This window comes from Suncus etruscus, chromosome 18 (genome assembly GCF_024139225.1).
Source record: "Suncus etruscus isolate mSunEtr1 chromosome 18, mSunEtr1.pri.cur, whole genome shotgun sequence".
NCBI classification, from domain to species: domain Eukaryota; kingdom Metazoa; phylum Chordata; class Mammalia; order Eulipotyphla; family Soricidae; genus Suncus; species Suncus etruscus.
The window spans coordinates 32,638,164-32,749,122 of NC_064865.1; the positions used below are offsets into that span (position 1 = coordinate 32,638,164).

The 110,959-nt window shown below is 37.8% G+C and overlaps 2 protein-coding genes, 2 non-coding genes and 1 pseudogene across 4 annotated transcripts; 4 read left to right on the plus strand and 1 right to left on the minus strand.

Moving 5' to 3' along the window:
- The first annotated feature begins 29,661 nt into the window (after nt 1-29,661).
- Nucleotides 29,662-29,876, plus strand: LOC125996621 (small nucleolar RNA U3). Its single transcript, XR_007491307.1, has one exon. It is a non-coding gene; the product is annotated as a small nucleolar RNA U3 (small nucleolar RNA).
- Nucleotides 29,877-29,948: 72 nt separating this feature from the next.
- On the minus strand, nt 29,949-30,896 carry LOC125996463 (olfactory receptor 11A1). Its single transcript, XM_049765414.1, has one exon. It carries the CDS (start codon nt 30,894-30,896, stop codon nt 29,949-29,951), a length of 948 nt encoding a protein of 315 aa, XP_049621371.1.
- Nucleotides 30,897-44,374: 13,478 nt separating this feature from the next.
- LOC125995766 (putative olfactory receptor 2I1) lies at nt 44,375-70,490 on the plus strand. The gene is given in 2 exon segments (XM_049764763.1): nt 44,375-44,530; nt 69,543-70,490. Coding segments are annotated over 2 exon segments (1,104 nt in total).
- LOC125996671 (U6 spliceosomal RNA) lies at nt 63,913-64,019 on the plus strand. The gene has a single exon (XR_007491353.1). It is a non-coding gene; the product is annotated as a U6 spliceosomal RNA (small nuclear RNA).
- A 9,553-nt stretch (nt 70,491-80,043) lies between the features above and the next one.
- On the plus strand, nt 80,044-85,492 carry LOC125995768 (methylmalonic aciduria and homocystinuria type D homolog, mitochondrial-like; annotated as a pseudogene).
- The last annotated feature ends 25,467 nt before the right edge of the window (nt 85,493-110,959 follow it).

Genomic DNA, 110,959 nt, shown 5'->3' on the forward strand with positions numbered 1-110,959 from the left:
ACGTGATGTTAACTGGGGGTCTATGTTTGCTTTTTTGCAAGTGGCTAACCAGTTCTGCCAGCACCATTTGTTGAAGAGATTTTCCCTGCTCCACTTAGGATTTCTTGCTTCTTTATCAAAAATTAGGTAATTGTATGCCTGGGGAATGTTCTCTGAGAACTCAAGCCTATTCCACTGATCTGAGGGTCTGTCTTTATTCCAAACCATGCTGTTTTGATAATTATTGCTTTGTAGTACAGTTTAAAGTTGGGGAAAGTAATGCCTCCCATTTTCCTTTTCCCTAGGAGTGCTTTAGCTATTCGAGGATGTTTATTGTTCCAGATGAACTTTATAAGTGTTTGATCCACTTCTTTGAAGAATGTCATGGGTATTTTTAAGGGGATCACATTAAATCTGTATAATGCTTTGGGGATTATTGCCATTTTAATGATGTTAATCCTGCCAAACCATGAGCAGGGTAAGTGTTTCCATTTTCGTGTGTCCTCTCTTATTTCTTGGAGCAGGGCTTTATAGTTTTCTTTGTATAGGTCCTTCACGTCTTTGGTCAAGTTGACTCCAAGATATTTGAGTTTGTGTGGCACTATTGTGAATGGGATTGCCTTCCTCACTTCCATCTCTTCCCCATTAATATTGGTGTGTAAAAAGGCCATTGATTTCTGTAGGTTGATTTTGTAGTCTGCCACCTTGCTATATGAATCTATTGTTTCTAGAAGCTTTTTGGTAGAGTCTTTAGGGTTTTCTAAGTAGAGTATCATGTCATCTGCAAACAATGAGAGCTTGACTTCTTCCTTTCCTATCTGGATTCCCTTGATATCTTTTTCTTGCCTGATCGCTATAGCAAGAACTTCCAGTACTATGTTGAAGAGGAGTGGTGAGAGTGGACTACCTTGTCTTATACCAGAATTTAGAGGAAAGGCTTTTAGTTTTTCTCCATTGAGGATAATATTTGCCACTGGCTTGTGGTAGATGGCTTCAACTAGATTGAGAAAGGTTCCTTCCATTCCCATCTTGCTGAGAGTTTTGATCAAGAATGGGTGTTGGACCTTACCAAATGCTTTCTCTGCATCTATTGATATGATCATGTGGTTTTTATTTTTCTTGTTGTTGATGTTGTGTATGATGTTAATAGATTTACAGATGTTAAACCATCGTTGCATTCCTGGGATGAAACCTACTTGGTCGTAGTGTATGATCTTCTTGATGATGCATTGGATCCTATTTGCCAGGATTTTGTTGAAGATCTTTGCAACAGCATTCATCAGGGATATTGGTCTGTAATTTTCTTTTTTGGCAGTGTCTCTGTCTGGTTTTGGCATCAAGGTGATGTTGGCTTCATATTAGCTGTTTGGGAGTGTTCCCGTTTTTTCAATTTCCTGGAAGAGCTTGGCTAGGATTGGTAGTAGCTCCTCTTGAAAGATTTGAAAAAATTCATTAGGAAAACCATCTGGTCCTGGGCTTTTCTTTTTGGGCAGATGTTTGATTACAGTTTCAATTTCCTCAGTAGTGATGGGGGTGTTTAGATATGCTACATCCTCCTTACTTAAATGTGGAAGGTAATAAGTGTCCAAGAATTTTTCCATTTCTTCTAGGTTCTCATGTTTTGTAGCATAAAGTTTCTCAAAGTAGTCACTGATTACCCTTTGGATCTCTGCAATTTCTGTCGTGATCTCCCCCTTTTCCTTTCTAATACAGGTTATCAGATTTCTCTCTCTCTCTCTCTTTCTTTATGAGTTTTGCCAGTGGTCTATCAATCTTGGTTTGTTTTGTTTTGTTTTGTTTTCAAAAAACCAGCTTCTGCTTTTGTTGATCTTTCAGATTGATTTTTGGTTTGCCACTTCATTGAGTTCTGCTTTCAGCTTTGTTATTTCCTCTGTCTCCCTATTTTTGGTTCCTTTTGTTGGTCATTTTCTAATTTTTTAAGCTGCGCCATTAAGTTATTCAGGTATGCTCCTTCTTCCTTCCTGATGTGTGCTTGTATAGCTATAAATTTTCCTCTCAGGATCGCTTTTGCTATGTCCCATAGATTCTGGCAGTTTGTGTCTTCATTATCATTTTTTTCCAGGAAAGTTTTGATTTCCTTTTTGATTTCATCTCGGATGAAATGGTTGTTCAGTAGCAGGGTGTTTAATTTCCAATTGTTAAAGTTTTTCTTCTGTGTGGCTTTGTAGTTCACATCTAATTTCAGAGCCTTGTGGTCAGCAAAGGTAGCCTGCAAGATTTCTATCCTCTTGATTTTATGGAGGTATGTTTTATGTGTCAGCATGTAGTTTATTCTGGAGAATGACCCATGTACATTGGAAAAGAATGTGTATCCAGGTTTTTTGGGATGGAGTGTCCTGTATATATCTACTAGTCCTCTTTCTTCCATAACTCTTTTCAGGGCTAGTATGTTTTTGTTGGGTTTCAGTCTGGTTGACCTATCAAGTGTTGATAGGGCTGTGTTGAAGTCTCCCACAGTGATTGTGTTATTATTGATTTCTTCTTTCAGATTTGTCAGTAATTGTATTAGATAATTTGCTGGTCTCTCATTGGGTGCATATATGTTTAATAGTCTGATTTCTTCCTGTTGCACATATCCCTTGATTAGTACATAGTGTCCATCTTTGTCCCTTACCACTTTTCTGAGTATAAAGTTGGTGTCATCAGATATTAATATGGCCACCCCAGCTTTTTTGAGGGTGTTGTTTGCTTGGATAATTTTCTTCCAGCCTTTAATTTTGAGTCTATGTTTGTTCTGACTATTCAGATGTGTTTCTTGTAGGCAGCAGAAGGTTGGATTCATCTTTTTGACCCATTTTGCCACTCTGTGTCTTTTAATTGGTGAATTTAGTCCATTGACATTGAGGGAGATGATTGTCATAGGATTTAATGTCATTTTTGTAGATAAGTTTGCTGTGTTTGTTGGTCTCTCTTGTCTTAGAGTAGACCTATCAGTTTTTCCTTTAAGGCTAGTTTATCGTCTGTGAAGTTTCTGAGCTGTTGTTTATCCATGAAGCTGTGTATTCTTCCTCCAAACCTGAATGTGAGTCGGGCTGGGTGCAGTATTCTCGGTGAGGCATTCATTTCATTCAGTCTTGTCACAATATCCCACCACTGTCTTCTGGCCTTGAGAGTTTCTTGTGACATGTCTGCTGTAAGTCTTAGGGATGCTCCTTTGAATGTAATTTCCCTTTTTGATCTTGCTGCTTTCAGTATTCTATCCCTATCTATGGGATTTGTCATTGTAACGAGGATATGTTTTGGGGTGTCTTTCTTTGGGTCTCTTTTAGCTGGTATTCTTCGGGCATGCAGGATTTGATTGCATGTATTCTTTAACTCTGGCAGTATCTCTTTGATGATGTCTTTGACAGTTGATTCTTCTTGGAGATCTCCTTGTTGGGTTTCTGGGACTCCAATGATTCTTATGTTGTTTCTGTTGAGTTTATCAAAGACTTCTATTTTTATCTGTTTGCATGCCTTGAGTACTTTTTCCATTGCCTGTTTGTTTGTCTTAAGGTTCTTTTCCAATTTCTTCTGTTGTGTTGAGCTTTTCTGCATCACATCTTCCAGTACTCCAATTCTCTCCTCAGCTGCTGATATCCTGTTGGTGAAGCTATCCATTGTGGTTTTCAGTTGAGCAACCATATTTTTCAGATCTGTTATTTCAGTTTGGAGTTTTCTGATTTCTGTCTTTGTGTTCTCTTCAGATTGATCTATGCTCTTTTTGAGTTCTACAAACATATTCCATATTTCTATTCTAAACTCCTTATCTGAAAGATTAATCAGGTGGTTGGAATTTATTAGGTCAACCGAGCTTTCATCTTCATTCTCTATGGATGGTGTTTGCCTGTGAGGTTTCCCCATTGTCACGCTTGTAGTGTGGTTTTTCCTGCATGTTGTGGTGGGTTCATTGATTAGAGTGTGTGGCCACTAAGCAAAGCGATGCAGTCGCGCTCTTCTGCTGCCTCTAGTTGACAGTCCTCAGAGTGAACAAAGGCACAGCAGGGCAGAGCGATCCCGCAGCCCCAGAATGTAGGCACTCACCAGCTTCAAAATGCATTTTTGTGGGTGTGCTCCCGAGGCCTCTGAGGAAACCTTCGGGGATTCAGAAGCACAGTTTCAGGCAGACAGAGATAGGAGTTTCCCCTGAAGTCCTCAGAGTGAACAAAGGCACGGCAGGGCAGAGCGATCCCATAGCCCCAGAATGTAGGCACTCACCAGCTTCAAAATGCAGTTTTTTGGGGGTGTGCTCCCTAAGCCTCTGAGAAAACCTTTAGGGATTCAGAAGCACAGTTTTAGGCAGACAGAGATAGGAGTTTCCCCTGAAGTCCTCAGAGTGAACCAGTTCTTTGTTTTTTAAACCCAGCAATTGCATTTCAAAGTTGCCATGTCGATATTAAAGGGAGAAAAATTTAATTCTGTTACAGTGGCATCCAGAGATTTTTTTAAGAAAGGCCAAAGTCGCTTTGTTGTTTCTGAAATCCTACATAAAACACATGACCCGACTGGAGCTGTGTGGAGCCTGCCGCCAGGGCTGCACACAGGGCCCACACTGACAGAGGGTATGAGCAGAGTCCTGACTCTTGGAATGGCAGCCTGGAACACAGAAGAGCTGCATTAAAAAATGTAAAGAGCCACATGTGGCTCTCGAGCCGTGGCTTGCCGACCACTACTGTGGAACACTCAACCTACAACTTCACAACAATTTACACTACCCTTCACCCATGAACATTTCCCACTACCAATGTCCCCAGTTTCCTTCCCATTCTCTTTACTCCTCTATTTCTCTCCCTCTTAATCACTCATTCTCTCCATTTTTTCCTTTTAGACACTGAGGTTTGTTGTTAATGAAGGGGAACCATGCAAATCAGCTTATCTCCATTCAACATCCAGTTATTGTCCAGCATGATCAGTTCCAATTATCATTGTCATAGTTGTACCTTCTCTATCCTCACTGCACGGCATGGCAAGCTTCCTGTGATACCTTGGTTGTCTTTGAATATTATGACTATGCTATCTTTTTTTTCTTATACCAAAAATAGGTGAGATTATTTTATGAAAAAAATCATCAGGGATATGTAAATCAAAACAATGTGATGTCAGTTCATGCCACAGTGAACAAGAACACACATAGCGAAGAACAGGAACTAACAGTGTGAACACAGATATTGGGCCATTTATATTCATCTTTGAGAAACTATCGTTCATTTTTCTCCACATTATTGATGGGGTTATATGTGTTTTAGTGTTAATTTCTGTCAATACCTTTTATAACTTAGATGTTAGCCCATTATTTGATAGGTATTGCATAAATAGTTTCTCCCATTCTTTTGGTGGACTTTTGTATCCTAGTCACTATTTTCAATTTAATGTAGTCCCACTTTTTATGTTTCCAGTTGATTGGACAGTGCTGTTCACTTCTTAAAGATACCTTTAATGTAAATGCCATGGAGTATTTACCTATGGTTCTATATACCTTATGGTTTTGGATCTGATATTAGTCGTTAATCTATTTTGATTTGACCTTTCGGCATCATATTAGATGAAGGTCTAAGCTCTCTTTTTTGCATGTGGCTGACAAGTTGTCCCACACCACTTCTTGAAGAAGCTTGCCTTGCTCCATTTTTGTTTTTGCCCCTTTATCAATGATTAATTGATTTTATGTTTTGGAAACATTCTCTGAATACTCAAGTCTATTTTATTGATCTGAGGGAAAGTCTTTATTCCACTGCCATGTTATTTTAATGACTATCATTTTATAATACAATTTAAAGTTGGAGAAAGTAATCACTCCCATTGTCTTTTTTCTAAATGTTTATTGTTCCAAATAAATTCTGGAGAGTTTAATCTACTTCATTGAAGAATGTCGTAAGTAAACTTAGAGGAATTGCATGAATTCTGTACATTGCTTTGGGGAGTGTTGCCATTATAATGATGTTAATCCTCCCAATCCATGAACACGGTATGTATCTCCATTTCCTTGTATCCTCTTTCGTTTTTTGAAGTAGTATTTTGTAGTTTTCTTTGTATATGTCCTTCACCTCTTTAGTTGACTCCAAGGTACTTGAGTTTCTGTAGCACTGTTATGAATAGGATTGTTTTCTTCGTTTACTTATTTGTTTTTAATAATATCTTTATTTAATCACCATGATTACAAACATGATTGTAGTTGGGTTTAAGTCATAAAAAGAGCATCTTTCTTTACCAGTGCAACATTCTCACCACAAATGCCTCCATTCCCCCCCCCCCCCCGCCCTGGTATATTAAAGACAGGCTTTCTACTTTCTTCACTTATTAACATTGTTATGATAGTTCTCAGTGTAGTTATTTCTCTAACTGCACTCACCACTCTTTGTAGTGAACTTCATATCATGAGCCAGTCCTTTCAGCCCTCATTTCTGGAAATTAGTTCAATAATGTCTTTTATTTTTCTTTTTTTTCTTTTTTTTTTTTTTTTTTTTGGTTTTTGGGCCACACCCTGTGACTCTCAGGGGTTACTCCTGGCTATGCGCTCAGAAGTTGCTCCTGGCTTCTTGGGGGGCCATATGGGACACCGGGGGATCGAACCGCGGTCCGTCCTAGGCTAGCGCAGGCAAGGCAGGCACCTTACCTTCAGCGCCACCGCCCGGCCCGTCTTTTATTTTTCTTAAAGCCCATAAATGACTGAGACTATTCTGTGTGTGCCTCTCTCTCTGACTTATTTCCCTCAGCATAATAAATTCCAATTACTTTCATGTATAGGAAAATTTCATGACTTCATCTCTTTTGAGAGCTGCCTAATATTCCATTTTGTTATATACCACAGTTTCTTTAGTCACTCAACTGTTGTTGGGCATCTGGGGTGTAAATAGCACTGCAATGAATGTAGGTGTGCATAAGGAATTTTTGTATTGTGTTTTTGTGTTCATAGGGTATATCTGGAATGGTATAGCTGGATAATATGGGAGCTCAATTTTGAGTTTTTTGAGAAATCTCCATATCGTTTTCCATAAGGGCTGCTTTAGATGGCATCCCCACCAAAAGTGAATGAGAGGTCCTTTCTCCCCACAGCCCCACCAGCACTCTTTGTTCTTGTTCTTTGTGATGTGTGCTTTCTGTGGCATGAGATAGTACCTCATTTTTTTTTGATTTGCATCTCCGTGATGATTAGTGTTGTGGAGCATTTTTATGTGTCTTTTGGCCATTTATATTCTTCTTTGAGAGAGTTTTTGTTCATTTCTTCTCCACGATTTAGATGGGGTCATATATTTTTCTTGTTAAGTTCTGTCACCTTTATCTGATGCGTATTGGGTAAATAGTTTCTCCCATTTTGTGGGTAGATTTTTGTATCCTATTTCCTTTGAGGTGCAGAAGCTTCTCAGCTTAATATAGTCCCATCTATTTGCATCTGCTTCCACTTGTTTGGAGAGTGCTGTTTCCTCTTTGAAGATGCCTTTAGTCTCAATGTTATGGAATATTTTACCTACATGTTGTTCTATATACCATATGGTTTTGGGTCTGATATCAATGTCTTTAATCCATTTTGATTTGACCTTTGTGCATGGTGTTAGATAAAGGTCTGTGTTGACGGACCAACCTGTCTTTCGATGTGTGGAAGCATTTTGATCTGGCTATGAATCTCTCTTTGCCAAGTGACTGAAAAGTATCCTGGTGGAGAGTTTCCTGACAAGTCAAATCAGAGGAGAAGGACCTTTGGAGAAGGACCTTTGCTATACAAGGCAAGAGCAGGGACAGAGTAGAGCAATGCTAGCACAACTGGTAAAAAGTTTGCCTTGCACAAGGCTGACCTGGGGTCCAATCGTGCAGTCAGCTCATAGTGTCCCTCTAGCTTTCCAGAAGGTATTTCTGAGCACAGACCCTAGAAGAGGCCTGAGTGCTACTAGGATGACACCTACCAACCTCACCCATCACTCCCTCTCCCCAAAACACTCACACAGACCTGAGCTGATAGCTCCATAAAGTAGTTTTGATTCAAATTGCCATAATAATCAGTACAGAATGGTAAGCTTCTTTTCTTGGCATTGTGCTGTTGGCATTCTGCGTGTCTTCTTATGGAGGCCTCTGCTCTCACTTTCTCCACTTAGGGACAAGACCAATTCTTTGTGGTAGCAAGGCTTTTGGCCTGCTTTCTACATCTTTGAGTCTGTTTTCTGTCAGAAAGGCCACTGTTTCCTGTCCAATTGAGGAGGTCCTAGTTCACTATTGTGAAGTCACCATGGACATTATGATACACACCATTATAATGTAATATATCACAATTTTGTTTTCACACTGTACTTTGCGCCACCAGTATGAGATCACGAGGCACATAACTACAATGTCATAATTCATGTTTGTGACATAAAGAATCCATTTATGATGTGCCTCAACTATAAGGTCATAATTCACCATTATAGAGGACATAAGAAGCACCAAATTCTGATGTCATTAATTAAACTTGTAGCATCACAGTATCCATTTATAATGAGACTCCACATTGAGATCATAAATTGACATAATAATTTCAAAATGGACATTAAGATGTATACCACTATAAGTCATGAACCATGATTGAGACGTCACAGTTTATGATGAGCCAACAGTATGAGATCATGATTGATTATTGTGAAGTTACAAAGACATCATGAGGCACAAACTATGGTGTCATTATTCTTGGCAATGACATCAAAGCACAACATCTATGAGATTATAATTCATAGTTGTGATGTCACAATGAACATTATGATACACAGTGTTATGTGGTCAAAATGTGTGATTGTGATGTCACATCATTCATGATTGTGATGTCAAGATGTATATTATTCTGCACAATATATGATGTCAAATTTCATGGTTGTGAAGTCACAATGCAGTCAACATCATTGTGCACAGCATAATTGGCAAAACTTATGGTTGTGATATCACAATGTACAGTACAGTCCACAAAAACATAATGTGATAACTCATAGTTGTGACTTCATAATGGACATTATGACACAGCCTGACTATGGCCTCATAGTTAACAATTCTGACAACACAGAGGATATTATGATACACACCACTATGAGGTCATAATTTGTGATTATGATGTCTCACTGTACTATATATTATAATCTCTCCTATGATTTCATAATTTATAATTGTGACCTCACAATGGACATAATAGGCACAAATCTCTGATGTCATTAGTCATGTTTGTGATATCACAGAATTTATTTATGATGGGAGTCCACTATGAAGTCATACCTCGCCATTGTGTGTTACAATGGACATTATGATGCACACTCCTATGATGTCATGAATTACAATTGTGACATCACAATGTACTTTGTGTTGTGTCATCATTATGCGGTTATAATTGATTATTTTGAAGTCACAAAGGACATTATTAGGCACGTATATGTCATTATTCATGATATGACATCAAAAATTCTTTTATGATGCACAATATCTTTTAGGTCATAATTCATAGAGCTCTGATGTCACAATGGACATTATGATGCCCACCAATATGAGGTCATAATTCATGAGTGTGACAACACAATGAACATTTTTATTTGTAACACATAGGTCATAATTTATGGTTGTGGTATCAGGATATACATTATTATGCACAATATAAGGTCAGATTTTATTTTATTTTTTGGGGGGGTCACACCCGGCAGCACTCAGGGGTTACTCCTGGCTCTATGCTCAGAAATCACTCCTGGCAGGCTCAGGGGACCATATGGGATGTTGGGATTTGAACCACCAACCTTCTGCATGTAAGGCAAACACTTTAACTCCATGCTATCTCTCTAGCCCCGAGGTCATATTTTATGGTTGAGAAGTCACAACATACATTACAATGCACAAATATATTTTGTCATAATTCCTGGTTGTGATATTACAACAAATATCATAATGCACCATGACTATGATGTTATATTTTACACGTGTGATTCCATATTGAATGTTATGATGCTCACCATTATGTGGTCATAATTCATGATGGTGACATCACAATGGACATTATTATGCACAAGACTGTAGGTGATAATTCATGGTTGTAATTTCATGATGTACATTATGATGCAAGAATGATGTCATAGTTTATGGTTGTGACATCACAATGGACATTAAGTTGCATTGCGACTATGACATCATAGTTCACAATTGTTACATCACAATGGACATTATGATGCACACCTATAAGATCATAATGTATGACTGTGAAGTCACAAGTGTCATTAAGATGCACCATCACACTAAGGTAATAACTATGATGCACTAACATATGTCATAACTTATGGCTGTGAGTTCACAATATTACGGTGCACATCAATGATTGTGCCATTAGTTACATTTATGTAGTTTATGATGAGCCCCTACTATAAGGTCAAAATTCATAATGTTATGATGCGGTTTTACTATGAAGTCATAAATTCACCATTGATTGTGACCTCAAAATGAATAGCGATTTAGCACATTACGAGACACAAAGATATGATGTAATGTGACAAAAAATCCATTCATAATGAACACCAATGATGAGGTCATAATTCATAATTGGGATGTTACAATTGGCAATATGATATTCCTACACTTTTCAGGTCATAATTGCCATTTATGATGTGCCATGACTATGAGGATAAAATTTATGATAGTGATGTCACAGTGTACTTTATGATGCTCCTCCACTAGGAGGTCATGATTCATGATTGTGACCTCACTTGGACATAAGAGGTACAAAAATCTCATGTAATCGTGTGTGTGACATAGCAGAATTCATTCATGATGTGACCCCAATATGAGGTCATAATTCGCCATTGTAAAGTCACAGTGGACAATATGATGCACACCACTATTATGTCCTAAAGCATGATTGTGACATCATGAGGTCATGATTGAATATTGTGAAGTCATAAAGGACATTGAGGCACAAAATATGAAGTTATTATTCTTGGCAGTGACAAAAGATTCCATTTATGATGCATAATATCTATAAGGACATTAGTCAGTTGTGATGTCACAATGGACATTATGATGCACACCACTATGAGGTCATAATACATGATTGTGACAACACAATGAACATTTTCATTTGCAACACATAGGTCATAATTCATGGTTGTGACATCACAATATACATTGTGAGGCACGATAATGACATCATAATTAATGCTGTGAACCACATGGACAGCATGATGCACACCATGAGACAATTTATGATTGTCATGTTTGTTTAAATTATGATGCACATAACTATGTCATTCATGCTTATGACATAGAATATATGATGTCCCCAACTATGAGGCCATAATTCATAGTTTTGATGTCACAATTTACATTGTGATGTACCTCCAATATGAGGTCATAATTAGGCATTATGAGTGGAAATTATGATGCACAACACTATGTCATAAATCACGATTGTGATGTCACAGTGTACTTTATGATGAACCACCAGTATAATGTCATGAATGATTATTGTGATGTCATAAAGGACAGTATGAGGCATAAATTAAACTAGTCATGGTAGTGACAACTAAGATACCATTTATGATGCACAATATCTATGAGGTCATAATTCATCATTGTGAATGCACGCCACTGAGGTCATATTTCATGATGCGACATCACAATAGATATTATGATGAGCAATACAATAGATCATAATTCATGATTGTGACATCAGAATGTACATAAGAGGCACAAAAATGATGTCATAATTCATGATTGTGGCATCAAAATGTACATAAGAGGCACAAAACTGATGTCATAATTTATGATTGTGACATCACAGAATCCACCTCTCTTGCTTGAATAGACCCTGAGAATCCCCACAAAAAAATAGATGTAGACAGGAGAATGTGGAACCCAAATAAAAGGTGCTGACACTTAAGTCTGGAACAATACTTTAGAGCTTCCCCAGCATGGAGCCAACCCAGATTCAATTCCAAGAATTCCTTATGAAGCCCCAAACACTACCAGGAATAATTTCTGAGCGCAGAACCAGAAATTCCCCGAGCCTTGCTAGGTGTGTCTCCTAAAGCAGAAACAAAACAAAATGTTAGTGACTCCATAAAAGACAAGAGGATACTGAGACTGTGCAGATGATGGCGAGAACACGGAGAAACGTTTAAATCTCAGGAAGACACCAAAGAGGCCTCAAATCTGCACTTTGATCAGAGACAGCAGACTGGCAGGGCCGGGGGAGGGGCAGAGGAAAAGCAGAGAACCTGTGACTGGGAAGAGCAGGACAAACTCTCAGCTCTTGTTGAAACAGGAGGCTGCAACTTCCAGTACTCACAGACAGACTGTCCCCAAACTCAATCTTCCACAACTGCCTGCCCCAGGCAGAAAGAGCCTCTCTGCTTGACAAAAACTTCATACTTTAATTCAATGGCCCTGCTAGAAACCCAGCTCCCCATCAGCTTTTAAATTAGCTCCAGCCTAATTCACATCACAACTCCCTTCCCTTAGCCCAGCCTTCAGGTTCTCCTCTTCAGGCCAGGATAAGAGACAGTGGAAGGAGGCAAGACTGTCTATTAATCACTGGAATAATCTGTGCAGGGGAAACTGGCAGATGTGTGTGACAGAGAAAGAGGAATCTGAGTGGGTCTTGGAGTAATGAGTGTGTGGGATAAGTGGCATCTAGACTCCTGGGCCACCTCTATCCTGGCCATCCCAAGCTGCTTGTATGCTGAGACAATTAGGGACTTTGGACCTTTTCTTTGGCCCTGAGTCCTCAGCTCTGAGCTTTATAATAAACTTTCTATTCTTTACCCCCCCAAAAAAAAAACACATTAAAATGGTAATACTCCTGAAAGCACTGTGCAGATTTATGCAATCCCTCTAAAGATACCCATGACATTCTTCAAAGAAGTAGATCAAACACTCCTGAAATTCATTTGGAACAGTAAATACCTAAAGCAACACTGGGGAAAATGAATATGGGAGCCATCTGTTTTCCCAACTTTAAATTGTATTACACTCTCTGAGCAGTGCTGTAGCGGTAAAGCATTTGCCTTGCATGCTGCTGACATAAGATGGATCGTGGTTTGATCCCCTAATGTCCCATATGGCACCACAAGCCAGGAGCAATTTCTGAGTGCATAGCCAGGAGTAACCCCTTAGAGTCACTAGGTGTGGCCAAAAATTGTATTCTAAAGCTATAGTCATTAAAACAGCATGGTATTGAAATAAAGACAGGCCCCCAGATCAGTGGAATAGACTTGAGTATAGAGAACATTCCCCAGACACAACTAATCTTTGATAAAGGGGCAAAAAATGCAAAATGGAGCAAGGAAATCTTCTTCAACAAGTGGTGTTGGGACAACTGGTCAGTCATATATAAAATAGCAAACTGAGACTTTCTAACACTTTCACAAAGGTAAAATCCAAATGGATTAAACACCTTGATATCAAATTCAAAACTATCAGGTGTATAGAACAATATGTAGGTAAAATGCTCCATGACATTGAGACTTAAGGCATCTTCAAGGAGAAAATAGCACTTTCCAAACAAGTGGAAGCAGAGATAAACAGAAGGGAAGCTTCTACACTGCAAATAAATAGTAATGATGTTACAAAGGCCACCCACAGAATGAGAGAAACTATTCACCTAATACCCATCTGATAAGAGGCTAATATCTATAATATACAAGGTACTGACAAAACTTAAGAAAAGAGTCTGGGCCCGGAGAGATAGCACAGCAGCATTTGCCTTGCAAGCAGCTGAGCAAGCTAAGGTGGTTGGTTCGAATTCTGGTGTCCCATATGGTCCCCCGTGCCTGCCAAGAGCTATTTCTGAGCAAACAGCCAGGAGTAACCCCTGAGCACCACCAGTGTGGCCCAAAAAACAAAAAAAAAAAAAAGAAAAGAAAAGAAAAAAAGAAAAAATATAACCCCATCAGGAGAAGAAATGAACACTTTTTCAAAGAAGAAATACAAATGGCCAAAATATGGGGCTGGAGTAATAGCTCCATAGGGTTATTTGCCTCACACATGGCTGACCCAGGACAGACCTAGGTTTGATCCCAAGCATCCCATACGGTCTCCAAAGTCAGGAGCGATTTCTGATTGGATAGCCAGGAGTAACCCCTGAACGTCACTGGATTTGGCCCAGAAACAAAACCAAGAAAAAAAAAAAAGGCTAAAAGACACATGAAAAACTGCTCCAAGTCACTAATCATTAGGGAGATGCAAATCAAAACAAAAATGAGGTAACAACTCATACCACAGAGACTGGCACACATCACAAAGAACAAACAGTGCTGGCGGGATGTATGGAGAAAGTAACTCATTCATTGCTGGTGGGAATGCTGTCTAGTCCAACCTTTATGGAAAACAATATGGAGATTCCTCAAAAAACTAGAAATTGAGTTTCCATATTATCCAGCTTTATCACTCCTGGGAATATACTCTAGGAACACAAAACATAACACAAAAATGCCTTCTGCACAACTATATTCATTGCAGAGCTATTTACAACCAAGATGCCCTTCAACAGATGAATGGCTAAAGAAACTGTGGTACATTTACACAATGGAATACTAGGTAGCCATTAGAAAAAATGAAGTCACAAAATTTTATTATACATGATGCACATGAAAACTATTATGCTGAGTGAAATAAGTCAGAGAGAGAGCTAGACACAGAATAGTCTCACTCACCTATCAGTTTTAAGAAAATAAAAGACATTATTGTAATAATACACAGAGACAATAAAAACTGAAGGCTGGAAGTACTGGCCCACAATTTGAAGCTTACCACAAAGAATTTTGAGTCCACATAGTCCATGTGAGTGAGAGTAGTTGAATGTCTGTCTTGAATACAGGCAGAGAGTGGTAAAGAAAGGAAATGGGCATTGGTGGTGGGAATGTTGCACTGGTAAAGAGGGTGTTCTTTCTTGTAACTAAAATCCAACCACAAATGTTTTTAAACATGGTGCTTAAAGATATTAAAAAATAAATATAATTAAATTATACTATAATATTACATAAATCAAAATTGTGTGATATTGGAATAAAATATACCAGCCAATACAAATGCATTTGAAAATCCAAAAATAAAGTTGAAATTTATAAACAGTTAATCATGACAAGGTTTTAGGTACATTGGTGAAGAAAAAAGATCTCAAGAGATGATGCTGTGAAAACAATATTTGAGTGTAAAATATGAAAATAAAAATATTTCAAACCAGTTACAAAAGTTAACTAGAATCCAGAAAATGCATTGAGAAAAATTTAGACAAAACTCTCTAAACAATATACTTCCGAGTCATTTTTAATTTTACTCCAAATGTAAATACAATAAAAATAAATAAGTGGGACTCATCAAATTAAAAAAAGGGTTTGCATGGGAACAAAGAATGGATAAAGAACTTCCTTGCTACTCATAGTTCTCCCTGATTTGTCTCTGGTGCCACAGTCTTCTAACCTTTGCCAGAAATGGGCTCTGATGTTTTCCTGTTGTACATATTTTTTGATTAGTATGAAATATTGATCTTTGTTCCTTATAAATTCTCTGAGTCTAAAGTTTGTCATCTGATATTAATATGGCCACTACAGCTTTTTTTAGGGAGTCATTTGCTTGGATGATTTTCCTCCAACCTTTGATTTTGCATCTATGTTTATTCTGACTATTCAGATTTGTTTCTTTTTTTTAAATTTAATTTTTATTTTGATCATAGTGGCTTACATATTGTTGACAATAATATTTTAGGTACATATTTACATAAAATCAGGGGGGATTTCCATCACCAATTTGTCCTCCCTACACCTCCGTTTTTGTCCTACCTCCCATATACTCTTTCCTCACCCCTAGGGCTGCCAGAATATGTTGTTCCCTCTGTATCTAGCCTAATACTTAGTAGTCTTGCACCTGTTTGGTCCTGGTGCCTCCCTTATTTCCCCCTCTAACTGGGGGGCAGGACTAGCTAGTTCGATTTATGTGGTTTTGTTTGAAGAAGGGAATAGTAGTAAACTGGGGTAAAGGTCTAATACGCAGAAAATAAGCGGAATTCTTCTAGAGGGTCTCATCCTCAGAGAGACTAAGGAGAAAAAGGTGAAACACTCCACCAGTACAAAAAGAAGTGTCAAATATCCAGTGAGGACTCCAACAATAATGCTAAGCACCACAAAAAAAAAAAAAGCCACGGTCTTGAGATAAGAAACATGGCAGAGCATATAATGAAAGAAAAGAAAAGAAAGAAAAGAAAAGAAAAAAGTGTAAATGGGGCAACAGCTTCAATAACCACACCAAAACAAAGAAATCAACCAAAAATAGGTAAATATAATAATAATGATAATAAATGAAGATAAAAATAATATATATAAAAAGATAAGTAATATTTTGTGTTTTGTTTCTTTCCCTCCTGTCCTGGCACAGTAAATATTGGGGTCATTCCAAAAGGAATTCACTTGGCCTAAGAGATATGGGGTTTCTCCACCCCTGAAGTATATTGTCACGGGATCAACTATAGCCTCTGTTCAGGATCCTTTACTCTCCCGGTGGTGTTTTTGTGTTGTTTGGAAGACTTCTGTTCCATCCTAGGTGATAAAATCAAACCTCTGTATCTATCGATCTCAGTATCTGCACAGTTCCAGGGATGGGACTTATGATGAAGTCAGTCTTTGTGGTTCTAGAAGTTTCGTTCCCTCAGTGTCATTTTAATCCATCTTCTGTGGTTGGTGATCTTGGTCTTGGCACTAAACCTGGGATGGCACGTAGGATAATGCCTTTCCTTGTGTTTCCAGAAGCCCCATTCCATTACAGTTGTCTCTGCCAGACCTTAGGAACTGGGGATCATGGTTGTTGTGCAGGTCGTAGTTCAAACCCTAAACTAGGGCTTTTTTATTGGTCCCAAGATATATACAGTCTGGTCATGGTTCTAGCAGCCAGTCATCTGTAAATCACGATCTTGGTTTTTGGACCTACCAACGGGTGACAAGTCTTCTGATTTTGATTTATCGATGGCTGGTAAGGTAGGATAACCTGTTCTTAGGTCATGTTGTTCCCATTTACCTCGTTGTCAGGATATCGTATTAGAGCTGGCATTCGTTGGTGTTCCAGTAGTATTAAGGTTGTCCCGAAAGGGGTTTGTTTCCTGCAGTTGTTCTGAAGAACTGTGCCATTTCTGTGACTGGGATCCAGGGTTCAAGGCTGGACGGATGGGATCTAATCTCCTGAGGTCTAAGTTGATTCCACATGACATATTTTCAAGGTAGGAGTTATCCTTGTATTGTAAACAACTATGAGTTCCTATCTCTAGTAGATAAAAGCTCTTTTTTATGTGTAAGATTTCCCCCCTTTTTAGTGTGCCTTTGCAGAGAGAAATGGTGCTACGTTATATTGTTGGTGCATTTGGGGGTGGACAGAGAGGAAAACAGAAACAGGTCACATACCCAAAAAAAGATTTAAAAAAATAGGATTAAAAATGTATGTGCTCACATATGTATATGTAGAAGACAATTGAAAAATGAATTAACGAAGTATTTAAAGGACCAAAGTGATGCAGAAGACTACCTTACATTGGGGAAATGCAGGTAAAGGTGTAATACAGGTCTTATGTTTATGTTGGGAGTACATGTTTTCCCATTGTCTTTTGGGTTTTTCTTGTAGTGTGTGGGTTCCCAGACATTTTTCCATCACATCCCCTGATCTTCTTCAGATTGGCAAAAGATTTGCGGCAGGGAGGTCTTGGAAGATTTCTTGCATTGGGGATACTTTTGGAACTAAGTCCGGTTTCAAGTAACAGTCCACATTAGGGGAAGATGGTAGGGAGGGCCGCGCAGCATTGGTCCGCAGGGGAGTTAGCTGCCTTTTCTTGCAGGAGACGAAGTGTGGGTTTGACTGGGTGTCTCTTCGTTTGGATACTTGGTACTGGTTCATTGGGGTAGGAGGTCAATCTTGATGCCTAATAGATTAAGGACTGAGGGTGAAGAGTTTTAATACAGTGGGACGTCTGGATGGGAATGAGGGGTGAGGGGGTAGTTGGATTTCCAAAGGGGGGAAATGGGCAGGTATATGGTAGGGGTAGGAAGGGAGAAAAGAGAAAATACATTAGGAAGAAAGGGAAAAGAGAAAAGAAAAAAAGTAGAGAGAAGAGTAGAAAATAAATGATAAAAAAGAAAGTAGTGAGAAGAGAGGAGAGAACAGTAAGGGAATGTTAGTTTGCTTGAATGTGTTCGATGAGTAGTGTCTGTAGTTTTAGTCCGTATGTCACGGTTACTGCTTCGGTGGTCTGACTGGCCACGTGCTTCGATTCCTAAAAGAAAGTATAACCTTGAAATAAAGTGTATGTTAAAGAGTTTTCTCTGGACCATCTCGTAGTGCGAGCTAGGTATGGTATCTCGTGTGGTATCCCCAGCTGCCATCTTGGTTTTTCCACCCTTTGTATCCAAGAATGCCTGTGGACAGAAAAGATGAGAGGTTATTTTAAATATAGTAAGATAAGGCATTAAAACATGATGTTATGGGATGTTTCCATTGGAGTCAGTGATTTCCCGTGGTATTCTTTACCTGTGATCCTATATACAATCTCCAACGGATTAATGTGGGCCTTTGTCATAGAAGGCTGATTACATACCTGTTCTCTCTATGCTGCTGTTTCTGGTGTTGCTGTTTTCTTTGTGGTATAATGCTGTCAATAGTTTGCATTGTTCCTTTTTCATGTATGTTGGGCACTGCTCTCAAGTATATGTTGACTATTACAGTGTTTAGAGTTTCTACCCTGTTAAACCCTATTATTTGATTATTGAGTGTTAGTTGTGTATAAGATGTATGTTCTAGGTGCTTCAGAATAGTGCTATCATTTTGTGTTTATTTTTTGTCTTCTGACATACTTCGTTTAACATAACATGTTCTAGGTCCATCCACGTTGCTGCAAAGTCTGTGAGTGTATCATTTCTGACTGCCATGTAGTATTCCATTGTGTATAGATACCACATCTTAATGATCCATTCATCTGTTGTTGGACATCGAGGTTGGTTCCAAGACTTGGCTATTATACTGAGTGCTGCAATAAATAGTAGGGTGCACACATATTTTGGAATGAATGTCCTTCCAACTTGGGGGTAGATACCTAGGAGAGCAATTGCTGGGTCAAATGGCAGCTCAATTCTGAGTTCTTTGAGCACTCTCCAGACTGTTCTCCATAGGTGTTGGACTAGGGGGCATTCCCACCAGCAGTGGATGGGAGTTCCTTTCATACTGCATATCCGCCAACAGAGATTGTTCCCATTATTTTTGATGTGAGCCATCCTTACTGGTGTAAGGTGGTATCTCATTGTTGTCTTGATTTGAATCTCTCTGATGATGAGTGAAGGTGAGCATGTTTTCATGTGTTTGTTGGCCATCCTGTCTTCCTCAGAGAAGGGTCTATTCATTTCATCTCCCCATTTTTTATGGTTTTATTTGGTTTTGGGGGGCTCAGCTTTTGTATGTTCTAGATATCAGCCCTTTATCTGATATGTCGAGTGAAAAGATTTTTTGCCATTCTGTTAACTGTCTTCTTGCATTAAGTAAGGTTTCTTTTGCCATGCAGAAGCTTTTTAGTTTGATGTAGTCCCATTTGTTTATGTTTGATGCTAAAGTTCTTGCCATTGGTGTTCCATTCTCGAAGACCTTTTTGATATATATGTCTTCGAGTGTTCTGCCTATTTTGTTCTCGATAAACTTTATAGACTCGGGTCTGATTTCAAGGTCTTTGGTCCATTTTTAGTTGACTTTTGTATGAGGAGTGAGGTATGGGTCAATTTTCACTTTCGTACATGTGGTTTTCCAGTTGTACCAACACCATTTGTTGAATAGGCTTTCTTTGTTCCATTTCAAGTTCCTGCCTCTTTTATCAAATATTAGTTGGCTGTATATCTGGGGGTTTATGTCTGGGAATTCTGTTCTGACCCACTGGTCTGAGGTCCTGTCTCTGTTACAGTGCCATGCTGTGTTGATTACTATGGCTTTATAGTATAGTTTCAAGTTAGTAAGGAGTTGCCACCCAGCTTCTTGTTTTTCAATATGTGTTTGGCTATCCTGGGTTTTTTGTTATTCCAGATGAATTTTATGATTGATTGTTCTATTTCTTTAAAGAATGGTGTTTGAATTTAGATAGGGATTGCATTAAATCTATGTAGTAGTTTGGGTAGGATAGTCATTTTGACTATGTTAATTCTACCTATCCATGAGCATGGGATATTCTTCCATTTCTTTAGATCCTCTTCAATTTCTTTCTGAAGTGATTTGAAGTTTCCCTGGTATAGGTCTTTCACTTCCCTTGTAAGGTTGATTCCTAGGTACCTGGTATTTTTTGATACTATTTTAAATGGAATTGTATTTTTAATCTCTCTCCTCAACTTCGTTGTTTGTATATAGAAACGCTACTGTCTTTTGTGTATTGACTTTGTATCCAGCCACTTTGCTGTATTGGTTAATTATTTCTAGGAGTTTTACTGTGGACTCTTTAGGGTTTTCGATATATATCATCATATCATCTGCAAATAGAGATAGTTTGTGTTCCTCTTTCCCAATTTGGATTCCTTTTATTCCCTTCTCTTGTCGGATTGCTATTGCTAGGACTTCTAAGGTTATATTGAATAAGAGGGAGTGTGGACAGCCTTACCTAGTTCCTGATCTTAGTGGAAATGCTTCTAGTTTCTCGCCATTGAGTATAATGTTGGCTGTCGGTTTTTCATAGATAGCTGTAACTATCTTGAGGAAGGTTCCTTCTAACCCTATTTTGCTGAGTGTCTTTTTTTTTTTTTTTTGGTTTTTGGGCCACACCCTGTGACGCTCAGGGGTTACTCCTGGCTATGCGCTCAGAAGTTGCTCCTGGCTTCTTGGGGGACCATATGGGACGCCGGGGGATCGAACCGCGGTCCGTCCTAGGCTAGCGCAGGCAAGGCAGGCACCTTACCTCCAGCGCCACCGCCCGGCCCTGCTGAGTGTCTTTAACATGAAAGGGTGTTGGATTTTGTCAAACTCCTTCTCTGCATTGATTGATATGATCATGTGGTTTTTGTCTTTCTTGTTGTTGATGTGATGTATAATGTTGATTGATTTGCGTATGTTGAACCAACCTTGCATTCCTGGTATAAATCCCACTTGGTCATGATGTATGATCTTTTTGATAAAGTGCTGGATTCGGTTTGCTAAGATTTTGTTGAGTATCTTTGCATCTATGTTCATTAGTGAGATTGGTCTGTAGTTTTCTTTTTTGGTGGTGTCTTTGCCATCTTTGGAAATGAGTGTGATATTGGCCTCATAAAAGGAATTGGGGAGAATTCTTGTTTTCTTTATGGTTTGGAAGAGCCTATGGAAAAGTGGTAGTAGGTCTTCTCGAAATGGTTGGTAGAATTTACCTGTAAATCCATCTGGGCCTGGACTTTTGTTCTTAGGGAGTTTCTTAATTACATCTTCAATTTCCTCTGAGGTGATTGGTCTACTTAGGCTTTCTAGTTCTTCCTTTTCCAGTCTTGGAAGATGGTATTTTTCTAGGAATCTGTCAATTTCTGCTGGGTTCTCTAGCCTAATTGAGTATAGTTGTTCATAATATGATCTCATGATATGTTGTATTTCTTGGGGTTCTGTTGTAATCTCTCCCCTTTCATTTGTGATCCTACTGATTTGGGTGTTTTCCTCTTTTTTTTTTTTTTTGGTGAGTTTTGCCAGTGGTTTGTCTATCTTGTTTATTTTTTCGAAAAAACAACTCCTGGTCTCATTGATTTTTTGTATTGTTTTCTTAGTTTCTATGTTGTTTATTTCTGCTCTGGTTTTTATTATTTCTTGCCTTCTGGTCGTGGTTGGATTTCTCTACTGCTGCTGTTCCAATTCTTTGAGGTGATCATTTAAACTGTTGATTTTGTTGTTTTCCTGTTTCTTAACATAGGCCTGTATTGCTATGAGTTTCCCCCTAATTACTGCTTTTGCTGTGTCCCACAAATTTTGACATGTTGTCTCTTCATTCTCATTTGTCTCAAGGAATCTTTTTTTTCTTCCTTGAGTTGTTCTTTGATCCAGCTGTTGTTGAGCAGCATGTTGTTTAATCTCCAGGTATTAGTTTTTCTCCATTGTTTCTTCTTGAAGTCAATTTTTACCTCTATTGCATAGTGATCTGATAGAGTACTTCTAATGATCCTTATATTTGTGGTCTTATATAGGTTGGCTTTGTGTCCTAAGACATGGTCTATTCTGGAGAAGGATCCATGTGGACTTGAGAAGAATGTGTATTCTGCTTTCTGTCGGTGGAGGGCCCTATGTAAGTTTATTAGTCCTAGATATTCTAATTTTTCATTTACGGCTCTTATTGCTTTGCTATTTTTCTGTTTGGTGGATCTGTCCAGTGGTGATAGTGGAGCATTGAGGTCCCCTACTATTATCACATTACCCTTCATGTGTTTCTCCAGGTTTGCGAGCAGTTGCCTCACATATTTTGCTGGCTCTACATTAGGTGCATAGATATTGACCAGGGTTAGTACTTCTTGATCTAATGTTCCCCTGATCAGTAGGTAGTGACCCTCTTTGTCTTTGATCACTTTCTTGAGATTGAATGCAATTTGGTCTGATACTAGAATGGCTGTCCCTGCTCTTTTTTGTTTTCCATTGGCCTGTATAATTACTTTCCATCCTTTTAGTCTAAGCCAGTGCTTATCCTGTAGTTGTAAGTGTGTTTCTTGCAGACAGCAGAAGTCTGGTTTATTTTTCCTAACCCAATTCTCTACTATGTGTCTTTTAATTGGAAAGTTTAGTCCGTTAACATTTAGGAAAATTATTGAGAGAGAGAGAGAGAGAGAGAGAGAGAGAGAGAGAGAGAGAGAGAGAGAGGACTGTTGTGCAGTTGTATTGTGTGGAGTGGTTGTTGTTACAATCGGGGGTTTGGATTGTGTAATTCATCTTTGAGTAAGTCGTTTAGGATCGGCTTAGTTTGCACAAATAGTTCAAGTTCGTTCATGTTTGAGAATGTTTTTAGTCTGCCCTCCCATATGAATGATAGTTTTTCTGGGTATTGGACCCTGGGTTGGAAATTTCTTTCATTCCGTCGTTTAAATATGTCATTCCACTGTCTTCTTGCTTGAATTATTTCAAATGGGAGATCTGATTTGATTATTATGTCCTTTCCTTTGTACTTGAGGGGTTTTTTTCTCCCTTATTGCTTTAAGGAGTTCCTCTTTCTCTTTGTTTTTTGCGATTTGGATTATTATATGTCTTGGTGTTGGTTTATTAGGGTCTATTTTATTAGGGACTCTCTTGACTTCCTGGATTTGCCCTGAAGTTTCTTTCCAGAGGGTGTGGAAGTTCTCTGTTATTATTTCCCTGATTACCTGTTCTTCCCCTTTCCCTATTTCCTCCCCTTCTGGTATACCCACAATTCTTAGATTGTTTCTTTTGTCCTTGTTCATTAGATATTGGATTTTTCCTTCCAGTGCTTTGCCTTTTATTTCTTTGTTGATTTCTTGATCATTTTTTGTTTGCAGTTTTCCTTCGAGTTCTTCAATGTGCTTCTCCAACTCTGTGTTTCTGCTCGTAAGGCTTGTTACTTTGTCTTTTAATTCCTTTACTTCTTTTTGTATGGAATCTCTCATGTTCTTTGACATTTCTTCTTTAATTTGGCGGATTCATTCATCCATGGATTTCTTATACTTGGTAGCTAGGTTCTTTCATTTCTTTTATTAATTTTTGCATTTCCTTCGTCATGGCCGCTTTTAGGTCTTCTTCCCATGGATCTGTGCATTTTGGTGGACTTGGAAACTTGCTAGGGTTTGTCTCGGTGTCTCCATGTATTAGGGATCTCCTTGATTTATGCATATTTCTTTGTATTTAATGGTGTGCTTTGGAGTGCTGTGGCTTCTAATTTCGGCCTGCATTGGTCCCCTGTGGCGTGGAGATGGGTCCCCTTCCTGAAGGTGGTTCTAGAGGGGACTGTTGGGTGAGCTTGTTGAACCTAGCTCTTTCTCCTCCCCTTTGCTACCTAGAGGTCAGCCTTCCTTCAGTGGGTATTGTCACTTTTCTGCTCCTTATTTCTGTCAGCGGTGCAGATGCAAAGATCTTCAACAAAATCCTGGCAAATAGGATCCTATGCATCATCAAGAAGATCATACACTATGACCAAGTAGGTTTCAGCCCAGGAATGCAACGATGGTTTAATATCCGTAAATCTATCAACATCAACAACAAGAAAAATAAAAATAAATAAAATAAATAAATAAATATAAAAATAAAAATAAAATAAAAATCACATGATCATATCAATAGACACAGAGAAAGCACTTGATAAGGTCCAACACCCATTCTTGATCAAAACTCTCAGCAAGATGGGAATGAAAGGAACCTTTCTTGATATAGTTGAAGCCATTTACCAAAAGCCAATGGCAAATATTATCCTCAATGGAGAAAAATTAAAAGCCTTTCCTCTAAATTCTGGAACAAGGCAAGGCTGTCTGCTCTCACCACTCCTCTTCAACATAGTACTGGAAGTGCTTGCTGTAGCGATCAGGCAAGAAAAAGATAGCAAGGGAATCTGGATAGGAAAGGAAGAAGTCAAGCTCTCATTGTTTGCAGATGACAAGATACTCTACTTAGAAAACCCTAAAGACTCTACCAAAAGATTCTAGAAATAATAGACTCATATAGCAAGGTGGCAGGCTACAAAATTAACACACAGAAATCAATGACCTTTTTATACACCAATAAAGATAGGGAAGATAAGGAAGTCAAGAAGGCAATCCCTTTCACATTAGAGCCACACAAACTCAAATACTTGGAGTCAACTTGACCAAAGACGTGAAGGACCTATACAAAGAAAACTATAAAGTACTGCTCCAAGAAATAATAGAGAACACATGGAAATAGAAACACATACCTGCTCATGGATTGGCAGGATTAACAGCATTAAAATGGCAATACTCCCCAAAGCATTGTACAGATTTAATGCGATCCCCTTAAAAATACCAATGACATTCTTCAAAGAAGTGGATCAAACAATTATGAAGTTCATCTGGAACAATAAACACCCTCGAATAGCTAAAGCACTCCTAGGGAAAAGAAAAATGGGAGGCTTTCCCTAACTTTAAACTGTGCTACAAAGCAATAGTTGTCAAAACAGCATGATATTGGAATAAAGACAGACCCTAAGATCAGTGGAATAGGCTTGAGTTCTCAGACAATGTTCCCCAGACATACAATCACCTAGTTTTTGATAAAGGAGCAAGAAATCCTAAGTGGAGCAGGAAAAAACCTCTTCAACAAGTGGTGCTGGCAGAACAACTGGCAGCCACTTGTAAAAAAGCGAACATAGTTAACATCATGTACGAAGGTAAAATCCAAATGGATTAAAGACCTTGATATAAGACCTGATACCATAAGGTATATAGAACAACACATCGGTAAAACTCCATGACATTGAAACTAAAGGCATCTTCAAGGAGGAGACTGCACTTTCCAAACAAGTGGAAGCAGAGATCAACAAATGGGAATACATTAAGCTGAGAAGCTTCTGCACCTCACAAGAAATAGTGCCCAGGGTACAAGAGCCACCCACCATGTGGGAGAAACTATTCACCCAATACCCATCAGATAAGGGGCTAATATCCAAAATATACAAGGCACTGACAGAACTTTACAAGAAAAAAAACTAATTCCATCAAAAAATGGGGAGAAGAAATGAACAAACACTTTGATAAAAAAGAAATAGGCCAAAAGGCCTATGAAAAAATGCTCCTCATCACTAATCATCAGGGAGATGCAAATCAAAACAATGATGAGATACCATCTCACACCACAGAGATTGGCATACGTCACAAAGAATGAGAACAATCAGTGCTGGCGGGGATGTGGAGAGAAAGGAACTCTTTTCCACTGCTGGTGGGAATGCTGTCTAGTCCAACCTCCATGGAAAGCGATATGGAGATTCCTCCAAAATCTGGAAATTGAGCTCCCATTCAACCCAGCTATTTCAGTCCTAGAGATATACCTTAAGAACGCAAGAATACAATACAAAAACCTCTTCCTCACACCTATATTTATTGCAGAACTATTCACAATAGCCAGGCTCTGGAAACAACCAAGATGCCCTTCATCAGACGAAAGGCTAAAGAAACTGTGGTACATATACCCAATGGAATATTATGCAGCCGTCAGGAGAGATGAAGTCATGAAATTTTCCTATACATGGATGTACATGGAATCTATCATGCTGAGTGAAATAAGTCAGAGGGAGAGAGAGGGACACAGAATAGTCTCACTCATCTATGTGTTTTTTAAGAAAAATAAAAGTCATTTTTGCAACAATCCTCAGAGACAATGAGAGGAGGGCTGGAACTTCCAGCTCACTTCATGAAGCTCACCACAAGAGTGGTGAGTGCAGCTATAGAAATAACTACACAGAGAACTACCATAATCGTGAATGAATGAGTGAACTGGAAAGCCTGTCTGGAGTACAGGTGGGGGGGGGATGGAGGGAGATTTGGGACATTGGTGGTGGGAATGTTGCACTGGTGAAGGGGAGTGTTCTTTACATGACTGAAACCTAATCACAATCATATTTGTAATCAAGATGTTTAAATAAAGAAAAAATGTATTCTCCAAACAAGTGGAAACAGAGATAAATAGATGTGACTATATATTTTTAATAATATCTTTATTTAAACACTGTTCTTACAAACATGATTATAGTTGGGTTTCTGTCATAAAAAGAACATCCCCTTCACCAGTGCAACATTCCCATCATCAATGCCCTCATCTCGTTCCTCCCCTAACCTCATCTGTATTTAAGATAGGCTTTCTATTTAAATGGGACTATATTAAGCTGAGAAGCTTCTGCACGTCAAAGGAAATAATGCCTAGGATACAAAAGCCACTCATAAAATGGGAGAATCTATTTACCCAATATCCATCAGATAAGGGGCTAAAACCTAAGATATACAAAACTTAAGGAAAAAAATCTAACCCAGAGAGAAGAAATGAACAATTTATCAAATAAGAAATACAAATGACCAAAAGACACATGAAAAAATATTCCACATCACTAGTCATCAGGAAGATGCAAATCAAAACAATAATGAGGTAACATCTCACACCACAGAGACTGGCACACATCACAAAGAACAACAATCACTATTGGTGGGGATGTGAGGAGAAAGGAACTCTCATTCACTGCTGGTGGGAATGCTGTCTAGTTCATCCTTTATGGAAAACAATATGGAGATTCCTCAAAAAAACAAACTGGAAATTGAGCTCCTAGGGATATACCCTAGGAACACAAAAACACAGTACAAAAATCCCTTCCTCACAACTATATTCATTGTAGTGCTATTTACAATAGCCAGTCTCTAGAAGCAACCAAGATGCCCTTCAACAGATGATGGCTAAAGAAACTGTGGTACATATACACAATGGAATATTATGCAGCCTTTGGTAGAGATAAAGTCTGAAATTTTCCTATGCATTCATGTACATGGAATTTATTGTGCTGAGTGAAATAAGTCAGAGGGAGAGGAAGAAAAACACAGAATAGTCTCACTTATCTATGGATTTTTAAGAAAAATAAGTCATTATTGAAATAATTCCCAGAGATAAGGGCTGCATGGACCAGCTCATGATATAAAGCTCACCACAAAAAGTGATGAGTGCAGTTAAAGAAATAATTACACTAAGAACTATCATAACAATGTCAATGAGTGAGGGAAGTAGAAAGACAGTCTTGATACAGGCAGAGGGTGAGAGGGAGATGGGGGTATCAGTGATGGGAATGTTGTACTGGTGATGGGGGTGTTCTTTTTATGACTGAAACTTCACTGCTATTATGTTTATAATCATGGTGTTTAAATAAAGATATTATTTAAATTACTTTAAAAAAGGAAATGAGCTCTGAGCTCCAATAAGAAAGAAACGAAGCCTGGTCTATCACCCCCCCCCAAGAAAAACAAAAGGAAAAGGTAAATGATGTTTAAACAAAGTAATTTTTTTATATGAAAAAGTAGAAAAGAAGAAGGTTTTGCATGGTAAAAAATGTTTTAAATCTTGGACAAACGTCAGGAGTGATAGCACAATGGTAGGGCATTTGCCTTGCACATGGCTGACAAGAATGAATGTGGGTTTGATCCCCAGCATTCCCTATGGTCTTTCGAGCCAGGGGCAATTTCTGAGCATAGAGCCAGGAGTAATCCCTGAGTGCCTCTGGGTGTGGCCCAAAAATAGTAACCAAAATAACAAAAAAAATTTGGACAAAACTTATGTTGTTTCTCCTACTGCATGGGGGGAAAAAGTATTTGAACTTAACACATCAAATAAATATATATATACTATATAATATGTATCTCTCACAAAACGCAATAACAAGATCAATAATCCCATTCCAAAAAAAGGGGAGAGAAGATGAATAGAAACTAACCCCAAAGAAGACAAATTTGTAGATAGATTTTAAAGTGTTAAATTTCTCCTACTATGAAGTAAATGCTAATCAAAACACCAATGTGATATCAGTCATTTCAACACCAATGATGACATATATGAAGAATACTAGAGACAACCAATATTGGTGGGGAATGAAATTGTCATCTGATTCAAACTCTATCGAATACAATATGAAGAGTTCTCCAAAGATCAAGGGTTAAACTACCATTCAGCCCAGTAATTCCATACCATGGCATCTACCAAAAAAACACAGCAATATTAACTCAAAAATATGTTCATCACAGTTTTTGGTAGGAAGCCAACATATGGAAACAACCAAATATTCAAAAGTGTGTGAATGGATAAGTAAATTGTGGTAAATATACAAAATAAAGTAAAACTACATAAAAAGGTGAAACCATGAGATTTCCTGCAAGTCTATTGATCTGTTGTATATCATTTTCACCAAAACAATTTAGAGGTAGAGGAACAAATTATGTGTGGAATATAGAGGGACCAAACAAGAGAATAGGTATTGTCCAACAGTGCTGGAGGGTTATGAGCACTCCAGTGGTAGTTAAATCAAAGACTTTGTACATACATACCATAAACTCTTAACATTCATGTACTATAATAAAGTTTATCAATTTCAATTTCAATGATTTCACACCAATGGAATTTATATGTATTTATATGTATTAACTAATCACTACAAGACTTAAAAGACATTTAAAATTCAATAGTAAAGAGCAAGTTTAACTGAATTTACAGAATATTCTACAGAATAAACTATTCAATGAGTTACTGTCATAGGAGTGTAAAGGGACAGCTATGAAATAAAGAATGGGGGCCAGCGAGGTGGCGCTAGAGGTAAGGTGTCTGCCTTGCAAGCGCTAGTCAAGGAACGGACCGTGCTTCGATCCCCCGGCGTCCCATATGGTCCCCCCAAGCCAGGGGCTCAGGTAGCCCCTGAGCATCAAACGGGTGTGGCCCAAAAAGAAAAAAAGAAAAGAAATAAAGAATGAAGTAATATTAAAGAGACATTTTGTAAATCCTTTAACTTTTGTAATAAACATGCATACAAAACAGTCAGTATTTCTAAAATATTTGTGTACTACTATTTAACATATCAATATTGCATATAAAATATATCCATTTAATAAAGAAGCAAAAGTAGTTTTTCAGGTTATCACTTAAAATTATAGCTATATTATGCTGTCATTATAGAGTAAGTATAAATGGTTTCACAAAGAGAAATATTATAACAAAAATCGTTTCTCCTCAACCACAACTGGAAAATTCCTGACCAGTGTCTTTGAAAATACAATGTCCAAGACTATACTTTCAGGGATCATTTCTATAGTATGTGACTAAAGAAGTTTCTCTGATCCTGTAGAGAACCCGAAGCCACGAGGAGGTGCCAGAGCGTCCTCTCCTGAGCGTGAAGCCGGCTCTAGGTGTCGCTTCTGCGACTTGCCTTTTGCCATTGATGATTGTTCTCCCTTTCCTCCGGAAAGGGTAGAGGGAGAGGATTCAGTCTGAGTGTTAAGAATAAAAATTTTTAAAAAAGAAAAAAACTACAATGTCCAAATAAAATAAGTCTTCACTGCCATCTTCCTTCAATCAAGTATTTCACTTTGCTTACTGTGGAGAAGCTTCTGTAGTGCCTGGTGAACCTCCTTATTCCTCAGAGTGTAGATCACAGGGTTGAATAAAGGGGTGACTACTGTGTAGAGCAAAGCAAAGATCTTGGAGAGAAGCTGGGAATGTACAGCAGAAGGCGCAATATACAAGACCATGAGTGTTCCATAAAATGTGGACACTACAGCTAAATGTGAAGAACATGTTGAGAAAGCCTTTCTCCTGCTAGCCCCAGCAGGAACTTTCAGCACAGCTAGCACAATCCGAGCATAAGATGTCAAAATCAGTCCAAAGGGAACACTGAGGCAGACCACAGAGAGAATGAATGTTGTCATCTGGGCAACGGTGGGGTCTGAGCAAGCCAAGTTTATTAAAGGCATGAAGTCACAATAAAAGTGGTCTATGCGATTAGGGCCACAAAATCTCAGTTGGACCATGAGAGCCACAACTAATCCATCTACCATGAATCCAGAAAACCAGGCTATGGCCACCAACACCAAACACCACCTGGGTCCCATCAAGAGTGTGTAGTGCAGTGGGCAGCAAATTGCTAGGTAACGATCATAGGCCATGACAGCTAACAGGAAACATTCAGCTGTTGCTAGAGAACCAAATATAAAGAACTGCAGCAAGCAACCAGCCACAGAAATGGCTGCCTCCTGCAAGAAGCCCTCCAGCATTTTTGGTACCACTGTGGAAGTATAAAGAATTTCCAAGAAAGACAGGTTAGCTAGGAAGAAATACATGGGTGTATGGAGTCTCTGGGAACTAACCACAGCCACGATGATCAGCATATTTCCTATTATGATAAAGACATAGATAATAGTGAATACAATAAAGAAAAGGAGATGGAGTTCATTTATGTCATAGAAGCCAAGAAGAACAAATTCAGTAATGGTTTGGTTTTCTATGGAGATAATTTCCATGTGAATCATCTGCTGTCAGCCTGGCACTGATTAAGGGAGAAATGGAAAAAGCTAAAATGGAAAAAGATAAAAGTGAGTCTTCACAAGAAACACACAAGTCCTCATCTTACTTCCCTTTTAGCTGCTCACTGCTTCCCCAATTTCCAACTTCCTTGTATACCTTTATTGTGAGTTTATTCAAAAACAATGTTATGTTTTGCAAGACCCTTTGCCATATAAATTCAACCTCTCTTTAACATACTATATTTCACCAGATTAATCTGTAAAATTGGCCATACACATCTTCACAAGTACCTATGTAATGTACTAAAAATGGCCATTAAATAAGACCAGAGAAGTAGTACAGTGGGTTTGATCTGCAGCATCACATATAGTCCCCTGAGCACCATCATGAGAAATTCCCGAGTGTAGAGCCAGGAGTAACTCCTGAGTACCACATCATGTGTGGCCTAAAAAACAAAAGTATATAAATAAAAATTAAAATGTAATTAGATATTCCTAATATTGGTGGTCCAAAGTAAGTTTAATCAATATAGATAGTTTAAAATAAGTACAATAAAAACAAACTTAAATTATGCTGAGTGAAATGAGTCAGAGGGAGTGGGATTGACATAGAATGATCTCGCTGATTTGTGAGATAAAAAAATAAAAGATAGTCTATTAAGACAATAGAGAGGAATATCAGAGCTGAAAAGCCAGAGATTGGGCCCACACTGCTGCTGTCCATGGGGCCTTGCTGGCAAGACTCTGACAAGTATCCAAGTCTTGTTTATTAGAGAAGTCCAGGGGCCTATGACAAACAACTAGGCTAGGAGGGAGAGAACGAGGAAGAGAGAGATGGATTTGGGACCAGGGTAAGTCAGATTGAGGGCCAGGTAAAATAAAAGGATACAGCCAAAAGTAGCTAAAGGTCTGTACAATTCAAGGAGAAAAGCTGCAGCCAGGGGTAGAAACAGTTCAAATCCACTTGCTCCTTCAACTGTCTCTTCAAACTGCAAACCAACTCTCCACCACCAATCTTGGGGAGTGGGGATGTGGGTATAGGCTCAGCCAACCAATTATGATTAGGGTCTTATATAAAAGGGACAGTCCCCTTTTATCAGCTTACTGATGCTAGACTGTAGGACTAGAGGTGAGGACCAGGAGAAACCAATCTATAGAAGGAAACTTGCCACAACTAGTGGGAGAGTGCAGTTAGGGCAGAGAAAGAACCACTGCGACAATGATAATTTGAAATGATAACTCTGGACAAAAACGGTGCTGAAAGGTGATAAAGTGATATGCATGGAACCCCTACAGTAACAATATTGCAAAGCACAGATTATAAAAGGGAAAAAATAAAGAAAGAGAGAAAGAGAAGAAAAATATCTTCACTGCCACAGAGTCAGGTAAGAAAGAGGGCATGGGAAGGGCAGAGGGAAACTAAAATCAGTGGTGGGAAATGTGCACTGGTAAAGATTATATACTGTATGACTAAAACTTAATCATGAACAAACCTTGTGGGGGAAAAATTGCATTATGAACATATTTGTAAACTACAGTTTTTAAATAAAGTAATTTTTTATTTAAAAAAAAACTTTTCCTGACCATAATTACCTTTGAAAATTCTGCCTAAACCGAAGCTTTTTCTATCAGGTCTGTTTTATCTTCATATGCTCTCTTTTTATGCTTCTGCTAATAAATAAAATTTCAATTGCTCCTTGGAAACTTTATGTATTCCTTTATTATTCTATCAATAAATTTGCAACCTCTCTCGACATGTATTTCTATTCTATAAATTTTCTTATCAAATTATATTATTATTAATATTATCTTATTATTTTATGATGTTTTAATGCTTTAATTATATTATTATTTTTGACAAATTATATCATTTATTTAAGGGGCCGGCGAGGTGGCGCTAGAGGTAAGGTGTCTGCCTTGCTAGCGCTAGCCAAGGAAAGGACCACGGTTCGATCCTCCAGCATCCCATATGGTCCCCCCAAACCAGGGGCAATTTCTGAGCGCATAGCCAGGAGTAACCCCTGAGCGTCAAAAGGGTGTGGCCCGAAAAAACAAAAAAAAATTATAGCATTTATTATTAACTTTATTGGATCACTCAAAATTTATATCAGACAGTTATAATTTGAGCAGTATCTAGGTGCCTTGGGGGAAGGAGTACCAAGAAACACCCCTGAAGAAGATATTTTGAAGGATAATTGTAAATAGCAAGTATTTTTCAGGCAAAATGGAACACACAAAGACACACCAGTATGTAGGAAAATTTTCAGAACATACTATTTTGTACTTCTGTTTGAAGCCATTATTTTTCTTTCACATATAATTTTACTTTCTATTCTCCCATATGTTGCAACCATTAAATCTCCAGAGAAAAGATGTAAGGCTCAAATTGACCCCAAAAATCCCTTTACTAATGGAGCCTCTTATTTCTGAAACAATTATGCGCTAAATTTTTAGCATAGAAAAACTATTATTCCAGGTGCTTTATAATAGGCCATTTAAACTTCATGATGGGTGTGGTAATGTTACCATCACTGACAGTATTATAAGGCACAGAACCGTAATATTTTTAGTTTAAAATTCAACCAGTAAAGGAGAGAGTAACATGAAGAGACAACTGTAATATTCATAAAGTTAATGAATTCAAGCTTTTATAAATAGACTACTAGAAGGAAATAGTTCCAAACTGATTGGTGACTGATAACACAATGTAAAGTACAGAAGTGAGAGATTTTATTTATTTTCTTAATGTCTTTCTTTAATCTTTGTTTATACAATTTAATTACAAACATGATTGTAGTTGGGTTTCAGTCGTACAAAGAACAGCCCCCCTTCACCAGTGCAACATTCCCATCACCAATGCCCCAAATCTCCCACCTCTCTACCAGCCTCCCCCAGCACCCCGCACCCCGCTGTCTGTATTTGAGACAGGCTATCAACTTCCCTCATTCATTCACGTTGTTATGTTAGTTGTCAGTGTACTTATTTCTCTAACTACACTCACCACTCTTTGTGCTGAGCTTCATATAGTGAGCTGGACCTTCCAGCCCTCATCAGAAGTGAGAGGTTTTAAGTAAATGGAAAACCATGGTAAGTTAAAAAAAAAAAAAAACCACCATAGATGTCAGACTGTTAGAGAGATAAGCAAGATTGGGGAACAAGACAGAGATATGTAGTAAAGTTTAATTCAAATAAATTCATTTTAAGTGATAAAATTGGTGCACATAATGCAAGACAGAGAAGCAGAAGCAGAAACTGAGGTCCTGTTTTATCATATATCTGAGATAGTTCATTAATTTGAAGACAAGGGATAGCAAAAGGTATTTTTAAACTATGGTAGCCTTCATAATATTCTGAAGCTCACCACAAAGAGTGGTGTGTGCAGTTAGAGAAATAACTATACTGACACCTATGGTGACATCAATGGGAGAAGTAGAATGCCTGTCTCAAATACAGGCTGGAGGGGAGGAGGGAGATTGGGAGCATTACTGATACGAATGTTGCACTGGTGAAGGACTGCACTTTATATGAATGAAATCCAACTACAATCATGTTTGTAATAAAAGTGCTTAAATAAAGATATTATTTTAAAAATAATAAAATAAACTATGATAGCCTAGTAAAACATGAAATTAGGTAGTATTGTAATAACTAGATCTTAAGGAATAAAACTGAAGGAGTTAACCCTGTATAGCTGAATTCATGTGAAAATGTATGGTGTCTTGATTTCATTATTTTCTTTACACTTTAGCCACAAAAGACAGATAGTTCCATTATGATAGAGGTTAAAATGTATATTTTAATACTCATATTAAAAATAAATATTTATAATCATTATGTGTTATATGTATTATTATTTTATTATTGTAATTTATATATAATTTGTTTGATTATATATTTAATATTCATCAAAATACTAAATAAATATGATCTTGATAAATACCTAATGTTTAAATCCATCCTCTCATAATCAAAGTTCATATAAGGTGATAAGAAAGGAGTTTCTATTTAGAAACCATGACATCCCCTTACTCCTGTCCTTACCTAAAGCTACTTCCTTACCCTTCTGTGGTTTTTTGTGATGTGACTTTAATGCTCCTCTATGGTTCAACTTTTTTTTTCTAAATTATTTATCTAGTTCAAGTCAAATTTATAGTTTGAATTCTTCAGCATTATCTCAGGAGATGTTTCACAAAAACCTCCAGTGATAAATAATAAGAAAGCTTACCACTACACCAATCTGTGTCAACATTGACTCAGAACAATTATTAGCAATTTATTCTCAGATTTTTCAGTCCTCTAGATGCTGCTCATTCATCTTCCAGCTGATAAAGTTTAGTCCTTCATTTTTTATGGCAACTAGCTGAGATCATAAATAGCTGTAGTAGATAACAAGGTATCATATACAAAAATTAGTTTAATAATTATAATTTTCACAAAATTACATGTCTTTTGTCATCATTTCATGAATTTGTTCAAATAAAACATGTTTTAAAGGGTTTTTATTTATTTATATTTTTATTTATATATTTTTGGTTTTGGTGTCACACCCTGCAGCATTCAGGGGTTACTCTTGGCTCTAAGCTCAGAAATTGCTCCTGTTAGGCTTGGGGGACTATATGGGATGCCAGGATTTGAACCACCCTCCTTCTGCATTCAAGGCAAATGCCTAATCTCCGTGCTATCTCTCCAATAATAATAATAATAATAATAATAATAATATCAGCCCCAATAACAAATTTTTTAATCTTTGTCATTTCAACTAATTTGGAAGACCAATTTTATGATTGCAAAATAGGAATAAAGTCAAGTCAGGGGATGTTAAGAATAGAAAATTGTATTGACTGCCTAATGCAAAACAGTAAAAAGCTGGTAGTAAGAAGTTTATATCTCTAAGAGTAAATCTATAGGACACAACAAGACTTGGCAAAACCCAGAAACCAAAACACATACACAGAATATATATAGAGAAAACTCATTTCAATATCACAAAGAGAGAACAGACATATTATCAGGCACCAAATACCTTCATTATGACATTGTACAAATGTTGATCAATGCCAGTTTGGCCAGGATGTGGTTAAAATATAATAGCTTGATTGAGAATGAAAGAAAATATTATATATAAATATATGGATATCTCAAAGAAAATGAGATCAAGATATAATAAAACACCTAAAATTTCTCGTTACTATTTCTAAATTTTACACCTAATTTAAGTATGTGCATTTGTGTGATGACGAAGTTTTCAGAAGACTATGTATAGTAGTAATATATATATATGTATATATAATACTAGTATAGTATAGCTAGTAAAGCATACTAACAGAAGGGTTATGTGAATAAAATTTTTTTCTTCTTAGATATGGGCTGGAGCAATAGCACATCTGGTAGGGTGTTTGCCTTGTACACAGTCAACCCCGATTTAATCCCCAGAATGCCATATGGTCCTCTGACCCTGCCAGGAGTGATTTCTGAATGCAAAGCCAAGAATAACTCCTGAGCCAGGTATGGTCCAAAACTTAAAAAAAAATTGAAAAAAAAGAAACAGAAATGGATAATAAAACAAGAGGAAATACTATTTTTTAAAGATAGTCTGGAATAAATCAAAATTTAGAAGCAAAAGTTTTCAAGAAATACAGAAATAGTTTGAGATTAAAAACTAATTTTCATTTTATTTCATTTCATTTAACTTACGGGTAAGTGAAAATATTCCTGAATAAATCTATATTCTCAAAAAATTACATACTCAACTCTATATAAGAAAAAAAACAACATAGAACCCTCAGTACTATCACTTTTTCTGAAAAAAAAAATGTCTTTCCAAAATGTTCCAAGAAAAATATATTAAATAATATATAGCAGCGTATTTAATCTTTAAAAATAAGAAAATGCATTCTCAAATATTTTGTCAATAAAATAAATATGATGTTTTCGTAAGCAGACCACAGCAATAAATATTAATTTGAAATTTTGCTGTTAACTCAGCTATTCTCTTTGGGACTTACTTGGTAATAGGAATAAAGTATACAAAATAACTTTAAAGTGACAACAAGGATATAAGCATATTCCAGTTTTGCTGCTCCAAAGAAAGTACTTAAAGAAATTGCTAATATAGAACATTGATATGAGAATTTCTATGCCAAAATATATTTCAACTGGAGTTATTCTCATAAATATTTACTAAAATATGCTATCCTATAACTCTGAGAGGGCAGAGGTAATTAAAATGAGCTATCAATTTTAGGAGATATTAATACATTTACTTATTAAAAGTTGAATAACTAAAAGTTGAATAACTAAAATTTTCAAACCATTTAATTAAGAGCCTTGATTCAAAAGGTTATTGATAGATGAAACCCTATCAGCAATAAACCACAGTGAAAACATTTTGGGTTTGGGGTTTTTTTTTTGTTTTTGTTTTTTGTTTTTGGGCCACACCTGGTGCTCAGGGGTTACTCCTGGCTATCTGCTCAGAAATAGCTCCTGGCAGGCACAGAGGACCATATGGACACCGGGATTCGAACCAACCACCTTAGGTCCTGGATCGGCTGCTTGCAAGGCAAATGCCACTGTGCTATATCTCCGCCCCACAGTGAAAACATTTATATAAAAAATAATAGCACCTCTTGTAAAAGCTAACTGGTGGGGGAATTAGAGAAGGGAACAGGCACACTGTTGAAAGGTTTGGTGTTTAAGTATTGTTTGCCTGAAACTCAATCATGAATAATTTTATAATTTCCTTGGTGATGATATAAAATATAAAATTAGAATTAAATAAATAAAAATTAAAAATAAATAGGAAACTCACCTGAAATACCAAATCCTAGAGAAAATTGATGAGTTGCTAAGATTTGATGAATACTTCAAAATGCTGAAATTTTCTCTTTAACTCCCCCTCCAACAGTTAATATGATATAATTTTGAATATTTATTTGAAATATCATACTTATCATACAATACTTGCCAGAGCTATAAGTTCTTTTATTCTCCATCCTCTTTTCTAGTTGCCAGATTTTTTGTCCTTTCATTATAGACCCTTAACTTTATCACAAGGGATGGCTAACAATTGCTTAGTGGAGAGAGGCCCCTGAGAACCAATTACGGACTTTCTGTTGAGACTTTAAATGAACAATAAGCACCTACCCCCTGAGACACTTGTCTTTTTCCATAGGAATATCAAACATTTGGCTTGACCAAAAATAGAGCAGAAAAGTGGCATATGGGAACCAATCTCTTCATCTTTAAGAGGACAAGTGCTGTCTACCCAGAATCTTCCAATTAAGTATTTTTCTCAAAATTAATCACCAAAATTTACTGTTCTGCAATATCCTTAGACTTCCAATAACTGTCCTTCCAAAAGACTGCAAACATTTCTCACTTGCTACTCCACAACTACCATATTATGTTACTAATGCTAGAAACTATATCAACCAAAATTTCCTGGAGAACACTATGATCAAAGAACATTCTGTAGAGAGCTATTGTGTCATCAATCAAAGAATCTATAAAAAGTGAGCTGAAAGGGGTAGGGGTTGCAGAAAATTCATGAGTAAAAACAAGCCTTCCTTCAGGGAAACTCAACTCTGAAGAACACTAATTTGCACACAAGCCCAGACTGGGTGAGGGGAAGAGGGATGAGTAGACCAAAAGAGGTAAAGAAGTCAACAAGCCAATATTAGACATCAATGTTAAACTATGGCATAGGATCCCTAAATACAAAGGAAATACAGAACATTCACTTTATACCATCCCTAAGTCAAAAGAGACTTTCTGGTCGTGCTGGGTTGCCTGACACTCTGGATCTAAGGTAGAAGCAGCAATATCAGAGCCACTACCTGTAGAATTTCAGTGTCAGCTAAACCAGACATGTTCATTATCTGAACTGAAGCCATATCCCATTTACCAGAATCCTGATGATGATCTAAGATTCTTTTTCTTTACAGAATTAATTTTTATACTTGAACACTTATGTAATCTCAGTACTCATTAAATTCAACAAATTATTCACTTCAGTTGGACAAAACTAGAATCAACTATTCTTGAGGTGAGCTATGCCCACCAAGATCACTGCCTAGAATCTGCCCCTGACCAAAACTTAGTTAAATAATCTTAAGTTTTTATAGAATCTAATAAGATAGTAACTTAATTGCTTAGTCAGCTTCCATAGTTACACCAGACTTAATTCTCAAGATATGATGGAACATAATGAAAGCAAAGACTCCATATATTTTGCTTATTGTGCCAAGAATGAGATGTGTCAGGAAGAGACTGGTAACTAGCAATATTTAGTGTACAGGTTGCAGTTGTCCTCAGCCTACAGCTGGAGTTACCATACTGAAAAAAAAAAATCAACTCACGGCTGTCATTCAAGAATCTATAGCTATTCCTCAGAGGAGAAAAAAAAATCCCCTTAGACAGTAACTTGAGTAGCTATCCCCAAATTGGTACGAGATAATAAAAAAATTTCTTTATAGCAATGAAGATCAACTTGTTCAAGGGGTATGTGAAGTCACAATATCTGTCCAGTTCAAGTCAATTGGACTCTAATACTACAACAACTGACAGCAACAATGAACAGGAAAAAACAATTGTATCATAATACAGTCAAGTCAGATAGACCTTGGTGAAATAGAAATTCACTGTACTCTAGTGAAGGGTGCTAGATAGTATTTGGCTGAAACTCAAGTATGAACAATTTAAAACTGTGAATAAAAGCAACTGTACATAAATAACCTTGTAAATTAAGGTGTTTAAATAAATTTTAAAATCTAAAAAAATTTGGTGTACCGATCACACAAACTCTGTTATTTTGTAGATACACAGAACTCATAGACATAGGAACTTCTTCAGTGTTGCAAGCAGTTAAATTTTTCACAAGGTATGTGTGCCTTCAGCAATCAACAGAGTCAAAATCTAATAAGGTACTTAGCTTATAGATCATGGGAGCATTAAATTACTGCTCAGTCCAACTGAAGCATTATGTTGCACTCTTTCCTCCCATAAAGTACCAAAAAATATTTTAAAATTTAAGAAGTTCATACTCGGGGCCGGAGAGATAGCACAGCGGCGTTTGCCTTGCAAGCAGCCAACCCAGGACTTAAGGTGGTTGGTTAGAATCCCGGTGTCCCATATGGTTCCCCATGCCTTCTAGGGGCTATTTCTGAGCAGATAGCCAGGAGTAACCCCTGAGCACCGCCGGGTGTGGCCCAAAAACCAAAAAAAAAAAAAAAGAAGAAGAAGAAGTTCATACTCACTAACATATGGGACAGAAAGGCCCTCAAGTATATAGACTATAGACTATTCAATCTTTCCATAGGATGAGTTCAAGGTAGCACAGTTTCATTGTTCACTTAACTAAGAAAATTGTTGTAAGAGAAACCAGAAAAATATTTAAATGATTGCTGATATATTGAAAAAAAGACATCAATAGTAACACAATAACAGTTGTATATTTCAACATGACCCTGTTGCCCCTCAATACATCAACCAGTTTAAAACTCAACAAAAATATACAGGTTCTGAAGCAAGAAATGGAAGAGAGGCATACAGACATACACCTCAAAGTAGACATATCATTTCCAGAAAATTAAATTAAAAAAAATTCACTGATAAACATCAATCAAAATAAAAGTGGATAGAAATTCTCTCAAAATATTAATGGCAGTCTATAGCAAACCTACACCAGTATTATTCTTATTGTTGGAAAATTAAAAGAATTCCCCTAAAATAGGAGAAAGGCAAGGATGTTCATTGTCTCCAGTTTTAATCAATTTGGTATTAGGAGTCCTGGCTATAGCAATCAGGCAAGTAAATCAAAGGAATCCAAATTGGGGGAGGTGTATGTATCACTCTTTGAAGACAACATGAAAAAGATCCTAGAAACAAACAAAAAAAATACAGCAAAGTAGCCAGCTACAAAGTCAATATACAGAAATTGGTGGCATTGTTATACAAAATAATAAATCTGAGGATCAAGAAGTGTATCCCATTTAAAATTGCACCCCAAACCATCAAATACCAATAAATCAACTTAAAAGACATGGAAGATCTATAGTCTGATTACTTTAAGTCATTTAAGAAATAGAAGAAGACCTTAGAAAATGGAAAACCACTCCATACACATGGGTTGGAAGAATCAATAGTGCGAAAATTTTTGTCCCTATAAAGTTATTATATAAATTTAATGCAATCGCCAACTAAATCCAGGCACATTTTTCAAACATTTAGAAAAGGCAATAATACAGTTTGTTTGGAATCAGAAGAGATTACAAATATTCAATTCAAGGCTGAAAAATAAGGAATGCAGAGGTTTGGCCATATTATATATATACATCATCCTTCATCAGTCTACATATCCCTACACCAATGTCCCCAGTTTCCCTCCCACCCCACCCCTGCTGCTTCTGTGGCAGATGTTTTACTTATCTCACTCTATCTATTTTCCATTTTTGACACTATTTTTGTACTATTGTTAATAAAGGGGTACTATGTATATCATTTTATCCCATTTCAGCACCCAGTTCTTTTTTAATATAATTTTTATTTTGATCATAGTGGTTTACATATTGTTGACAATAATATTACAGGTTCACATTTACATAAATAAGGGGGGTTCCCATCACCGATTTGTCCTCTCTACACCTCCGTGTTCAACCTACCTCCCATATCCTCCTCCCTCACCCCCAGAGCTGTGAGAAATTGTGGTCCCCTCTGTACCTAGCTTACTACTTAGTAGTCTTGGTCTTGGTGCCTCCCTTATTTCCCCCTCTAACTGGGAGGAAGGACTACATAGTTCAAGTTATGTGGTTTTATTTGAAGAAGAGAAAAGTAATAAACTGGGGTAAAAGTCTAATATGCCAAAAATGTGGGGAATCCTTCTAGAGGCTCTCATCGTCGGTTTGAGAGATGAAGGAGAAAAAGAAGGTGAAACACCCCAACAGTACAAAAAGAAGAGTCAAATATCCAGTGAGCACTCCAGTGATAACGATAGGCACCACAAAAAAAAACCATGGTCTTGAGTTAAAAAACATGGCAGAGCACCTAAAGAAAGAAAAGAAAAGAAGAAAAAAAACAATATAAATATAAATGGGGTCAACAACTTCAATAACCACACCAAAACAAAGAAATCGACAAAAAGTAGATAGGTAAATAAAAATAAAAATAATAATAAATGAAGAAAAAATAATATATAAAAGATAAAAATTTAGCACCCAGTTCTTACCCAGAGTGATCAGCTCCAACTATCATTGTCATAGTGGACATTTCATTACCCTAACCGCACTCATAGCTTTTTGTGGCAAGATTCCTACCATGGATGATCCTCCTGACTGACTGACCCTCATCTTTATTGTTTCTTTTTTTTTGTTTTTGTTTTGTTTTGTTTTGGGGCCACACCCTGTGAGGCTCAGGGGTTACTCCTGGCTATGCGCTCAGAAGTTGCTCCTGGCTTCTTGGGGGACCATATGGGACGCCGGGGGATCGAACCGCGGTCCGTCCTAGGTTAGCGCAGGCAAGGCAGGCACCTTACCTCCAGCGCCACCGCCCGGCCCCTATTGTTTCTTAATATTATTAACATACTTTTATTTTCCTTTTACCCCATAAATATCATAATACTCTCCATGTGAACAATTTTGTAACCAGAGTGCTTAAATAAAGTAAATATTTAAAAAAGAAATGCAGGGGCATCTAATTGCCTAATTTGAAATTATATTATTAAGCTATATCAATAAAAATTGCTTGGTGTTATAATAAAGATAAGCTCTTTGATCAATTAGTAAGAATCAAATATTCAAGAATAAAACCCCCATATGTATATGAATATATGTATATGTATAAATTAAATTAGCATAAGATATAGAGAAAAAGGTTTTGATCGTTGAATTTATCATACAATGTTCCAACATCATCCCTTCATTTTCCACCACCAATTTCCCATTTCCCTCCCAGCCACATCTTTGAACTGTATGTATCAGGTTCCCTGGAGATTCTCCTGCACACATGCCCCAAGAGGAAAGAGGTGCCTTCCCAGTGGTGATGAGTTCTTGATATTAAGGCCTTCTCAGTGTTGATATTTTATTGTTCACTACTAACACTAAACTAGAGAGACCACCAGCTCCCAAGTATGATGAGCTAGCTACCACCTCTGCAGAGTCTGAAAAATGGCTCAACCAGAGATACCTCTGTGCCCCAAGCCTTTAGTCAGGTAAACAATTTGGTGTAAGGGGCTGGGCGGTGGCGCTGGAGGTAAGGTGCCTGCCTTGCTGCGCTAGCCTAGGACGGACCGCGGTTCGATCCCCCGGCATCCCATATGGTCCCCCAAGAAGCCAGGAGCAACTTCTGAGCGCATAGCCAGGAGTAACCCCTGAGCGTCACAGGGTGTGGCCCAAAAACCAAAAAAAAAAAAAAAAAAAAAAAAACAATTTGGTGTGAGCAATCCACGTCTTATCAAATGGTTCAGTGTCTGATATGGTTTCAGATTTATCATCAGGAATGACAATAAAGAATATGTCTTTGTTCACTGGGCAGCTATAAAGAAAAAAATAACCCAGGAAGTTTTTGTGTAGCTATGGAGATGGGTCGACTGTGGATTTTGATGTCATAAAAGGAGAGAAACCTAGCAAAGTATTAGTGAAAGCTAGCCAATGTGCTCCTAGTTGACATAGATTCTGCCAATTGATCTCCCAGCCTCGCTTAGCTGCCCACTACCTATGGTAGCAGAGGTTCCTTAGGTGGGACAAAAGCAAGCAGTGAAGAGAAGACAGCTCAAGACTCTAGGCAGTATCCCAGATGCTAACACCCACCAACTTCCTTCTACCAAAGGCAATTTTTGCAAAAACCTCATTCTCCAACCTGCAGCAGCTAATCAAGGTCACTGAAAGAGTAGAAGCCAAAGAGAAAGCCCCACTGGAAGAGAACCAACAGCAGGGAGATGAGCATATCCTCCCACCCAGATTCTGGCTCATGTACTGAAGGCCTTCCATCCCAGGTGATTGCAGCAGCCTACCACAGGTGGTGAGAAAACCAGGCCAGCCAAAGTCCTACTAAGGCAAATAGTTTCAGAACCTCCTGCACCTGAGTCACCTCCAAAAATTAATTTTCCTACTTTAGCACAGGCAGACATTGACTGTCTCTGCTCTGCTCTTCTGAACCTTGAACCATCCTGCCCAGAAGTTCCTGAGGGCACTTCTTCAGAGGGGAGCTGTCTCAGCCACAAAGGGTGGAGCCAGAGGAACGGTCTGTTCTGCTTCACTTAGTGGCCACACACATCTCCTAGCCAATGAACCCTAGCTCAACACGAAGAAAATATCCACTACAAGCATGATAATGAGGAAACAACACAAACCAACACCATGCAAAGAGAATTAATATGGCAACTACTTGCATCATAATAATTCTTCCACCCCAGCTATCATACCTGGCAGGAGAGGGTGGATGAGAACAAGTTAAACTCTCCAATCAAGTGGATGCTGAGCAAGATGTTAGCTGAAATTGCCCTCCAGAATAGAAGGGGACTAGACAAGCTCTGGGGAAACAATGAATGTTTCTATGCTAACAACTCAGGGGTCACCCATGAGACACTGCAGCAGGTGAAGGCTAGTTTGCAGGAAAGGCTACAGAAAGACTGTCACCTGGTATGAATAGTGGTTCAATCTCCCAGGTAAACCTCCCTGATTAAGATACTTGTGCTAAGGTTCCAGTATGTGCCCAGAAGTAGGCACAAAGATAAGAAACTTCAGGGAGAGTCAAAGATTTGACTCAGGTCCATAATAAGAGGAGCAAATGTTGGGACCTGTGTTCTTAACAAGGAGGGACGCCATTTCTTAAAGGCCACATGGCAGGCTTCTTATCAGGTTCTGAACAGGAAGAGATGACATTTTGTAAGAGCCACATGCTATAAGCCACATGCTGAGTCTTCACAAGCCTATTTCCATAGGCTCTGACCCAAGTTACCTGGCCATACCAGGTAGCCTTTCCAGGAAGGACAAGGGGGCAGAAGAAAGGCAACACTAGACAATAGCCAATCATTTTAAAGATCACAAATCTGGAACTTTCCTATATCCTTTCCCTGTATAACAGGGTCCTCAAACTCACGGCCTGTGGGCCCTTTGCGACCGACCCTCTGTACAACATTTTGTGGCTCAAGGCTGGCCTTCAAATATCGCAGTATTTGCGATTATTCACTTACCAAATAACCGCAATAAAAATCGCATTAGTAAGAAAAAATCGCATTAAACATTCGCATACCCAGAGCAGTTCAGTTTGGAGTATGCAAATGTTTTATATGATTTTTTGCGATTGTTTTTCTTACCAATGTGATTTTTTTATTGTGAATATTCGGTAAGTGAATAATCGTGAATACTTTGCGCCTAGCACAGATGTCATTTCTGCTGCTCCTGCCCGCTGTCCCTTGCTTTATTGGAGGCCTAAGGGAGAGAAGGGAGAGAAGTTTATTACAGAATTAGATTTTTTCATACCATCATCATGACTTCATCAAAGCCTGCAGTGAAGAGAAAGATTGATGACAAGCACAGACCATTTCAGGAAAAGTGGGAGACACAGTATTTCTTTGTTGAGCAAAGGGACATCCCCACATGTCTTATTTGCTCAGAGAAAGTTGCAGTGCACAAGGAATACAACTTAAATCGCCATTATTCAACTAAACATGCTGAGGAATGTGAAAAATATCAAGAAAATGAGAGAGCCAAGAGGGTTGCCAGTCTTAAAGCATGTCTAATGAGGCAACAAGATTTCTTCAAGAAAGCAACCAAAGAGAATGTTGCATCAGTTGAAGCTAATTACATGGTTAGTGAGATGATTGCTAAGGCAGAAAAGCCATTCACAGAAGGAGAGTTTGTTAAAAAATGCATGTTACAGGCTGTAAGTATTATCTATCCAGAAAAAAAAAGGTCAGTTTAGCAAAATCAGCCTTTCTGCCAATACTGTGGCAGAGCGCATTTCTGACATGTCAAGTGACATTTATCATCAACTGTGTGAGAAATCCAAATGTTTTGATGCATACTCAGTTGCTCTTGATGAGGGCACAGATATAACAGATACTGCACAGCTAACAATTTATGTACATGGTGTTGATTGCAATTTTGACAGAGGAGCTGCTCACAATAATTACAATGCATGGCCAGACTACTGCTAATGAGATATTTTGGCATATGTGTGATGCCATTGAGAATGCAGGTTTGCCATGGAAGAGATTTGTTGGAGTGCCATCAATGACAGGGAGGAAAAATGGACTGGTGGCACTCGTTCAAAAAAAAACTTGAAGAGGAGGATGTAGAGAAGGCTATTGCTCTTCACTGCATTATCCATCAGCAGGCCCTTTGCAGTAAATGCCTGCAGTGTGACAATGTGATGTCTGTTGTGAAATGCATCAACCAAATCAGATCCAGGGGCTTAAAGCACAGAAGGTTTTGTGCTTTTTACAGAGGAAATGGAGTCAGAATATGGAGATGTGCTCTATTTCACCGAGATACATTGGCTCAGCAGGAGAAATGTCCTGAAAAGATTTTTTGAGTTGAGAGAAGTGAAAGCCTTCATGGAGAAGGATGGAAATGCTGTTTCTGAGTTGAGTGATCACAAATGGCTCATGGACTTAGCTTTTCTTGTTGACACCACACATAAGCTGAATGTACTAAACAAGATGTTACAAGGCCTGGGACAGCTTATCAGTGCTGCCTATGACAATGTGAAAGCTTTCTCCACAAGACTTGTGTTATGGAAATCCCAGGTCTCTCAGGCAAACCTTTGCCATTTCCCAGCATGCAAGGAACTTGTGGTTGCAGGCATGCCATTCAGTGGTGAGAAATATGTTGGTGCTATTTTTAAGCTAGAGAAGGAATTTGATCACAGATTCGCAGACTTCAAAAAGCACAGAGCCACTTTCAAAATTTTTGTGGACCCCTTTTCCTTTGATGTGCAAGATACCCCTCCTGTGCTTCAAATGGAGCTCATTGACCTGCAATGCAACTCTGATCTCAAAGCCAAGTTCACGGAGATTATTGGAAAAGCAGACATGTATGGGCAATTTTTGAGAGAATTGCCCCCCAGCTTCCCTGAGCTTTCCTGAATATTCAAGCACACCATGTGCCTTTTTGGGAGCACATATTTGTGTGAAAAGATTCTCCACATTGAACTTCAATAAGTCAAAGTACAGGTCTAGACTAGATCATCTTCAAGCCATACTGAGGGTCTCAACTGCTTCCTCTCTAAAGCCAAATGTGGTTCAGATTTGTGAGAAGAAGCGCTGTCAAGTCTCTGACAGCAAGGAATAGGCAAAAGATGCCATGCTCAGAAGAACTGTTCATGATCTTCACTCAATGTTCTATTCATGTTCAGAAGAAATAATTAAAATTGTTAATAATGACGTTTAAGGACTTTTTTTGTGAAATCCCTTATGCGGCCCTGCCTCACTGGACTTTGCCTCCTGCGGCCCCCAGGTAAATTGGGTTTGAGACCCCTGCTGTATAATCTTTCTCATGACCTTGGATGGGGCTCATCTCCTTTGAGCGATGGCCCTGGATGACCAGAGTGGGGGCTTTGTTGGCAGACAGATTAAATTTTTTAACTTTAAACCAAATAAAAGAAAAGAAAATGAGATCAGAAAACTCCAAACTGAAATAACAGGTCTGAAAAACTTGGTAGGAGAAATGAAAACCTCACTGGAAAGCCTCTCCAACAGAGTAACAGCACCTGAGGACTGAACAAATAAACCGGAAGATGAGATGAATAACAACTTCATACAACAGAAGAGATTGTAAAGGAGCCTTATTGCAAATGATCAGACAATTGAAAAAATCCTCAAATAATGTGAACAGATGAAAGTTGAAGCCTTTGATAAACTCAACAGAAAAAAACATAAGAATCATTAGAGACCCAGAAACCCAAGAAGAAAATTCCCAGGAAGAATCAGGACATCAAGGCAACATTAGAAAATAGCCAATCATTTTAAAGATCATCATAAATCTGGAACCTTCCTATATCCTTTTCCTGTATAATCTTCCTCATGACCTTGGGAGGAGTTCTCAGAGATAAAGACTCAAACTCTCAGAGATAAAGACTGCATGCAATCAAATCCTCCATGCCCAAAGTATACCAGCTAAAAGAGACCCAAAGAAAAGCACCCCAAGACACATCCTAATCACAATGACAAATCCCACAGCTATGGATAGAATACTTAAAGCAGCAAGATCAAAAATAAAATTGGGGCCAGAGAAATATCATGAAGGTAGGGTGTTTGCCTTGCATGCAGATGGATGGTGGTTTGAATCCTGGCACCCCATATGGTCTCCAGAGCCTTCCAAGAGCGATTTCTGAGCATAGAGCCAGAAGTAACCCCTGAGCTCTCATAGATAGATAGATAGATAGATAAATAGATAGATAGAGAGAGAGAGAGAGAGAGAGAAATTACATTCAAAGGAACATCCTTAAGATTTACAGCATGTCCATGCCTCGACAAAGAACTACAACCAACACACCTGCTGACTCATGCTTGGTGGCCCCCTCACCCCCATTAAACCATCGAGTGTTGCATGATATCAGAATCAGTTTCAACAAAACCCCCAGTTCAAGGACAAGATAGGGTTCCATAATGCCGCAAAACATGTCTCAAATTCAACTATCACTTGTTTTCTTCAAATACCTTTTTTTAAACCCAGTTTTATTTATCTGTTCTATTTTAAAGTACACATATTTTCACTATCCTTACCATTTTTGGTGCTGCTTGGTACAAAAAGCCTTGCCTGGGATAAAAGGGCAGATCAAAAACAGACCACAGAGACTGTGAGTATAACCTGCCATCCTTACCCAGAATAGCACCAGCAATCCAACATGAAACCATACGTTTTTGTATGAACACAGTAAATAAGGGGAAACCATAGACACAGAAATAAGATCTTATCTTCTAGGGATAAGACCTCACACTTTTTATAATACAAGGGTGCCTCCCATCCTGGACATGTGTCATGTGGATACAACCCAGTCTCCAGGAGATTGGACAGTGTTAGTTCAACCCCAAACCCCAGATCCCAGATGTAGAACTGATACAGCTCTGGACAACAATACCAGGAACCAACTCCATTGGGAGAATTATAACACCTCTCTGGCACCAACTTGTACCAGTTATAATATGACAATGAAGAAATGACAATTTGACCCAAGACCAGGTTGTCCTATCACCTCACCTAACACTAAATGGAAATCAGAAGATGTACTCTCCTTTGAACTGCGAAAAATAAAAGCACCATCTACAGAAAACTGACTTTGACAACCGCGAATGGGCAGAAATTTCCTTGGGACCAATAAGGAAAACCCTACCCTAGACTGTAGCCCAGGACTCTTATTTAAAAGTGGGGGGGGGGGGCGGTGGCGAGGTGGCGCTAGAGATAAGGTGTCTGCCTTGCAAGCGCTAGCCAAAGAAGGACCACAGTTCAATTTCCCGGCATCCCAGATGGTCCCCCCAAGCCAGGGGTAATTTCTGAGCACTTAGCCAGGAGTAACCCCTGAGCATCAAACAGGTGTGGCCCCCCCAAAAAAGAGGGGGGGACTTCTTATTACAGAGGCCCAACTTGGACAACAGAGACTGAGGAGAACCCTTAGATCAATAATATCTCATACTTCGGCTTAGGAACTGCATGAAAACAGGGAGCATCTGTTACAGAAGACTGAACATAACAATGATGGAACAGAACCTCTAGAGCCGTAAAGACTCTAACCTAGACCCTGTCCTAGGATCTGAGCAAATACCAAGACTGCTAGCTACAGTGGCCTCATTTTCTCACCCACAACTGAGAGGAAAGTTTCCTGGCATCACATAAAAAGCCCTGGGATGAGGTAATGAGTATCTATGGAGCCAGGGGTTGATTCCATGATGGTATGTTTCAAGGATGGAGAAGCCCTGAATCTCTTAGGACACGGGAATTCCCATTCTCCCCCAATGCTTACTGTGTCTATGCAAAAAAAAAAAAAAAAAAAAGTGGAGAAAATGCCAAACACTGCCACCCCATTACCCCTTCTTTTCCTTTTTATTTGTTTTGATTTGTTAGTTTTTTACTTTATTTTCCTTCTTTTTTCTTCCACTTTTCCCTTTTCACTCCTGTGATTATTTGGTGATTTTTTTCTTTTCTTACTAACAGGGTGCATTTTTTCTTTTTCTCTTTCTTTTTTTTTTTTTTTTTTTTTTTTTTTTTTTTTTTTTGGTAGTTTCTACCAAATTTTTCTATCCTGGGCCCAGAGAGATAGCACAGTGGCGAGATGCGGCATTTGCCTTGCAAGCAACTGATCCAGGACCAAAGGTGGTTGGTTCGAATCCCGGTGTCCCATATGGTCCCCTGTGCCTGCCAGGAGCTATTTCTGAGCAGACAGCCAGGAGTAACCCCTGAGCACCGCCGGGTGCGACCCAAAAAAAAAAACAAAAAAAAAATTTTTTTTTCTTCCTTTTTTTCTTATCCTTTTTATCTCAAACGACATCAGAATAGATAATCTACAACAAGCTGTAAAGTGGAAACCAGTTACACTAGTACTCTGGGGGGAAAAAGAAAGGAGATATGGGATGCATGATGGAAATAGGGGTGGAGGGAGAACAACACTGGTGGTGGGAATGTCCCTCATTCATTGTCACTATGTACCATAAATAATTCTGTGAAGAAAAAAAAAAGATTTACAGCATGTCCAAGAAATCCTCAAAGCCAGAAGACAGTGGTTGACAAAACTCAACAAAATGAATTTTTTTCCTAGAACACTGCACCCAGCCAGACTCACATTCAGGTTTGAAGGAAGTATACATAGCTTTATGGATAAAGAGCAGCTCAGAAATTTTACAGACTTAAAACCAAATTTAAGGGGCCGGGCGGTGGCGCTAGAGATAAGGTGCCTGCCTTGCCTGCGCTAGCCTTGGATGGACCTCGGTTCGATCCCCCGGCATCCCATATGGTCGTTCCCCAAGCCAGGAGCAACTTCTGAGCACATAGCCAGGAGTAAACCCTGAGCGTTACCGGCTGTGGCCGAAAAAACAAAACAAAACAAACAAACAAAAAAAAAAAACAAATTTAAAAGACAAACTGAAAGGTCTACTTTAAGACAGGACAGACCAAGAGAAAGACCAAAGTCCTATATAAAGATGACACTAAATCCCATGACAATTATATTTCTCTCAATGTTAATTGACTAAATGCACCAGTTAAGAGATACAAAGAGGCAGAATGAATCAAAAAGCTGAATCCAACATTCTGCTGTGAATAAGAAATACACCTGAATAGTCAGAACAAATATAGACACAAAATAAAATCTTGCAGGAAAATCATCTAAGCAAACAATGCCAGTAAAAAATCTGGAGTGGCCATATTAATATCAAATGATGCAAACTTTAGACTTAAAAAAGTTATAAGGAACAAAAATGAACATTTTGTAATAATAAAGGAATATATATAACAAAGAAATGGTTGCCTAAACATATATGTACCCAATGAGGAACCATCAAAATATTTAATATAATTGTTAAAAAAAAATCTAAAAGAAGACATCAATAGCAACACAATAATAGTGTGAAACTTCAACACTGTCTTGTCACCCCTTAATAGGTCAACCAAATTGAAACTCAACAAGAATATACTATCTCTGAAAGGAGAAATGGAAGAAAGCTGATTAGTGTGTATATATAATATATGGATTCCATAGCCAGAAAACTGTGCACACATTCTTTTCCAATGCACATGGGTCATTTTCCAAGGTACACTACATGCTAGCCCATGAATCATATCTCCATAAAATCAATAGGATAGAAATTGTACAGGCTACCTTCTCAAATCATAATGCATTGAAATTAGAAGTCAACTACATGGGCCGGAGAGATAGCATGGAGTAAAGCGTTTGCCTTTCATGCAGAAGGACAATGGTTCGAATCCCGGCATCCCACATGGTCCCCAGTGCCTGCCAGGGGCGATTTTTGAGCATAGAGCCAGAGTAATCCCTGAGTGCTGCCAGGTGTGACCCAAAAACTAAAAAAAAAAAAACTAAAAAAAAAAAAAGTCAACTACAAAGGGACACAAAAGAAAAACTAACACTTGAAAATTAAACAGCTCACTACTAAAAAAAAAAAAAAAAACAGTGGATCAGGAATGAAATCAAAGACAAAATTAAAATAGCCCTGGAAACAATCGTGAATGAATACACAATTTATCATAATTTGTGAGATAGAGCAAAAACCATACTAAGAGGAAAAAATATAGCTTTGTAAGCACACATCAGGAAGGAAGAAGAGGCCTACATAACTAGTTTAATGACACTGGTTATAAAATTAGAAAAGGATCAAAAAATGGACTAAAAATAGTAGTCAGAAGAAAATAACAAAGCTTAAAGCAGAAATCAATAAAGTGGAAATACAAAAAATTAATCAGACAGAAATCAATAAAAGCAAAAGTTGGTTCTTAGAAAAAAAATCAACAAGGACTGGGAGAGATAGCACAGTGGTGTTTGCCTTGCAAGCAGTCGATCTAGAACCTAAGGTTGTTGGTTCGAATCCCGGTGTCTCATATGGTCCCCCGTGCCTGCCAGGAGCTATTTCTGAGCAGACAGCCAGGAGTAACCCCTGAGCACTGCCAGGTGTGGCCCAAAAACTAAAAAAAAAAAAAAAAAAATCAACAAGATTGATAAACCACTAGCAAAACTCATAAAGAATGAGAGAAACTTAATAAACCAGATTAGAAATTAACGGGGGGGGGGGGTCGAAGAGATAGCGCAGGAGTAGAGCATTTGCCTTGCATGTAACCAACCCAGGAGAAATGGTGGTTCAAATCCCGGCATCCCATATGGTCCCCCAAGCCTGCCAGGAGCAATTTCTGAGGGCAGAGGTAGGAGTAATCCCTGAGTGCTGCTGGGTGTGACCCAAAAAGAAAAAAAGAAATGAATAAGAGGAAATCACTACAAATACTGCAGAGATTCAAAGGATAATCATACACTACTTTGAGAAACTATGCCACAAAACAAGAGAACCTGGGATGAGAACTGTATTTCTTTGATGTGAATATGCTTTAACTTCCTATTTTCTTACGTATTTGTAGTACCTCCCATTTTTAATTTCACTTATAGGAATCTGCTTTAGATAGCATTACCTAGTTTGTTCTTGTTATAACTAGTTTATAAGACTTGCTGTTTTGTCATCATTTTCCCATTTAGACTCCCTTAGTATTTGAAGGCAGGATTTTTGCATGGCTGCATTAAAACAGAAAAATTGTAGGTACAAAATGGAGTTTCTATCCACCAAGAAATTTTAAAACAGGGAGGTTCTACACCTGAAACATCTTGTCTTGGTGACTTGACTTAAGCTCCCATCACTCAGCTAACAGCTGAACTCCCTGAATCTTGTACCTAATTTTTGAATTTGCCATGGTTTTCTGCATTTTCTCTAGGAATTGATCATCTTCCAGGAATGGACTCAGAACTGACATCTTCTTGCTATTATGTGGGCTCTCTTGTCATCCTGGCTATAACTTGAAAATCAACTTTACCTGTCTGTAAGGTGGACTTTCTTTCATCGACTCCTAAGTTCTCTATTCAGAAATTATCTAGTGACACTTTGATGCTTCATAATATCTGCATAATCTACCAGATCCTTGATCTCTGAATCCAGGCTATGACATCTATACTACAAAGAAAAACCTTTTGGGAACTTTAAAGAAAAAACATTGGGGGTTGTAAAATAATCTTGTATGGAGCCTGTAGTTGGTTCCTTGATTCATGTTTTAGGCCTAAAATTTTTCTATTTTTTCCTTTTTCTGTACTTATCCAAATTACTGTTATTCATTTTGTTTTAGTTTTTCCCATTGTATTTTTAGGACTTCTACAGATTTATTTCATTTTATGCTATTTTTTTATATTATTTTAGGGGGCCACACCTGGCTGTGCTCAGGGGTTACTCCTGGCTATCTATTCAGAAATAGCTCCTGGCAGGCACAGGTGACCATATGAGACACCAGGATTCGAACCAACCACCTTAGGTCCTGCATCGGCTGCTTGCAGGGCAAACATCTCTGTGCTATATCTCCAGCCCCCATTTCATGCTATTTTTTATCCTCCCAATTTATTTTAATTTATATAGAAGTAAGTAGGGGGAGATGTTGGGAGAGGCCTTTGTATTAGTCCTGATACTGCCTTCTAATTAGATGTCTCTCAATTGGTTTCTTTGGTATTCCTATTAAAAACATGTTTCCCTGTTACCTCCTCATTTGGCTTTTCCCCTCCCCTTGGGAATGGGCTTTGTTTTTCCCAATAAAGGCTACTCAGGCAGCCTGAAGAGATGGCTGATATCTTGGCTCATGGTTCCACATGGTGGAATGACTGGCTTGTGGGTGAACAGCTTGCAGTTAATTTTCTGGCCTGCTATACCTTCCCAACTGTGTGTAGATTATTGCTTGTATCCAAGTTGCAGCCAGACCTGTGTCTCTTGTCCTAACCAGACAGGGGGCATGGGAATCCCTTTACCTCTCTCGGACTTGTAAAACACATAACCCACCATTCAACACTGGAAGAAATGAATAAATTCTTGAACTCTTCCAATCTTCCATGGCTGAATCATGATTATCTAGCCTATCTAAACAGACCCATCACTACTGAGGAAATGAAAATGGTAATCAAAAGTCTTCCCAAAAACAAAAACCCAGGCCCAGATAGATTCACTAACAAACTCTTTCAAACTTTTTAAGAGGAACTACTATCAATCCTTTTCAAGCATTTTTAGGAAATTAAAGAAACAGAAACACTCCCAAATAGTTTTAATGAAGCTAATATCACTCTAAAATGAAAACTTGACCAAAAAGGCTGCAAATAAAGAAAACTACAGGCTAGTATTCCTGATGAACACAGATACAAAGATTCTCAACAAATTTCTAGCAAATAAGATCCAATGCCTCTTCAAGATCATACACCATGACCAAGTAGGTTTCATTCCAGGAATGCAAAGCCAATTTAATATACATAAATCAATCAACATAATACACGATATCAACAAAAGAAAAATAAAATTCATATGATCATATCAATATATACAAAGAAAGCATTTGATAAGGTCCAACAACCATTCATTATAAAAACACTCAACAATGAAGTTAGATGATTTTTTTCTACAGTTCTGTTCATACATTGTATATTTTTAATATTAGCCCCTTATCTGATGGATATTGCAAGAATAGTTTCTCCCATTCTGTGGGTAGCTTTTGTATTCTAGGCACTATTTCTTTTAAGGTGCACAAGCTTCTCAGTTTAATATATTTCAATCTGTTTATCTCTGCTTCTGCTTGTTTGGAGAGTGCTGTATCCTCCTTGAAGATGCCTTTAGTCACAATGTCAAAAAGTGTTTTACCTACATGTTTTTCTATATACCTTATGGTTTCAGGCTTGATATCAAGGTCTTTAATCCATTTGGATTTTAGCTTCGTGCATGCTATTAGACAGGAGTCTAAGTTTGCTTTTTTGCAAGTGGCTAACCAGTTGTATCAACACAACTTCTTGAAAAGGCTTTCCTTGCTCCATTTTGGATTTCTTGCCCCTTTATCAAAGATTAATTGATCGTGTATTTAGAGAGCATTCTCTGAGTACTCAATTCTATTACACTGATCTGAGGATCTGTCTTTATTTTAATATCATGCTGTTTTAATAACTATTGCTTTATAATACAATTTAAAATTGGGAAAAGTAATGCCTCCCATATTCCTTTTCCCATAGTTTCACTCATCTATGGGCTTTAAGAAAAATAAAAAACATTATTGTAATAATACACAAAGACAATAGAGATGAGGACTGGAAGGGCCAGCCCATGATACCACAAAGAGTGGTGAGTCCAGTTAGAGAAATAACTACATTGATAATTATCATGACAACAGTGAGAGAAGTTCAATGCCAGTCTTGAATACAGACAAGGAGTGGAGGAGGTGGAAGTTGGGTGACATTGGTGGTAAGAATGTTGCATTGGTAAAGATGGGTGTTCTTTTTTTATAACTAAAACCCAACTACAAACATGTTTGTTCCAAGACCAAACAGGTGTATAAACAGAGTAAAAATAAAAAATGATCATACTTAAACACCATATCCAAAGCCAACGACAACAGAATGAAAACTCAATCTACAAACAAGCTAGACAAAGAGGGGACCACTTATACTAGCAGCCCGGGGGTCAAAGAAGGGGGATATGGGATGCATGCTGGGAACAGGGTTGGAGGGAGGACAACATCGGTGGTGGAAGAGCCCCTAATTCAATGACACTATGAACATAAAATATTACTGTGAAAGATTTGTAATTTATGTTGGTCGAAATAAAATTATCTAATTAAAAAACATGTTTGTTATGGTGCTTAAAGATATTTTATAAAATAACTATAAAAGTAAATTATATATATCTTCATTAGGTGCTACTATCCTGAGTATAAATTAGTAAATTAAGAAGAAAAAATATAACTGACTCACCCATCCATAGTTGGGTGATAATCTATTTCTATTCTTCAACAGATCTTTGTTCAGAAATAAAATAACTTCAAAATGGATGAAAACATAAGTAACTTTTCCAAACTCAAAAAAGGGGCACCTCAAGAAGTATATAAACTATATACTAACTGTAACACTGCGTCTTATTTTTAGAAATTGAAATAGTGAGAACTGGTCTTTGCTTATAGTTATGACCTAGATTATTTAAACACCTTTAATCTTCAGTGTCAATATAAGTCATTTTTAAAATATACATTTTTAAATAAATGTGAGAGCTATGTTCTCTCTAACATTTTGTTGCTATAAATTTGAAACACTGATTATATGTATTATTTATTTAATAAATCTAGCTAGATTTTTTTAAAATAAAATAAAAAATTAACTTTCTTCTATGTTACTCTTGATCCTATTTGCATCAGTCTCTATATTGCTGGTTATACTCTCTATCCTACTTGTATAAATCTTCATAGCTACTCCATTATCTATGCTCTATTACAAATACACAATTTTGTGTCCAACCCTAGTGGTTTGCACAGTTCCAGGGAAATGCATAATGTTGTTATATTTTTAATAGTTTTCATCTATCCTACTAAATGTTTCCAGATTGTTATAATTCTTGAATGTGTATATCATTTAGCAACTCATTCTCAAATTAAGTATGTCTGCAAAAATGTCCTAATGTTGGGGCCGGAGCATTGGTACAAACATTAGAGCATTTACCTTGCATGCGCTAACCTAGGACGAACTGCAGTTCGATCCCCTGGTGTCTCATATGGTCTCCCAATCCAGGATCAATTTTTGAGCACATAGCCAGGAGTAACCACTGTCACTGGGTGTAATAATAAAAATTATTCTAATGTTTTGTCCACAGAAGTCTGTTGGAAAAAGCTTGGATATATACACTCTTATTACAGTGCTCATTATAAAAATTATTTAGCAAATGTATCTTCAAATTATGTATATCTGCAGAAATGTTCTAATTATTTTGTTTAGAAAAGTCTGTGTAAAGGATCTTGGATGCTCTAGACTTGTATTACATACAGTGCTTGGTGTAAGAATGTTTAGGAACTTTTTTCAAATTTATGTTTATCTGCAGAAGGTTTCTTTTTTTTTTTTTTTTTTTTTTTGGTTTTTGGGCCACACACAGTGGTGCTCAGGGGTTACTCCTGGCTGTCTGCTCAGAAATAGCTCCTGGCAGGCATGGGGGACCATATGGGACACCAGGATTAGAACCAACCACCTTTGGTCCTGGATCGGCTGCTTGCGAGGCAAACACCGCTGTGCTATCTCTCTGGGTCCCTGCGGAAAGGTTCTAATGTTTATGTTCAGAGAAATCTACAAAAATTTCTGTAATATGTATGAGACAATAATAATAGAAAAGCTGGTTGTTTTGAGAATGGTGTATGCACAATCTAACCTATGATGTTTTTACAGCCAAGTCTACCCTCACTAGCAGTGATTTCAAAGAATTAGCTATAACAGTAACTGTCTGAAATTTTTCTCTCTACCTTACTTGCTGCTAAAAGATTTTTTCTTTCTATTTCTTCAGCTTTTACCTTGCCTATGCAAAATAACAACCACTTTTACAAGTTCTGATCTGGGTTTCCCCTCTTCTTGCAGAGAACAATAAAACACAACTTGTTTTTTGAACAACTTTGAACCAAAAAAAAAGAGGAGCTGTTAGATTACAACTTGTTTACCCAAAACAAAAATTATATCTTGTTTCTTTGTATCTGTTTGTTTACAACATTGTTTTACTCCAAAACCGAGATTGTCTTACATGCAAACCTGGGTGGGACTGGCTCAGAATAGCCTGAGCTATCTGTCCTTACTCTGTCCTTACTCCACCACCTGGGAGGTGTCTCTGTATTCAATAAAAAAAAAAAAAAACAGTCTGGCAGAGAGCCAGCTCTTAATATGAGGTAGAATATTGCCAGACTACAGGTGTTTTAACCTCAGCATGGTCTGGATTATTTGGTATATTGAAACCCTGCTTCAGACCCGAATATGACATGTGAGGTGATTTTACAGGATATCATGCATATCACTTTATCTTCTTTTAGTATGCTTTCTTGTCCAGAGTAACCATTTCTAGGGCATATAAACAATTCACAAAAACAACATGAAGAGAAAATGAACAGACACATTTCTAAGGAATGCCAATGTATGGTCATCAGGCACATGAAAAAATGTTCATAATCACGTATCATTAGGTAAATCCAAATCAAGATGACAACAAGATATTATCTTACACCAGTGAGGATGGTAAATATCAAAAATACTAGGAAAAAATCTATGTTTATGGGCATATGATGAAAAAAGAACTCTCATCCACGGCTGGTGAATGTTTTCTAGCCCAACACCTATGGAAAACATTGTAAAAGATACTAATTAAATTCAAAGTTGAGATGCCATACTACACAAAATTCCACTTTGGGGTGTCTATCTCCAGGATAAAATTACATTCATTGCAAAGAAGGTATGCATGCAATTATTCATTGATAAATTATTTAATGAATAATTGCAATCAATGAATAATTGTACTCAATAATTTGCTAAGATTTGAAATAAATCTAGATGTCCAACAACAGATAAGTGTAACATGAAGATGTGAAATATATATGTATATATGTATATATACACACTATCACAAACTAATAATCAATGATGCAATCTTGCAATTCGCCACATTATGGGTGAAACTAGAAAATATCATCTTAATGAATTAAGCCAGATAATGAAGAATAAACACAGATTGAGATCACTTGCATATAGTATTTATAATAACATAGTGAGAGAATTTAAATAGGATATACCTGGATCATACTTGACCCCCCACAGTATAAGGAGAAAAAAAAGAAACATAATAGAGGGGAGGAGAAAGATAGGTGGTAAAGAATGTAAGCTAGGAATCAAAGAGATGCAGATATATCATTGGTGTTAATTAATGATATACCTAAATATTCAAAACACAGAATCAACAACACTAAAATCATGAGCCCCAAATCCAACTAAACTTAATAAGACGCCTGTCAGGAGCTAGGAGATGCATGGGAGACTAGGGTGCAGAGAATTATTGGAGAAAAGTAGCAACATTTTTGAAGAAAAGTTGATTCTTCTGGTGGTGTTGGTGGTGAAACCATAATATACCTAAAACTCAATTATGAATATATCCCCTGCTCATTGTTTGGGAGAATTAACTTTGTCAAATTAAAATAGCCCCCAGGGCATTATACATATTCAATGAAATCCCTATTAGAAAACACTTAAGAATTTTTTTAGAGAAACAGATTGAATACTCTTAAAACCATAAACTACTCCCCCAAATAGGCAAAGAAAACCTTAGAGAAAAGAAGACGGAATATCACCTTCCCCTACTTCAAACTGTACTACAAAGCTATAGGAATTAAACAGCATGATAACTATAATAAAAGCAAACCCTCAGATCAATGGGATAAACTTGACTATTCACAGACAAAAAACCCTCAGGTTTATGATCAATTAATTTTTGATAAAGGAACAAGAAATACAAAGTGGAGCAAGAGGGGCCAGAGAAATAGCATGGAGGTAGGGCATTTGCCTTGCATGCAGAATGATGGTGGTTGGAATCCCACCATCCCATATGGTACCCCAAGCCTGCCAGGATCGATTTCTGAGAGTAGAGCCAGGAGTAACCCCTGAGCGCTGCCGGGTGTGACACAAAAACAAACAAACAAACAAAAGCGGAGCAAGAAAGGCCTCTTCAAGAAGTGGTGTTGGAAAAATTGGTCAATTACATGCAAAAAAAAATTTAACTCAGACATCTTTTTAATGCCAAGCAAAAAGTCAAATTAAAATTGATTAAAGACATAAAACCATAAGATAATAGAGGAAAATATGCACAGGGCACTCCATGACTTTGAAGCAAAAAGCATCTTCAGTGATGAAAACCACAAAATAAGAAGTAAGGATAAAACAAACATTAAATTAAGAAGCTTCTGCTTGCCACAAAGAGTGGTGAGTTCAGTTGGAGAAATAACTACTATGACAATGTTATTGAGTAAGAGAAATAGAATGCCTGTCTTGAATGCAGGCAAAGAGTGGAGGAGAAAAGAAATGGAGGGCATTGGTGTTGGGAATGTTGCACTGGTGAAGGTGGGTGTTCTTTCTTTATATATATATATATATATATATATATATATATATATATATATATATATATATATATATATATATACATATATGTATAAATATAACTGAAACCCAACTACAAACATGCTTGTAATCATGGTTCTTAAATAAAGATATGTATAAAAGTTAAATAAACTAAGAAGCTTCTTTACCTCAAAGGAACTAGTGACCAGGATACAAAGACTACCCTGGAGTTGAGAGAAACTATTTAGTATCTGATAAATAGCTAATATCTAAAATATATAAAAAGGGGCGGGAGAGATAGCATGGAGATAAGGTGTTTGCCTTGCATGCAAAAGGATGGTGGTTCAAATCCCGGCATCCTGTAAGGTCCCCCCGAGCCTGCCAGGAGCAATTTCTGAGCATAGAGCCAGGAGTAACCCCTGACCATGACTGGGTGTGACCCAAAAATCATAACAGGCATCTATTCACATCAAAAACTGGGAAGAAGTGATGAACAGAAACTTCCTCATAAAAGAAATACAGATGGCCATGAAAAGCACATGAAAAAACTGCTCCACATCATTAACCATCAGAGACATGTAAATCAAGACAACAATGATTTATTATCTCACACCACTAAAAGAACAATAACAAACCAGTGCTGACACTGATGCAGGGAGAAGAGGATTCTCACTCACTGCTGGTTGGAAAAAAAACAGCCCTTTTGGAAAACAATAAGAATATTTCTCAAAAAACTAGACATTGAACATTCTATATAACTCGGCAACACCACTCCTAGAAGTATACACTAGGGACCCCAAAACACTGGGGAAGTGAGGTAAAAGTCTTTTATCGCTCATGGTTTTATTCTGGTGAGCCACACCCAGCCCCACAATCCCACGTGGTTGCACACTCAGCTATGTAACAACCCAAATTTTTCAATACTGAAAATCCAGCAGGAACACACCAAATTAGATGTGAAAGCAGCATGGAAGCCACCTGAACTCAACAACAAAACCAAAGACACAGAATGCACAACTAACAACAAACTAATAAACCTTCAGACAATGAATGACTTAACGGTCCCATTGTGAGATATAACAATATTCACAATTTTTCTTTTAATGAAGTTTCTTGATCATACATTACATTACATTACATTATATTACATTACATTACCATTAGTTGTAAAAAAAAAAAAGCATAAAGTAAATTATTTCATGCCTGCCAAAAAGCCAACCTTGGGAGTCAGTGGGAAACCAGGGACAATGTTAAGGGAGTTTTAAACTGGTAGGGGACTTATATTGAAATACTGAATGTCAGAATTAACTACATTATAAACAACTTTGTAAACCACAGAGTTTAAATAAAGTAATAAAAATTTATTTTATTTTATTTAAAAAACAGACACTTAGGTAAAAAGAACACATACATGGTTATGTTTCCAGAGAAAAGAGAATTGAGATATGAAGGATGATATTGAACTTTATGGTCATGGATGGAAATTTTAGTTTTGATAATGTACATTATCTGATAAATATAGGTATTAAAATATGGATCTGAACTGTATGCCTGAAATGTTATAGACCAGGCATGCCTCAACAACAAAAATTCCATGCTCTTTCCAGCTAATGCAAAATTAAATATATTAAATAATATAATATTTCCTAAAGCTATGCACAAAAGTCAAATAAAAGTGGATTTAAGGCCTTTATATCAGACCTAAAACCACAGGATATGGAAAGAAAAACACAGGCAGAAAACTCCATGACATTGAAGCTAATGGCATCTTCAAGGATAAAATCGACCAAGCAAGTGAAAGCAAAGACAACAAATGCCAAAGTGACAACACAGCAGGTAGGATGTTTGCCTTGGACACAGCTGACCCAGATTCAATCTCTGGCATCTCATATGGTCCCCCGAGCCTGCTAGGAGTGATTTCTGAATGCAGAGCCAGCAGTAACTCCTGAGCACAGCCAGGTGTGGCCCACAAACAACAACCAAAAAAAGATAAACAAATGAGACTGCATTAAACTGAGAAGCTTCTGCACCTCGAAAGAAACAGTGGCTAGGATACAAAGACTACCCATAAAAAGGGAGAAGCTATTCACTCAATACCCATCAGATAAGCAGTTAATATCTAAGATATACAAGGGTGCCGCCTCCCAGTTACAGAAGGAAATAAGGGAGCTACCACGACCAAACAGGTGTAAGACCACTAAGTAGCAAGTTAGGCACAGAGGAAACCACATATTCTCGCAGCCCCGGAGGTGAGGGAGGAAGATATGGGAGGTAGGATGGGAATGGAGGTGTAGGGAGAACAATTCGGTGATGGGAATCCCCCTGATACTAAGTTAACATGTACCTAAAATATGTAAGCCACTATGATCAAAATAAAAATTATATTATTAATAAAAAAGATATACAAGGTACTGACAGAACTTAACAAGAAAAATAATCTAATCCCATCCTAAAATGGGGGAAAGAAATGAAGTCATTTCCTCAAAAAAGAAATACAGATGACCAAAAATCAGATGATAAAATGCTCCACATCACTAATCATCATAGACATGTAAATCAAAACAAAAATGAGGTAGCATATCATGCCACAAAGGCTGACACATTAATTAATTAATCATCATTAATCATCAGAGACCTGTAAATTAAAACAACAATGAGGTAGTATATCATACCATAGAGGCTGACACACTTCACAAAGAACAGGAACAATCAATACTAGTGTGGATGTGGGGAGAAAAAGACTCTTATTCACTGCTGATGGGAATGCAGAGTAGTCCAAGCGTTTTGAATATCAACATGGATATTCTTCAAAAGACCTATAAATCGAGCTTCCATATGATCCAACAATACCATTTTTAAGGATGTACCCTAGAAACCCAAAAACACCGTGCAAGAAAGCCCTCTGCACTCCTATGTTTGTTACAACACTTTTTACAATAGGCAGAATGTGGAAATAACCCAAGTGCCCAAGAATAGATGAGTGGCTAAAGAAACCATGGTACATCTACACATGGAATATCATGCAACTGTTGGAAAAAATGAAGTCATGAAATTTGCTTATATTTGAATGGATTTGGAGATTAATTAACTGAGTGAAATGAGTCAAAAGTAGAGGAATAGACAGAATAATCTAACTCATTTTGGGAATATAAAAAATAGTATGGTATTAATATCCAGAGACAATAGGATGGGGGTCAGAAGGACCAGTCCATGGTAGAAAGCTTGCTACAAATAGTGAAGTGCAGTTAGAATACATTGTCTACTATGACAAAGATAGTTCAAATAGATCTCTCTAGACAAAAATGAGGTGCTAAAAGGGAATAAAATGATATGCATGATACAAACTCCTTCATTAACAGCTGTGCAAATCACAGTGTCAAAAGGGGGGGGGTGAATTATGCTCGCTTCGGCAGTACATATACTAAAATTGGAACGATACAGAGAAGATTAGCATGGCCCCTGCACAAGGATGATACGCAAATTCGTGAAGCGTTTCATATTTTAAAAAAGGGAGGGATAAAAGAGAGAGGAAGAGAGAGAAGTAAAATGTCTGCAAACAGGGAAGAGGGTGAGAGAGAGCAGGAGGAAAACTGGGACATTGGTGGTGGAAAACGTGCACTGGTAAAGAGTGGTGTATATATATTGTATGACTGAAAATCATGAACAATTCTGTAACCACAGTGCTTGAAGTATTTATTTAAATAAATAAATAAATAAATAAATAAATAAATAAATAAATAAATAAATAAATAAATAAATAAATAAGGGCCCGGGGAGATAGCACAGCGGCGTTTGCCTTGCAAGCAGCCGATCCAGGACCAAAGGTGGTTGGTTCGAATCCTGGTGTCCCATATGGTCCCCCATGCCTGCCAGGAGCTATTTCTGAGCAGACAGCCAGGAGTAACCCCTGAACAATGCTGGGTGTGGCCCCCCAAAAAACAAATAAATAAATAAATAAATAAAAATAATTTTATATTTTACCCACTTTATTGGTAGCATTTTATTCTAAAACATAAATCTTTTTTTAAACTTTATTGAATGATTGATTTATTGGTTTGGGGCCACATCCAGCGATGCTCAGGGGTTACTCCTGGCTCTGCACTCAGAAGTCACCCCTGCCAGGCTGGGGGATCATATAGGATGCCGAGAATCGAACAGGGTTCTTCCCGGGTTAGCCACATGCAAGACAAACACCCCAACGCTGTGCTATCTTTCAGGCCCCTAAAACATAAATCTGAGGCTTAATTCTAAACTAAATAAAAAAGAGATAGCTAGCAGAAACAAAAATTGTTACCCTAAAGTATGTTAACATTTATGATCTGGTAAATCAATATTACCTCGCTAAAAAATAAATTCTTTGCAGTATTATTCACAATTGCCAAGATCTGAAAACAACCTAGGTCCCAAGAACAGATAAATGAATAAACAATTTTGGGATACACACACTTGAATAGTATTAAGGAGAAACCTTGCCTTTTATTGCTACATGGATAAAACTGAAGGGTATAATGCTGAGTGAAGCAAGCTCAAAGAAAAAGGACAAACGCCAAACGCTGTTTGTAATATGTTGAATATAAAAAATGTAGTAGATAAATAAAAATGAACAATGATAACAGAACCTGAGAATCAACCTATAAAACAGAGTTTGCTAAGTGGTTCCATGGACCCTAAGAGAGGACTTAGATAGAAGCAGAGACAGATGGACTTTTCTGTTCTAGTGTTGGGAGGGGGGTGTAGCACTGTATTTCTGAAACATTACTATTACTAATATTATAAATCATCATGCCTAAAATTTTCTAATTTAAATACATTAAAATTTTAAATTATGAATTATAATACTTTGTGCTTTTTAATCATTGCTGTATAGTATTTGCATGTTTGCTTTTCTTAAAAAAGAGATGAGAGGCAACAGGGATAAACATATTTCAAAATTATTTTCATTTATAGTTTACATTTCTCTTATCTTCAGGTCATAAAGACTTGGACTGCTATTTGCTATTATTTGCCTTACTTATAAAATTTATTGGTATAGTTAGCATTTCATAAAATATTAATAAAATTCAAATTTTAGTCAAGGTAATAGTTATCATATTATTAGTGGTGCTGAATAGCCAAAGTGAACCCTGTATAAAATCTGGATATCCAAAATGAAACATGAACAAAAATCTTCAAGGTATAAAGAGAACCCAAAAAGGTAAGAAGGCAGATGAAGCAACAAGAATGAGCAATACACAAAAGCTATATGCAAATCTAAGTTACTTTTAAAATTAAAGATGATCCCATCAAATCTACAAAGTCTACCACCAATAAGGGTTTTCTATGTTTTACAGATGATGACACTGAAAATTACTAAGGCAAAGTGACTGGCTTAAGGTCTCTCAATCAGAGAATGAAATGCTAAAAATAGAAATGACAGGAAGTAGAGAATACTACTTTGCTCTACACATTGCCATCATACTCTATGCTAAAAATGTACCTTCCCTCTAAAATTTTCTGTTCATCAAAATTGGACTACTCCTCTTTGGACACCATACAAATTACTAATTAGGAGAGTGGAACATAGATTCCCTTGAGATCCACTCTCTAGAGCTGATTCCAGTTGATTCCCTTGGTTCTGCTCTACTAAGGATTTAAGATTTCTCCTCCTTTTATATAACTGCTATGCCCCCCAAGAATCAGGAAAAATATTTTATTACTTTAAATAAATCATGTTGATTTGCTACTACCAATAAGGCCCTTACTTTGCCTTTTCTCCATTACACTGTCCAGGAATAGATAACATCACTTCAGCCTGACTCTACGTGTTTCACAGGATTTGGGTGGTTTCCTGTTCAAATAGGTTCTATTCATACCTCTTCTGACAAGCAAAACAGCATCTACCTATCTTCCTTCTAAGATCCCAATTTTGATCTCTGGTACTCAATCCAGTCATCAAAAATCTGGGTTATTTTCTCATTGCTATTTTGAATCCAGAGAATCCAGAACCAAAATACCAACTTCTAATTGAAAAAGTGGAGATCTAAATGTCAGTACCAGAGAACAAAGCATGAAGGTAGGCATGTTATTATTATATTGTCCTAGGTAAATGAGATATGTTCTAGAATACCAGGTGAGATAATGCAAAAGTGTGCATGTCTATCAGGTTGTTTGAAAGGAATTATAAAGTGTTCAGTATGGAACATGTATTTAAAAATTCCTGTGTAAATATAGTAAAGATGGTGTATGTACAATTCATTTGTGTGCCTGTTTCAGTATTTAGAATGTTTGACGGAAAGATTTAAAGCTCCCTGTGTGATGTGGCATTTAATAATAACAAAATTAAGGACTGTGACCTTTATAATTCTGTCACCTTCAAAATGGTGCTCCAATATGACTCTATAGTATATAATTAACTAGAAATAAAAATTAAATTTTGTATGTATTTTTACATAAAATTTTATTCATTCTTTTTAGGGGGGAAGTTTGGGTCACACCCGGCTGTGCTCAGGGGTCACTCCTGGGACCATATGGGATGCCGGGATTCAAACCACAGTCATTCTGCACGCAAGGCAAATGCCTTACCTCCATGCTATCTCTCCAGCCCCCAAAATTTTATTCATTCTTACATTAAATTATTTTACATGTCAAGGCAACATGAATTTAAGTTACTTATAGTTAAATTTCAGGCATACAATGTTCCAATACCAATCCCACCAGCAGTGTCAATTTCTCTCCAATATATGTATTTTATTCTCCTTAGTACTTAATGTATTATAGCCTACTTTATAAAAAGTACAGTTATGTAAGAATTAGAATATTTGAAATAAAATAATATATTTACAAATTGTGTGATCTTAGGAAAGTTATTTAATTGATTTATCTTGCTCTATAAAATAGGAATATTGCCTAATTCTCATGTGAATAAAAAACAAAGTATATGAAAATGCACATATGCATACATATTATCCAAAAAAGAAAAAAACTACACTCTCTAACCCACAGTCTAAAGTATAAGTACTTATTCTATTTAATGAGAATAAATTCAAGAATCATATAAATATGATAAAGGGGAGGATTGCAGCTTGAGAAGTCCATTTTTAATTAAGAACAATGAACTTCCAGTAAGTTTTCTATATGATGATTCTTTTGTTTTTATTTTGGGGCCACACCTGGCAGTGCTCAGGGGTTACTCCTGGCTCTGTACTCAGAAATTGCTCCTGACAGGCTCGGGGGACCTTATGAGAGCTGAGGATCTAACCTGGAGTCCACCCCAGTTCAGCTGCATACAAGGCAAAAGCTCTACTGTTGTGCTTATCACTCCAGCCTTCTATATGATGATTCTTGTCAGAAAATATGTAATTCATTTATGGTTCATGATCACATCAATTATAAATGGCTTCTGTACCATTAATAAATTTGTTTCATCATCCTTCTCAGGGTTAAAAGACTTCTGTTTCTCCTTCTACTTGTTTGATAAGCAGTTATTCAAAAAAAGGTGCTAGAAATAAGAGGTCATCTAATTCAAACAATTCAATCTACACATAGACAAAAACCTAAGTTGACCAGAAATGAAATTACTCATCAACATGAAATAACTAACCAAAGACAATTACTCTCTTGACTTCTAATTTAGTGTTTTCCTTCTAGTCAGAAAATTATTAAAAGTTGATACATGTGAATTAATTCATATGATTTATGATCACTTCACTATACAATAAGAATGAAAACTATGTATGATAGGAAGCAGTATGATAGATTGTGTTAAAAAAAACAGAGCAAATGAGACTAATTCTAATCAACCAAGTATTTTTATATCAAATTTGTACTAAATAGCACTTATCTTTAAGCACTACATTCTTTTTTATTAATAATATATTTTTATTTTAAACATAGTGGCTTACATATCGTTGACAATAATATTTTAGGGATATATTAACATAAAATCAGGGGAATTCCCATCACCGAATTGTCCTCCCTCCACCTCTGTTCCCGTCCTGCCTCCCATAACCTCCTCCCTCACCCCCCGGGTAAGCACTACATTCTTAAAGGATCAGGAGAGAGGGGCCGGCGAGGTGGCGCTAGAGGTAAGGTGTCTGAAGGTGTCTGCCTTGCAAGCGCTAGCCAAGGAAAGATCGCGACTGCGGTTTGATCCCCCAGCGTCCCATATGGTTCCCCCAAGCCAGAGGCAATATATATATATATATATATATATATATTTTGGTTTTTGGGCCACACCCGGCAGTGCTCAGGGGTCACTCCTGGCTGTCTGCTCAGAAATAGCTCCTGGCAGGCACCAGGGACCATATGGGACACTGGGATTCAAACCAACCACCTTTGGTCCTGGATCGGCTGCTTGCAAGGCAAAGCTCTGCTATCTCTCCGGGCCCCAGAGGCAATTTCTGAGCACTTAGCCAGGAGTAGCCCCTGAGCATCAAATGGGTGTGGCCCGAGGAAAAAAAAAAAAGGATCAGGAGAGAATCTCAAATTGAAACCTGGCTTCTCCTGGCTGAAGAACTACCACTACTTTGTCCTTAGAAATACAACCAGAATTAGGGAAGCAACTTAAAGAGTACAGATTTGAAAACCAGATAGAATTGTTAAAATCCCTATATAGTCATTCTGGTGGAAAAGTTTAGCCTTTCTGACCTTAAGTTTGTTCATCTATAAAATAACGATTCTGGGCTGGAGAAGAAATCATTTCCAGCAAGTGCTGCACTTGGCGTGACACCTGAGACAGAGCTAGGAGTAAGCCCTGAGTTTAGCTGGGTGTGGCCCAAAAACCAAACAAAACAGAACAGGAAGAATTTACCTTCCTTATTTGCTAAATGATATCAAGTAAGTTATTATTGTTATTGTTATTGTGTTGTTATTGATGTTGTTATTATTTATTATGTTCATCTTCCCAAAGTGTTAAGATTTTAAATTGGATTATAGTCCACACAGAAGCAATTTGTAGTACCTCTATTCCTTTCCCCAGGTGCCCTGGTTTTTCTCTGTTTATAAAGAATAAAGTAGCTATTGATATTTCATCCTTCCAACCATTCTCAGAGCTTTCCTCCTTAGGCTAATCACAGCACAGAGGAACACTTCCTCCTGCTGGGTTTCACTGACTGGCCCACCCTGCAGCCTGTCCTCTTCGCCCTTGTCCTCTTCTGCTACCTCCTCACTCTGACTGGCAACTCAGCTCTAATGCTGCTGGCTATCCGCGACCCGCGCCTGCACACGCCCATGTACTACTTCCTCTGCCACCTGGCCCTGGTGGATGCGGGTTTCACCACCAGCGTTATACCACCGCTTCTGGTCACTCTGCGTGGCCAGGCGCTGTGGCTGCACCGCAGAGGCTGCATGGCCCAGCTGTACATGTCTCTGGCTTTGGGTTCAGTCGAGTGCGTCCTGCTGGCTGTGATGGCACTGGACCGTGCTGCTGCTGTGTGCCGCCCTCTCCGTTACACTGGTCTCGCCTCGACCACCCTCTGCCATGTCCTGGCAGGTGCCGCCTGGCTAGGAGGCCTCACCAACTCCGCAGCACAAACAGCACTTCTGGCAGCGCAGCCACTGTGCACACCCTACCAACTGGACCACTTTATCTGCGAGCTGCCAGCGTTGCTCAAGCTGGTCTGTGGCAGCGGCCGTGACACCACTGAGCGTCAGATGTTCGCGGCCCGCGTAATCATTCTTCTCTTCCCATCCTCGGTCATCCTGGCTTCCTATGGAGCTGTGGCCCACGCTATATGGAGTATGCGCACCAGCGGGGGTCGAAGGAAAGCTTTAGGTACCTGTGGGTCCCACCTCACGGCAGTCTGTCTGTTCTATGGCTCAGCCATCTACACCTATTTGCAACCTACCCACAGCTACAGCCAGGAACGGGGCAAGTTCGTCTCTCTATTCTACACAATTGTAACCCCTGCCCTTAACCCACTCATCTACACCCTCAGAAATAAGGAGGTGAAAGGAGCAGCACAAAGGTTCCTGGAGAGAAGGCAAGTCGGACAGTGAGTCGGATTTCTTGGGGAAGGGAAGAAAGTATTAGCATTAGCCCAAGTCTGAGAATCCAAACATCCATTGTAAAAACTGTCGACCTTCAGGTTGCTCATTTGTGTATGAGAACCTGCAAGACTTGTCCTCAGGGAATTCAAGATTTTGGGGGAAACCTTTTCTCCCATCAGAAAATGATAGTTTATTTAAGGGGAAAATACTGAACGTATTGAATAAAGTTAAAAAGAAATAATCATTTGGCTTTCTCCTAAACTGAGAGAGAGTTTATATCTAGGTCAAATTATAAGGTGATGCTTAATTTAACCTCTTCCCTGGTCTGATAGAAGAGATCATAAAAGTTCTCTGTATCTACAATTACGTAGGCCCATTTTGAAAATAAATAATAAATTCTACCCTGTAGGCGATTCATTTAGGAAGAGAAACATATGCTTCCCTCTTAGGAAATCAGTCAACCTCATGTTCACCTAGCCAGATGACTGGTGCCAATACAAATCTCTTTGCCCAGAAGTTTAATAAGGAACACCCCCATTAGTAGGGGGGGGGCATTGAATTCTTCTGCAAGAGGTGGTTCTGAGCAAGTTTTAAAAGAAGAAAAGGAAATATATGCATGGAAAGTAAGATAAATATGTCTCAGGTTGTGAGAAAAATATGCAGTCCAGTAATAAGAAATGATGGTGGGGGGCTGGAGCAATAGTACAGCAGTAAGGCATTTGCCTTGCACACAGCCAACACAGGACAGACCCCGGTTTGAATCCCAGCATCCCATATGGTTCCCCCGAACCTGCAGGAGCGACTTCTAAGTATAGAGCCAGGAGTAACTCCTGAGTGCTGCCAGGTGTGACCCAAAAACAGAAAAGAGAGAGAGAGAGAGAGAAAGAGAGAGAGAGAGAGAGAGAGAGAGAAATGATGGCAAAATAATCATTGTAGTAAATAACAAGAGCAAAAAGAAAAGAACTTGAGTTCCCAAGAAATGAGAAAATATACAGTAAGTAATGAAAGAAACATAAGAATAAGACTATTAGCTAGAACCCCAGAGTGTCAAAATATAAGAAACCAACTCCTAACCCCCCCCACACACACACAAACTGATAGATACTCTAGCCCCAAAGGCGCCATACAAGACCTTAATTCAGGTAGAGATGAATATAGGTCCATAATCCCTCATATTCTAGAAAGTTTGTTTCATCCTGGAGCACATTGCTCCCAAGAAATTCCCAGTAGAGACATAAAATCTCTAGATGCCAAGGAAAATATATTTTCATGAACATCATTTTCTCCAAAAATAAGAATCATTTAAACTGGGTATGGTATGTATAGAATAAGAAGGGGGGTTGGGGCCAGATTCCACTTTAACTAACAGCTTTAATTAAGAAGAAAAGTAGTTTATTAAATTTTTAATTCTTTGTTGGTTATGGTCATGACAATAATTTACTTCGTAATATTTTACAATTTTATGTTCTTTAAAAGCAGAGATTAAACTTGGCTTAACATTAAATAGAATTACAGATGAATCATTGAGTTAAACATAGGTGGAAAATATAAAGTAGTGGAAGATAGATTCAAATCTTAAAACTATCATGCAATAAACAAGCAATGAAATGTGATTTTTTTCCCATAAATCAAAGTACCAAGGAAAGATTCAATTGCAAGTTGTTTTTTAAAACTAACTAAAATGTGTCTTAATTTTTTTTAGTTTCTGTTATCAAAAATATTTTTTAAAATTCTGTCACTTAATCATTGTTAAATCAAAAAAATTATAATTAAAAAAGTATTTGACAGCCTTTCTCACTCCAAAGCTACTCTCTGTCTCCTCCTCTTTAGTTTTTAGAAATGGTTGGTGAATTAGAGCTAACAGAATGTTATTTTGCTTCTGATATTACCTAGGAGCTCTTTCCATAACTCAAGATGCATTTCTTAGAGATTACAGTAGTCTGTCTCAAATCATCTTTTTTACTTGCTCCACTAAATTTGGCTTTCACACATGGAAGGAGGTACCTCTGATATTAATCCCCTGACTCCATCAGAATATAGGGAAGCACTATATCTTGCCATTTACTGCATTTTAAATGACCATGATTATCTTCTCTTTGTCGGTGCCATAAGTGCATAGGTTTCACTGGGACGTTGGGGTCCTCAAGCTCAGCAGAACAATCTGGTTCTGCATTGAAAATGTACAGCATATGTTTTATTATCTTCACCATGTCACCATGTCATGTTTTATTATCTTCACCATGTCATCTCCATTTTTGGAGAACAGACTAAAAGATGGTGCCTGAGAGTTTCTGTGATTATTTACGCCTGTTGTTTTTTTACTTTCTATTCATCACCTTCACTGTCTCTGTTTCTTTGCTTCAATCATAATATGGTCTATCTCTCACTTTCATGGCACTAACACTTTAGAATTTCAAATTTCAAAAGCACAATAAGTGGATTTGGAGAGATAGCACAGCGGTGTTTGCCTTGCAAGCAGCCGATCCAGGACCTAAGGTGGTTGGTTCGAATCCCGGTGTCCCATATGGTCCCCCGTGCCTGCCAGGAGCTATTTCTGAGCAGACAGCCAGGAGTAACCCCTGAGCACTGATGGATGTGACCCAAAAACCAAAAAAAAAAAAAAAGCACAGTAAGTTTCATGTTATTTCTTTAAAACCTTATATAATATTTGTATTACTTATTTCCTATTATTTAAGTCCTATCCAGATAAGTTTGCCAAATGTCAAAAGAAAATATAACTTAAAACTGCCAAATATATATTCTAAAAACAATATATATTCTAAAAAGGCACCCCAGTTTGGAACAGTGTCACTAGATACATACCCAGGCCAGAACCACTTGACCCCACCCCGCTGAAGACCATATCACACATTAGCCCTAGGCTCCAGCCAGACATCAGAAGCCAGCTCCACAGTTCCAAAGAGGCAGCCATGTAGCCAAAAAATTATCCTTCACCCTCAATTGGACTTCCTAAGAAATCTCTCTTGCAGGAAAGAGTCTATCAGGAATAAAGTGGAAAAGATTCAAACAGACTAAAAAAAAAAAAAAAACATGGCAAAGATATACAACACCTTACCATGAGTAGTGAGCAAAATTGTCATCTGCAAAATCAGTAAGTACAGCCACCTATATAACCTCTCAGAAAATGACTTCAAAATGGAAATGCTTAGAACATTTAATGAGCACAAAGAACCCATGAAGTGGATGACCATTAAAATACAAGAGGATCTGAGAACATAGAAGAGAAAGTACAAACAGAAATATCAGGACTGAAAATGTTGGTAGGTGGAATGAAAAACTCACTGAAGGCCTTGCCAACAGAGTAATAGCTGCTAAGGCAGAAGTAATGAGCTTGAAGAAAATTTCCAGAAAGCAGAAAAGATATGGAAAAGCTCTGCAAGAATTCTTCACTCAGACTCTTACTTGAAAAAACAATACACACCTTCATGTATTTAAAATAAAACAGCTGAAAAACTTCATTTTTCAAAAGCAACTTTCAAAGGAGAAATGATGAGTCTACTTTAAAACATGACAAACCCTACAAACACACCAAACTTCTACAAACGATCTCACAAAACTCCATAACAGCAATCTCTCTCAATGTCAATAAAATAAATGCACCAACTAAGAAACAAAGAGTGGCAGGATGGTTTAGAAAATTGAACCCAACATTCTGCTGCCTACAGGAAACACATTTAAATAGTCAGAACAAACACAGGTTTAAAGGCCAAGATTAGAAGAAAATTCTTCAAGCAAACAGCCCTCTCAAAAGAGCCAAAGAGGCCATCTAATATTAGACAACATAGACTTTTAAATTCAAAAAAGGTCTTAAGAAAAAAATAGGGTTATTTCTTTTTTATTAAGAATAATTTTAGGGCCCGGAGAGATAGCACAGTGGTGTTTGCCTTGCAAGCAGCTGATCCAGGACCAAAGGTGGTTGGTTCGAATCCCGGTGTCCCATATGGTCCCCCGTGCCTGCCAGACGCTATTTCTGAGCAGACAGCCAGGAGTAACCCCTGAGCATCGCCAGGTGTGGCCCAAAAACCAAAATAAAAGAATAAAAAAAAAAGAATAATTTTATTGTGACCAAAGTGGATTACACCTTTCACAATAATATTTTAGGTACATAGAGGCATTGAACCCAAGGCATTCCCACCACCAGTGTTGTCCTCCTTCCAGCCCTGTTCCCAGGATGCATCTCATATCCCCCTTCTTTGCCCCCTGGGATGCTAGTATAAGTGGTCCCCTCTGTATCTAGCTTGTTGAAGAATGGGTATCAATTCTGTTGTGGTTGGCTTTGGATTTGGTGTTTAAGAATGATTTTTTTTATTTGTACTCAATATTCATACAACTGTTTGGTCTTGGTACTATCTATTTTCCCCTGAATTTATGAGGCAGAACAAGATGATTCAAGTTATGTGGTTCTTTTTGAATGGAAAGTAAAGAAAAAAGAAAGAAAAACAAAAAACAAACTAACAAAACAAAAAAAGCAAAAAAAAAAAAATCCGGAAGGGGTCTATCTAGAGGGTTATAAATATCAATTTAAGAGAAGAAAGGGGAAAAGGAAGAAAAACGTCACAAAAAATAAAATAACAATTAAGAAAATAAAAACAGACAAACAAGAAAAAAAAAACGCAATCTACAATGACAAAAACAAACGAAGAAAAAAAAAAAACCTGAAAAGCACCACCACAAAACAGACAGCAACCAAGCAGTAATCAAGAGCCCAAAAGAAAAAGAAAAAAAGAAAAAGAAAAAAAATATGCTTCCTTTTTTTTTTTCTCCCCTTTTGCATGGGCACAGTAAATATTTGGGGAGACTAGAAAAGGAAATCCCTTGGCCTAAGAGATACAAGGTTTCTCTGCCCTTGAAGCATACTCTCATGGAAATAACTACAGGCTCCATACATGCTCTTTTACTCTCCCCTAAGTCTTTTTGTGGTGTCTGGAAACTTTCTGCTCAGTTGTAGATGAAAAAAATCAGGCCTCTGTAACTAGAGATCTTGGTATTTGCACAAGTCATAGGGTGGAGCCTAGGATAGAATCTTTCCTTATGGTTCTAGAAGTTCTGTTCCAACACTGTTGTTTTAATCAGTCTTCTGTAATTGGTGGTCTTGGTGTTTGCACCAATCATAGGACTAAGCCTAGGATAGTCTTTTATTGTGTTTCTAGAAGTTCTGCTCAGTTGCAGTTGTTTTAGTCAGACCTCTGGAATTAGAGATCTTGGTTGTTGTATCGATCATAGACCAAAGCCTAGGCTAGGGTCTTTCTCATTGGTCCTAGGAAAAGTTCTGCCCAGTCATGGTTGTCACAGTCAGTCTTAGGGTCAGACCTCTAACAACAACTTAAGAATAGATCTCTAATGTATGTCTTTATGTGAGCATGAGTACATAGAGGACTCCTCTCTAAGTGCCTAACCTAATTGTAAACAATTCATGCCTATAGTGTATATAGCCCCTCCTATATACTATCCCTTCTTGCCCCTTAAGAAATCCTACTATCCCGGGCCAGTGAGATAGCATGAAGGTAGGGCATTTGTCTTGCATTCAGAAGGACAGTGGTTCAAATTCCAGCATCACTCAGTCTCCCAAGCCTACCAGGAGCGATTTCTGAGCATAGAGCCAGGAGTAACCCCTGAGCACTGCCAGGTGTAACCCAACAATCAAAGCAGGGGTGGCGAACAAGTTCAACACAAAGAGCCAAAATTTTAAACTGTGAGAGTCGGAGAGCCACACCACGCAGTGACCTGCCAAAACAAACACTCACACAAAAGCATATAATTTTAACAAGAATCTGTTCAACACATATTGCATTTTGCCATTTTGAGTGAGGGTAAAAAATTCTGCAGTGATGGTGAAGGTATGCTGCATCCTCCACACTAAGAACTAATGGCAAGATGTGACACAACATGTGACACACGGGTCCCCCCGCTCACTGGCCCATGCAGTTGTTTCCGAGGATGGGAGACGGGATGACGCAGCCTTGGGGGCGGAACTATGTGCTCGGAGATCTCTCCTCAGAAGTCCCTCCTCAGAAGCAGCAGAACAAAATCCAAACTTGGCAAAGAGCTACAGTATACAAAATAATGATAAGAGGCAAAGAGCCGCATTCATTTTGGCCAGGAACTGCATGCGGCTCGAGAGCCACGTGTTCACCACCCCTGAACCAAAGGAAAAAAAGAAAAAGAAAAAAGAAATCCTAAGTCCAACTGTATCTAAGGGGTGTATCAAGTCAACTGTCATAATAATGCACTGAAAATAGAAGTAAATTACTAATAGAAGTTAAGAAATAATTCTGACACCTAGCTCATTCCTAAACACCCAGTGAATCAGAGAGGATATCAAAGAAGAATTCAAAATATTTTGGAAACAATTGAGAATGAGGATAAGAGCTTTCGTAATTTGTGGGACACTAAATGGTGGTGTTAAGAGGAATATTTGTAGCTCTGCAAGCATTCATCAAAAATGAAAAAAGGGCCCATATAAATAACTTGACTGTACAGCTTTAAAATTAAAGAAGTACCAAAAATAATCACTCAAAGTAGGCAGTAGGAGGAAAGAATAAAATTTAAAGCAGTAATGAATGAACTGGCAGATGAATAAAACACTGCTAAACAGAAATTAGATAAAAGTAAAAAGAGGGGAAAGATTTTTTAAACTAATGGCAATTAAGATATAAACTATCAATATCTGTGTGATATAGCAAAGCTGTGTTGAAGCTAACATCAGATTAATACCAAAAACAGAGACATTTACAGAAATTTTCAGACCAATCTCTCTGATAAATACTGAAGCCAAAATCCTTAACAAAATCTTACCTAACTGAATCCAACAACTTATTTTTGAAAGTCATACACCCAATTAAATGGGATTTATCCCAGGGATACAAGGATGAGTCAATATAACCAAATCAATACACCACATTATTTAAAGGAAATATAATAATCATATGATAGTATAAATTGATGTATTATAAAGCTATAGTGATCAAAACTACTTAGTAATGGCTCCCTAATCAGTGGGTCAAAATCAAATACCCAATGACAAAATGCCATATATATGGTAGCTTTTTTTCACAACAGCTTAAAACATCAAATGTAGTAAAGATAGCCTCTTCAAAAAATGGTGCTGGGGAGAGTAAATAATTGCATGTAAGAAATTAAAACTTGATTCATATCTCATACCTTAAACAAAAGTCAATTCAAAGTAAATTGAAGCCAGAAGCTTTAAAGTACAATAAGGAAAATATAGACAGAGGTTCCAAGATTTGGACTTCACGGGCATCTTTAATGATCTGATATCACTGGCAAAGACAAAAAAATAAAATATAAACAAGTGGGATTAAATCAAATTAAGTAGTTTTGCATAACAAAAGAAGCATGGGCTAATACTAAAAGAAAATTAACTGAATGGGAAAAATATTTGATTTCAATACTTTAGATAAGGACTTAATAGTCAAGATATATAAAGTACTAATAAATATCAGCAAAAGCAAATTTAAATATCCTATCAAAAATTGAAAGAAATGAACACTTGTAGAGGAAGACAAGCTTATTTCCAATAAACACCTGAGAAAGTACTCAGCATTACTTATCATTAGATAAATTCAAATCGAGACAATATATTATTGCATACAATGAAAATAGCACATATCAAGAACAGCAGAACCAAACTGTGCTGATGGGGTTATGATGAGAAAGCAACTCTCACCCAAGCTGAAGGGGTTGTTGTCTAGTTCATCTCCTGGGAAAATGCTATGAATTGTCCTCAGTAAACTTAGAATTGAGCTGCCACATAACCCAGCAATTCCAATTTGGAGGTATCTATCCCCAGGACTTAAGAACATTCAAAAAGACATATGCACACATTATTTATTTCTGCAATAAGTACAACAGCTAAGATATAAATTCAACCTAGGAGTACAACCACAGATGAATCAATTATGAAAGTGTGTTATTTTTATATGATGTAAGTTGTAAGGAACCATAAAACCATGCAATTTGCTACAACTTCATGGTAACTGGAAGCTATCGTGTTGAGTGAATCAAAACAAAAGTGATAATCTTGTGTAATAATCAAGTGTGATGATCTCATACTTATCTGAAGTACAAAGAATAGCTGGATAAGAGAATGTAATTGGGGGGCCCGGGAAGGTGGCACTAGAGGTAAGGTGTCTGCCTTGCAAGTGCTAGCATAGGACGGACCACAGTTTGATCCCCCAGCATCCCATATGGTCCCCCCAAGCCAAGGGCGATTTCTGAACGCATAGCCAGGAGTAACCCCTGAGCGTCAAATGAGTGTGGCTCAAAAAAAAAAAAAAAAAAAAAAAGAAAGAAAAGAAAAAAAGAGAGAATGTAATTGGGGCTGGAGTGATTGATAGCACAGCGGTAAGTCATTTGCCTTGCACACAGCCGATCCTCGGTTCAGTCCCCGGAGTCCCATATGGTTCCTAAGCCTGGAGCTATTTCTGAGTGCATAGCCAGGAGTAATGCCCAAGCATCACCAGGTATGACTCCCTTCCCCTCCCCCCAAAAAAAAGAGAAAAAGAAAATGTAATGGAGTAAAGGAAGGGTGTCTAAATTAGACTTACCATCAGAACCTAGGGAGAATAAGGATGGAAAAGGAAAATCAAGGTGGGAAGAAAGTAAGAAAGGCAAGTAATTGGAGAATATTGGTGATGTAGGAAAGTGATATAGCCATACATCCAAAGCACAGATTTAACAATACTGAAAACATGAGATCTAAGCTGAAACCACAAAACTTTAATATACCTGACAAGGTGGCAAGCAGAGAATGGGAGTGGTTGGTTGAGGGAAGGGATGATGGAGCATGTGAGCACTTGTGATGTGAGTGGTAGGATTGGTGTTAAAACAGCATATAACTAAAACTCAACTATCAATAACTTTGTAAACCATGGTTCTTTACAAAAAATTTAAATGAATCTTATTCATTATAATCTTATCTTCTTCCTCTTCACTTTAGTAGGCAACACATTCATTATCCTGTTGCCAATGCTGGACACCAGGTTCCACTCTTCATTGTACTTTTTCCTCTCCAATTTTTCCTTCTTGGATCTCTGCTTCATTACAAGTTGTGTTCACCAGATATTGGTAAATATCCAGGGCACAAATAGGACTACTATCTTTCTTGTGTGTTCTGTCAATCTCTTCATCTTCCTGTTCCTGGGGACCACTGAGTGCATCCTTTGGACAGTGATGGCTCTTGATCATTATGTGGTTGTCTTTCAGACACTCCAGTATGCTACTATTGTTATCTATAAAAGGTCTGCCTGTTGTTATATATGAAAGGTCTGCCTGTTGTTCCACCTAAGACCTGCCAGGTGGGGGCGCTGTTGATAGATAAACAAAGAGTGGGCGGAACAAGGTGCAGGGAGTCAGTTGGGGCAGTTGACTGACTGGCTGGAGGTGTGGTGGAGCTGGTGGTAGGTTGAGAAAGGACGCTACATCCAAGCTGTGGTCCCTTTTTTGATGCTGCCCTGTGTGTGGATTATTTGCTGCAGACAAATATCATCAAGATCTTTTTCCCTTCCAAGGGGATAGGAGAATGGGAACCAATTTCCCAGTCTGGGAAATGGATGAGGAACAACAGCAAATGGTACCGGAACAAGCTGAACCTGGATTCTTAATAACTGTAAGTAACATGCTTTATTGGAAACTTCATCTGGAGCCCATTGGATGGCTTATGTGGTTACTCACCTGGATTATACAGCCTTGTTTTAAACAGATTGGTTTTGTCTTAGTCAAGTGGGATGTAGTATTTTGTTTTGAACAGATTTGTTTAATAAAATGGAAAATTCTTGCTGTAGGATGGTTGTGGTCTGCAGTTGAAATGAAAATTTATAATCACATACCTACATCTCCTGCACTGTCTTTATCCTTCATAGTATTTGGAATTTCTATCTTGGCTATTATCATTATGGTGAGCTTATTGATTGACTGGTATTTAGAAGACAGAAAGATTAAAAATAGAGAAGCTAAAACCAGTATGGATAATAAGAAAATTTATCTGACAAAAATTCGGACCAAGGTGTAAGCTGACAAATCCAGCCCCTCAACCAAAAATAAAGGTATTTGTCTTGCTAAAACTAAGACTCAGGACAATAATTTAGAAACTCACAACCCCAATCCAACTCTTAACATTAATGACCAACCTCCGATGCTAAGTCCACAAGTAAATCCTGATTTGATTGACAAATTGTATAACATAACAGTGCTGACTCAGATGATGAATCAAAGTCATGTCTCCATGCACCTATTCCACAATTCAGGTCTCAGAGCCCTATTTAAAGTAATTTTGTTAATCGGCCTCAGTCCCTTTACATGGAGTAAATGTTTCAAACTATGAACCCCTTGAAATGGAAGACATAGATCTGTTCAAAAAGTCATGTAAAGATTACTGTCCAACATCACCATCCTGTCTGGAGTTACTAAAATTTTGGTGTCAAAAATCAGCTTGGACTTTATATGATTTAAAAAAAAATTGCTATCATATGCCTACCAACTAAACAGCGAGTTGAATGAGAAATGTTTTATTCAGAAGGCATAAAAGACAAGCTATATAGACTGGATAAAAAAAAAAAGAGTGGCTGGGATCACTCTCTTATATGAATTATTGATGGCAGAAAATCAATATGCAAATGTTCAGATGCAAGCTGCTTTACCTAAGGAAGACTTAGATATAGTTAAGGATATAGGTCCCGTAGAGATAGCACAGCGGTGTTTGCCTTGCAAGCAGCCGATCCAGGACCAAAGGTGGTTGGTTCGAATCCCGGTGTCCCATATGGTCCCCTGTGCCTGCCAGGAGCTATTTCTGAGCAGATAGCCAGGAGTAACCCTTGAGCAATGCCGAGTGTGGCCCAAAAACAAAAAAAAAAAAAAAAAAAAAAGGATATTTCATTGTTCTCATAGGAAAAAATTGATACTAGCAGCACTGGTACAGGGACCTTTTTAAAAATTATCCAAGGCTCCCTTGAACCGTATGTAGAGTTTGTAGGTAGGCTTAAAGATGCACTGAAATTACAAGTCAAAGATGAGAAGATGATAAAAATTCCTTGAAAAAAGTTTAGCTTATAATGCAAATTCAGCCTGCAAATCAGTATTAGTTCCGTTACTTGACAAGGCAAATCTGAATGATTCCCTATATGCTTGTCGGAATGTGCATGAGATACCCCAACCCCCACCCCGCTTGAACTCAGTACAAACATTCACAGTTCCCATGGGAAAGATGCCTTTCTCCCCCCAGGAAGAAACTACTTTCCGGAAACCAGGATTTTTCCCCGAAGTGGGGTAAAAGGGATCATTGGGCATGAGACTGCAGGTCCAGAAACCTCTTTGATAACAACCTGAGGAGAGGTTTGAACACAAATCCCCCAGGAGGCAAAGTAACTGCTACCATTGTGGGAAGTGAGGGCATTTTAAAAGAGATTGCCTACTCTTTTTAAATTTAGTTCCCCAGGAGCACAGATACATGATGCAGGGAAATGCCCACAGGGCCTCACCCCAGGCCTACTGAAAAGGGCAAAATCCTCAGACCATAAGCTTTCCCAACTCAGCCCAAGAAAATTCAACATGATTAGAGAATTGAATCACGTGACTCGGGGAGCACCAGGGTGGACATAATATATATTCAGAGGACATCACTATTTACCCAGGACAATGCCTTTATATGTTGAGAACTGGCATTATGGGTCTGGCACCCCCAATACACTGGGTTTAATTCTTGGCAGAAGTCCCCTCAACCTAAAAGGTATATTGATAACAACTGGTGCCATTAATTCAAATTCAATGGGAGAAATTATTGTAATTATTAATGTAACAGTTGCATGGATCTTTAAGAAAAGGGAAGCAATCGCCCAGCTTGTGATAGTACCTTTTGTCAAATGTGGGAACTCAAATAAGATAAGAATCAGAGGTTTTGGAAGCACAAATCCAGGTGCAGTTCACAATTCACTCATGGCTATGGTTGCTAAATTAAGAGATGAACACCCAATGATAAAACTTTAATTGGAAGGGCAAATGTTTGAAGGGATGCTGGAGTCTGGGGTTACCATAATCTCTGATAAAGAATGGCCAGAAAATTGGCCTCTCCAGGAAATTCCATATTCTCTAGAATGTATAGAAGGTTGAAGTTCCTATTCTGAGTACAAAGACTATGGTATTCATAGCCCAGAAAATCAAAGAGCTATAATCAGAGCTCACATGGGCCCATTTTCACCATCTTTGTGGCGCCATGACTTACACAGTGAAATGCAGAGTTTCACATCCCATTAGCTCCAGAAGCATCCAAACCTCCCAATGATTCAAAAACTCAAAATTGTTCTTAGGGGCCACTGCCATAAAAATTCCAGCACCAATAAAAATAAAATGGAAATCTGAAGAACCAATTTGGACAGGACAGTGGCCCTTTAAATCTGATAAATTAAAGGTGCTGTCAAAATTAGTGGATTAACAGCTAAGTTTAGGACATATTGAACCTTCCTTTTCTCGATGGAATTCACCCATATTTATGATAAAAAAAAATCCTGGAAATGGAGACTTTTGATGGATCTTAGAGCTATGAATTTATCCATGATACCAATGGGAAAATTGCAGACAAATTTGCCATCTCCTATGGTTATTCCAAAGGACTAGCCATTAATAATAATTGATCTAAAAAATTGCTTCTATCATATTTCTATTCACCCAGATGATAAAAAAACGTTTTGCATTTTCAGTTCCTTTTTTCAATAAAACTCATTCCTGCAGGCATTTCCAATGGACTATTCTCCCCCAGGGCATGCTGAATTCCCCAACAATGTGATAGATATTGTAGATAAGATTTTGTTCCTGCTCATGAAAAATTTCCTCAAGCCTTGATCCTTAATTACACAGGTGACATCTTGCTGACTGTGAACAATGAGACAGATTCATAAAATTTATACTCTTATGTTAATGACTTTTTATAAGCATCAGAACTAAAAGTAGCTTTAGAAAAAATACAGACTATGCCACCTTATCAATACTTGGGTTTCATTGATCCACAAAAAAATTTCCATTAATAAAAAGAACCTCAGAATGCATAATAATTTTCCAAAACTTTTAGGAGATGTAAATTGGCTCTGCACTGAGCTAGAATCTAGAATTCAGAGCTGTCTAATCTGTTTAAAACTTTGGAGGGTGACCCTGCCTTAAATAGCCCGAGACAGTTAATACCAGCTGCTCAAAAAGAATTAAACTTCTTTAATTCTTTAAAGAATTAAATTTTAATTAAATTCTTTAAACTTTTTTTTGTGGGGGGGGGGGGGCCACACCGAGCAGTGCTCAGGGGTTACTCCTAGCTGTCTGCTCAGAAATAGCTCCTGACAGGCACGGGATCCCCGGTGTCCCATATAGCTCCCCCAAGCCAGGGGCAATTTCTGAGCGCTTAGCCAGGAGTAATCCCCTGAGCATCAAACGGGTGTGGCCCCAAAAAAACAAAAACAAAAAAATTCTGTCAAAATTCATTCTGGGAGAAAAGGTATTTTTGCTGATTTTCTTTACAATAGATTCTCCTATTAGCTGTGCTAATACAACAAACAGGACCTTTGGAGTGAGTGTATTTGCATAACAAACAAACTCTGCTCAGTGGTGTCCTATTTACAACTGATTTCAGAGCTTATTATCAAAACAAGACTTAGATCCATATCTTTGCTAGGTTGTGACCCAGATGTAATCGTTTTGCCTATATCAAAAAAGAAAACAGAGTAAATATTCCCTTTTAATGAATCTCTTTAAAGGGCCCTCTCAGATTTCACAGGAGAAATATCCACCCATTATCTTGCAGGAAAGACTTGGGACTTTTTTTTTCTTTTAAGAAAATTCAGTTTGTTGTTTCTTCAATTGTTCAAGATTCCCCTATTCCCAATGCCAAGGTTTTTTACATTCATGGATCACAGAATGGAAAGGGAGGAATCACAGGGACAACACTAATATAATTATAAATACCAAATATATATCTGCCCAGAAAGTTGAATTGGCAACTTTAATTCACCTATTAGAAAACATAACAGAGATTTTGATGAATGGAAGAGTCTGGCTCAAGGTGTGCTGGAGGTGGCTGTGGTCTCACTGGAATAACTTTACTTCAGGACAGCCCTTGTGCTTCTACCCTCTCCACCAGAAGTGGCCAATGTGCTCTCCCAGAATTTTGATCATTAGTTAAAAGGGTTGTCAGTCCTAAAGCCTTTTCAACTGCTGGATCTTCAGGTTCTGATGAATCTCATGTGGCCACTGCTCCCCCAGATATATGCTCTCAAACAATCTGGCCTAATTAAACTATGAGGCTGTTTGGACCTTAGGATCAGAGACTTCAGCTTCCTGGAAACATAGGCTTTGATTGCCACCTTAATGGAACTGCATCACAGAAGAAAAGCCCGGTTCATAAACTTTACCTGATGTTTTAGCAAAACCTTTATCAACTGAAAAGCATGAGTTTTTGATGGCACAATATGTGAATAAATTTTGGGGTAATGATACACCTATTGAACAAAAAATTAATAGTGCAGAAACCTATTTTGAGAGTGCCAAAGTAGAGTGTGCAATGCAAACATGTCCAGAATTGTTGCTAAGAGATTTTGAATCACTATTTCCTGAGATCGCCACCAACAAACTTAAGATTCTGACTGTAACACAAAATACTAAGGATGATATGAGTGATATGATATGAATGATTGAAATGAGGAGGTCAAAAACAAAAGAGAGCTACTCTTAGAGAAGTTTATCAGTGGTGCTAAGGAAATTTTATATGGTCTTCAAGCTGAAGGATATTAGACTGATTTATTGATCCGTCATCTGGTTTGACTTTTTTTGGACCTTATACAAACACTCTCTTTGAGACATTTAGGATTCTTTGTTGATCATCTTGGCTGCTGTAAAGTGATTTGTCATAGTCTTTAAGGTACCCATGTGTTTGTAGGAAGTATCTTCACTAATGCCACAGCAGACAGCATATTATTTAGAAATTAAGTGGAAACTAGCAGTAAAATCAAGATAATTGCTGTAATATTTCTACATAATATTTGGTTTGATCTTTAAACACTTGCCAAAGGCAAAAACAAAAAAAAAAGAAAACTAACCTCTACAACAGGTAATAAGGATTTAACATTCACACCCCATAACTTGAGTGAGACTGACAATAGCAATAATCCTTTACAATCCAGGATACAAAAGGAAAGACAGGAACCTACCTTAACTGGGCTCCAAAATATAGGAAACTCTTGCTACATGAATTCAATATTGCAGTGCATGTATATTTCAGACTTGACTCAGTATTTTTATCAAAAACGTTATAAAAAAGATATTAACAGGAAAAATCCAATGGGACATAAAGGTAAATTAGCCAAAGAATTTGGTCAGATCATTCAAAACCTTGTGAAATGAATATCATAAATATGTTAACCCTAAAAACTTCAAAGTAACAATTGGCTTACTTAATGACTAGTTTGCTCGACATAATCAGCAGGATCCACACAAACGATGTTTCTCATAGAGGGACTATACCAGAATTTGCTTAATGAAAATTTGATGACAGATAAAACTAAATGCCTTATGGACAATGAAAGTTATGAATAATCTGGGCAAGAACACCAAAAGGCTCATGCGTCTATAATTTAAGATCTCTATCAAGGACACTTCAAATATATACTTCAGTGCTTCACATGTCATCAAAAATATGGGGTTTATGAGATGTGTGTTCATTTGTCCCTTGCTGTCATGTCTACAGATAAATGTACATTACAGAAATGCCTCTGAATTTTTTAAAGAAGAGTTAAGAGACAACAAGGTTTATTGCAACAACTGCAACACTAGAAGGGATTTTTTTTTTAAAGAAACTTATGGAAACTGCCACCAGTTTATAATATATATGAAACGTTTTGTTTTTGATGGCAAACAAATTAAAAAATTACACACTTATGTGGATTTTTCTTTAGAAGACCTTACTTTAGTAAAATTCACTTCAGAGATTAAAAGAAAGATTGAGAAATACAATTTATCATCAGTATCAAACTATTATGGTAAAGTTTACTATGGTTACTGTACATTATACTGTAAAATTGCTGCAAGACAACACTGGGTCAATTTTGACGACAAAAAGATCAAAAAAGTCTCTAATAGATTTGTAAAATCCACAGCAGCATACATCCTGTTTTATACTTCTCAGAGAGCTACAATGAATGTCAAATAATCATTTCACTTCCTTTTCAGTTCCTATTAATGCTCTATGGTTCTTTTCACAAGTATAATCACTGAAAGGGATTGAAAATGTTGGATTCCCATTTCAGTTGCTTTTTTGGTGAATTTATGTCTTAATTTTATTATTGCTCTGGGTCACAATCGTGAAATTTTACAATTTAATTTGTGTTATTCAAGGTTCACCTGAAAGAAAAATTTCTCATCGTATCAATGTTTTTATATAACAGTTTATTTAGGTATATTCATTAATGACTTTTATTCTTTTATTCTAACATATCTTTTATTTTCCTCAATTTAGGTTTCAAGACGGAAGTGAATGCATAATTTTAGCATAACGATACTTTTTAGGTGGATTCTCTTCACAGTGCTCCTCATTTATAATTAACTATTATAGAGTTACTGTTCAATATTTATAGTAGTGTTTTCCATGTTTGTATTATGCATGAAATTCTCTTTCAAATCTGCTCTACGCTGCTTTTAAAAATATTTTTTTACTTTGAGGTTATTCATCTAAACAGTCTGCTGGCTATTAGATCTTGAAGCGCTTTTTGTTGACTCAGCTGAATTTTTTGTTTGCTCTATTTAGGATTCATCCTATCAGCTTTTTGGTAAAAAAAAATTTTTATATGTGTGGTGGCCATAATTTTTGTGAATTCTGTATGTCTGTTTTGTTTTCTGTCTGTCCATTTTGTATATTTTTTGTATATTTTGTATAAGTTCCTTTTTCTTATCTTTATCTTCCCTGATTTATTATTTCTTTCTTATCTTTTCCTCCTCATCCTTAACATTCAATTTTCAGGAATTCCTTCATTTGTGCAGATCATCTCCTTCACCTGTAACTACAAGCCTCATGATTTCTTTTTTCCAGACTCCTAAAGTGTTTTTGGTCGAACTTTTCAGAGTTTCAGACCCCTCATCATTACAGATTGGCATTGGACTCTGTAGAAAATTCACCTTTTGTATTTTTCTTATGACTGTAATCCTTTGAACTTATATTTGATACTAGCCTTCTTTTGACTATTGTAATTAATGTTCTTCATTTTAATTTTTACTTAAAAATAAAGGAATTCCTAAAGGAACTGATGTTGTATTGTTGCTTTACTGAAAAAGGGGGAATTATAGTTATATATGAAAGGTCTGCCTGTTGTTCCACCTATGACCTTCCAGGTGATAGATAAACAAAGAGTGGGCGGAGCAAGGTGCTCAGAGTCGGTTGGAGCAATTGACTGGCTGGCTGGAGGAGAGGTGGAGCTGGTGGTAGCCTGAGAGGGACTCTACATCTGAACTGTGGCCCCTTTTTTGATGCTGCCCTGTGTGTAGATTATTTGTGGCAGACAAATATCAAGATCTGTTTTCCCTTCCAAGGAGATAGGGGAATGGGAATAAATTTCCCATTCTGGGAGATTAATGAGGAACAACAGCAAATGCTATCTTCATTTACTGATTGCTAAATCAGCTGCTGGTAGCTGTAGCCTGGGTTATTGAGTTCTTGGAGTCATTAGTTGATACATCTACTTCCGCCTTTTCTTCTGCTCCCCCAGGCACATGGATGATTTTGTGTGTGAGCTTTCAGCTCTTATTATACTTGCTTGTGGGGACAATGAGATCCAGATAGCTGTTGCAAGTGTCATCCACTTGATTGTCCTCCTCACCCTCGTTCTTATCTCTTTCTATATGTTCAGAGGAAGTCTTTTGGGACATGCTTCTCTCAACTATGATGGTCACTCTCTTCTATAGCTATTTATTGCTGTTTATCTCTAGCCCAGAGAACCTTTTTTTTTTTTTTTTTTTTGCTCAAGATATAGGGAAGCTTTTCAGTTTTTATCTGTGCAGTGGGCACTCCTTCACTTAATCCTCTCATTTACACCCTGAGGAGTGAAGAGATAAAGAAGGCATTAAAGAGGTTGCTGGGGGTAAACAGGAACTTCATGGAGAGCTGAGAAAGAGCTACTTTAAATGCTATCAAAATAAATGAAGAAATATATAAGAAATGGGAAACTCAAATTCAGATAACATAAACTCACCTAAATAAGACTGAAAACCTTTTTCATAACTTCTAGTCACAAATAAAAATTGTACCTGTGATACCATGATCAAATATCCTGGTGTCCTTGGACTGAAGTCAAGGAGAAAACTTAACTTCTTCTAGACATTGGTGGCAGCACCCACAAATGGCAAACAAGCTAGTCTTCATGATAAACATTACAATATAGACTTTACTGCCACCTACTGGTAAAATACAGTACTACATATACAATGTCAGAAACCTATACTAAACAAAATCCTGTACTTTGTTCAGAACACTGTCAGGTGCAGCCAGATAAATTGTATTAGAGTTTAGACACTTGTTTCACACATGTATAACCCGAGAAAAATACCATATAACCACCAGGAGAGATCCCTGAGTTCACTGTTTATGGTACAAAAATTAAAGGAATTAAAAGCCAGAAAGATGGAGACACTATTATTAACTATTTATAGTAATATTACTATATTTATAGTAATAACTACTGTGATAATTTAGCCACCATACAAATGAATTTATTATTTTAATAAGATTTAATATTTAAATTAATGTTAAAATTAAATGTATCTTAAATATTTAAACATATTTAATAATATTTTGATATTATTTTAAATTAATATTAAAATAGAATGTAGTTTAAAATAATACAAATAACAATAATTTTATGTAGGGATATTGCCATATCCCAAGAATAATGTTATAAAAGTAATAGCATTGGGGCCTGAGCGATAGCACAGCAGCAGGGCATTTGCTGACCCAAAACAGACCCAGTTCAATCCCTGGCATCCCATATGGTCCCCCAAGCCTGCCAGAATCGATTTCTGACTGTAGATCCAGTATTAACCAGTGAGCGCCACTGGGTATGACCCAAAAACAAACAAAAACATGATAGCATCATTGTCAATTTCTCATATATAGAAATGAAGACATTGTAGGAGGTAGGAGAGATAGTACATCACACAGTATATAACCCATGTGCTCAGAAGTGATTCCTGAGCTCAAAGCCAGGAACAAGCCTTGAGCATGACGAGGGAGGAGAGGGAGGGAGGGAAACAGGGAGGAAGAAGGAAGGAAAGAAGGAAGGAGGGAGAGAAGGAAGAAGGAGGGATGGAAGAAGGGAGGGAGGAATAAGAAAAGGAAGAAGGAAGGAATAAGGGAGGGAGGAAGGGAAGAAATGAGGGAGAGAGGGCCCGGAGAGAAAGCACAGCGGCGTTTGCCTTGCAAGCAGCCGATCCAGGACCTAAGGTGGTTGGTTCGAATCCCGGTGTCCCATATGGTCCCCCGTGCCTGCCAGGAGCTATTTCTGAGCAGACAGCCAGGAGTAACCCCTGAGCACTGCCAGGTGTGGCCCAAAAACCAAAAAAAAAAAGAACAAGAAAAAGAAAAGAGGGAGAGAGGCAAAGAGGGGGGGAGGAAGGAAGAAAGAAAGGAGGGAGGGAGGGAGAGAGAGGAGGGAAGGAAGAAGGGAGGGAGAAAGGGAGGGAAGGAAAGAAGGAAGGGAGAAGAGAGGGAGGAGGGACAGAAGGAAGAAGGGGAATGGAAGGAGGGAGGGAGGGAAGGAGAGATGGAGGGAGGAAGAAGGGAGGAGGAAGGGAGAAAGGAAGGAAGGAGGAATGGAAGGAGGGAGGGAAGGAACAAGGGAGGGAGGAAGAGGGGAGGAGGAGGAGGAAGGGGAATGGAGAAAGGGGGAAGGAAGGGGAGGGAGGGAGGGAGGAGGGAAGAAGGAAGGAAAGGAGAAAGGGAAGGAGGAAGGAGGGAAGGAAGAAAGGAGGGGGGAGGGAAGGAGGGGAGGGAAGAAGGGGAGGCAAGGAGGAGAGGGAAGAAGGGAGAGAAGGGAAGGAGGGAGAGAGGGGAAGAAAGGAAAGAGGGGAGGGAAGAAGGAAAGGAGGGAAGGGAGGGAGGAAGGAGGGAGGGCAGGGGAAGGAAGGAAGGAAGGAAGGAAGGAAGGAAGGAAGGAAGGAAGGAAGGAAGGAAGGAAGGAAGGAAGGAAGGAAGGAAGGAGGGAAGGAGGGAGGGAGGGAGGGAGGGAAGGAGAGAGGGAGGGAGGGAGGAAGGGTAGGTGGGTAGGTAGGTCAATAGCATCTTATACATGTTAAAAAACTTGGCCCAGGGAGACTGATTCCATAAGTATTCATGACTTTAACCCTGTCTTTTGTTGAAAAGAAGTATTTATGCAATACAAATTTAAAAGTTTTTCAAACTATTTATAATAATAAACTCACCTCCCTCTTTCTTTTCACTATTCTCTGCTCTCATTCTCACTCATATTTTCAAAATAAAATTATTTATATAATTTTCAAAATAGCTTATCACTGACTTTAAAGTATTCCATAGGGAGTTAGGAGAAATATATCTGTGAACTGGAGCTCACACTAAATACAGGGGACTTAACTTTAATTTCCAGCATTAAATTATTTTCCAAGCACTTCAGAAGTACCCCTCAATTCTACTCATAAAATGTCCCCTGAGGTACACCAAGAGTGGCCCAAAATAAAATTTAATTAAAGTTTAATTAATTTAAAAATTCCCATGGGACCAGGAAATAATGATATTATGAAAGTTTTTTTTAAACCGTCATGACATGAGTTCCAGGCTTAGTTCTTAATTTTTCATCTTCTCTATCATCTATCTACTTTTCTTTCTTTCTTTCTATCTATCTATCTATCTATCTATCTATCTATCATCTATCTATCTATCTCACAATGTCAGATTCACAGAAGACAAAATTTAAGGATGTCAGAAGATTGACACAAAGGGTCAGAGCTGTGGCACTAGAGGTAAGGCGCCTGCCTTGCAAGTGCTAGCCTAGGACCGACTGCAGTTCGATCCCCCAGCACCCCATATGGTCTCTCCCAAGCTAGGAGCAATTTCTGAGCTCATAGCCAGTAGTAACTTTGAGCATCAACGGGCGTGGCCCAAAATAACCAAACCAAACAAAAAATAATAAAAAGATTATTAACACAAATTAATTCTTTAAGTGAATGCAGGAAATAATAAATGAAAGGATCTCTATATGTGAAAGATGATTCTAGAGGTCCCAATCCCATGAGTCTTTCTCCCAACTTTTCTATAGTAATGACACAATATCAAATTCTTTTGAGAACATGCTGATAAAATAAGAAAAATAAAAATGTCTTTGTAGGTTTCTTGTTATGTTTTGGGACTATACCCAAAAGTGTTTAGGGCTTACTCCTGGCTCTACTACACTACATTCAAGGATCATTCCTGGTGGTGCTCAGGGGACTGTATCGGGTACCAGGGATAGAACATAGGACAGATGCATGCAAGGCAAATGCCCTACACATTTTTATATCACTCTGGTCTACTTCTTTTCTAACGTTGAAATAGCTTTGATTCAGCATCTACCCTGGCATCAGCACAGGATAGCAACATTTGATCTATTGTAATTCTATCTTCGTTTTAACCAAATATGTGCTAATCTTTTCTCCTGGTTTTCATTATCAGGTCATCTAATGTTAATGTACATTCCACAGTTTATATTTAGTAAACCTAATCTCAACACCCACAAATAATATGAACCTAATTCTACTTTCCAAATTGCTATAAAAAATTTTTCCCCCACTGGGCCTTGTAAATCTCCACACTTTTTGCCTCTATTACTATCTTTACCCAGAATCCCTAATTTTTATCTAAAAATGCTTTCTGGACATACTATAAGAAATTTAAATAAATCTGATTTAATACATCTAACTTGTTAAAAATTATTCAAAATAAATTGCAACATGAACATCTTATCCTAAATTTATTTTATGTAAATAATTATCTACCTAACACTTTCAGAAAAAAATCCAATATGAGGTCGCTAAATAGTAACCTTTAGTATATCCAAGAATGGTAGAGTTGGATATATATCACTTCGACTTAAGTAACAGTTGCATAAGCAAGTTAGGGGCAAAGAGAAGGCAATGGAAATAAAGAATGTAAAAAGAAAACATATTAGTCCTTTGTGGTGTTGGCATCAGAAGATTCCTCCTAGTGGTTAAGTCATAGCAAAAAGAAAAAAATTAATACAAACAACTTGTCAATTAAGAATAGTGTGGACTTACAAGTATGTTATTTACTAAGATGAGAAAATCAGGATGGTTTAAGTGTGGAAGCTAATGATTAAGAATTAATGTACATGTCAGTTTAAAAATCCATAAAAATCTACTGATTTTGGGCCCGGAGAGATAGCGCAGCGGTGTTTGCCATGCAAACAGCCGATCCAGGACCAAAGGTGGTTGGTTCAAATCCCGGTGTCCCATATGGTCCCCTGTGCCTGCTAGGAGCTATTTCTGAGCAGACAGCCAGGAGTAACCCCTGAGCACTGCCAGGTGTGGCCCAAAAACCAAAAAAAAAAAAAAAAAAAAAAAAATCTACTGATTTTAAATATAGCTGGATCATAAAGAAGTAGAAGGATGACAAAGAGGTCCCTGACTATAGTTTCCCAGGAAGCAATAAATCTCAGATGCAGCTGTGGTCAGTCATTAAAGTATACTGAAGGCAGGATCCTTGCTCCTTGGGCCCATAACATATACATATACATATATTTACATATGCATATACATACATGTTGTTTAAATATAAAATATAGGGGCTGAAGCAATGGTGAAAGTGGTAAGGCATTTGACTTGCACTCTCTAACCTAGGATGTTTGATCCCCCAGGGTCCCATATGGTCCCCCAAGCCAGGAGCGATTTCTGAGCTCATAGCCAGGAGTAACCCCCGATTGTCACCAGGTGTGGCCCAAAAAGCAAAAAATATATATGCATATATACACATATATATGGTCCCCCAAGCCAGAAACAATTTCTGAGCTCATAGCCAGGAGTAACCCCCGATTGTCACCAGGTGTGGCCCAAAAAGCAAAATATATGCATATATATACATATATATGTGTATGTATATATAGTGTTGGGGTGGGTGAGGCCTTTCTCTGCTCAGCCAGGAGCCCCTTCAACTGGCAGCGAGTCTGAAGGTTGCAGGGTAACTGCGGAAAAATGATCCACAGTCAGTCAGTTGAAGTTTCAGGAGTCATCCAGTTTATTCTATGGCCCTAACTACCATGTACCTTTCTCCACATGGCTTCTAAGCTAATCTTTTTTAATTAAGCAACCTCCTTCAGCTGCTCACCATTCTTTCTCTCTGCATCTCTCTTCCACCCAGGCAAGGTTTATATTCCCAATCGCAGACCCCTCTCAGCTATGGGTGGGTCTGACCATACAAATAATATTAACATATGGAATTTGGAGAGGGATAACACATATACATATACATATACATATACATATACATATACATATACATATACATATACATATACATATACATATACATATACATATACATGGTTCCCACATGCACATCTTGCCACATTTTCCTACTTTCATACTGGCTGTACTAGGGATCTTTCTTGAGCAAACAACTGACTCTTATCCTCTCCCACTTTCTGCAGATTTGCCAAATAATTTTTTTTATTTTTTATAAATAACTTAATTAAATCATCATTAGAGATACAGCTACAAAGTTGTTCATGGTTGAGTTTCAGTCATACAATGTACAACATCCTTCACCAGTGCACATTTCCCACTACCAATATCCTCAATAAAAACTGCTTTTATTTTCTTATTCTTTCTCTTTAATTAAAATGCCATGGTTACAAAGTTGTTCATGATTTAGTTTCAGTCTTACAATATACACTACCCTTCACCCAAGAATATCTCCCACCACCAATATACCAATATTCCCAGTTTCCCTCCTACCCTTCCACCCTCTCCCCATGCCTGCCTCTGATTCAGGCATTTTCCTTTTTGCCCTTATCTTTATTGTCTCTGGATATTATTACCATACTCTTTTTCTTATATCCCACAAGTGAGTGAAATTTTTCTATGTCTATCCCTCTCCCTCTGACTCATTTCACTCAGTTAATACTCTCCATATCCATCCACGTATAAACAAATTTTATGACTTCATTTTTCCTAACAGCTGTGTAGTATTCCATTATGTAAATGTACCATTATGCAAATGAAGAGAAATAGCCAGTCATCTCTTCTTAGGCATTTAGGTTGGTAAAAAACAGCTTTTACAAAAAAAAAAAAAACTGAGTACATGTGTTGTTCTCTAGTGCACAGAGGATAAATTCCAGAATAACTTACATTTTAGGACATAGTCTAACTTACATAAATTTTCAAATATAAGAATTATACCAAGCTTTCTCTAAGTCCACAATGCCACAGAAATAGAAACTGACCATAAAAATAAAATGTATAGAAACTCTAACACCTGGAGACTGAAGAACATGCTGCTGAGTTGTAGCTGGATAAAAGAGGAAATCAAAGAATGAATAAAAATATTCATTAAGACCAATGATAATGAAGAAACAAGCTACCAAACTCTATGGGACACAGCAAAAGAAGTAATTAGGTGAAAACCCATAACAAGTAGACATATATAAAGAGGGAAAGCATTAAAATCAACAACCTAAGTGCACATCTTAAATGTTTGGAGAACCAACAAGTGAACCCAAACACTAGTTAAAGAAAATAATAAAATCTTTACAATTCACTGTGGTGAAAATAAAAATTATTAAAAAATACTAGGTCACAAATCAATAATATAGAAACCAAGAAATACACAAGTAATTAATGAAATCAGGTATTGTTTCTTATAAAAAAATAAACAAGATAGACAAATCATTGGTAAGATTAATACAGAATAAAAGATAAAGTAGTCAAATAAATAAGATTAGAAAATAAAAGGTGGGGGCCAGAGAGATAGCATAGAGGTAAGGCATTTGCCTTGCACGCAGAAGGTCAGTGGTTCGAAACTCGGCATCCTATCTGGGCCCCTGAGCCTACCAGGAGCGATTTCTGAGCCTAGAGCCAGGAGTAACCCCTGACTTCTGCCAGGTATGACCCAAAAACCAAAAAAGAAATAGGAAAAAAAAAAAAAGAAAAGGTGATAAATAACAACAACAAAAAAAAAAAAACTACAAAAATCCAAGACATCATCAGACCTTACTATAAACAGCTATATTGTGTTAAGCTAGATATCCTAGAAAAAAGGACAAATTTTTAGAACATATAATCTTCCAAAACTGAATGAGAAAGAAGTAGATAGACTGAAAAGACCAAGCACAAGTAAAAAATAAATTTAAACAGTGAGAATTAAAAAAAAAAAAAGTCCAAGCCCAAATGGGTTTATGAGTGAGGGTTTTTTTTTTCTTCTCTTTCTTTATTTAATTTAATTGCTTTATTTAAGCACTGTGATAACAAAATTGTTCATTGTTGGGTTTAAGCCATACAGTTTACACCATTCTTCACCATTGCACCATTCACCACAGATGTCTCCTGTTTCCTCCCACCTCTACCTCTCATCCCCACCTGTCTTTAGGGCAGGCAATTTAGGGAGAAGAGATGAACAGAAATTTCATCCAAGAAGAAATGCAGCTTTCTTTTCTTTTTTTTTTTTTTTTTTTTGTTTGTTTGTTTGTTTTGGGGCCACAACCGGAGGTGCTCAAGGGTTACTCCTGGCTATCTGCTCAGAAATAGCTCCTGCAAGCACGGGGGACCATATGGGACATCGGCATTCAAACCAACCACCTTAGGTCCTAGATCGGCTGCTTGCAAGGCAAATGCCGCTTTGCTATCTCTCCGGTCCTGCAGCTTTCTTTTCAAACCTGTGTTCTCCCTTGAACATGTACTCACTTGTTTTCTTGCCTATTATTTTTACTCAGGAGAAGCCTAGGTTCTCTCTTTCACATGCATTTCCCTTCATTTCTCCTCTCACATCTTCCTGAGCAAGTTTTATTCAATAAATCTATCTTTCAGGGGCCAGAGTGATAGCACAGCAGGTAGGGCATTTGCCTTGCACTTGGCTGATCCGGGTTCAATCCCCGGCATCCCATATAGTCCCTGAGCCTGCCAGAGGTGATCTGAGTGCACAACTAGGATCCCTAAGCATTGCCAAGTGTAGAAAAAAAAAAAAACTATCTTGTATCACTAATAAAAAAGAAAACAAATGGCCAAAAGGTACATGAAAAACTGCTCCATATCATTAGAGATGCAAATAAAAATAAAAATGAAATATTCTCTCACACCACAGAGATTGACACACATCAAAAAGAACAGGAACCTGTGGGGGAAGAAGGAGATGGAGGACATTGGTGATGGGAATAGTGTACTGGTGGAGTGGGGTGTACTTTTTATGACAGAAACCCAACTACAATCATGTTTATAATCATGGTGCTTAAATAAAGTTTTTAAAAAAAAAAAAAAAAAAAGAACAGGAACAAACAGTGCATGGATGCGAAAGGAACTGGTGGTGACAATGCCAACTGCTCTAGTCATCTTTAAAAAACCATCTAGACATTCCTCAAAAATAGAAATTGAATTTCCATACTCCTAGAAATATACCGTAAGGACCCTAAAACACAGTGCAAAAAATCCCTCTGTACTCTTCTATTCATTGTAGCACTATTCACAATAGCCAGAATCTGGAAACAACCCAAGTCCTCAAGAACAGATGAGTGGCTATAGAAAATATGGTACTACTGTGCCAGAGGCCTCCACCTGCTAGAGGCCAAGCAGGTTAAGAGTAGTAAACTCTGACCAGAAAGGGTTTTTCTGAAGACTGGGTTTAATTAGGAACCATTCAGGGTAGGGAAGCCAGGGGCCTTACAACCTCTGGCAGAGAGAGGGAGAGAGAGAACTGAGGTTGTGAGGAGGCAAGGATTCAATCAGAGAGAGTGGACCAGAAGAGGGGAAAGCTTGGAGGAGCAAGGTAGCAGAAACCATTAGCCCAGCCAACAATTTTTCCAGCAAAGCAGTTCGGGAAATGCAGCCAGTGGCTGGGACAAACAGCCAGTAGAAATACACACACACACACACACACACACACACACACACACACACACACACACACACTCCCCTCAACTGCCTCTAAATGACAGTTACCAGGGGTCCTTTTTAACAGATTTCTCAGCCCTTAATGGGACAGACCCTTTTTATGGCAGTGTAATCCAAGACTGCATAATAAAAACTATGGTAATTGCGGGATTAAAAACTATGGTAATAATATGGTGGCGGTAGTAGTAGTAGTAGTAGTAGTAGTAGTAGTAGTAGTAGTAGGAGGAGGAGGAGGAGGAGGAGGAGGAGGAGGAGAAGGAGGAGGAAAGGAATGTTAGTAGTAGTGGTAGTAGTGATGGTGGTGGAGGGAGGGCAGATGGGAGCTAAACTGGGGGAAATGGTATCAGGAAATGAACACTGGTGAAGGAATGGAAGGAATGGGAGTTAAAGCATTGCATGATGCAATTCAACCATCAATAAATTTTTAACTATATTTTATGGTGCTTTAATAAAATATTTTTAAAGAAAGAAGCTCTCATTTGACCCAGTTATACTACTTCTAGATATATACCCAAAAATGAAAAAAATTTCAAAAATATATATAAACACACCTATGTTCAATGCAATTCTTAGGACAATAACAAGGATATTGAAGCAATGCAAATGCTCAAGAACAAATGAATGGATAAAGAAGTTGTGATATATTTGTGTATATATTCATGTTTATATATAATGGAATACTATGTAATGTATAATGGAATACTATATATGTACATGTATAATGGGATTACACATATATGCAAATGTTTACATATATAATATATTTGCACATATATTATGAAATCACTAGAAAAGCTAAATCCATGCAGTTCAGGCAACTTGAATGTAATTGGGAAGTATTGTGTTGGGCAAAATGAGTCAGAGCCAGCAGGACAAATGCAAGATTATCTCACTCATCTTTGGTATATAGAGAAACAAATCAAGGGTATGAAGATTATCAATCAATAATAAACCTTAGATACTGAATAATGAGAGGGCCAGGTTTGGGGTGCAAGAGGAGTGCGGAATAATTAGGTTGACTGAAAGTAACATGAGAATATAGGTGAAGAGTCCAAAGCACATGGGTGGTGCTAAAAAAGGTAACAGTATGAGCTAAAGCTATAACTGTCGATTAACAAATATTGGAGAAGGTGGGTTAAAAGGAACATTAGATCAGAGGTTACATATGAATGGGAGAGGTGTATAGACAATTTAGTATCAAAGGTGTGGAGTCACTTAAATTGATGTAGTACATCAATACACACCAGAAGCTTGAGCAGTATAGTGGTAACTGTTTCCTACATTATAACTAAAAATGAAATAAAGGGCCCGGAGAGATAGCACAGCGGTGTTTGCCTTGCAAGCAGCTGATCCAGGACCAAAGGTGGTTGGTTCGAATCCCAGTGTTCCATATGGTCCCCCGTGCCTGCCAGGAGCTATTTCTGAGCAGACAGCCAGGAGTAACCCCTGAGCACCGCCAGGTGTGGCCCAAAAACCAAAAAGAAAAAAAAGAAAAAAATAAAGAAAAAATAAAGTGCTAACATACTATCCTACATAGTATGGTAAGTAGAAAGGCCTCAGCAATGATTAATTAATAATAACATTAATTCTGCCACAGATAATAACTGTTGCATCTTTCTGTCTGCTTTTTATTTGTGACTCATTTTTATTATGATGTAACCAATTTCTTTATCCATCATATTTGGGGGTGTCAAGACTTTTTGAAATTTCACCCCTTCTCTTTCCTCTAAAAGTTATTAAAAACTCTAAAACAGACAGGGCTGAGACTTGTAGTTTGGTGGGTGTGACATCTTTCTCTAAAGTAATCTGCCCCCTTGTATTCAATTGACTCTGATTGAGTTAAAACAGAACTCCGGGGCCGGCGAGGTGGCGCTAGAGGTAAGGTGCCTGCCTTGCAAGCTCTAGCCAAGGAAGGACCACGGTTCGATCCCCCGGCACCCCATATGGTCCCCCCAAGCCAGGGGCAATTTCTGAGCACTTAGCCAGAAGTAACCCCTGAGCATCAAACGGGTGTGGCCCAAAAAAAAAAAACAAAACAGAACTCCATAATGCATTTGCACTGATAATGGCCTAGGTTCCTGCATAGACAGTATACTAGCCACTGGAGACTGCAGTAGAACCCTTCTTGGCCTCTACCCTCCTTATCCTTCATTACCACACTAAATGGCACAACTGAGAATAGGAAGATAGCACAGCAGGTAAGGTGCTTTCTTTGTATGCATTCAAACTCAGCATCCCATATGGTCCCAGAAACATCCCAGCATCCCATATGGTCCCATATGGTGCCCACACACACACCCAAAAAAACCCACACACACACACACTCCTGTGACATCTTTCTGCTGTTTTCAACACATGTACCCCTCCTTAATATGTATTACTTTCTTTAAAAAGTACTAGAATGTACATAAGTTGGTAGGTACACTCTTCTGGGCATAAAACTGAATCCCCTGGGGCAGAGTGATAGTACAATGAGCAGGATGTATGCTACTAGATCTTCATGAATAGGACCTGACACCATATTTTGGTCTCCCAATCCCTGCCAGGGAGATCCCTGAGCTCTCTTATTCAGAAATAAGCCCTGAGTTGCTTTATATGTGATCTAAAAGAACTGGATCCCCTTTTGAAGTTGTGGCCTTTAGGCTGTGCTGAAAGTCATCCTTCTCAATGTAAATTGTTTTGTTGCCAATAACACCCCTTAACTATGAGTCTTCATCCACTGTTAGTGGGACTATAGACTGGTTCAGTTAGTTTGGAAAACAATATGGACACTTCTCACAAAAATAATAATTTTGGGGCCAGAGAGATTGCATGGAGAAAAGGCATTTGCCTTTCATGCAGAGGGACGGTGGTTCGAGTCCCGGCATCCCATATGGTCTCTACCGTGCCTGCCAGGGGCAATTTCTGAGCATAGAGCCAGGAGGAGTAAGCCCTGAGTGCTGCCGGTGTGACCCAAAAACCAAAAATAAATAAATAAATAAATAAATAAATAAATAAATAAATAAATAAATAAATAAATAAGAATTGAGCTCTGTGTAACCCAGGAATCCACTACTGGAACAAAAGCTCATTTCCAAAAAGACATTTGTGTTCCTGAACTTACTGTAGCAAATTCTGAAAACAACCCCTGTCTAAAAAAAGATGACTGGATAAAACAACTGTGTTACACAAAATGGAATACTATCAGCCTGATCTCCTTTAGGAGTGACCCTGAGTACTGAGCCAGGATTAAGTCATGAGCACTTCTACATATGTGGTATGGTTCAAGAAAAGAAAAAACAATAAAGAAAAGACTAAATCATGTGGAGCTGAAGTGGTAGCACAGAGGTAGGGCATTTGCCTTGCATGTACCTGAACCAGGATGGACAAGGGTTCAATCCTCAGCATCCCATATGATCTCCCAGCCAAGAGTGATTTCTGAGTGAAGATTTAGGAGTAACCCGAGTGCTACTGTGTGTTTCCCCGCTGCCAAAAAAGACTAAATTATACAATTTACCAAAACCTAAAGATTTAATGGAACTAGTAAGCTGAGAAGGAAATACAGAATGATCTCTTTGAAATCTCTGAAGTGGGATATAAAGAAGCATAGCATGGACCAAAATAATAAATGGCCAAAAGTAAGTAGTCAAAGGCATCAGAATCTAATAACTAGTCTATGAAATGGCTAGAGTAAGATGTGCTGAAGATGAGCAAGAGGTGCTGGGGCTCTGAGGAGAGGATGAGTGAGAAGAGACTGAGACTGTAAGAACCAAGGTCCCCTGGGTTCAATCACTTACCCAGTGAAGTAGTTCTTCTTGAGACAAGGAGAGTTAACTCAGAAATAAAACCCAAGCTGGTGCCCTCCAGAAATGAGGAACTAGGGGTTGAGTGAGCTTGGAATGTTCCATCTGATAAAGGTTCCCTTGACTACCAAAGGCTCCCTTGACAACCAGAGTTTGAATCAGAGTATCCCTAGACAACCAAAGTTGAGCCAGAAAAATCAGTGATGAAATTAAGACATCTATACAATGAAATAATTGTTCTCCTTAATGCTTGTGATTTCTATATAAACTTGAAGATTTGACTTAGGGTCCTTGTCAAGACTCACTCAGTTGGATGAGACTTGGACCTCAGCTAGATGAATAAAACTCCCTTTTGTGCTTTGCATTATTGGAGGTGGTCTTTGATTCTCCATGCAGACTCAGGTGTCAACTCGGACCCTAACAAGACAATGATGAAGGAAAATGAACAGACTGAGGGGGCTGCTATGCTATGGTACTGCCCCCCCTTTTTTAATGCTAAAATGGTATAGAAAGGGGGCCGGAGCAGTGGCACAAGAGGTAGCACAAGAGGTAGGGCATTTTACCTTGTACATGCTAACCTAGGACAGACCACAGTTTGATCCCCCAAGTCCCATATGGTCCACCAAGCCAGGAGCGATTTCTAAGCACATAGCCAGGAGTAACCCCTGAGCGTCACCGTCATCGGGTGTGGCCCAAACCACACACACACACACACACACACACACACACACACAAAAGGTAAATGGTATATAAAATTCAGTTCTGGGTAGTCTCTGAGTATATACAGGTTTTTTTTATTATTATTATTGTTCTTGCTGAGAGTACCTGGTGGTGTTCAAAGGCTAGCTCTATTCTCAGGTTGTCCTCTAGTCACTAGATGTGGTGCTCATGATCAAACCAGGCTTAGGCCTATGCAAGCCTCTTATTTCCTGTACTATCTCTCTGGCCCCACAAGTGCATGAGTTTGGCTTGGGACCACACCCAGAAATGCTCAAATGTTACTCTTGGCTATGCACTTAGGAATTATTTCTGGCAGTGCTTGAGAGACCACATGGAAAGAGAAGTGAACCAAAGTGGACTCTGTAGAGGGCAAAACCCTCCCTGCTTGCTACACTATCTTTCCAGCTCCTGAAAGAAAAGTTTTTAAGAAATTGTATGAAGGTTAAATCCAAATGGATGAAAGACCTCGATATCAGACCCAAAACCATAAGATATATAGAACAACACGTAGGTAAAACACTTGAGACTAAAGGCATCTTCAAAGAGGAAACTGCATTCTCCAAGCAAGTGAAAGCAGAGATTAACAGATGGGAATATATTAAACAGAAGCTTCAGCACCTCAAAAGAAATAGCGCCCAGTATACAGGAGCCCCCCACTTAGTGGGAGAAACTATTCACCCAATATTCATCAGACAAGGGGCTAATCTCCAAAATATACAAGGCACTGACTGAAATTTACAAGAAAAAAACATCTAATCCCATCAAAAAAAAAATGGGGAGAAGAAATGGACAGACACTTTGACAAAGAAGAAATACAAATGGCCAAAAGACCCATGAAAAAATGCTCCACATCACTAATCATCAGGGAGATGCAAATCAAAACAACTATGAGGTACCACTTCACACCCCAGAGATTGGCACACATCACAAAGAATGAGAACAAGCAGTGTTGGCGGGGATGTGGAGAGAAAGGAACTCTTATCCACTGCTGGTGGGAATGCCGTCTAGTTCAACCTTTATGGAAAGCAATATGGAGATTCCTCCAAAAACTGGAAATCGACCCAGCTATACCACTCCTAGGAATATACCCTAAGAACACAAAAGTACAATACAAAAATCCCTTCCTTACACCTATATTCATTGCAGCACTATTTACCATAGCAAGACTCTGGAAACAGCCAAGATACCCTTCAACAGATGAATGGCTAAAGAAACTGTTGTACATATACACAATGGAATATTATGCAGCTGTCAGGAGAGATGAAGTCACGAAATTTTCCTATACATGGATGTACATGGAATCTATTATGCTGAGTGAAATAAGTCAGAGAGAGAAAAATGCAGAATGGTCTCACTCATCTATGGGTTTTAAGAAAAATAAAAGACATTCTTGCAATAATAACTTTCAGGCACAAAAGAGAAAAGAGCTGGAAGTTACAGCTCACCTCATGAAGCTCACCACAAACAGGGATGAGTTTAGTTAGAGAAATAACTACATTTTGAACTATCCTAATAATGAGAATGTACGAAGGAAATAGAAAGCCTGTCTAGAGTACAGGCGGGGGTTGGGTGGGGAGGAGGGAGATTTGGGACATTGGTGATGGGAATGTTGCACTGGTGATGGGTGGTGTTCTTTACATGACTGAAACCCAAACACAATTATGTATGTAATAAAGTTGTTAAAAATTAAAAAAAAAAGAAATTATGTTCTTGAATCACAGTATGTAAACTCTAAACTCATGACCTCAAATTACAGAACCACAACTGATCTTGGAAGAAATGCAAGCCAAGCTGCTAAAATTCACAGGCCCACCAGTCTTCCAGCTGAAAACTCTGGAACGCCCTCTGGAGGGAAGTGGAGGGAACTGGGTGCTCTCTGGAGGGAGTGGAAGAGACCACCATGCCAATGACTCAATAGAAATACAGTACTCACGGTGTTTCAATAAAGATAATTTAAAAAAAAAATCCTGAAGGCAGTGGTGGGATATAGTGACAAAGCTCAACGAAATGAATGCTTCGCCTAGAATAATGTACCCAGCGAGACTCACTTTCATGTTTGAAGGAAGTATACATAGCTTCACAGATAAACAGCAGCTCAGAAACTTTACAGACTCAAAACCAGCCTTAAAAGATAAGCTGAAAGGTCTACTTTAAAACAAGACAAGCCTAAAGATGCGTCAAACTTCCACAGGAAGATGGCTCTAAATCTCATGACAATTATCTCTCTCAACGTTAATAGGCCACATGCACCAGTTAAGAGATACAGAATGGCAAAATGGATCAAAAAGCTGAATCCAACGTTCTGCTGCCTACAAGAAACAAATCTGAAAAGTCAGAACAAACAGACTCAAAATCAAAGTTGCAAACACACATCAGGAAGGAAGAAGGGACCTACATAAATAAGTTTAATGGCACAGCTTATAAAATTAGAAAATGATTAACAAAATTTTGAACCCAAAATAAGTAGGCAGAAGGAAGTAATAAAGCTTAGAGCAGAAATTAATTAAGTGGAAACCCAAAAAACAATCCGAAAGATCAAAGAAAGCAAAAGCTGGTTCTTTGAAAAAAAAAATAGACAAAATTGATAAACCACTAGCAAAAGGGAGAGAAACTTTATAAACCAGACTAGAAAAGGAGGAGGACACTACAGATAATACAGGATAATCAGAGACTACTTTGAGAAACTGTGACACGGAACATGAGATCCTGGAGGAAATGGGAAAAAAAATAAATAAAAGACATTATTGTAATTAGGCCCAGAGATGATAGAGATGATGGCTGAAGGACTGGCTCACTATATGAAGCTCACCAGAGTGGTAAATGCCATTACAGAAATGACTACACTAAGAACTACCATGACAATGTTGAGTGAGAGAAGTAGAATATTTGTCTCAAATATAGGCAGAGGGTGGGGGAAGAGGGTGTAGGCTGTAGGGGGTACTGGTGGTAAGAATTTGCACTGGTGCCAGAGAGATAGCATGGAGGTAAGGCGTTTGTCTTTCATGCAGAAGGACGGTGGTTCAAATTCTGGCATCCCATGTGCCTGCCAGGGGCGATTTCTGAGCATAGAGCCAGGAATAACCCCTCAGCGCTGCCGGGTGTGACCCAAAAACAAACAAAAAGAAAAGAATTTGCACTGGTGAAGAGGGGTGTTCTTTCTTTGACTGAGGCCCAACTATAAGCATGTTTGTAATCATGGTGCTTAAAGAAAATACTATAGAAGCCGGTGAGGTGGCGCTAGAGGTAAGGTATCTGCCTTGCAAGCACTAGCCAAAGAGAAATCGCGACCGCGGTTTAATCCCCCGGTGTTCCATATGGTCCCCCAAGCCAGGGGCAATTTCTGAGCGCTTAGCCAGGAGTAATCCCTGAGCATCAAACGGGTGTGGCCGGAAAAAAAATACTATAACTTAATTTAAAAAAAAGAAAAAAACAGATCCTGGAGCTCCTAGAGCATGTGGCAGCTCTAAAGTCTACAATACTGACTCCAAACTCTACAATATTGGGTGGGAAACTAACAATAGAAGTCAACTAAGATCAATTAAAACACACACACACACACACACACACACACACATACACACACGGTTCAACAGTAGTAAAAGGCTTAGTAATGATTCCACTATGAGATATAAAAATTTTCATTAATTGTTATAATAATTCATATAGCAATTTTCACAAATTTCCTTTTGGTGAAATATTTTTTATAATTTTATTAATCATTTAGTTGTAACAAGCAGTATAAGATAAATTACTTTGTATCTGCCAACGGAGCAGGCTTAGGTGGGAAATTGGGGACGATGGTGGTGGGATTGGTGTTGAAACACTGAATGCTAAAAACTGTATTATGAGCAACTTTATTAAAACTAGTGTTTAAATAAAGCCATAATTTTTAACACTTTCTCTCTTTTTTTAACCTGCTTATTGCCAATTTATTTTATAAGGTCTGGCTGCAAAATCTCAGAGAAATAAAAGAAAAACAGTACTTTTCCTCTATCCACCCATCAATACTCACCTGAAGAGGGTATTATGCATGATGTATGAATGTTATTTCCACATGTATCTCCCTTGCTCTAGTCTACCATATCAAAGTGCCCAGTATAGTGTCTGGGTCACAGAAACTTCAGTGTTTCACCATATGGTGCTGGCTCTTGTCCTCCACAAAACAGCCTCTCATATTTTCTTCTTCAATCAAAGTGGGTAGGTAAGTGGAAGCCCTGTTGGGGTTTGAATGTTGTTTTGTTTTGTTTTTGATTGTTGTATTTTATAGTACTAAAGATCAATTCCATATTGTGACTCACATCCTTGGCTATGGTTAAATATTTTTACTATATCAAAGCTATTTGTAACCTTGCCCCTTCTCTTTTCCCCTTCTCCAAATTTAGAAAGTCTCTCTGGGGTTTGAATAAGCTAAAATAGATGGTCCTAAGGTTTGTAATTTGGAGGGTGTGACAACCTCTTCCTGGGAAAAACTGTCCCAACTGCATTCTACTGGCTCTGATTGGCTCTGGTCTGGTCAAAGCAGAACCTTATGAACACTTCTGCACTGACATGGACCTCAGGCCTCTGGCTAGACAGTACTAGCAGTTGAACCCATTTCAACCTCTATCTCCTTGGTCTTCATTACCTTCTAATATACACACCCACAATGACATTTGTTTGCCATTTTCTGTATATGTGAGGTGTTGTATACTCCTCATATGTGTGCTTAGCATTCTCCCTCATGAATGAGTTCTCTAAAAAACTACCAGTATATTTAACAACTCTTACATCACTCTATATTTGTTAGGCATAAAACCAGACCCCAATTCCCTCTTTGAGGCTGTTCTCCAGCCATGTTAGTGGACATCCTTCCTAACTGGTGGACAACTTTCCAATTCAGTTCTGTTTTTTTCCTAGGATGACAAATATCACCCCTATTTGCATGGATGCTGTCACCTGCTATGAAGCCCACTCAGATTTCCCCTTAGGTTAAGTAAACAAAAGAGCAAAGTAATAGAATTCTCCTGCTTCAAAACTCTGCATGAATAAAGTCTATCCTTAAAAGAAATAAAATTACTAAGATGAAATTTTCCTATACATGGATGTATATGGAATTTATTATGCTGAGTGAAATAAGTAAGAGAGAAAGACACAGAATGGTCTCACTCATCTATGGGTTTTAAGAAAAATAAAAGACATTCTTGCAGTAATAACTTTCAGGCACAAAAGAGAAAAGAGCTGGAAGTTACAGCTCACCTCATGAAGCTCACCACAAACAGGGATGAGTTTAGTTAGAGAAATAACTACATTTTGAACTATCCTAATAATGAGAATGTACGAGGGAAATAGAAAGCCTGTCTAGAGTACAGGCGGGGGTTGGGTGGGGAGGAGGGAGATTTGGGACATTGGTGATAGGAATGTTGCACTGGTGATGGGTGGTGTTCTCTACATGACTGAAACCCAAACACAATCATATATGTAATAAAGTTGGTTAAATAAAAAATATTTTTAAAATAAAAATAAAATAATCTTGCCATCAAAAATATATATACCCCAAACTATTACAATAATTGAGGAATCAGTAAATAAATAAATACATGATTACATTTACAAAAGAATACACATTTTTTATTGTTTTCCAATGTTTTTATGAAAAAATCCCATTTCTAACAGGTTAGAACTTGTAGACTACCCTTCCCCCTGAGAAATATTACAAAATTTATAAAATAATTTTTATAAATTTTAGACTACCCTTCCCCCTGAGAAAAATTACAAAACTTGTAGACTACCCTTCCCCCTGAAAAAAAGTACAAAAAAAAAAAGAGAGAGATGTGAAAAGATCTACAATTTGAAAAGTTAAGTAGGTTTGATTTCAACTGTCCCAGAAGTTTCCAGAAAAAAAAAAAGCTTGATAAGCACTGAAAGTCAGCCAGCAAACAAGGGTCAACAAAAAGCATGCTAAAATGGAAGAAATGTTCTGCTCTGGAGTAGCCATACCAAATATGGAGGACTCTGTTTTCCAAAGGTGACTGCAACTAAAATATCCAGTCCCAAATGATCCATTTACAATGGAATTAATATTCATCCACAGAGAGGTTCATTTGTTTTTCCACTTAAATCTGGTTCTCACTTTCTTACTATCCATAAAAGGACCTGGCAGAAATAATACTATGGTTCAAGGCTGTCAAAAAGCCACATCTTCAACACTCTCCTCCCATCTTTCTCATAGAACCCTTGTCTTTGGAATTATGTCAGCTAACAAGCCCAGCTCAATTTTCACTTAACAGGAAATGAGTCCATCTTCTAGTCTTTAAACCTTCCTCTGTCCATTAAATTCCTGGCTCACAGAAACCAGGAAAGATAGTACTTCTGGATTTAAGTCACTGTTTTAGAGTAAACAAATTATGTAACAATAGATAACAGGCCACTTTAATGATGGCTCTTTAATAAATATTTAATATTTTATAATCTCATTTTAATATTGGCTATGACCAAATCTGAGTCCAGTCTCTCTGTCAGAAGGATGTATAAAGTGTTAACACACCACCTTTATTTAGTGCAGGGAATATCTAAGCATTATAGCAATTATGAAATAATTATGAAATAATTGTTGCTTTACAGTTCTCATTTACTTTACCTATAACTTATTTTTCTTTTCTAAATACCAGTATGTACATCCATAAAATCCCATCTTCTTCACTGCTCCACCCCTAGTATCTGGCATAATTTTCCAGAAAGTTGGCTGATTGAAAATATGGCATAATTAAGAACAGCAAAGTGTTCACAAAATTCTGTTATTATGTATATATATATAATTATACATTATTACATTAAATGTATTATATTACATAGCAACTATGTAATACATGATCTTTAAATAAGTTAAGTTTTGAATGCTCTGTTATGTAATCTAAGGTAGAAGGAAAGAAGTGGTGAGGAAAAAGTTGTCTGAAGTCCATCAGAATGCCTAAAATTCTAAGGAAGTCAGTCAAAAAGATATAAAGGTGAATCCCATTCTAACAAACTTGACATGCCAAGGGTGCAGTTCCTCTCAGAACTGCTGAGTGGTAGCCTGTCTTGGTTACTGTGCTCTAGCTTGCAAAGATCTGGCTTCAAATCAGAGACTGTACTTGAAAGATGCTTGCCTTGCATACAACCAGCCCACATTCTCTATTTGCCAAGAGTAGACTCCTGAGCAAAGATCCAGGAATAAACCATAAGCAATGCCAGAAATGATCCCCCCCACCAAATTTTAATTTAAAAAAATGTCTGGCATCCTTAGCCACAGTAAATCTTCTAATCTTTGTTCATAATTTATACCCCACCTAAATGTACAAAGTTTCAGGTGTGGTAATTCTCCTTTTTCCTTGCTTTTGTTTTTCTTTTGGGCCCATAGGTAGTTGCACTCAGGGACACTCCTGGGCTAATATAATTATAATTATATTTTTTAAAATATTTTTAAATATAATTATAATTCTTGGGAATTATAAATTCATAGGTAATTTAATCAGTGCCAATAGAGTATAGGCCTTCTGCCAAGCAAAGCAGTGCCTCAGGCTGTTGAATAATCTCTCCAGTAATTCTCCACTTTTTGTGGTGCACACTTGGTGATGCTCAGGGGTTACATCTGACTTACACTCATGAATTACTCCTTGCAGTGCTCAGGAGACCATATGGGATGCTGGGAATCTAACCCAAGTCAGCCACATATAGGACAAACACCTACATATTATTTATATTATATAAATATAATGTACTATATGATGTACTATCTCTGTAGCCTCTGGTGTTAGTCACACACACACACACACACACACACACACACACACCTCCTGTTGTTGCTTCTTGAAGTCAAGTGCTCATTTTCCACACGTCAGGCTTGCCTACTCCATAGACTTCTTTACCTGGCCTTATTATACTTGAGACTATTTTATTGTACTAGGAGGGGAAATTCAAATTAAGTCCAATTGATCCAAGGTAGATAATAGTGGCATAGTTTTAAACTACTGATCTATAATTTAATCTACTTTGGCTCTCAAATCAGCTTTTAAAAAAAATCAAAGTTTAGGGCAGAATTATAGCACAGCAAGTAACTTGACTTGCATACAGTCAAATCAGATTTATCCCAGATCCCCATATGATACCCCAAGCTTGCCAGGAGTGACCTCTAAAAACACAGTCAAAAATAAGCCTTAAGCATTGTTAGGTGTGAAAAAAAGAAAAAGAAAGCAAGGCAACACTGTTCACTGGTTTATTGAGCTTTAGAGAGATTCTTGCCCAAGAGACACTACAGTATGAACAGGAAGCCCTGTGGCCCATTGATCCTTCCCTTTATCCCAATAATCAAGGGGTGCCTTCATTTGATCAAAATTCTCATCAATATCACTGGAAGCACTTCCCACATCTGTTCCCATTTTCTCCCCTAATAATTTCCCCTCAAAGACACAAAACCAAAGGTGGAAATCTTGGGAGAAGATGAGAGTGGGGTTGAAGGTGGTACATAAATGCAAAGGAAAATAAGGCAGGCTCTAACAGAAATTAAATATGGCAGGAGAGGGTGTTGCTGTTCAGTCAATATGAATGAGGGAAATATATAATAATATGTAGGGTGGAAGCTTATGATTATTGGAAGAATAAGAAAACATTGAATTTAAAAAGAAAAAAGGAAAAGAAGATAAAGTACCATAAGGCCACACAGAGAAAAATTAATGAATAAAGTATAATGTACAAATATGGAAGATATAATTTAGTATGTTAAATAAATGGTACAAATTTACTGAAATATATTAATGCAAACCCATGACAAGAAAAGAAGTGTCTATAACTGAGTGAAAGAAC

Bases quoted from the DNA above. Each gene is read 5' to 3' on its own strand.
- LOC125996463 (XM_049765414.1), bottom strand. From the start codon at position 30,896: ATGGAAATTATCTCCATAGAAAACCAAACCATTACTGAATTTGTTCTT.